At 38.2% G+C, this 106953-nt stretch overlaps 3 protein-coding genes and 1 pseudogene across 3 annotated transcripts in view; 1 reads left to right on the top strand and 3 right to left on the bottom strand.

The window, feature by feature from the left end:
• Positions 1 to 27362, top strand: part of LOC109109492 (protein jagged-1b-like) — a 45729-nt gene extending 18367 nt beyond the window's left edge. The window contains exons 3-14 of the mRNA XM_042775084.1: positions 14298 to 14355; positions 17967 to 18221; positions 18926 to 18986; positions 19126 to 19256; positions 21620 to 21739; positions 22254 to 22367; positions 23261 to 23383; positions 25200 to 25313; positions 25576 to 25622; positions 25737 to 25904; positions 26400 to 26550; positions 26661 to 27362. Coding sequence (XP_042631018.1) covers positions 14298 to 14355; positions 17967 to 18221; positions 18926 to 18986; positions 19126 to 19256; positions 21620 to 21739; positions 22254 to 22367; positions 23261 to 23383; positions 25200 to 25313; positions 25576 to 25622; positions 25737 to 25904; positions 26400 to 26550; positions 26661 to 27094 — 1776 coding nt within the window. The 3' untranslated portion in view covers positions 27095 to 27362. The remainder of the gene's footprint in view (positions 1 to 14297; positions 14356 to 17966; positions 18222 to 18925; positions 18987 to 19125; positions 19257 to 21619; positions 21740 to 22253; positions 22368 to 23260; positions 23384 to 25199; positions 25314 to 25575; positions 25623 to 25736; positions 25905 to 26399; positions 26551 to 26660) is intronic.
• Positions 27363 to 30075: 2713 nt separating this feature from the next.
• Positions 30076 to 45432, bottom strand: LOC109109491 (annotated as a pseudogene).
• A 9571-nt stretch (positions 45433 to 55003) lies between these two features.
• cfap45 (cilia and flagella associated protein 45) lies at positions 55004 to 78706 on the bottom strand. Its single transcript, XM_042775083.1, has 12 exons — positions 78482 to 78706; positions 78082 to 78201; positions 77859 to 77998; positions 76865 to 77009; positions 64195 to 64365; positions 63895 to 64073; positions 63682 to 63811; positions 63417 to 63563; positions 60359 to 60472; positions 59947 to 60140; positions 57036 to 57260; positions 55004 to 56351 (listed from the first exon to the last, which is right to left on the bottom strand). The coding sequence occupies exons 1-12, from the start codon at positions 78482 to 78484 to the stop codon at positions 56282 to 56284; spliced, it is 1638 nt and encodes a 545-aa protein (XP_042631017.1). The 5' UTR covers positions 78485 to 78706; the 3' UTR covers positions 55004 to 56281.
• Positions 78707 to 79727: 1021 nt separating this feature from the next.
• Positions 79728 to 99260, bottom strand: LOC109050429 (galaxin-like). Its single transcript, XM_042775081.1, has 6 exons — positions 99193 to 99260; positions 97975 to 98109; positions 97539 to 97718; positions 83695 to 83762; positions 82279 to 82732; positions 79728 to 82160 (listed from the first exon to the last, which is right to left on the bottom strand). Exons 3-6 carry the CDS (start codon positions 97714 to 97716, stop codon positions 81820 to 81822), a joined length of 1041 nt encoding a protein of 346 aa, XP_042631015.1. The 5' UTR covers positions 97717 to 97718; positions 97975 to 98109; positions 99193 to 99260; the 3' UTR covers positions 79728 to 81819.
• Between the last annotated feature and the right edge of the window lie 7693 nt (positions 99261 to 106953).

Genomic DNA, 106953 nt, shown 5'->3' with positions numbered 1-106953 from the left:
TTACGTATTGCTTGGTTGTTTTCATGTTCAATTGCAATTTGTGGGGTCATGGAATGACTAAAAACTGACGTACCATAATCTGGTGGATTGTTGCGTTGGTCGCCATCTGTCGGCATAATGTGACTTAGTCCCTTACGATTGACATCTCTATGATTATAAAACGTGTAATTTTGAATGCTCTTCATGGACAGCAACGCGTTGTATACACAAATATTTAGCTCTATGCACAGGACTTACAATTAATTCCAATAGAGTTTGGATTTTCAATCTACTAGAATGAAATATATCTAAAAAAAGTACTTACCAAAATCACATTTTGAATAATATATTTCAAATAAGCCGCAAAAATCTGACATATCTGTCCCTTAAATGTTTCTTTCTTATGCTCAAAACAGTCTATTTTCAGGATTGCAGTTGCAAGTTCAGTTCAAAGTGTGCATCTCAGGACACCCTAACTGTTTAAATTGGAAATTGTCCTTCTAATGGTAGATGCAGTGATGCGATGACTTAATTAGTTTTTTGAATATGTTGGTGAAAGCCTATGATGCCTTAAAATGGTGTCATCATAGTTGTTGTTCAAGTAGTGGTTTTGAGGAAAGCAACACATGCTAACCATGCTTTTTTTTATGTGAACATGCCAGACGGGTAATTTCCTGCAAAAGATAAAAGGGGACCCGCCCGCCTTGCCATGGGCCCTGTCAGGAAATGATGAGGAAGGCCTCTTGTTTTTTAGTGCTCAGAATCACATACCTTTGTCAAAACCAATTAACGGCCAAAAATAATTGACTTTGAGAGAGAGAGGGGAGGTTTGGGACAAAAAGGATGAGAGAAAGTGGAAGAGGGAGATTCAGGCTGCTTGTAATCATGTCTGGATTAAAGAAAAACAATGAGAGGAGAGAGAGAAATAGAAGGCCAATATGAGGGGCAGAAGGGAAGGGGTCAGGGCCTCGGTATAGACGCAGTCATGTGTTTTGAATTCTAATGTGTGTTTACAAGATTTTATAAACCTCTGTTCCTCTTCAATGTCTGGTTGAAAAAGTAAGTGGCAGGAGATTGACCAAAAAATGTAATGTGAGAAACTATAATGCTCAATATGGAGCTATAAGAACTGAAAAGTCCTGCCAGTTATTTGACAATGTTTGTTTACTCCAGAACATACAAGTATATTAAGTGGACTACCTTGACCTATTTTTAGTGTGAAATATGTTATTGAAATGTTATTTGGACAAGTGTTTGTTAAACTATTAAAGATAATAAGTTCAATTAATTGAATGAAATAAAATAAAAGCTGAAATAAAATAAAAATATAAATATTAAGATGAAAAACGTACATTTAAACAAAAAAAAATTAGCAAAAAAAAAGGCAATTAACCTGATTCAAAATAGTAATAAATACTTTAATAAATAATACTAAAATAACAAACTTTTGACAAACTTGTTTTGGAGATTTTGGTGTTTCGCCAATTATTATTATTTTTTTTTTTTTTTGTCTTTTTTTTTTTTTTTTTTTCTATTTTTTTTTTCTAAATTGTTTTTTTTTTTTTTTTTTTTTTTTTTTTTAATTTAACACCATGTTAATTAAGAGACCTTTAATTTGTACTTTTAATAAATAATTTTCGAGACTACAGTAATAGATAAGTGAACCAAATTAAAAATTACTTTGCTGGTTTAAAAAACGTAGCTTAAAATATTGATTTTGAATAGAAAAATGTTACATATGCTTCCTATGTATATTGTTGTGTAGTTTTTCTTTATTCTTTATTAAATTATTTTCTTTGTCTGTGCTGCCGTATGTGTATGAATATTCAAGTGAATGCATGTGGGCCGCACTGTGGCCAAATGCCAAACCGCCTAAAGGCTCCTCAGAAACCATAGATCCTTCTCAAAGAAAAAGACAAGAAGACAGAAAAAGTAGGATGAGGGGCAGTAGTGACTAGAGCACACAAACAACAGAGCGGACCCTTGTCTCTCTCTCTCTCTGAGGTCATTGGGGGTAAAGTACAGAGATAATTAATGTATCTGTTCCAATTTAGTCTCTTCCTCTTTGAAAACCCTCTATGGATCTGCTGATAACACCATAGGTGGATGCTACAGCTTCCATGGCAACACCTTTTCTCTGCAGGTGTGTGAGAGCGGGAGACGATTGGATAGGTGTAGTTATTATGGGGATGGGAAAATGTGTGTGTCTGTGTGTGAACATGCATAATTACTATATTGATGTTTTAAGAGACTGTTTTTCCTCATTGGTCGAAGTGTAGGCTGGATGTGAAGTGTAGGAAGTGTAGGATGTGATTTTGTTATAACAAGTTATGAATACAGTGTATAATGTTTAATATGATTTAATGTTTTTGAAACAAGTCTCTTTTGTTCTCCCAGGCTACATTTATTTGCTCAAAAAATAAAGTAAAAACAATAATATTGTAGAATCAATTTTAATTTTAAAATGTGGTTTTATTTCTGTGATTTTCAGTCTCACATGATCATTCAGAAATCATTCTATATGCTGATTTGGTGCTGAAGAAATATTTATAATAAATAATTATTATTGTTGAAATCCATTTTGGTGATTAATATTTTTGTGGAAATCATTTTTTTCTAGGATTCTTTAATGAATAGAATGTTCCAAAAAAAAAAAGTATTTCTTTGTGCACAAGTGTGCTTGTTCTGTCTTTCATTAAAAAATGCAACTTGGTTTGATTTTTATCTAACTCAATATTTGGGTGTCAAATAAGCCATATTGGTTTTAACATGCAGTTAATTGAGTTTATTTTAATTTCATTTTATTATGAATACTTTCTGTACAATGTTTGTACTATTTTGGTAATGTTTTATCCATTATTTGCTTTTAGAAGTTGCTCAAAAGAGATAACATTAATAAGCCATGGGTTAAATGGGTTATGCCAAAACAGCATGATAGTGAGTCAATGATAGAGAGAGACAGGGAGAGGGAAATTCCTCTCAGAGGGCTGGGAGTTCTTCCTGTTGGTATGAGCTCTGTTTGTACAGGCTGTCTCAGTCGGGATATCCTCTTGTACCCCCATGTGTGGAACACCATTTAAGTTTTGCAAATCATTAGTCCATTAGTAACTTTTTTTTTTTTCATTTTATAAACTTTTCAATGTACAGTTGGTCCTAGACACTGACCACATTGAAAAATCTGGTGATTAAAATTTTATTTAAACCTGTAAATTAAGTTTCATGACATAAATTGAATAAGAAATATTTAATATTCTTCACTACTTCTAGGTAACTAATCAAACAGGTACATTTTGACTTTTATCATGTGAACTGCTTTGTTCAGATATTAAAATCTTCTTCTCAAGATGCTCTTTGTATCATCTCAAATCAGGCTGGAGATCATGATCAGTTTATTCAGTCGAAAGCTGCTGTCATTAGAGTAAAATATACAAACCTAACACTAAGACATTCTTACACTGATATTCATTTTTCACTTCAACTATTATTTCAAACTGTTATGCTGATTTAAAATCAAATGAGAAAAATGCTAAACTGTATTATTCTGAATGTCAGCAAGACAGATGACGATGGAGCGTGAGAGAGTGTGTGTGAGTGTGCAAGGGCAATGAGTTTAAAGATGAATGCAAGTTGGTATATAGATGTTAATGGATGGATGGAGAGATATTTAGAGAGGAGAGAGAGGGTAAGTGAGTGAGTGAGAGAGAGAGAGAGAACATAGGGCTTTTTAACATAAGCCATCATCAGGGCTTAGATGGAAATACTGTTCTTGCTGTTGTAATAGAGTATAATAAGTAATAGTTAACCAAAATGTGCAGTGCACAACTGAAATGCATAATTCAGTCAGAACAGTTTTTCAAAATAGCTCAGAGTAGTTCTTTCAAACTGGCAGTGCGGCCAACTGATCTTATTCCTATCTACACAACCTTAATTATTTCCATCCCAAAATGGTCCAGCTCGATACTGCACTCAAGAATTTTCTTCAGCCGTCCTCCTCCCCAGCACCACCTGTCTAGAACTGCTACAGGGGTTCTCCCTACTTTACTTTGCAGCAGCAGAATGTATCCTAATCCCTGTAATTCTAAGCATGTTTCAGCAGTAATGTTCTGTCATGCCAGCAGCAGCATAGCAGATCTAATCCACGAAGATCAATCCTACCTACACTGTATTCTTATTATTAAAATGCTGTTAAATCTTTTTGGGGGGATCGTTATCATTAAACTTAATGCATTAAATACTATATCCCACAATGTAATGATTTTTGGGTGGATTGTTTTCTTTTTATTTAATTGATTTTAATTTATCATGGAATAATGTTTACTGCTTAATACTATATCCCACAATGTAATGATTACTTTTGTGAATGAATAGTATTATAGGTAATATGCAGTATTTACTGTGTAGTGTTCAGCAAGCTATTCTAAACACAACTGAAGCACTTTCTACTTTTTCCGGATGAAGTGGGGGAGAGAATGAAATTAAATTCATTTAGATATTTATAGCTCTTTAGGTCTAGAAGTGAGCAACCATACTGTAACATGATAAAAACCATTCAGAACACCTGAGCAACTGCATAGCATCCTGACTGCCTCCCAAAACACTTGAGCATCATGGGAGTCTGTAAAAAATTACAAACATCAAAAGTGACTTTTTGTTGTGTCATTCATTCTATATAGTTGCATTATGTGAAAAAGCATTTAAAGTTATGTTGTGTGTCAAAGATCATTCAGCTATTTCTCGGCTGATAATGCCTTGCATAACTTGCTAAAGAAATAGACACAGACTGCTTATGTCCAGAGACTGATCTCTACACAGTTCCAGACTAAAATAAGTCTTAATCCTTGTCTTAACCCCCCACAATTCACTGATTTTAATCTTGGCCGAACCTTTTTATTAAATGTTACTAAATGGATGATAGATTGCAGATGTGCTGCTGCTTTATGAATTCAGAGAACAGAGACTTGCTACATTGAGAAGGTCCAGCAAGTCCATGACGTCCCTTCATGAAGTGTTACTATTCTGAGGAGCCGGATGCAGAGAAATATAGTGCTTACTCATTATGAATTCAATGCAGTGCAGTTGTGGCTCTTTTTTCCTTAAGTGTGAATAGAGCTCTTTCAGTGCAAAGGCATCCAATTTTAGACCGTCAAACAGCTCTGTTGCTGAAGGCTTTTGGAAATAACAAACTCAACATCCTGTTTAGTAATGAAATCACAGCATATGTATATACTGATCATGTTTCCAGAAGAAGAGTTAGACTCTGCATATTAAGGCCTTGCTTAAAAGAATACTGTATTTATGTCTATCGATTGGCAGCTAGTTATTATCATAGACTGTGTGTGATTGTTCATAATGGTTTTTGATGCCTTTCAGTGAAACAATTTTCCTGTAGCTTAGAATTGATTTATTTATTTATTTTTTTGATTATTCAGATATTGTGTAGGAGATGGGTGGTACATAATTTTTTTATATTATAGGAGGAGAAATTGTTGGTGAAGTGAATTGTTTTATTTGGTGATCTGTTGTGAGAGGAGAAAAATACTGCTGCTATTGTTGTGAGTGCTAAAAACTGGAGAGTTTTGTCTCTGAGCCTTATCTTATCTCCTTGATGTTGTTTACTGCTGGACCTTCCGGCGTCTGTTTGTCTTTTCGTTAATTTGCTAGTTTATTTCATGTATTTTGGGTGTGTGTGATTAGGCATGATTGTGTGAGAAACAGGCACAGATGATAAACAGGATATGATGTATTTGTGTGTGTTTTGTAATGGGACAGTCTTGGTCTCGTTTCGATTGTTCCCACGGGTCTCAAGAACACTGCATGAGCACAAAGATATAATTATAGCTATCTGTCAAAGTTAAAGCCTTAAAGCTTAAAAATTTTAAGACACCATTATTGTATTAAACATGGCTTAACTCCTGACTGTATTTGATGTTGGCAATATTTTTTTGTATATATGAGCACACACTGTATATATTATATATTACCTCTAATCCTGCTAGAAAAAAAGTAAATATATTAATATGTATTCTATTTTGCTGAGAATATTTTTCTGAAAATAAAGTTTTTTAAGTACATAATTTTTTTATGTACCATGGTAGTAAAATGGCACTTTTATTTTATCTATATTTTAAACAGATTGTAAAAACATATCCTGTTAACTTAATACAAAGTAAATATTTTCCAATATTTTAATAATTTACTTTAGTATAATGGCAAATTAAAAATGATAATACGCACAAAATATTTGGTAACACTTTACAGTAATGTCCTATTATTGTTACTAATACATTTTACAGTACAATAACTGAGATTAATAAATGCTTTAGGCATATTTTTCACTAATGTAGTTAAATAATGTTAATAAATGTTAACCAATGGAACCAATAAAGAGTTAATATGTTTCTCACACAATATAAATAATTTAATACATGAAAATATAAAGGTTTTTTTTTTTAATTTAGTAGGTTTCTTAATTTTTTCTTTACAATGGGATCATCATATCTGGATGTCAAAAAGACGTCAAAAAGTTTGAAAACTCCTGGTATTAATATGCAATTAATACAGTCCATGTTAATAACAGTCCATTCTGCCCATTGACTCTACCAAAAAGTATCCATCATTTGCTCAAAAGAAATAACATTAAGTTCTTGTCAAAACACTTATGCCAGTTTTTAACGATTAGTGATTCATGACTCATTAATCACAACACGAAGACATAAAACTTACATCAGCTAGAACGGAAATGACAGTAGTTGTTGTGGAGCCAGAGGTGTGGTAGGGCAGGGGAACAGTGATTTAGCAGATTTCTGAACTTGACCTGTGACAAAAGATACTGGTACACCCTTCCTGCACGTGTGTGGTTCACTCATCTGTGTGTTTGTGTGTACGCCTGTATCTGACCTTGGCACTGCCACCGCCGCTGACTTACCCTGTGCTGATGCAGCCTGATAGAGAGAGAGAGAACAGAGGAACAGAGAAAGAAGAGACAAAGTCTGGGGACCGACCAGCGCTGATGTAATGAGTGTGTGTTAGTGTGGTTTTGTTTTAGAGAGCGTCACTTCCTATGCTCTCTGTTCTTTTGCCTCGTCTCTTCCACCAGGATGTCCCAGAGCCAAAACACAGACTGTGAGCTGAGAATATCAGTGGCTCCCTAAACCCACCCACACACACAACAGACAGCAGACATAACATACTGCTGTACAAACACACATGTACACACACAAACATGGTGGGCTAAGTAAATATATATTAAAGCCAAATTATATTTATCAACATCTTATTTTCCCATCAGGTGTGCAGTTATAAAGACCTTGAATTGTCCGAGGATGTTTTACTAAAAATGTATAATACAATTTGGCATGAGGGAAAATTGCCACAATGTTGGAGGGAGATTACAGTTCCTTTACGCAAGCATGAGGGAAAATTGCCACAATGTTGGATTATAGACCAGTTGAGTTGACATCCAATATCTATAAAATAATGGAAAAAGAAAAGTTTTTATATATAAAGTTGAAAATAAAAATATATTTATTGAAATACCAGAGTGGTTTTAGGAGTATGTTTGGGACACAAAATGATTTCTTCACTCTGCTGAGGAGGATGCATACAACATGATGTGGAGAGAAGGTCGGTTAATTCAATTCTGTAAGTTAGGTATAAAGGCCAAATGTATAGATGGATTAAGGATTTTTAGGAAAAGCAATAAAAGTAAGAATAGGGAACAGTTATTCAGGAAAGTTTGTGAATGGAACTTCAAGGCAGTAAGCCCTTTATCATTTTCCATAATAATAAATTATGTATTTGAGGGCTTGGAAAATGGGATGGGGGTATCGCTTTTTGCTGAGGATGGAGCGATCTGGCAAAGGGGAAAGAACATTGATTTTATTGTAAAGAAACTACAGGAGGCTGTTACAAATGTTGAAGAAAGGTCATGTAAATGGGGTTTTAAGTTCTCAGTTGACAAGACAAAGCCTTATGTTACTCAGTTAAATGCTACTGTGCCATTACCAGTATGTACCCAGTTATTTTAATAAAAGTAGATTCATATTTTAAACAGTCAGCATATTTCAATTTTACCCTATAAATATGAGGTTGCTACATTTTACAGATGTTACTGTTTTTGTTAATGAACAAAAAATGACATCTGCATCGTGCAATCAAAGTCAGGGAACACAAACCTCTTTCATGAAACAATAACACCCATTAAAACATGCAGAAACTAAGAAATTCATTTCTCTTAGATATTTCATTAAGGGAAAAGACTGAAAAATGATTTTACTTAAGTTTACTCATGCATGTTGTATTTTTATAAATATTTTGAATATTGTATTGAATATTGTATCATTTAAAACTACAGTTAACTGTATGGCTTCTGCAAATTTCACTTACGAGATGAAATCTGCCTTTAAACGGGAAAGAAATAAAGATTTGAAATGTATTGTGATAATAATCGATACTGACTTATTAGAAAAATTTATTGTGACGGGAAAGAAATAAAGTTTAGATTAGATTTTCAAAAAAAAAACAAAAAAAAAATAAATAAATAATGGTCCCCACAAGGTCAAAAGTTACTGCTATTATTATCCTTGTGGAGACATTTGGTGCACATAATGTAGGAAATACTAGGACAACACACATATAATAGGGCTGTCAAGTGACTACGATTTTAAATCTAATTACAATTATATGCAGATTAATTAATCAAATTAATCACAAATCAGTTTTGGCTGAGAAATTAACCCCAAAAGGATAATAATAAATGGTTCAATGATTCTTTCAAAATGAAACCAAAACCAGCAGTGACTGTAAGTCAGTGTTTAATGAGTCATTCGATCATTCATTCATTTAACTGATTTATTCAAACGGCTGATTCATTGAGATATGAAGCTAGTGACTTGCTTGCAAGTCTACAGATGGGACACTGAAGCATTTGCTCATGTATTAATTGTGTTTTGTGTGTTGCTGTGTATTGTGTGCTGTGGTACACACTGCTGTGTGTTGCTCAGAGATGCACAACAGTTCTGCTGTGGCTTTGTTTGTAACTATTTTCATTGTCGAAATTCAGCAAAAACAGATAATAGTTATCCTGCATTGTGACGTCGTTGCCCTGCATCACGTTCGTCACTAAGCAGCTGCATGTAACAAACAGTTCTAGGCCAGGTTGGGGTTTGTTAAAGTGGCCCTATTATGGATTTTTGAAAAGGACCTTTCATTCAATGTAACACAGCTCTAAGTGAATGAAAACATCCTGCAAAGTTTTAAATCTGAAAGTTCACCGTGTATAAAGTTATTGTCTCCCAAGAAAGAGTCGACTCTGAATCATTGAAACGAGTTGTTTTTAAAACGAATCCCAGGTCGTTTCATGTTGACGTCAACATGAAACATTAGCATATTGCCTGCCCACTTGTTGGTCTTTTCGCGTTGGTCTGAATGAAAATGCAAATTCATTTTTTGCCATTAGGTGTGGCTTTTGGAGTGGTAAAAATAGCAGTTTCCCCGGCAACAGCTGTACACAAAGCAGCACTGCGCTCACAAACGCTGCTTTATCAGGCATTACACGCAGGATGAAATGGAAATGAGACCAATCGAACCAATCACCGCAAATTAGCGTCATGCAAAGGAGGGGTTTGGAAAAAGGAATCTTTGAACGAATCGCTTTGGAGTCGTTGAGCAAGTAAGGTAAAAATAAAAACATATTATAAGACAATGAAAATGTTTTTTGACCTTGCATGCATGTCAACCTGTTGTTTGGGACTCCCAAAACCAAAATATGAACCTTCATTACCCATAATAGGGGCACTTTAAATGTGTTAATAATTTAAGCGCATTAAAAACATTTTTTGTTATGCTGAAAGTCTCTTCATATCCTGATAGCAATCACTAATTAATTGGTCTAAATGTATTTATAAGCATTTATATCATCTGTGGAAGGTGAAATGTTCGTCCAGTCATATAGCTCCTACCTGCCTGTCAATGTATGCATTTGCATACCTCCATGCAAACTGTTTGTGCAGAAATGATACATTATCAGCACGTTACATTATCCTGTTGCATACCAAGAAATAATGGAAGGCGTTATTATTGTAATATAACGAACTTTGTACAGTAATGTTTCTCACCGGTGAATGAGGCATGAGAAAACCTGACAGCTATGCATTCAACCCCCCATCAACGCCGTCTCTCATCGTGTTGCTGGTTAGCCTCTGGTCTGCCTATGGTGGTCATGTGTTTTGGAGGAGGCGTGGCTTTGGAGAGTGATTTGCAGAGAGGATGGGTTCTTATGCTTTCAAAGCTAGCTTGCTTTTGCTAACCTCTCTGAAATCGCCCTAACTTTGAGAGAGAGAGGGAGAGTTATGTTTTTGATAATGGAGATAGACAGTCTGGGCACAGTGTCTGTTTATGCTGGATTAGAGCTGGATATCCATCTAAGGCTTGTGTGTGTATGTGTGTGTGTGTGTGTGTGTGTGTGTGTGTGTGAAAGAGAGAGAGAGTGTCAAACACTGAGCTTGAGTGGTCTGGGTTATCTCATTGCAGGGGGCTGAGAGAGGGCTCCGGGGCCTGAGAGGGGACCACTGTAGGTGGACATTTTTGTTTGTGTGTCTGAGAAATTTGCCTTTGTTCTGGTTGTTTATTTAAGGGTGTGGGTGCTGTGAATGTTTCGAGCTTGCTAGGGCACTGAGTGCATGCTGTGTGTATGTGTGAATGTGTTAAGAGGAAAAAGAAAGGGTTTGTAGTCCTGGTTGTTATTTTTGAGAGTGCTGTTGTAGAGAACAATTGTGGAAAGCTATTATTCATTTGAGTGTGTGTGTGAGAGGGTGTCTTATGTGCTGTTACAGCACAAATCACTGGAATAATAAAGTACAAATGTGGTTTTATCTCAGTGCCGTCTTTGTCTCTGAAGGGGCCATTAAGGATGTGAAGCATGTTGTTTACATTGTGTAATGACTGTTAGCTTATTATATGAAACATTTATAAGATGCTTAGCATTAGCTTACACATACCTGTCATACTGCAGTATTATACTGATTTATACTTACTTAGTACTAGTTTGTTTCCTAACCAGGAAAAACATGAGATGTTTTAGCAACAATAATTCAGCATAATGTATATGATTAATAGCTGCACTAAGCAGCATTTTGGACCAATGAGATTTCACTGTGGGCAGAGCAGTAATACTGCATTGTATAGTATACACTGTATACTGCCTACTATTTTTTGAAGGTACTTTCAGTAGTTCTTTAGGTATTAGCATTGCTGTTGTGCTACAGTGCCACAATGGTGTTAGACACTGCACTGCCATATATTGATGTGAATCTGCATAATCGTCAATGAGTTTTATATAAATGACACTGATGCTAGTGAAAACAACGAGAGCACTGTACACAATAATTTATTCCCTTACCTGTCCAACAAAAAAGAAACAACATGGGAATGACTACTTGGGATTTTCTCATTCTTCAATATATTTCCACCTTGTTAATGTTAAATTTTCTTTCTTTTTTTGTCTTTGTCTGCCTTTCTGTCTTCTGTTTCTTTGGCTGTAAAGTACTAATTCTCCTTTTGTCTCTAATGGTAAAGCATGATAATAAGTGCGTTCCATTGTTCGCATCACTGAACAATGCTATGTTACAGAAGTGGCTACAGAAATGCATTAAACAGATAGGCCTAGTTCACCCAAAATTAATTTTTTTGTCATTATTTCCTCAACCTCAAGTTGTTCCATGTGTGTAACCATACAGTTGATGGTCCCCATTTACTTCAATTGTATTATTGATTTTATTTATTTATTTATTTTCTATAATATGGAAGTCAGTGGGGTCCATCAACTAGACATATTCTTTATGTTATTTTATGAAAAAAGCAACTCATACAGTTTTGGAACAACATGAAGGTGAGTAAATGATGACAGAATGTTAATTTTTGGGTGAACTATCCCATTAAGGAGGGTGGCCCACATCAAAATATCATCTGGGGATCATATGTTTTTTTGTTTATATATATATATATATAATATGAAAATACTGTAGCAGTGTATTCTGACTAAACTTTAGTAAACTAATCTAAGTTACATATTTATATTTTCATATGATAATATTTAAATATAGTGCTAGTCTAGCACCTGCCATTGAGATGAGTGGAAATGCTAATGGATTTGGGAATGCTAATTGTCGCAATCATGGCTAGTGACAAAAACTCACATTTACATGGTAGAGCTTTTATCGTTTGAGCTGTGCCAATTCAAGTCATTTTTTTTTAATGCACATGTGCTATTGAAACTCAAGCTAATTCTGAAGCTCAAGCACTGTTGTGTCTGTGTCCTTAAATGCAAGATGCTTTTCAGTCACATGAAGCTATTCTTCTTCATCTTCATCTTCATGTCCATTTCCCATTCAGTCATTCAATCACTGAGAATAATCATGTTCTCTCAACCCTTAGCAGCACTTTTATCAAGCTCATTCACTCCTACCAATCATTCTACCCCACTCATGTCTTCTCTTTCCATCCTTCACTCAGATCTAGCACTCCTCTCCGTTGGGGTGGCCACTTACGAGACAGGCGTGACCATACATCCATGCCGCCTTTTAGAGTTGCGTTACCCAGAATGCTGCAGCTGTGTCATTTGCATGGCAGGGTTTGGACCTCTCACTGGAGAATGAGAGTGTGGCTTTGAATTATTCATTTAGGTGACACAGAGAGGAAAAAGAAAATCGTCCTCCTCTCTTTTTTTTTTTCTTCCCAGTCTGTCTTTTTCTACTCGTTGATGCTCTCATGAATTTGTCAGCTCTCCCTTTAAATCCCATTGTGATGTTGTAGCCGCCAGTTCAATAGTGTTTGAAGTACTCTATTTGTTTAAGTACTAATGACTGTCAGTTGTCTGGGGTTGATTGGTACTGTATTTAGAGTCTGCAGACAGGCTTGGTCTCAGTGCTACTGCGAATCAGTGGTTACATTCTTCTGTTTTCTGGGTTTCAGTGCACCATCTGTTCCCCCACTGGACTTTAGAGATGTATCAGAGAAAAAGAGCTCAAACCATCCGGTAGCTAATTTCAGCATAAAGAGCACATGATGTACAATTTCACATCTGTACTTAAAGGGATACGCCACCCCAAAATGAAAATTTAAAAAATCGTCACAAAGATGCGCTGTTTTCTTTCAAATCAAAGCTAAATACATGTAGAAACAGTGCATCCTTGTGGCGTGGATGACACAGAAGAGCATACGCAGCATACGGTGATATGGAGAGACACAGAGGAGACAGTTGACAAAGGAATTATTGAAAAAAGTAATTATTTTTGTTTTCTTTGCTTACAAAAAGTATTCTTGTTGCTTCATAACGTTACGGTTGAATCACTGATGGCAGATGGACTATTCTGACGATGTCTTTATACTTTAAGTATAAGTTTTGTATACCTCTCTGAAACTTATAAGTATAACTCTTTTAATAAAATATTTTACTTGTTTACTCTTCAATTTTTTTGTTTATCCTGTTTTTGTTATTATAAAAATCTGTTGATGCTTCAGTTGATTTTTGTGATTTACTGATTAATTGAAGATTTATTAAATAATTATTAATGGATGAAGTTTTAATGAAAGATTTGTGGCGATGTTGGTTTTTTTCTGTGTTGGTTTTTTTAGTGATATGACTTTTCAGCTTTATGGAGTTCACTTTATGGTGATATTAATTTTTTATATTTTGCTATGGTTACTGGTAAGGGATACAGTGATATGACTTTTCAGCTTTATGGAGTTCACCATCTTGGATATTATTTTGATCACTTTAAGACTTAATGAAGTAAATGTGGTTGTCAATTCAAAAACATGACAGTGTGACTGTAACCTTATGGAGTACACCTTAAGTGGATATTTAAGTGGTAAGTGGCATTTTACCACTTAAGTGTACTTAAAGGCAGTTTTTGGAATTGACAACCACATTTACTTGGAAATATCGCATTCACACAGCAACTTAGACTATGTATTTTTATTTAATTTTTTTTATATTATATTTATTTATATTAATTTATATTGTGTGTTAGGTGGGGTCTTTTGGGCAACAACCCAGAGCATGCTAGCAATACACACAGTAGTATGCTAAAAACCAGTCAGATCACCTAGGACTGTGACGTCAACTTTTATATTGACAAGCACCATTCAAATGTCTGTTAAAAATATAAAGCAATTACAAACTGAGACTTTAATTTCTACTGCTTTTGTGTGGGATTTTGTAGTGTTTTCACTCAATAAACCCATCACAGTGTGTTGTGTACATGTGGCAATATAAAAAACACTTACATGCATTTCCTTGTTTATTTTCTTTTGTCCAGAAATCATTTTCTCTGGTGATCGAGGCTCTGGACCATGACAATGAAACATCAGAGGCAGGTATGATGATGATACTGTACGTGTATGTGTGTCTGTGACAAAAAAATAAATAAAAAAAATATCCATGGATCATATGTGTCCTCACAGAAATGATTTGTAGTAAAAGAATGAAAAGAAGGACATTGCCAACAACAGGCAGCCAATCCGTATTTACCCCTCACACTGTCTTCTGGGGATTTTCAAGAGTAATACACAGGGTCAGTCTCCATGACTCTTTCATTTCCTGTGTTGCTTTCTGATTGTTTCTCCTTATAATTGAAGAAAAGCTCTATGACTGAAAATATGTTGCTGGGTTTTGCACACACACAGTCAAACGCACTGATTATGTCCTCATGCACAGTAATGGTGGACTATTTAATGAATAAATTACACACATGTGCATGCTTCAGACAACACTGAGATACATTTTAATCACTTGGATATTTCCCCTTCATTTCCATAAATAACCAAACTTAATTTGTTTCACAAACATACAGACACATCTACTTCTCTCATCTCATTTTTCTCTGTTTCTTGCATTCTTATTCTCTTACATTGGAATTTTCTCTTCTTCCCATTTGTATCTCTGCTAGATCTATTTCTCTCTTCTCACTTAATCTCACAATCTCACTGCCCTCCAGCTCCTGTCATGTCTTTTCATTTACTTTATCCATCCCTTCTCTAGTTCACTGGATTTACAGCTTGTCTCTGGTGAGGTGAGGCTTAGGTGGGCTGATCCGGGAGTCAAATTGACGACAGTTTGGAACTGTAGAGCTGTTTTTTTTCCTGCCAGCTTTGGATTAGAATACAGCCATGTTTCCGAGTGCCATATAGCTTTAACAAGCTTTAAAGGGATTCTCCACCCCAAAATGAAAATTTTGTCATTAATCACTTGCCCCCATATCATTCCAAACCCGTAAAAGCCCAGTTCGTCTTCGGAACACAATTTAAGATATTTTGGATGAAAACTGGGAGGGCTGTGACTGTCCCATAGACTGCCAAGTAAATAACAGTGTCAAGGTCCATAAAAGGTATGAAAGACGTCGTCAGAATACTCCATCTGCCATCATCTCCTCTGTATCTCTCCGTATCACCATATGCTGTGTATGCTCTTCTGTGTCATCCGTGCCACAAGGTTGAGCTGTTTCTACATGTATTTAGCTATGATTTGAAATAAAACAGCGCATCCTTGTGGCGCGGATGATACAGAAGAGCATACGCAGCACACGGTGATATGGAGAGACACAGAGGAGACTGTTGACAAAGGAATTATTGAAAAAAGTCGTTATTTTTATTTTCTTCGCTTACAGAATTTTTTTATGTCACTTCATATAACCCAGATTGCACATCTGATGGCAGATGGAGTATTCTGACAACGACTTTCATACCTTTTATGGACCTTGACATTGTTATTTTACTCACAGGCCTCCCAGTTTTCATCCAAAATATCTTAAATTGTGTTCTAAAGACGAACGGAGCTTTTACAGGTTTGGAACGACATGGGGGTAAGTGATTAATGACAAAAAATGTCATTTTGGGGTGGAGTATCCCTTTAATAAAGTTTGTCCTGACCTATTATGACATTGAAAAAGACTTGAGAAGGAAAGAGAGAGAAAGGTTCAAGAACACAAGTATTGCTCAGTTTCACATTTATTTCATCGTTTACGAGGGGTCTTCTTTCCCGGGTGGTGCATCATTAAGAATTAAATGTAGAATGACTTTAAAATTCATTGGTTCTCTATGGCTGGTGTTTTAATGGCTGTATTAATGTTAATATGCACACATCCAAAAATACTGTTAAACAAGTGCAAGACCAAAAAAGGCACAAAAAAGCAAAATAATAAATAAATAAATCAAGTAACTTCATTAAACAAGTTACTGCATTAAATTGTAATGGAGCATATGTAGCCATGTGCCAGTGTTTTTTTCTTTTTCTTTGCTTTGGTTTGTTGTGGTAGTTGTTTTGACAGTATTAAACTTAGTTTAAATATGTTTGTTTAGTTAAGAAACAAATGTAAAAACTCAACTCAAAATTAACTATGTAATTATTTCTATTTTGGATACTTTTGACTGTTTAATGTTTTTGAATTGCAATTCAATTAATAGGAGCAATTAAATTCAAATTCACACTCATGAATTGGATGGGAGCTGATTTTTAATTCTGAACGTTGCTTAACCCTGGTTCTGTATGTATATACTGTATATACACAGAACCAGGGTTGAACGTTATGTATATATATATATATATATGTATATACTGTATATACACAGAACCAGGGTTAAGCAACGTTCAAAATATATATACAAAATATAACTCGATTTCTGTTTCCATCTCAGTGATCAATGATTTCGGGAATCGTTTGCAATGACTAAATACTTGGATAAAGGACCAAAGTGTACCAAAGACAGTCTCACCCTCTCTTATCACTGAACAACCCTCTAAATCCAAAATCACAGACTATTTAATTATCCAAAATCACAGAGAACTAGTGTTTAATTCCTCTCTCATGGATTTTGATAGTTATTATACATCCCCGAGTGATAGATCAGAATTATGTTCATGTAAATTCATGTGCCTTCAGTGATAAACTATGCTTAAGGTTTTCTGCATGAGTGCAGCTCTGCTGTAGTCATTTACATCTCTAATGGACTGAAGTAGAATGATGTTTAAATGGACCACAGCACTAATTACTGACTGTGCTTACACTGCAGTCCATTAACAGAAGAGTCCAGATCTGTGTGTATGAAACTGCCTAAAGGGACCAATAATTTTTGGGGTCACTGTATGCGGTTGATATGTTTATTTTTAATGTGTGTGTGGGGTTGCTAAGAGAACTTATCTGTGTTTGAACACCTTCCCTGTTTTAATTCCTTTGTTTTTAAGCCCAGATGACCTCATCTGTTAGGCAAGTTTTTCTCTTTTTAGAGTGCTTTGTGAGAGATTATGCACTATGTAACAGTATTTAAGATGAGGCAGGCTAACAGTCTCTCTGGTAAACGTCTTGTACATGAGGGACAAAAGGGACAGATGAACGAATCTAATGTCTCATAAAGCCTCAAATCACATGTCAAGCTCTATCAACAGCCTTTGTTGATTACGACAGAGAATACATTTGACTAATTAAAAAAAAAAAAAAAAAAAAAAAAAACATTTAATTGAAAAATTTTTGATCAAATAAATGCAGCCTCTGTGAGCATAAGAGAGAGAGAGAAAATGCTAAGAAAAAAAATTTATACATTTTGCAGACCCCAAACATTTGAATAGTAGTGTATAGTGTTTCATATTTAATATTACTTACTGTTTAATACTTAATATTACTATTTAAGATGTTGTGGTTTTATTTTTAAAATGCCTTTGTTCTTGTATGCGTAATGCTTGTCCACATGTACTTCTATTGTAAGTGAATTACTATAATAGCAGTTTTTGCTTGCTTTAAAAAAAAAAAGCAAGGGACTGTGAATTTGTGCTGTTAATTTAATAATAATATGTATTTAATGAATTTACATTTAAAGCTTAAAATGTACAATTCCTTTAAGATCCAGGCTTACTTTTGTTGTTGGCACATATCATCTGATAGCTTTTCAATGTGCTTTAGGGGGGAAAATGAGAAAGCTGTTTTTTATGTCCCTAGGTAGGGAGGAATTAATAGAGCGAGTGCTGCTGTCCTCCATGCTGAATCCAGGTGAGCAGTGGCAGTCCTTCCGCCATCATGGACGCACATTCACTCTGGAATACCGCCTGCGATTCCGCTGCAATACCAATTACTACGGCCCACACTGCAACAAATTCTGCCGAGCACGAGATGACTTTTTTGGCCATTTTGACTGTGATCCTTCCGGTATTAAAGTGTGTAAGGAGGGCTGGACTGGAGCAGAGTGTATACAAGGTGAGTGGCTCCAGCACATTGTCTTTACGTACTGTGGGCTTCAGGCTGTTCACACACAAACATAACAACTGATCATTGTTAAAGCTCCGCCCACCTTGGTTGCTCACTCAAACAAGCTTTACAGAATGTTGTTTGAAGTTTTGTGGTTTTCAGTAAAACAAGGTCATGAAGTGAAACGATCATGATATATTACAAATCTAGGTTAATTTCAAATGAATGCAAATTCAATTATACAAATATATTATTATATTATAGGTGTTCTAACATCTCGCAGTTTGCAAAGCAAAAACGTGTTCTGTGTGACTTATTCAGTCCTTAAATGTCTATTACACCACAGGATTATTTATTCACATGCTTTTCCAACATTCCATTGAGGCCAAATCTGTTCTCCAGCAGAGAATGACTTAAGGGAGAGAGAAATGTCTCCCCTGAGATGATCAAGGAAGCGAAGCTATTACCACTATATCCTAAGTCAAAACATTCAGTTAGCATTATATTAACAATAGTTAAGTAAGATGAGTTTCACATCATGCCCCTGTTGCATTTAGCAATGGATTATGTGTCCATTTGAAAGTTTTTTCTATTTCTCTAATTCAGTTACGAGTGTTACGGTAAATGATTCTCTGCACCTGAAAGATGTCTGTAGTGAATCATTTTGATCATCATATCACTAATCTGAGTCAACCGTCTGTGTGCATGCGTAGCGGTGTGTAAGCAGGGATGTCACATGGGCCACGGCTCCTGCAATCAGCCTGGAGAGTGCAAGTGAGTCTGTCCAGGTTTCAGAAATATCACACCCTCTCTGCAAGCTCCACCGAGCACTGATGCATGCCATATTCAGTACTTGCTTTTGTTTGTGTCTTTTTCTCACTTCCTGTCTGTTGTAACCGCTCCTTCTCTGTAGATGTCATTACGGCTGGAAGGGTGATCTGTGCGATGAGTGTGAGACGTTTCCTGGGTGTGATCACGGCACTTGCACTGAACCCTGGAAGTGTGTGTGTGACACAAATTGGGGCGGCCTGCTCTGTGATAAAGGTGAGATGACACCTGCAACACAAGGGAATGTGCTTACATGTGACACAGTGAGTCGCTTTTTAAGGAAAAAAAAGATGTGGATGACACTTAGTTGTCCTTAGCTGTAGCTGTAATATATGCGCATATTTAAAGACAGCACACAGAGGCAGATTTCTACACTTGTCTTGTCAGAAATAATTTACATATACAGTACACTACCTTTCAAAAGTTTTGGGTCCGTAAGATTGTTAATGTTTTTTGAAGAAATTTCTTATGCTCACCAAGGCTGCATTTATTTGATAAAAAAAGAAATATTGCAAAATATTATTACTATTCAAAAAATTTTTTTTTCTAGCTTAACCTATTTTAGAATGTAAATTATTACTGTGATGGCGAAATCTGAATTTTCAGCAGCCATTACTCCAATCCCTCAGATATCATTCTAATACTGATTCGCAAGAAACATTTCTTATTATGATCAGTGTTGAACACAGATGTGGCCAAAAAATGTGGAGTCATTTGATTTTTTGATTCCAAGACATGCTAACGGCTTACCGTATAGGCAACATTTGTGTAAATAGATCCCGATTAGCTGATATGGACCCACGCGTGGGGTTTCGTTAGGGCTTTGTAGAGGTGTAAGCCAATAGTCTTGGGTAAACAGAACGTGAGCCGTGAGGTGGAAGCTAAAACAGGCTCTTGCCATTCAGCGGTTATGTGAATGGCATTGTCACACCCTCACACACACACACACATATATATATACACACACACACACACACACACACACACACACACACACACACACACACACAAAGGACTAAACCTATGCAGACAGATAAATCGAGGTCTTAAAACTATATATACTAGCTGGATCTCAGTGGCTTCACATACACACACACACACACACACACACACACACACACACACACACACACACACACACACACACACACACACACACACACTCCCTCTAAACTCAGATCTCAGGAGCCAGTCTGCAGCCTGCATCATTTTCCATCATAGCGCTGGTTTTAATTTGTGTGTCTATTTGTATGTTGTGGTTATAATTCTTCCAGTTAAGCATGCTTGTGTGTTGTGGGTAAATCTTCAGGAAACAATCCATTTGAGTTTAACTCATCCCTTCAAGCATGACCTTGTAGGAATTCTTGGTCAGAGTTTGCATGATTTATGAAGTAAACTACATTTAAACAAAGTCTGAGACGTCAGACTCAATTTTTGTCTAGACCAAACTGGCATTTTGTGTAACCCCATGAGTCTGAGCTTGCAATTATTGTTTAGAAAATCATTTCCCTAAAAGCAACAGTTATTAGTGGTAAATGTACATTTTAGGGAGCTCTTATACACATATATTCACATATGGATGGAAAGAGGGGTGAGAGTGCAGGTCACATGTGTTCTTATTACAGATGATGGTATATTGTATTGCTATGGTATGGTATATTGTATTGTATTGTATTGTATACTGGAAGTGGTGGCATGTGGATCAGGTTTGGATCACGTCTGTTTTAACATAGCTATCAGTACTGTTTGAGTCGGTTTAAAATGTAATAATGATTTTTCTTTCAAATCATGTAATAATGATTTGTATGTGTTTGTATGAGTTTTTATATAATGTGTGTAGGAAAACAGTACTCTGAATCATGTGGCTTTAATTTGGCTTAAGTTTTTTTTTTTTTTTTGCTGCAAAGAAAAATTTTATGATGATAAATTTGCATTGTTTTTGTCCTTACCACAAGTTTTTTTTTTCTTAAGCCAACATGGATCAACATTCATAACCCAATGTATTACCATAATATGACATTTAATGAAACAGGATATTTAACAGGGGAAAAAAAAGTGTGAGAGGACTTGATTTTATCTATAAGGAATTGATTGGATCATGGAAAGTGGACGTTTGGTACTAAATTTTGCAGTCACCTCTACAAACCACTGTGTTGGCCCAACTGCTGAAGCACAATAATAAGTGTGCTGTATTGTCTAATTTTTGCTCTTTGCATCACGAAACAACACTACTAGGATAGCTACAGATGTGGCAGCCACTGAGCATGAGGATTCTCTCTGACATTTAGTGGAACATTGTCAGTTACATCAATTCAACATGCCCAAATACACTGAGGGGGGCAAACTACCCCATACATAAATTAAATCACTTTTTTATAGAAAACTACAGTGTTCAACTCCTGTGAGTGTAGGCCATTCAGATGACTCTTTACGTAAGCACAGTTTATTTCTTAATGCATTAAACTTTTTAAATTCACACCGAACTATTGAATGCACTCTTAATTAATTTTGATTTATTGTTGACATAAATTGTCAGAGTGTCCTAACTGCAAAAACATCTTTCTCTCTCTTGTATACAGATCTGAATTATTGTGGTAACCATCAGCCATGCAAAAATGCTGGTACTTGTACCAACACTGAACCCAATGAGTACCTGTGTGTGTGCAAGGAGGGTTTCCGTGGCCGCAATTGTGACATTGGTGAGATGACTCTATAAAACACAACCATAAAGTCTGTCAACCCCGACAACCTATTACATCCACACCTCAAAGATGTGCTGTGCGAGAATAAAATCTGCCAAATATTGTAGTCAAAGCTCACTCCTAGATGAAGCACTGCATGCTATCAGCTCTTATTTTTTACTTTGCCACACAGTATGAGTCTGACCAATTATCTCCTCTGTAATGATCATTTTAGTCTGTAACATTTCTGATGTACTGTAGCTCTGTGAGGTGTTAATAAGAGATAAATTTATAGCAAGACTGCTTTGGAGTTTAAAGCCTTAAACCAAGAATCATCGTAAGATGATAAATACAGATAACAACAGTTTAAATCCTCTTATGTTCTTGTCAAAGGTGAAATATAATTTCTGCTCCAAACAGAATAGAGCTGTACAGAAAGCACTTCTGACACAGGTGGTGATAGCACAGAATATAAAACACAGATGTGTTACAGATTATAAGTGTGTATCGCTTCCTCTCGTCCCCTTAACAGTGGAGCACGCCTGTCTGTCCTCTCCATGTGAGAATGGTGGAACGTGTGTTGAAGACCCAACAGGCTTCAGCTGTGTGTGCGCGCCGGGCTGGACGGGACCCTCCTGCACCTCTGGTAGTTAAACATATAAACGCACACATACCTGCACAGACTGCAATCAGCACCGATCAAAGAAAGCTGTTATTTCCTGTACTGCTGCAGCCAATTCTAGCCAGATCTACACCAAAATAATGCTCCTTAACTGGAGCACAAACAATCAGCAATCACACAAATGCACATCTAGGATGCACAGATGATAGATAGATAGATAGATAGATGTATAGATGGATAAACAGGCGGATAGATAGATAGATAGATAGATAGATAGATAGATAGATAGATAGATAGATAGATAGATAGATAGATAGATAGATAGATAGATAGATAGATAGATAGATAGATAGATAGATAGACAGACTAGATAGATAGATAGATAGATAGACAAGATAGATAAATAGATAGATAGATAGATAGATAGATAGATAGATAGATAGATAGATAGATGTTATAATATTCCATTCTATTGTGATGTTCATTTAATTATTATTATTGTTATTATATTATTATTTTTTATCTTTTTGTACATGTATACTAAGCTTTGGCAATATTGTATCATTTACAGTCATGCCAATAAAGCAATTTTGAATTGAATTGAATTGAATTGAATTGAATTGATAGACAGACAGACAGACAGACAGACAGACAGACAGACAGAGATAGAACTGAACTGAACTGAATTGAATTGATTTTTTTATTGAATTTAATTGACAGACAGACAGACAGACATAGACAGACAGACAGATAGACAGGAGGATGGGTAGATACAGTTGATGAATGGATATAGATAGAAAGGAGGATAGTAGATACAATAGATGGGCAGACAGATAGATGGATGGATGGACAGATGGGTAGATTTAAAGGCAGTGAAATCCCATGATGAGACAGAGAACATATTCTTTCATCTGCAGCGGTGTTGCGGTGTGACTCCAATCCCTGTGGGCGTGGGGCCACGTGTCGAGAGACGCAAGAGACGCCGCAAGGTTTCCAGTGTCTGTGTCCTCCGTCCTGGACTGGCAGAACCTGCCAGCTTGGTAAGTATTAAGAGCAACACTCTAGCTTCAACTGTCCTGAGCTGTTCATACATGTCCGCACATGTCTAACTTGGCCTTACGCTCGTACCCATCCACAGCCTCACCTGATGAAACCTGCCTCTACCTGCCTAAACTTGTCACAGTCTGTTTTTACCTGTCTGGAATGTGAACACCTGTTCTGTCATGTTTATGCTCGGGTTCCTCACCTCACTCTCAGGGTACATGGACTAGAAAGGCGCCAAGGAATTAAATCTAAGAAACCCTGTACAAATATTACAGAAACCATGAGACCACTACCATGTTTGCGATTTGAAACCACCAAATCATAACAATCATATCCAGAGATGGGAAACAGTTTTCTGGGGAAAATAAACACATCTTGTTTTTATAAACTCCATATCAGCAGAAGCCACATTGAACATATTCAGCAGCATCAGTGCTTCACTGACCATTATCCGTTAAACCACATAAGACAATTTCATGCTACAGTGTGCAGTGTATTTAATTGCTGAATGAAGAGGACCTGTGGTTGGATCCATCGCTGATTTTGTTGACTGCTGGGAGAGTCTCTCTCACACTCCATTGCCCCGAGGCCCAACTCAGCTGTGGCTCTCTAGAGTGTATCAGTCTCTCTGAACTGTTGACACTCTGGGAAATACAGTCATGTGTCACAGTGACACCTCAGAAAACAGCTGTTAGCGTCAGCACAAAGAGATCTGTCTTTGAGAGTGAGATGTGTGTTTTAACCGAGCCATACAGAGATTGCAACTGTGGGTAGAGGTAATATTTTCTGGAGTGTTTTATTAAGAACAATTCAAGTGAGAACCTAAGAGTCAGACTGTTACTAAAATATACAATCACACTCAAAAGCTTGGGGTCAGTTATATATATATATAATTTGTTTTCAACATCATGTAACAGAAGACTGCAATAATAACTGCAGAAAATTCAGCTTTGCCATCACATTAATAAATTACATTTTATTATATATATTAAAACAGAAGACAGTTATTTTAAAATGTAATAATATTTCAAAATATTACTATACAGCCTTGGTGAGCATAAGAGACTTCTTTTAAAACATTTAAAAATCTTAATGAACCCAAAGCTTTCAAAGGTAGTTGATATTATAAAACAAATCTTAGTCTAAAATTTTATTGGATGAGCCATGTTGATTGCTATGACTGCACATTAATAGAAATTTTTGTTAATTTGGCAAGCAAATGATTTTTGATTTTGTTATTTTAGCCATGTGTTTGGCTAATTAACTAATTAATTCATTTCTTGTGTTAATGAGTTATAATTATCATGTAATTATTTATTGAATTTCCCTTCACTTTGTACCAAACAGCATCCTTTAACCATGGTAACATCACTCTCAGGCTCCTATTATTTTTTCTTTTCAAAGACTATGTGAAACTTCATTATGTGCATACTTAATTCATTGAGTGGCATCTTTGTATCATTTTGGAAATAAAAATGGTTAGTTTGCACCCAATCTTAAATAAAATGTCTTAAATAACTATTGTCAGTCCAGAAAAAGATGCTAAAATTTGTGGTGGATATTACTTCCACTTCATTAGTTATACTGGAAATTGGAGGTCGAGTCGAGTGCATGGCAGTGTGGGATACACTACCCAGCTCATTATGTTCTGTTGTATACTGCACATTGTGGCAAATAAAAAAGGCCATCGGGGTACTAAATTTCATGAAATTTGCATACTATGCCAATTAAACTTATTATGTACTGCAGATATAGTAGTATGGTGGTGTGCTAAATATAGCCTTATTTCCTCACTTCTTTCCTCTTCCTTAGACACTAATGAATGTGAGACTGGCATGTGTGTCAATGCCCATTCCTGCCGTAATCTGATTGGAGGATATTTGTGTGACTGCCTTCCCGGTTGGTCGGGACCAAACTGTGACATCCGTGAGTATTAGATGTGGTTTTCACAGAACCAGCAAAAAATAAAAAAATGCACGATTTAGCTTTAAATCAAACATGACAGTTTCAGTGGTGGTGGGAAATCACTTTAGGATGAACTCATTGTGCGGTCTGCTCACACAGTCATTGCAGATTCATACTTTATTGATGAATGTAGTTAGCTTGTCTCTTTCTTCAGTGAAATTGTGGCTTTCTACTTGGCTGGCTATTGATTTTATTTATTTTTTAAATTTCATCTATTCAACAGGGAACAGTAGCTGCCAGGGCTTGTGTCTGAATGGAGGACACTGCAAGGTAAGATGCGATTCACCCTGATAAGCTTATACTTTGCACCTCAAGGATGAGAAGTCTCTTTGACAATTAAGTATTTCTCCTTCAGTACAGCTAACTTGCGTGTTCCACGTGCAGGACTCTCAGTGTGTGTGTTTGCCGGGGTTCTCTGGTAAACTGTGCCAGACAGCAGTAAACGCCTGTGACAGCAGCCCTTGTGTAAATGGAGGGCAGTGTGTGGAGCGTCAGGGTGGCAGAGGCATGTTCTGCAGCTGCCTGCTGGGATACACTGGCACCTACTGTGAGGTGAGAGATGGCTGCTTTTGCTTCACCAGCTCAGAACACTTAACGATCACATGAAGTTTGGTGAATTTCAGAATAAAATAGAATATGGAATTAGAATGCTTGATTTTAGCGCACATCCTCACATATATATTTTCAAACACTAGGCGTCATACACTTTGTGACTTTGAAAATGGTTTCAGAGAAAAACTAGGCATCATATGCTAAACTAGTGAGGATCATACAATTTCCAGACTTTCAAGTTGTTCTGAGCTCAACAAATCCATACAGAAACATGTGCCTTATTTCTAGGAGGTGTGAAAAAAAAAAAAAAAACTATTAAGTCATCTATAGCTACACCTAAAACTTGACCAATATTATTTTGCTGCCTTGCAAACACTAATATAGCATGGAAATGCAGCTCTAGTTTGTAAAGTTGTGACTTATGTATTGCTTCTGAATTTATCAGTATGAAGACTCGTGTCAGTAGTAAAATTAAATACAGGTCTTATACCTTAGGTGGAACTGGATCTCTGTAATCCCAACCCCTGCCCGAAGGGGGTGCCATGCCGAAGTACTGAAGGAGGCTACAAGTGCACCTGTCCTGAGGGTTACTTTGGAAACGAGTGCTTGAGCCTGAAGAATCCATGTCATGAACCCCATTGCCAAGGTTCGGAGCATAAATATTGAAACATGGTGGCACATAAAGAGGTGAATAAAACAGCTTTAGCATGTAAAATGGTGTTGGGATGATCTTTCTCTGCCTCTCTTTCAATCCAGGTGCAGTGTCAGACCCAGGTGGAGGTGGGTTCAGTATTTATATGGTGTTGGTGGGTGTATTTGCCCTGCTTGTGTCAGGCAGCTGCTCTGTGTGTGCACTACTGCTGTCCCGCCTGCACCGTCGTCACCGGACCAAAGCGCAACTACGTACTTCAGCGCCTGAGGACAACGCCATTAACAACCAGCGGCAGTTCTGCACTCTCATCCGTAACCTTGACCACAGCGTGGCCATGCTGCCTCCTGCCCAAACTGTGCCCACGTCAGTGCCCATGCCAGTGCTCTGCAGTGAAGAGATTGAACTTACACGTCCTCCCTCACCTGTGCCCTCTCCAGCTCTAAAACCAGCCCATGGGCCAAAGCTGGACATTTGCAACCGCGAACGGGAAAAACTAAACCGTTTCCACTATGCAGAGAACCAGGAACTGGAGGTGTGACCACTGGGAAGGATTCTGACTTCTTGGTTGAGAGGGTCTGTTGTGTTTGATGTATCTTAATCAACCTCTGCTGGTGAACCTTGACCTCTGAGCTTTGCGTTAGAGAGAGGGTTCAAACTTGGAAGGGAAATATTGGCACAGTCACAGGCTGAAGAAACTGTACGGACAGACAGGGTCCAAAATTTTAACACACTTGTCAATGGTGTCAAACTCAGAATATTTAACAGCCATAAATATTTCGAATCAGTCATGAAACTGTATTTATTTTAATAAATATAATTTATTCTAATAAAATTTCAATAAAAATTTATTATAAAAAAATTATATTTAAATGAAATAATATATTTTATATTAAAATTCTTTTTTTCATTCTCATAAATTCTAGATATATGGCATCACAAAATTCGAGTCGGGACTTATTTAGTCATGGATTTTATAAATTCTAGACGTAATGCAAAAATACAAAAATGTGAGTAATATTTGTATAAGTTGTTGTATAACATTATTTTGGTCATTTTCTTTATTTATAGATGAGTTACTTTATTGAGGTTTTGATTTTCGTTTGTTGTTCATTTTGGACCCTGTCTGATTTGTAAGGCAAGTGTTTTTAAGGCCAGCAATTCAACTTCTTTGAATCCTGGATATTTAAGTGTATTTTATCCTGTTTACACTTGTGCCCTACATATTTGTTTGATTGTAAGTGTGCGTGTGTTTATGAGTGTGTAAGTGTATATGTATGACTGTTTGTGGACAGTTTGCCATAAATTTCCACAAAGCCATGCACATTATAGCAACTCCGTGAATTTTTGATACTTCTGTAAAAACAGTGCATTTGTGTCAGAGACATTTGAAGGAATTATGGAGAAAGATAGCAGTTCCCGCCGTCTGAAAAAGTGCCAGGTGACATCCTTAAAATCTTGCTAATTATTGCCATGTCATGTTGGAGATGTACAAGATGTATGATTTTTATAATACTTGGATGTATATAGCGCCATTGTACATATTTTGTACATATACATTTTTGCCATTTTTGTATGCCAACTCATTGCAGAAATCGCCGTTTTAATTTCCTGTTTTCACTCAGATGGTATTTGCTGCAAGTTCGAATTGTAACTAAAGTGCTTTTATCAACCAAAGCATGTGTTTCTGTACGTGTATGTGCATTTGGTATTTCAGGGTGTGTTTGCTTATCTTGTTCTGTATTACTGACGCTTCCTTATTGTCTAATTGCCGTTTGGTAAGCTGTGTGAAGTCAATAAAAGGAAACTTGGATCACAGAGCATCCTACTCCTAACAGCAGATTACTGCATGTGTCATTTTGTTTGGATGGTTAAATTCAATAAACTGTTTACAGATTCATCACTCAAATGTGCTCCTTAAAAAGTTCTCATGGTGTGTTTTTCACGGGAGTGTAAAAAGTAGTGAGAAATTGTATTAAATGACAAATACTTTAGACATTTAGACTCAATTAAAAGTTTAAGTATCTAAGTCTTCCACTTTTAATTTTACGACCTACCTTTATATATCTAAATAAATAAATTTTCAGTATTTACACTAAAAAATTGAATTGCCTGTTTAAACACAAGAAAACAATCTTTTTATATCAAAGAAATGTTTGAAATCACAGAAAGATTTAAATCAGGATGACTTGTGTACTTTCTATTTTTAAGTCTACATAAAATTGGAACAGAGTAAAAAGTTTAGTTATATTCCCTTGCAAGTGTAAATGAGTACAAGAATTCTATTTAAACAGAACTCGACTATAGTTATACAATACTATCACTTATATACTTTAAACCACTGATTTCACGTTTCATTTTCATGTTCATCTATTTTTTTTATTATTATTGTACTTGATTTTATCACAAAATCAAGTTAACAGTAAAATGGTCTAGCACTTTGTGAAACAGTAAAAAAAAATAAAAATAAATCACAACTTGTGCATTTGTTTTTGTAAAAAATTTTCCAAAATAGTGCTTGACTAACCTCACCTGTCCGCATGTACTGACATGCATTATATTAGCATACAGGGAAAGTGAGTCAGAGGTCATCAGAGAGTGAGAGTGCCAGACTCGTGGGTATGACAAATGTGAACTTTAACCTCTTAAAGACAGGGAATGGGCGGATATAACTCTTGCTTTCCTGTTCCCACCCATCCGTGAGGAAATGTAGGAAAGTCCAGTCCTCTTAAAACACATAAGTACACTGAGAGTAATGAAGCTGGGACCCCCTCCCTCCACACCTGCTGTGCCTCAGGATACCCAGCCCTCCCCTCATTGACTGCATTGTACTCAAGACCAGCAGGTCAGCATCTCAATTAATCTTTTTCCTGTCTTAGCTGTCAATTGTCTTTAACAGGGTACGGTCAGAGTGACATGAGGTTTTCGGTTATAGGTGCCCTTAAAGAGACAACGATGTGGCAAACCACAGTGACAACAGCTTCATCTGAATGACAATAGTATCCAGGGTTTGAAATGAACAAAAGCAGGTGAAGAATCAACCATGTCTGGTAACACATATGAACACACTAGCCAGTTTTGTGAGTTATGATTCATAAATTATGTCTTTGAACCAGGAGCTATATCAACAAAACAAAGCACAAAGAGGGTCTACAACTTTAAAATGAAAAATTAAAAATAAGAAAATCAAATATTAAGAGTGACTAAAAATGTAGCATTCAAGGTTGTTAAAACAACATCAAGATGTGAAGCAACTGCCAAAAATGTACAACTGATGCATATATGCACATTAACTAAAAAAAACAAAAAGACATAACACACAAAATATGAACTCTTTGTGAAATGGATTTATAAGGCACATTTATCTTCCATTTAATAAGGATTTGGCGTGTCAGCCGTGCTGTAGTTACTGTCAGTGAGGTGTATGATGTGTTTTTCACAGCTCTTCAGTGACATTTAGTGGTTGTCTGAGGTATTTATAATACGTTTCCTTCTCATTCCCACAAGATAAAAGCACGTCTGTCAGGGTGTGAAACTTTAATGTTTAATATATTCTGAAATGTTACATTTACCACAGAATGACATTGCATTACAAATACCAACAGAGGTGTGATGTCGAAAGATGTCTTTATGAAATCTGTTATTCGCTCAAGGTACAAAGCCTTCTCATCACATACATGGAATGACCTACATAATGAAAGATGAAAGCCGTAAGGGCTTTGCTTATTGTATTCTGTAGCTTCTGAAGGAGACTTTGAGCTTTACAGGACTGGCAAAACAAGTTGAAATCTTAAACTATAACACTAAAAGCTTAAGGGCTGATTTAAACCATCATTTTATGTCTATGTTTTATCTGAAGTATTTCACAGTAAAGACTGTGAGCACACTTTGATAACACACATTAACAGTACAAAGAATAACAACCTGACCTGACAAGGATTCTGCTTTGTTATGTACAGTAAAAATAGTCTAAAAGCCATACTCCACACTGCGGCATGCAGGGATGCATCCAGTTTAAACAGGAAGATTTATTTCATATTGCAGATCTGAGTGCAACATAATGAATGATATGATTGGCTTAATTATAATGACAAAAAGCAGGCAAAAGCACACACATTGATCTCAACTAAGTGCTCGACTAAGAAACAAGTGGAACATTTTTTAAATGTAAAGTCGGCAAGACCAAAGCTCCAAAAGTATCAAAATTTTTTTTGTTTTTTAAAACTGTCCCATAGCGTATGTGACGTTTCGAGCACGCAGGCTCTTCGTCAGACAAATGAACAACACTGATGTACCAGTCTTTATAGGCCTACCTCCAGGTGATCAAAGGTCACATGACCGTACAACATTATCATGATAATAATACCAAAACAATGACATCTCAACCAAGGAGAAAAACAAAGGAAAAGATAATAAACAAGCAACAAAACAAACATATGAAGCTATGCAAAATACAAGAATACAATTTTCAATGTATTATTCAATAACATTAATTGATACCTGCCTACGTACTGTACATAAATTCAACTAATAACCACAAAACGTTTATTATATGTAAATAGATAGCCTGTGTTTAAAGAAATGGATGAATATCAAAGTCCTCATTTATTCCTCTAGGGGACAACGTGTCTAGTGTATAAATCCAAAAGGCCTCATGCTGTAAAAGCAGTTTGTTGATATCACCTCAATGCCTATGTACTGAAGAGTGCAGACTGAGTGTCTCGAATCTGCAAAGTGCTGTGCTACCGGACATTTTGGATCGCGATGTCTAATTGCAACTTTGATATTCATCCATTTCTTTAAATAAAAGATATGTATTTATATATAATAAACGTTTTGTGGTTATTAGTTGAATTTATGTACAGTACGTAGGCAGGTATCAATTAATGTTATTGAATAATACATTGAGAATTGTATTCTTGTATTTTGCATACCTTCATATGTTTTGTTTTGTTGCTTGTTTATTTTTATTTTTTAATCTTTTTATTAGTTTTTCTCCTTGGTTGTTTTGGTATTATTATCATGATAATACTGTACGGTCATGTGACATTTGATCACCTGGAGGTAGGCCTATAAAGATTGGTACATCAGTGTTGTTCATTTGCTTAATTATAATGACCCCATCTGGATATGAATCACTCTGAAACCTAACCTTAGTTTGAGCTCACTGTCAGACAAATGTGTTTGAATAAGCTCAAGTTTTGGAGAGAGAAGTTACATTAGTCTGCAGCGCTGCTGAGCTCAGAAGGTGAGACGAGATGTTCGGCTGCTGTGCTCGCACTGTAAAAGAAAAACAAAATATATTTATATCCCTGGTATCCCATGGTTACAACCTGCTTCAGCATTTAAACCTGGGGATTAAAATATTTTTGATTTAATGGCACTATTGGATGAACACATAATTGAGCTGGATAATGACACCGCTGTCTTGTGTAGAGCTGCTTATACCAGAACTGAATAGCTTGTTTTATAATTAATGACCTTTGCAACATTAATACTGTTATTTTTCGGTTTAAGCTTCGGTGAAGCTTCTTTGAAACAATCTGTATTGTATAAAGAACTATATAAATCAGTGTGACTTGAGAAACAGCAATAATATAATAATGCAGAACTCTTTTGTTGTGGTTTGTGGTAATTGTCTGACCTGTGCTGCTGTGTTCTGTTGTAAGGTTCTGACTGCTCAGGCTCTCCTCAGAGCTTTGCACTCGCTGAAAGGACTCAAAGTTCACAGATGCGTCATCTTCTGAAAGGCCATGTGCCACCTGTCCGTCACCAGGCCGACAAACCTCAAAACGCACCCACTGATAACTGAAGTAGAGAGGCAAAAAGATAATTAACATTTTGTGATTAATAAATTGTTATGATCTAAACAAAATAACAAAACCAAAGTAAATGGCAGCTGCCTCACTGCACCAAAGGTTGCGGGTTCAAGTCTCGGTTCCAGCAGGGATTGTAGGTGGGGGGAGTGAATGTCCAGCACTCTCTTCCACCCTCAATACCACGACTGAGGTGAGACCCTTGAGCAAGGCACCGAACCCTCAACTGCTCACTGGGCACCGCAACAAAAATGGCTTCCCCAGTGCCCACTGCTCCATGTGCGTGTTCACGGTGTGTGTGTGTGCAGTGCCCACTGCTCCATGTGCGTGTTCACGGTGTGTGTGTGTGTGCGCGCGCACTTGGATGGGTTAAATGCAGACATTTAAATGCATATATTTAAATGCATATCAATTTCTAATGGAAACTAGCCCAATAATGTTTTGTTCCACGAAAAAAATGCAGCTGTTGTCTGCTAAGTCCGCAAGATGTTGTATAAATATATATGTGTTGTGTGTGAGGTGTGTGTGTTTGGGATATATACTATTTTCACAAAAATGTAAATTTAAGTGGGAATAATCACAAAGAGTGCAATCAAACATTGCAATTAGGGACTTGCAAAAAATTAAATGCATATATTTAAATGCATTTATTTAATTATTGTGAAAAATTATATGTTGTTTGTTATGTCTTGATGAATTTGTGAGCATGAGGTGTGCTATTTGTGAGTTTTTGAATGGTTGTAGTGAGAAAACCCAAAAAAGTCTGCTCCAGTTGGGACAATGTTGGTCAAGGGTTTACCCCTAGAATAAGAAAAAATATGATCAGTTTGGGAACATATTCTGTGTAGTATAAATAGTGAAGTGGGAATAGGGTTAATCAAAAAACATTCCCAGGTAACATTCATCTGGACTGAAAAGAAGGGGTGGGGTTAACACAGGATAATTTGTCAACATTTTTTAAAATAAATATTTATTTATTGAAAAGTAATAAAAAAAATCTTAAAGACCCCAAACTTCTGAACATTAGTGTAAAACTAATATCTAAATATAATTTACTATACATACACACACTCAGACACACATATACATATATATAAAACTTCTGATATATATATATATATATAGAGATAGATATAGAGATATAGAGAGAGAGAGAGACAGAGAGCACGAGAGAGAGAGAGAGAGAGAGAGAGAGAGAGAGAGAGAGAGAGAGAGAGAGAGAGAGAGAGAGAGAGAGAATTACAATAATGAGGATTTGGGGGAAATGAAAACAAATTAGACATGATGAAAATATAGGAAATGTATACTGTGAATTTTTAAATGGGTGTGGGGGAAACAACAAACAGAAAGAAAATCCTAATGAGGTTTCTAGTGAAAAAAAATGCTTAACTTTCATGAAAATAACCACAGAGTGTCCTGAGTTAATCTAAAGGGCTTTACCTTCGGCCAGCAATGGCTTTGAGCAGGTTTGCGTGGCAGGTGAGGGCTGATGAGGCCACTATTGCGTTCTGTGGATCATCCTCTGGCGCAATCTCAAACTAAATATTACAAGAACAAAAAGATTTAGGTTTCGGTTTAGCTCATATAGTCAATTTCTGCTGTAAGGGTTTACAGGCAACTTCATAACCAGGGTTATTTCACCACTTTTACTGCCATAATTACAGAAGCATAATCACTGATGTTTTAAATGGAATATGGCATGTCAAACTGCAGGATGTGCCTACATCAGGTCAACTATCCATAAGAATACATATGCATAATTGTGCACCTGTGGTCCTTGACCACCATCTTTGATTTGGCAAGTGTAGAGACACTTCAGATCAGGGTTCTTCAGGCTGGCGAAAATCCTCGTGCTGCAGAACCCCACGGGATAGATAGCAGTTTCATCATGAAACAGAGCCCTGTCTGTGATGATCTACGATAAAAACATTTCAAATGACAAAACATTTCACTCTTAAAAACCTCTTATATATACATATTTACCAAAGACTGCTGCCTCACTGTGAAGAAAACAGCAGTTATGACCTTTACAATATCAGATTAGAGCTGGATGACTTTCTGACCTCCCCTAGGCTGTACACAGTGAGTCCACCAAGCACGATGGGAAAGACCGGCCTCCCGGAAGAATCCAGCGAGATGGGCTGCACGAGCTTGTGCAGTCCTCCATCCACAACCCTCCTTTTCTTACAAATCTTCTTCATGACTAAGAGTTGAGCAAATAAAGCTTAAGTAACACTAAGTAACTATTGAATCTGCAGTCTCAAAATACAGACACATATATTGAAGAAAGCACTCACGTTCTTCCCTGCTGTTCTCTCTTCCCCTCTCCTTTCTTTCTTTTTTGGGTTTCTTCAAAAGGCTGTCTTCAGATCCTGAGAGTCCAGTGGCCTGGCTGTGATTCCCTGGTAGAGCAGTGCCCCCTGCTGTGCTGGAGCTCAACGTGACAGGTGGGTGTGTGCTGCAGCTGGGAGTCGAGACAGACTCTCCTTCAGCCAGAGACTGATACTGCAACAAAGACTTCAGCAGGAATCTGGAGAAACAGGGTGAGAAAATAAGTGGCTAGTTATGCAACTACTGATTATTAGGATTGCTGATTATTTTTACATATTTGATCTGGTTGGCAAATCATACTAAAACAGTACCATTTAAGCCTTTTTTATTGTTATTATAAGTTATTATGGACCTTTAATCATTTAAGGCAATACAGGCTTTTTTGGTTTACACATACATACATATACACACACACACACACACACACATATATACAGACACACGCTGACACATACATACATACACACACACACACACAGACACACACACATATACACACATATATACACATATATATAGATATATATAGATATATATATATATTATATATATATATATATATACACATATATATACACACACACATATACATATATATACACACACATATACATATATACATACATATATACACACACATTACATATATATACACACCACACACATACTATATATATACTGTACACATACATATACACACATATATATATATACACAGATACATATATATATATACACACACACATATATATATATATATATATACACACATATATAACACACACACACATATATATATATATATATATATACATATATATATATATATATATATATATATATATATATATATATATATATATATATATATATACACAACCACACACACACATATATATATACACACATATATATATAATATATATATACATATATATATATATATATGTATGTACACACACACACACACTGTGGTTATCATTTTCAAAATAAGTCTCTTCTGCTCAACAAGGCTGCATTTATGTGACCAAAAGTACAGAAAATAACAGCAATGTTGTGAAATATTGTTACAATTTAAAATAACTGTTCTTTTTTTTATGCAATTAATTCCTGTGATACAATGCTAAATTTTCAGCACCCATTACTCAAGCCTTCAATGTCCAATGAAATCGTTCTAATATACTGATTTGGTGCTCAAGAAACATTTACTATTGCTATCCATGTTGGAAACAGTTGTACATAGTAATATTTTAGTGGGAACCGTGATACATTTTGTTTCTCAGGATATTTATTAGGAGAAAGTTGAAAACAACAGCATTTATTTTAAATAGAAATCTTCTGTAACATTATAAACATCTTCACTGTCATGTTTATTCACTTTAATGCATCCTCACAGAATAAAAGTATTAGTTTCTTTCAGGAAAAAAAAAAACAACTTTTGTAAAGTAAGCATGAAAGTATGAAGAGTTTGGAAAAAATATATATCAAATACAAAACTGGACTAAACAGCTCCTCTGATTTTCAGTACAGCATCTTCTTTTTAAAATAATAATTACAATTTTCATTTTCAATCAGGTATGTTTTGTAATAAAGATAACTGAGTGTGGATGTACCTCCTTTCTTCTTTTGCCCGGACAAACTTCTCTTCCAGGTGAGCAATCTCATCATATAATGCTGCATTTTCCTGTGATTCAAAGAGCACCTTTTCAAGGATGGTTACTATAATAATGTCTAAAGTAGGCTTAACTTTTACTTACAAATATCATGGCACGGGCAGCCTTGCGCAGACGCATGTACTTCAGCCGAAACTTCTCATTTTGGTTCTTGCGATTACCCTTCCTGACCTTAGGCCTGGACTCAGTGTGGCTTGTTGGGGAAGGCAGGGGTCCCAGGGACGAGCCGGAGCCTGAACTTGAGAAAGTCGACTGGGCAGAGAATGCCTGCAATGCATGCTGTCTCTCTTCATCAGTCTGCATATATGAGTTACAAATCATCAAAGAGTTTTACACACATAAATACAACAGAGCCTTTTTGTCAGATTTGAAAAAAAAAAAAAAAAAAAAAAAAAAACTGTTTATTACAGCTTCACACAGGTGTTAAATTAAATTAAACTGCTGGAATCTATCTCAAAGTGAAGCGTGTCTTTTGAGTATGATCTTCAAAGTAAGGCCATTATAAACTGACTTCATTGAGAGTATAAATATTTTTTTTTTTTTTTTGTGGTCCAATGTGTCAAAATCTAGTTGATCCAATTTTCATGAAAATAACTGTTTAACTGCCAAAACACACACTTCACCTTTGAAGTTAAAATAACATCAAACATAAATTGAGATGATCATGTTTGTGGTTGTTTGATGTGGACTCCAAACCACATATATAAAAAAGAAAATGATGATTGGACAGTTTTGTAAACAGTGCTTGATCGAAAACATATTTCTCTTCTGATTCAGACTTTTTCTCTTAACTTTTTCACAGCAACAATTTGAAGATAAAAATGTCTTAAATTTGTTTATTATATACACACCTTTCACTTTACTCGATGTTAATTGATGAAAAAAAAAAAAAAAAACAATAAATAAGATTAACAATAAAAGTAATTTTTTTTTGTCCTAATACAAAGTATTTCTAGACACTGACAGCTAACTGACATGTGCTTATCGACTTACCAACAGGGCAAAAACTCCATTTCTGCTTTCAATCCTCTTGAAGCGTCTGCTCCCTTTCTGTGTCTGTAACACACCGTAAAACTAAAGCAAATGCTGCATGCTACTTCTCATAGACTCTCTTAGCGACAGACTGCTCTGACTTCACCCTTTTATCCTATATTACTCATTCTAAAACTTTAATGAATGTAAATATGATAGACAAATACAAATGAAACCATGCACTAAATTAAACACATTGCTGGTACTGAATGGAAAGCATAAAGTAAATATGGTACATGGCTGACAGGTAACAGCATGATGGCCTCATAAATAAACCTGGGCCAGACTGCGAGTCTCACCTCTCGATACATGACTGCCTCAAGGCTTGACTTTGCACTGTGAAATAGTAAGAGAAACAGTGTTCATCTTTACATTTGTGCATGCCATTGTAAAAAAATAGGCTGAAGAAAATTTGAATAGTTTTAAAATAATTTCTTTACTTTGACTGCACCAGTCCGCGATCAATGATCCGTTGCTTGATCTCCTTGATGTGCATGGGCCGCCCAGCCTCTTCAAGAACAATCAAACGATCAGAAAAGTCAGTGACTTGATCACAAGAAATGTATTTGAAATAACAACAGCATGATTTAAGGGAGATGTTCACCTGAGCAGCATCGAGCCAAGTGAGATTCGGTTTATCTGCAACCTCATTAGGGGTTTCACTGAAAAAAATAAAATAAAAAAGAGCAGCAGTATATGACATACAATATTTAACATACATCCACCATAGTTTGAAATGTTGTGTTTATTGTAATGCAATAATGTAAGTTACCAGTGTAACTATTATTTATAGTATTTCTATAGTAATAAAATAATATTAATTAATACTAAATAAAACCAGTGAGATACATAGCACTTGTGAAAAACAAAGTGCACTTAATTGTTTTGTTTATAGTATTTCTATAGTAATAAAATGATATGTACTACTCATAAAACCAGTGAGATACATAGCACTTGTGAAAAACAAAGTGCACTTAATTGTATTGAATGTGTGAGAAAATAAAAGGCAATTTAAATGTAGTTAAATAACCTTTATTCCACCCTCTCATTGTGGTCAGGTGTCCTCTAGGTCAAACTTGTTTGTGCTATACTTAGTCCTATTCATGGAAGCCAAAGTTCTCTGGTTCACCCAAATTAAAACTGTCCAGTGGAAAGCACCTGAGACTCACAGCGTATCAACAATCAAAATACTGAACAGTCTATTGCTTATTTGCTATAGTCATACATCAAACTTTAAAAAACAATCCTGGATCATGTCAAATCATCAACAATAAAATGTTTATAGAATAAAATCTGAGTAATCCACATACAGAGAACGGAGAGCATATGCTATGTACAAACATCTGATAAACATCTTTCAGATGTCAGTTTTTCATACATTCTAAATCATAAACATCTTAAAGACATTTTCTAAACATCTTTATGACATCGTCCTATAGACGTATTGCAGATGACCAAACACTCGAAAAAAAGACATCTTGCAGATGTTTGTTTGTTTGTTTATTAAGTTTTTTACGCCATGTTAGCATCATGGCTATTTACATGGCAAAAAAGTTCAGTATCATCCATAAGATTTACATTATATAAAACATTTCAACTTAACATCCTCATTTGTAAGTCGCTTTGGATAAAAGCGTCTGCTAAATGACTAAATGTAAATGTAAATGTAAACATAAGATAGAAAATCTAAAATACATTTAGGTGGTACATTTTCAAATATTCCATGCAAGCATGTTTCTGAATAAAAGCGTTTTCTAGCAGCATCATAAAAATTACAGTTCAACAAAATATGCTTAATAGTCAAAGGAACTTTACATGAAAGACATAAAGGAGGAACTTCGCCTATTAATAAAAACCCATGGGTAAGTCTTGAATGCCCCAGTCTACACCTAGTAAAGACAACTTGATCATGTCTTGATTTAAAATTATAGAAGCTACTTCTTTTTATACTAGGGTTTATTTCATACAGCTTATTTTTTTTATTTCCATCCCATTCTTTCTGCCACTTATTAGTTATATATAACTTAATTACTGGTTTAAAATCAGAAGGTGGTATTTGACAGTCAGATATTTCCAGGTCAAGTGCATCCCTGGCAGCAGTGTCCGCTCTCTCATTTCCAGTAAGTCCAATGTGACTTGGAACCCAGCAAAAAATAATATTAAATTTATCTTTCTTTAAAAGATCGAATTTGGTTAAGATTTCAACAATTATGGGATGATCAGTTTTTAGAGATTCAAGTGCTTGAAGACATGATCTTGAGTCAGAGGCAATTAAAAAGTCCCGTTCTTGACCCTTCTCAATATTTTCTAGAACAAGAAGTACTGCTCGAGCCTCAGCTGTAAAGATAGAGCCTTGATCCGGAATTCGAATGCCATATTGTTGATCTCCTATCACTGCTGCTGCTGATACACTGTTATTGGTCTTTGATCCATCCGTGAATGCAGTTTTATGTAGTGGAAATGAAGACCTTAACTCTAAGAATTTCTGTTGGTATTCAGTTGGATGAGTTTCTGTCTTTTTGTGCTGATTCAGAGTCCAAAAAATGGTTGGCTTTTCCAGAGCCCAGGGAGGTGCAGGGCAATAATAGAGCCGTTTAATCCAAGTTGATATTTAAGTTCTCTAGATGTGGTTTAATCCATAAACCAAAAGGCCTAATATATTTCGGTCTAGCTTCATATAAGTAAAGCCATTCTGGTTGGAATACTGAAAGATAAGCTGGATTATTTCGATTTGCCTTGAGTTTGATCGCATATTGTAAGGACAGTTTCAGACGCCTGTTTTGGAGCGATGATTCTCCAGCTTCTATATAGAGGCTTTGTATGGGAGTAGTCCTGAAGGCTCCTAAGGCCAAACGTATTCCTTGATGATGTATTGTATCAAGTACTTTTGTATAAGATATCCTTGTCAGTCCATACACTATGCTTCCATAATCCAATCGAGATCTTATTAGAACTCTGTAGAGGCGTAAGAGCACATTGGAATCTGCACCCCATTTTGTTTTAGTTAATACTTTTAAAATATCCATAGTTTTGGAGCATTTTTTCCTTAAGGCTCTCATATGTGGAATAAAGTTGAGTTTATTATCAAACATCAAACCTAGAAATTTGAGTTCTTTAACAATCTTGATAGGTTCACCCTCCATATGTAGCTCTGGATCAAGATGTTGAGATCGGAGAAGACAAAAGTGCATGCACACAGTCTTTGTTCTAGAGAACTTAAATCTGTTTTTAATTGACCAGTCATTTATCTTGTTTATGCATAACTGTAGTTGCCGCTCAATTACGTTCATATTTTCTCCTCTGTAGCCTATACACAAGTCATCGACATACAAGCTACGAAAAATATGAGGTTCTATAACCTTGATTATACTGGTTGATTTTGACACTGAAAAGTGTAAACCGAAAAGAATGCTTCCTTGTGGAACACCTAATTCTTGTATATGTTCATGTGATAAAGTGGTTCCTATTTGAACACGAAAAATTCTATTAGAAAGGAAGTTTGAGATGAAAATAGGTAGGTTGCCTCTAAAACCGATTTCATGTAGATCTTTAAGAATACCATATTTCCAGGTGGTATCATAGGCCTTTTCTAAATCAAAGAATACAGCTACTGCATGTTCTTTTCTAATAAAACTGTCCCGAACAAATGATTCCAGTCTGATAAGATGGTCTAAAGTACTTTTTCCACGTCTAAAACAATACTGATAATCACTGATCTTGCGCCTTGACTCCAGTGTCCACACCAGACAGTCATTTACCATTCTTTCCATGGTTTTACAGACACAACTGGTCAGAGCTATTGGCCGATAATTATTTGGATCACAGTGGTCCTTGCCCGGTTTGGGAATGGGAATAACAATAGCTTCCTTCCAAGATGATGGTATGTCTCCTGTTCTCCATATGGTATTAAAAATTTCCAGAAGAATTAATAATACTGTATGAGGCAGATGCTTCAAAAACTCATAATGAATTTTGTCAGGTCCAACAGCAGTATTATGAGATCGTTTAAGAGCACTAGATAGCTCCTGTATAGTAAAGGGCTTATTATATGGTTCAGTGTTATTTGAATAAAAATTTATGGGTTTCTGCTCCTGCTGAGTACGTATTCTGTTAAATTCAGGTCGACAGTTTTCTAGTGAAGAGTTCTTTTCAAATGACATTGCTAGTACATTTGCTTTTTCATGGCTTGTGGTTAAAAGGGAGTCCTGATGTTTAATATGTCGTACTTGAGGACCTTCTCCTTTGTTTTTCATCTTTCGAATTAAATCCCAGATTTTTTTGGTAGGAGTATTAGTTGTCAAATTTGATACAAATCTTTTCCAGCTCTGTCTCTTTGTATCATTTAAAACTCTACGTGCTTGAGCTCGACATATTTTAAACTTGATTAAATTTTCATTTGTTGGATGATTGTTGAAGATCCTCTCTGCTTTTTTTTTCTGATCTTTAATAGCCTTTTTACAGTTGTCATCAAACCATGGATTAATCCTACAGCTTGGATTTGATGATGTCTTTGGTACAGTTTCATTTGCTATTTCCATAAGTATATCTGTAAAACTACTAATAGGATCTTGACATTCATGAAGTGTTGTATTAATTTTTTCAAAGCACTGGGTCTGAAAAAGGTACCAATTGGCTTTATCGAGTTTCCATCTAGGGTTTTTCTGTTGAAAGTCTGATCTTATGGGGGTAATGATGAGGGGGAAGTGATCACTTCCACATAAATCATCCTAATTTTTGCCACAAGAAATCAAGTAAAAGTTCAGGTACACATATTGTTATATCAGTTGCAGAATATGTTCCATGTCCCGGATGCAAATATGTATTTGAGCCATCATTAAGAAGACACAAATCCTTGTTATTAATAAAATCTTCAATTTTTTTCCCTTTTGCGTTGGTATATTTTCCACCCCATAGCGGGCTGTGACCATTAAGATCTCCCATAATTATGAAGGGAGTTGGTAGTTGGTCAGAAAGCTTATTTAAATCTTGAAGCGTCACTGGTACATCAGGAGGTATATAAATAGAACACAGAGTGATGGCCTTATGAAGGGTTAATCGTACTGCTACTGCTTGAAGGTTAGTGTCTATTGGGATTTGACTATGAATAATATCATGTCGAACTAATATAGTTTAGCCACCAGAAGGTCCATGTATGTTTGGACCATATGCATTAAAACTAACAAACTTTTTCAAAGACAAAGGACTGTCTGGTGACAAATGAGTTTCTTGGAGGCAAAAGGCAAAAGGGTTGAGAATCATAACTAGTCGTTGAAGTTCTGCAAAATTTGCCTTTGCTCCACGACAGTTCCACTGAATAATACTGGTATTAATTATGTTGGTAAAACCAGTACTTGGCCTTTACTCCTACTTTTAGGAGAGGAGCTCCGACTGCCGGAAATTGTGGGTTCCGCCATGTTTACATCCTTAAGGGAGTCAGCTTTCTGTAATCTATTCTCCTGGCTAAACTTTTGTTGTTGAGCTCTTGTGCTGTGCTGTGACTTCTTTCCTTTTGAGGTCACGGGAATCTCCACTATTACAATTTGATCCTGAATTGTTTCAGTTTGTGTTTGACTAGAAGTTTGGGTGCTTTGTGTTTTCTTTTTGATTGAAGATGAGGTTTTACTGATTAATTGTGGGTTTTTCTCTTGTTAACCAGGTCATATCAGTTTGGCACTCAGCCTCTTGCTTGGTTCGTTAAAACCACTGCAGCAAAGGATTTCTCAAACTGAAAAATAGGAAGCTTTTCAACCTCTTTCCGAGCATCTGCATAGTTCACTCTTTTAAGACATTTCACTTTTTGAATTTCTTTTTCTTTTTTCCGTGAGGGACAGATCTTTGATGATGATGGATGATCACCTGTGCAATTCCTGCATTTTGATAATTTTGAACAGTTTCCCTCATGTCTTTCTTCTCCACAGTTATGACAAATAGACTTGTTGTTATTGCAGCCAGCAGACACTATGACCAAATCTCTGACAGTTGAAGCATCTTAGAGGATTTGGGATAAAAATATCAATGGGGACTCTCAGATATCCTAAACGGATCCATTCTGGTGGTTGGGATTGGTTGAAAGTCCAAGATATATGTCCCAGTCTTTATTATTTGATCTCCTTTTCTGATTGAAATTCTCTTTACACTTGTAACACCTTCTTGTGTTAATTCTGTGGTTATTTCAGATTCATCCATATCCTGAAGTTCTCTTATTCTAATTATTCCTCTACTGCTGTTTGGATATGGATGGAAGGTGGCTTTTATTGGAACACCAGCCAGAGTATTTGCTCTCAACAAATTATCAGCATGGGCTTTTTTTGAGCATTCGACCAAAATCTGACCTGATCTCAACTTTTTTACATCCTTAACTGTTCCTGCAATTCCCGAGATTCCCTTTTGGATTGCAAATGGGGACAACTTTGTAAGTACTTTCTCCGTTGAAAGAGATTCTAAAAGGATAAACCTCTGCCAATGATCATTTTTTTTTATCAATTCACATCCAGTGCATCTTGCAGATGTAAATGCAGTCGTCAAATAGACGTCTCCGTGATGTACGTGTAGTATCAGGAATTTCAAATCAAAAGACTTACTTTATATGGATAGTTAAACCAAAAACGAAAATTCTGTCATCATTTACTCACCCTTACGTTGTTCCAAACCTTTATGAATTTCTTTCTTCTGCTCAACACAAAGAAGATATTTTGAAGAATGTGGGAAACCAAACTTTTTTTTGTTTCTGGCCCCCACTGACTTCCATAGTCAATAGTCACACCCACATTCTTCACAATATCTCCTTTTATGTTCATCAGAAGAAGGAAACTCATACAAGTTTGGAACAACTTGAGGGTAAGTACAGTATAATTAAAATAACATTTTATTTGTATTTATTTTATTTTAGACAAATGATCCATTTATGTAAATATTAAATAATCAGTTTAATATGCTTTTGTTGTGCTTTAAATAATCACACTTATTTTGACGTGTTGACTAAAGCACATGTAAAATGCTTGATTATAATTTTTCGATATTATATTTAATTGTACTAAATTCCAACTTCATTACAAATGTGTAAATACATATAAACACAGTTTATAGTCTTTGAAATCAATAGATTCAGTTTGCACATAATTATAGTCTTTCTGTTATAACTAACAAAATGTACATTATTTCTGTTATAAGTACTCATTTTAAAGATATGCTAAAAAGTAATTATGATGGCCAAAATGCTGTTTAGGTGGGCAGCTTAATGTTTTCTTTCTTTCTTTTGAAGCAGTCATAGTGAAACAGTCCTAAAATATAAAAAGTAAATATTGATGAACCATATTAATGCCACTCAAATGCAGTTTTATGGTGATATAATATAGTGAAAATGAATGATAATGTGTACGGTATTGACACTTATTGAGCCAACACTTACAAAAAATACCATAGACACACGACACGGTGGCACCACACGTATTTTTATGTCTGATTGCATAATTTCACCACGGTAACCGCAGTAATTTTTCATGGGACTTTTTTATGGGGAAAAAAAATTATATCATGGCAGCATGTCCTAAAACAGCAACAAGGCCCTTTTGGGGTATTTCTGTGCAGCAATATTAAACAGCTTTTCTGGCGTCTGTGCTAAAGTGAAGGGGATTTTTTCATAAATAACGCATTCATCCTCTGGCCAACAAACTCACGCGTCCAGACTCTCCGCGGCTCCTGTCAGGCTGCTCATGCTGTCCAGCGCTGGAAACAGAGAGTAACTGCCCTGCCCGTCTGCCTCCATCTCGGACTCAAAGTTCAGGGAATCCATCACTGTCCGATCAGTGTTTTAAAGCTTTGTCGGGGAAGTCCAGCCATGCAGAAAGTCGGGATATCGGGCGACCTGTGATCTCACACGATATTTTGTACCGCGTGTGTACTCGTACTGTGCAGAAAAGAAAAATGCACCTTCAATGCTAGCATCAATTTGCTGACATGTTATTTTAGCATATGTTTTCAGAGCTCATGGGAACCACTGATCGATTAATTGAATCGTTTAATGTTTCGGGGGACACATTTAAGGAGCACACATTTTCGGGAGCTTCAGCGCCATCTGTTGGATTACATATCCTGTCACTGAAATCAATCCCAGAGGTGAAAGTACTGACAAAATATCTACAGGTGCTGGTCATATAATTAGAATATCATCAAAAAGTTGATTTATTTCACTAATTCCATTCAAAAAGTGAAACTTGTATATAATATATTTATTCATTACGCACAGACTGATATATTTCAAATGATTATTTATTTTAATTTTGATGATTATAACTGACAACTAAGGAAAATCCCAAATTCAGTATCTCAGAAAATTAGAATATTGTGAATTGAAATATTGTTATTCCTTGTGTCAAGGCACTCTTGAACAACAGACAGCATCAGAAGTGTCTCACCTGGGCTAAAGACAAAAAGGACTGGACTGCTTCTGAGTGGTCCAAAGTTATGATCTCTGAAAGAAAGTAAATTTTGCATTTCCTTTGGAAAGGGTCCCAGAGTTGGAGGAAGAGAGGTTACAAGGTCGACTCTAACCATGATAGCCACAACCGCGGCCCAAGGAACATATATGTGATTGTGTATCAGTAGTAGGGAGTAGACCGCCCAATATATATGTTGTGTAATCAGTAGGGTTAGACCATGGGCCTTACGTAAGTTATCATATTGAACAGATGTGTGAATACTTGTGTAAGCTTGTAGTATGGGCATGTTTGGTATCTTGGGATATTATTTCATATCCTTCTTATGAGGTGGCGTGATGTTTTTCCAGTAACTTGTGAGCACATGATTGGTGAAGACCAGAGGCCTATGGGGGATACAGTTATCTTTAAAATATACTTTAGGGTATTAAATCATGTTGAGTGTGTGGGAGTAGTGGCAGCTGAAGTAATGGATTGGAAGGCGTGTAAATATCCTGTTTTTCAATGATTCTGGTTACGGATTCCCCCGAATGCCTTTGCTGTGTCGTCGGCTTTTTGGCAGCCTTGCTGGTAACATTCTGTGGTTTGAAGTTAGATTCAGTGATGATCTTACAAGACTTTTTCAGACATTGCAATAGGCATTGTCAATAGGCATTGGCCAGTATGAGATTTTGACGGTATGGTAACCTTAAGCAAAAATATTACGGTTTCACGGTATCACGGGATTGTGCATCATCAGCTCCGAAATGTGTTATTTTTAAAGTGACTTGGGTAAAAAAAAAATAATAATAATAATTTCCCGCTTGGACAATCTATTTGTGTTGGAGTCACGGCATACAGAATATTAGAAGACTGCGTATGTGGAGGGAAAAATCAACATAAACAGTGATGGGGAAAAAAATACTAAAAAATGACAAAAAACCAAACTGTTTTTCATGTCATTCACAGTTTCAATTATTTAATAATTGAATGAAAAAAAATTAAAGAACAAAATAAACAAAAAATAAAGAAAATAAAATAGTTTTTTTTTTGTGTGACATGTCCATATATACCACTGTGGTGATTTTTCATATGATGTTTACTGTATCTTCTTTTCATAATTGCATGCCAGAATCATGGGAGGAAATGCTAGCTTTTTCACTATACAGTCATATTTTCAAATTCATATAAAAAACAAATCAAACATGTTTTCTGCCAACTCATACAAGACCTCTTATTCCTACATATCCCCAGTACACTTGTTTGTGCCTTGTCCAATAATTTTCCACTGTACACTCTTTATAAGATGCATGCCACCAGCATGCAACAGCTATATTTTTCACTATTCACTCATAGCTGAAGTAATGGATTGGAAGGCGTGTAAATATCCTGTTTTTCAGCCTGCTGGTTACGGATGGAATGCTGCTGTGTCTTTTTGTTTTTTTGGTGAATGTTCTGATGTTGTTTTTAGTTGTTGGTTTTGATGTTTCTTTTTTTTGGCAGCCTGGTAAACATTCTGTGAAGTTATTCAGTGATGATCTTACAAGACTAAGTGAATACTTTTCATTCATTTCGTACAAGATTCTACATGGTACAATGCCAACATATTTGGTCTGTCTGGATCTGTTACAAATCGTTGGGATATGATTTCATTCCAGTTGTTAATGCGGTGGCGTCAAATGTTTCCAGTAACTTTTGAGCAAGATGATTGGTTTAAGACTCAGAGGCTATGTGGGGATACAGTTCTCTTAAAATATACTCAAATCATTTATTAAATCATGTTTTTTGTGTGTTTGTTTGGATTAATGAAGGTTTGAAGGCGTTGTAAATATCCTGTTTTTACTGCCTGGTGTACGGAGCGGAATTCTGCTGTGTCATTTTTCCACACAACATGAACATGGGGAAACTTTGAACAGTGATGAATACAAGATTTGACTAAACATTTATAGTCTGTGGCAAATTGGCAATATAAGATTTTGACGGCTATGTGTACAAATATTATCATGTGGCGCAGCAACATACAGAATATTAGCAAATGACTTATGTGGAGGAAATCAACATAAAGGATGGGGAAAAGGGTAAAAAAAATACTAAAAATGACAAAACAAACTGTTTGAATGTCATTATCACAGTTTCATATTTATAAGTGAATGAAAAAATAAAGAACAAATATAAACCAAAAATAAATAACGTAATAAGTTTTTTTTTTTGCTTGTACATGTCCATATATACCCACTGTGAGTGACTTTGCGATAATTATTGTACTGTATCATTCTTTAATAAAATTGCATGACATAATCATGGGAAATGACTAAGTTCCCTTGTTTTCACTATACAGTCATATTTGAAAATTCATATAAAAACAAAATCAACATGTTTTCTGCAAACTCCACCAGACTCTTATTCTACATATCCCCAAGTACCACTGTGGTCATTTTCATATAATTTTACTGTATCATTCTTTAATAATTGCGTGCCAAAATCATGCAACATGCTATATTTTTCACTATTCACTCATATTTGAAATTTATAAAAAATGAAAATCAAATTATTTTCTGCAATCTCCACCAGCCTCTTGTTCTACATGTCCCCCAAGTACAAGTGTTGTGATTTTCATATCATTTTACTCTATCATTCTTTAATAATTGCATGCCAAAATCATGGAAAATGCTACCTTTCTCACTATACATGCATATTTTAAAATTAATTAAGAATTAAAATCAAATTGTTTTCTGCAAACTCCACCAGACTCTTGTTCTACATGACACCAAGTACCACTGTGGTGATTTTCATATCATTTTACTATATCATTCTTTAATAATTGCATGCCAAAAACATGAAAAATGCTATCTTTTTCACTATACACTCAAATTTTGAAATTTCATAAAAAATCAAAATCAAATTATTTTCTGCAATCTCCACCAGTCTCTTGTTCTACATGTCCCCCAAGTACAAGTGTTGTGATTTTCATATCATTTTTACTCTATCATTCTTTAATAATTGCATGCCAAAATCATGGAAATGCTACCCTTGCTCACTATACATGCATTGTTCAAAAATTAATTAAGAATTAAAATCAAATTGTTTTTCTGCAAACTCCACCAGATCTTGTTTTTCTACATGACAAGGCTTCAGGACCACCTGTGGTGAGTTTAATCTCTTTTACTAATCATTAATAATTGCATGCCAAAACATGAACATGCTTCTTTTCACTCTCAAATTTTGCAATTTCTAAAAAAAACCAGAATCAAATTATTTTCTGCATCTCCTCCCTCTTGATTCTAAGCCTCTTGTTCTACATGTCCCCCAAGTACAAGTGTTGTGATTTTCATATCATTTTACTCTATCATTCTTTAATATATTGAATGATAGTTTTATTTTTTATGTTTTCTGATTTGAAAATTCATAAAAAATTAAAATCAAATTGTTTTCTGCAAACTCCACCAGATTTTTTCTACATCTCCCCAGGTACCAGTGTGGTGATTGTCATCTTACTTTACTGTATAATTTTTTAAATATTTTTTTTTTAATATTTAATATATATTTTTTGACATTATGTTTGGCTTAATGAAGGTTTTGGTAATTCTCATCCTGCCTTGTGTGTGCGGTTTTCTCTGTCTTGACCAACAACATGAACATATCATAACTTACAGGTGAATGTTTTAAAATTATTTATATGTTAATTTGAATAAACATTTATGTAGCCTATTCCAATTTAATATTCTTTAATCTGTTCTTCCTTGCATGTGCATCTCAACAGTCATGCCACGTTCAGTTCCAAGTTCATGTTTTAAAACTTAATTTGTACAATAAATTTTCATTACTTTTAAAAAATGTCACGATGGGTTAATATTCAATACATTTGCACTGAAAAATATAAAGAAAATCCTTCTGAAATGAGAATGATGCCATAGAACATTTTGGATGGCTTATATAATGAAGATATGTGCCACAATATACAAATTAGTACTACAACCACTATACTAACAGTAATACCTTTGTGACTGTGATGATCTTGCTGGATAGTGACAATAGCATAAGATTAGTGATAAGGGGAAAGTACAGTTATATGGACATTTTATAGTACATCGCAACACTGAAAGTTATATCTGGAAGACCAGATAAAATATTAAATTGGAATAGGCTACATAAATGTTTATTCAAATTAACATATAAATATTTGTAAACATTCACCTGTAAGTTATGGCATGTCCATGTTGTTGGTCAAGACAGAGAAAACCGCACAGACAAGGCAGGATGAGAATTACCAAAACCTTCATTAAGCCAAACATAGTGTCAAATACACAGTCAATATCCAAACCTCATGGTTATCCCAAAGCCAGCCAAAAGTAAATAAAAGTCTACAGGTTTGTTTGTATGTGGATATAGCGAGGTCAATAGCATAGCATCGGTCAGGACTTTGGTAGCAATTATTAAAAAATTATACATTAAAGTAAGATGACAATCACCACACTGGTACCTGGGGAGATGTAAAAAAAGAAACTGGTGGAGTTTGCAGAAAAGAATTTGATTTTACCTTTTTATGGATTTTTAAAATGTATTTACAGTTAGGAAGAGGATAGCATTGGTCATGATTTGGTAAGCAATTATTAAACAATTATACAGTAGTTTGCAGAAATAAATTTGATTTTAATTCTTAATTTTCAAATGTTACTAAAGAGTGAAAAATATAATTTTTTTTTCATGATTTTGTCGTGCAATTATTAAAGAATGATACAGTAAAATTATATGAAAATGACCACAGTGGTACGTGGGTACATGTAGAACAAGAGTCTGGTGGAGTTTGCAGAAAACAATTTGATTTAATTTTTTTTTTTTTTAATGAATTTTCCAATTTTGAGTGTATAGTGATAAAGATAGCATTTGTCATAATTTGGCATGCAATTATTAAAGAATGATACAGTAAAATGATGTGAAAATGACCACAGTGGTGCGTGGTGACATGTAGAACAAGGGTCTGTTGGAGATTGCATGCCATTTTTTTCATGATTTTGTCGTGCAATTATTAAAGAATGATACAGTAAAATAATATGAAAATCACCACAGTGGTATGTATGGACATGTACAACAAAAACAATTTATTTATTTATTTATTAATATTTTTTTTATTTTTTTTTATTTTGTTCTTTATTTTTTTTATGCAATTATTAAATAATGAAAACAGTTTGGTTTTGTCAGTTTTTTTTATTCCCCCCCCCCCCCCCCCTAATGAAAACAGTTTGGTTTTGTCAAGGATACACCATACAATAGCAGGTACAGATTGAATGATAACATGCACTTATAACACTTAAAACTTCAATGAATTCTGTCATTCTTAAGAAAAATTTAAATTAAAATTAAAAAAATCCATGGATCCAACTGATTTAGAATAATGTTAACTGTAAGTAGAAAGACAGTTGTACAAAACATAATCCAAATTATGCATTAATTTAACAGCATTCCACATAAAAAAGGAAAAATTATACAGCTTTGAACCCAAAAATACATAAATAAATAAATAAAAAAACATAATTATAGTAAAATAAATGGTGAAAACTTAAATAGAAGGCCGTGAATATGAATATGAATATGTGTAAACTCGGCCATCCTATACACATGTGACTGACCGCTCGCTCAACGCTCGCACCAACAGGAGGAGGAGGGGTCAGTGTTACTCTCTACACACTGCACTCAGCCTGAGGGATTCCTACTCTTTCAGTCTTTGAGGAGACATGGAAAACGGCGCATACCGCAGGAACGGTATAATGGAAAATATTAGTGGTTTTGAAACCATCAAATCGCGGTAACATTTCAAATCGCAATATGGGGGCCTGATTGTATTACCTTGAACTTGGTAATCAGGCCCACCGGTATACCTTGAAACTGGTAATCGGCCCATGCCTGATTGTCAATATTAAGTTAAGCTGTTGTTACAGCAACTTGGGGTTGCAGTTGTGATGCTTGTGAGTGTCACACACCTGGTACTTCCTAGGTTGATGTTGTAAGTGGTGTAACTATGTACTTACTCAGGGGGAGAGATTCCGAATCTAAAGAGGGGGAGAGACATGATGAGGGGGTTTTACCGATTTTTTTGGGTTACTAATGATGAGCAAATTTTACCACTGTCTAGAGCTTACTAGAGTAAAGAGAGAATGTTTTAGTTTTTTTAGATTTGGAGAGATTGATTTTGATTAACCAGTGTTTTATGTTTGAAAAATAACTTGTTATTGTCAAGTAAGTTTTGCAATTGCAACAGACTTTTACAAGAAAAAAACAATCTGCGTCTCAAATGATGCACTATAATTGCAACAGACTTCCTCAACCTGAATTATAGAGAGGTTATTTTGTCATTCATAATCAGATCTGTAGCCGCTCCACCCTGCGCTACTAATTAAAGCTTCGACCAGTTGAGTGCATGAAACTTTCATCTGTTCTTAAAGGCAGGGTAGGTAAAAATTTATAAAAACTTTCTTCCAAAGTTTTTCATATATATCAATGCATTAATTAAAATCAGTTCATAAAAATCGTGGTGAGTCTGATAGTTTTCCAGTTTTCGGGACCGCTCATGGCAACCACCATTTTGCCACCACATGACCTCGGTACGTTTGATTTGAGGAATTCAGGCACGGATCCTAGGAATCGACAGCAGAGAAACAGCAAGGAAATTCACAGTAACCGGCCTATGTTACTGAAGGCAAAAGGGGAAGACAGTAACAGTACAAGAAAAGGCAATGAAAAGTCTTTTGGATAAACATAAAACGGGAGTTATATCGGGCGTGGCTTTTCCAGCGATGGTGAGAATGAGGGAAACTCAAGGGGCTGAAACAGCTGACCCATGGCTTTCGTTCTGGGACAGGTAACTTTCTTTAGTATTTTGATCCTACATATTTTTTTGTTATTTTTTTTGTCATTTCTGCGTAATATAGCTAACATAAACTACAATTAAGAGATATAATTTGGGATGAAAGGGAGGGGGTGGGTGAATGGCTTGAGCTGTCTTTTAAACGTTACCGTGAGAGGTCTACAGACACACCATTTTTTATACTGCCAAGTACTTACATTTTAAACATGTATTGATATATACCTAAAGTTTCAAATTGGGAAAAAAAGTTTTTTATTACAATTTTTTACCTACCCTGCCTTTAAACGGGATACTCATCCCCAAAATGAAAATTTTTGTATTCACGTTCCATGTCGTTCCAAACCCGTCAAAAGCTTAGTTGTCTCGGACACAAATTTAAGATATTTTGCCATGAAAACCGGGAGGCTTGACTGTCAACTGCCAAATAATAACAGTGTCAGGTCCAGGAAGTATATGACGCATCATCAGAATAGTAAATAGTCCATCTGCCATCAGTGATTCAACCGTAATGTTATGAAGCGACGACATTACTTTTTGTACAAGAAGAAAACAATCCAATTTTTGTACTTGAGTGTTTTTAGTTTTTAAATGTTTATGTATGTTGTTGTCGTTCGTACTAATGTACTCCTAACATGTAATTAAACATGCATGGAAAGTGTGTTGGTGCAGAGCCACTCAACCCCTGAGCCTTATGGCATTTTTTCCGTTAAAAATGGTTAAAATTGTTATTTTTTCTGTTTTTTTTGAAAAGAGTGTTATGTTTTTGGGCTCCTAAAGCCATGATTCCCATCCACTTACATTATAAGACTGATAACGGTTTGAGTTCAAAATCTCTGTTTGTGTTCTACTGAAGAAACAAAATCACCTACATCTTGGGTGCCCTGGGGGTAAGCAGATAAACAGCAAATTTTATTTTTGGGGTAAACTATCCCTTTTAGCTCTCTTTACATTGTTAAACTGTATGCATGTATGTGTGTGTGTTAGAATAGTATAAGTGTTTAGTGTAGTTAATAAAGTCTTGTTTGTATCACACTCAAGTTGTATGTAGTTTTGTTCATAACTGGAGTCCCTAATCATGCAGATTTTGGCTACATGCTCTGAGTAGTATTGTACAATAAGGACAATATATTTCCCATAACCCGGGCAACAAATTTTTTTTAGAATTAATAAACAATTAACACCAGGTGTTTGCTGGGCGAACAGGTTTGTTGATTATAATATTAATTCCATTAGCTAATCCAAATATTTATAAATAATTATAAAAAGTTATGATTAATTATTAATATTTGCCTTTTGAGCTAATTTGCCACAAGTGCATCATCCAGGTATTTAAAGTGCACTTTTTCTTGTTGGAATTTCAGTGTGAATGCACTACTCGCACTATTTATACTAAAAAATGTCATTGATTAGTGCATACTGTAGGTAGGCAATTTGGGTGTTTTATCACTACGGTTGCAATTATTTAAATAGCAACACAACCTTCCTTAAATTCAACAAAGTCTTTTACAAGGGCGAAAAAAATGTTATATCGTTATTGCATAGTTCTATAAAAAAAAGTCACTCATAAAAAAAGTTTGAAAACCACTGGGCAAGGGTATCGTGACTGCACTGCACATTTTGCATGTCTCCATTTTAGGACACACCCCTGCTTCAGTGTACAGCCCCACTACTTTAGAGTAGCACTGTGGCAGTGGAAACATAGCTTGAATTTGCCCTCGAGTCTCAGGGTCTGGCACAGCATGGCCTAATGATAGCCCTGGCTCACATAGGCCTGACAGTAGAAAAGTGGTGTGTTCAATAACAACACAAAATCATGTATAATCATGTTATATATTTATAGATTATATTATAGATTATCATATTTGTGTACTGTTGTGACTACTTGTTGCAACCAGCTGCAGAGTGTCACTGTTTAACCAAGGGCAAATTCTAAATGGCATTTTTGCACCTTTGAAGGGCACTTTGGGAAGGGAACATCATCTGTAGGAGCATTACTAATGAAAGTGAACACCTGAATGTTTTCACGAAGGGCCCTTCCACAAGTCTGTTAGTGAAGGGAACATGCGATGGTCACTTCAAGGATGTAATTTTATAGTTTATGTAATATGACCCAGGGTGGCGAGTCTTTGCGATTTAATTTAAAGCTAGATATGGAGGGAGAGCTCAAGTTAACATAAAGAGAATCATTCAAATTTCGTTATAATTGATATATTATACACATTTTTGTCATGCATTTCATATGAAGTTTAAATAACTTGCATAGGTAAAAATGTTTAATAGTAGATGTGCTAGGTAGATATAGACTATCTGCAGAGTTTGAAGAAGAGACATCAAGTTTTATAAAGTTAAGAGCAAAAAGGTAACATACACATACACAACTGCAACATATGAACAACAATACTAAGATATTCCTGTTGTCGCTGATAATAAGGAAATTACATAGTCTTTTATTGCTCCCTTCTCCGTGAATTCCAGATGGCTTCATTATGACACGAGAGCCCTGCTCCCTCCAAAGTCCCCCTCACAATCATCACCATCACAGTCATCACAGAGAAGTTAATCCAATAATTTGCCTTTACTATTCATTGTCAAGTTCATTGTATCATGTTGCTCTATGATCCACAATATCCACTGTCATTTATTTAATTCCCTATGTATTATGGCATGCTATCTATACCCACATCATTTAAATCAAACAGTTTAATGTAAATTTAACTAAAGTCCCCATTAGAGGAAAGTACACTGAGAGGTGGTTACGTTTGTGAGCCGAGGCTTTCATAACCCTTGACTTTGGGAATGCAAATAGAAAGTACTTAGTACACTAGAAAAAAACTCTGAGAACTAATCTCCACTGTGAAAAAGAAGTGTGATTAATTGTATTAAATGTGCAGTGTACATTTGCAGTGTACTTGAAATCTTAAAAGTATGCTTTTAAAAAACTCTGTATGCATATCATATTTTAACAAAATGACAACTAAAGCATGTATTAATAAGAGTTTATATCTGTACTGTGTTTTCCAAAATTAAAGTTAACATATTTTAAATATACAAAATTGTAAATATTTAATATATAATGTATTATGGATCAATTTAAATTCATGTCATACAAGTTTAAAAAAAAAAAAGATATACAGTATGTTTTAATTTTTCCTAAATTCTTGTCAGAAGATTCAGCAGTGCACTTTAAACATTTCAAAAATAATAGAATTATGAAATTTACATAAAGATCTGTTCAAGTGTTTAAAAGAGCAATTTTCAGCTAATTGCATTTAATTAAAACACCAATTCTTTTTTCCCCAATTCGTTACAGTTAACATGCAATTAAGTTTCCAAAAATATTACAATCAGTTTGCACTTAGATATATTCTTGTAGAATATATTATTTCTGTAATACAGTAAGTACTTATATAAGGAGTTATATTGAGTCAGCCACAGATTCCTTGACATATTTTGTTTAACCTTTAATTTATTTTATTCTTTGCATAAGCGATGATGCAATCTTTTCCATAAAACCATCAGCCAAAAATGTTTGAACAGTTTTATATGTCAGGCCACATTTGTTTATTTATAGAATCTCTTCTATTTCTTCCTTTCATCAGTTTAAACAACTGGAAGGGCTCGAACCTTACGCTCCACTTCCTTGTAGTACTTGTCTGAGAGCCCAGCTGCCCTGCAGTCAAAAGTGGAAAAATGAAAGTGTTAATAATTATAAGACTGATGTTACTATTGCATGACCTTAACAAAATACCTCTGGGTACTAAGGATATGAGTCTACAGTGCATGAATGAATTATACATGAAACTTTTATGAGTCTGTTTCATTTCACATGACCTCTATCATAAATTCCTACAGTATGAATGTCAGTGCGATTAGATAAATAAACCTCAAATGGCAGAAATATAAACACACTTCTCTTCCTCTTTTTGTATAGTAAGCAGATTTGTCTCTGTTTTCCTCTCTGGACAGCATGTGGGGGACCACAGATACAATTATTAAAACTAAAAAATTATTATTTCACACAAAATCGTGTCTCGTGTCAAAATCGTTTCACACAGAGTCGTGATTAAAATATTATGACACATTTTGACGTTAAAAAATACATTTTAGGCATTAGAATTGTTCTCACTTGCAAGCCCATTACCAACAGCCCTGAATGCTACTTGGTGTGATATTTTCTAGCTAATGCAATGAAATTCATATATTTTTAAATATGTCGTTAAGTGTTTGAACACTTCTTAGGCCACTGTGTTTTCTGTCCTGTATGTAATCGATAATTCTTTCTTTCTTTAATTTTTTATAAGTGATGTAATTATCTGCATATTGTTTTTCTGTCTACTTTACTGTAAGGACATACTTGAGTTCCCTCAGCTTCTTTTCTTTAATCTCGTCCAATCGTGCTCTGCGATTGCGTGCCTCCTCTTCCAGCCGATCCCCCTCTCGGAACATCTCTCTGCGCTGAGTGATGGCCTGCATCTCTCTCTCCCGTACCTGCTGCCTCACAGCCTCAGCATGCCTTTGGATTTGCTGATGCCGTTGACCCTCTCTTTCTCGTTCTTTCTCAATGAGCTCCTGCTGTGCTCTGGAAAAGGGAGTATACAGCATGCAATCTTCCATGTTATCTTTGTCCATTCTCCCTTCTTCCAGTTAAGGCAAAATGTTCTGATTACAGAATTAATTGTTTAATTTTAAGGTTGACTCACTGGGTTTTGTAATACTTATACAGCACAATAATAATAATTTTACATAAAAAATAAAATAAATAAATAAATAAAATAAAAACACTGGGTCTCTTGCTAAGCATCTAGCCATAACATTCTAACACTGCATCATTTCACATTGTACAAGTTTGTTAAAAAGTGAGATGTATGCAAGTTAAACATTTATTGTTTACTGAAAGATCTAATGATGCAGACAAGACTTCAGAAATTAGACAATTTTCTTGAAAAAAAAAAGAAATAAAAAAATTTCTGACAGGATAAGGCATCTGGAGCTGGCGTGGAGGCATGATCTACCATTACATAATTACATTATACATTTAATATAATGTATAAAACAAATATTACAATAGAAATATTAAACAACCAACAGTAATATCTAGGGATACTCAACTGTTTTCAGCACACCATGCAAAAGATTGTGAATGATTGTGTACATATTGTGAAATTGTATGCTAACTTTATGCTAAAGCTTCCTTATAGCCTTTCAGTAATTTCACTCTTTATACTCAGACTTTCACTAAAACATGATAAAACGTGTAGCTTTGACAGTTGGGTTTATAGGTTGTGATTAATACAGTTACTGAGATTATTAAAACAAAAAAACAGATGGATCAAATGCATTATTTTACAATATAATGTATTTCTTTAACCCTTTTTCTTTATTAGGCTAATTCCTTATTGCTTTATTTTACTCTTTTTGTCAAGAAAGCCCCAAGTGCAAATTTTCTACATTTATATGCCAATGCTCGGTCTCTGCACAAAATTTGAAGGGATCACATAAAAATGAAAATGCTGTTTTCATTCTGTTATCATTTGCCTATTAATTTTTTTTCATTCCAAACCCAAATGCTATTTCATTAATTTTTTTATGACTATGTGTTTACTGTTTTTTTTTTTTAACTGACACAGACAAAATTTAAATGCATGTATGTAGATGAGGTGAATCAAAATTTCCATGCCCCTGTACCCACTAACTATCACAAATATGGACTGACTGTGTGTGTTTTCCCTCGTGTATGACATGTCCATATTTGGTTTTTCCGGTTCCTGTAACAAATGTGTGTTCATTATTTCTAGGTGTGTCTCATTATTAGTTCATCCTCCTCACCTGTCTGCCCCTCGTTATCTGTCCTATTTGTTCAATTCTCCTTTTCTGGTATTAAACGTCAACTCCGTGCTACATGTGTGTCTCCTGGCTACCCTGTGTGTTCCCCTTGTTGGAATATTAAAGACTGTTTTTGCTGTTAACTCCTCGTCTCCTAGCTCCAACTCAGTAGGCGATTGTGACAGAATACCAGACCTTTAAAACAGTTCATTTGCGTCTTCCCTTTCATTTGTTTTCCCTGTTTCTTACAGTGTTTGTTTTTTTGTTTTTCCCCGTGTTCCCCATGGATTGCCCCCTCACTGCCAAGTTCCTGAGTTTAGAGAAAGTTCAGAGAAAGTTCCTGTTCCCATGTCTAGCCAAGAGAAAGTTCCTGTTCCCATGTCTATCCCAGAGAAGGCTCCTATTCCCATGTCCAGCCCTGAGAGGGCTCTTGGTCCCAGGTTAAGCCCAGAGGGACTCCACTCCTCCGGCTGCACCTCGTACCTCCGTCCCTCCAGCTCTGTCTGGCTCCTCCTCAATCCTCTGTCGCTCTGGCTCCACCGCGGCCTTCCGGATCCCTGCCTCCGCCTCGGTCGCCGGCGCAATATGCTCCGCCAAGGCCTTCCTGATCCTCCTCGTCTCCCTGGCTCATCAGCTCTCTGTCTCCGCCTCGGGCCCCTCTGCCACCTGCTCCGCTGCAGTCGGTTGGCCCACTGGAGTATCAGCCCTTCCTACCTCCATGGCTCCTCCCTCCGTCAGCTCCACTGTGGGTCGTCATTATGGCTGTTGCCTGGGTCCCACATGGCGCTGCATGCTCCAAGTCCCTCCTGTCATCTCCCTGGCTCCTCCCTCCATCTGATCCACCCTCGCTCCTCCTGTTTCCTCCTTGGCTCCTCCCTCCGTCGTCACCTTACTGGACTCTGTCTGCCAACCCCCTCCCGGGTGTCCGTCCTCCTGGTGAGCCTTCTCCCAAGTTCCCACCCGTCCCTCCCCATGTTGTTCCTACGGCGCGAGGACGTGCCTTCCGGGAGGGGGGTGATATGGATCACGAATATGGATTGTTTGTGTGTGTTTTCCCTCGTGTATGACATGTCCATATTTGTTTTATCCGGTTCCTGTACCCATTGTGTGTTCATTGTTGTGTCTCATTATTAGTTCATCCTCCTCACCAGTCTGCCCCTCGTTATCTGCCCTATTTGAGTTCTAACCTGTTCCATTCACCCTTGTCTGTTATTAAACGTCAACTCCGTGCTACGTGTGTGTCTCCTGGCTACCCTGTGTGTTCCCCTTGTTGGAATATTAAAGACTGTTTTTTGGCGTTAACTCCTCATCTCCTCGCTCCAACACAGTAGACAATTGTGACACTAACCACCCTAGCAAGCCGAGTTTTTGGACCTCTCTGTTTCTAAAACCCTGTGTACAGCCATGCTTATAGTATGTGATACATGTGATGGTGTTTGTACCTCAGGACCCTCTCAAACTCTGCTCTCTCTCGTCCAGCTTCAATGGACAGCAAGTGCTCCTTATGAGTGACTTGCTCCAAACGAGCAGCCTTTAGCTTCTCTTCCACTTCCAGCTTTTTCAAAGTCTGCTCTTTCTCTTTTCTTCTCCATTCCCTTCCAGCCGCTTCTTGGTTCCTCCGTGCCCTGATCTCATCCTGTCAGTTCAGAGAAAAACTAATTTATTTGAATGCAGAAATTAATAAATGTCACTGCCTCCAACATGTTCAGCTGCCCATGTATCAATTGCCAAGTTGAAACAAATAAAATGCGTTATTAAATTGGTACTATAAATGTATTACGCCATCATGGGTATACAAGAGGATACATCTCATTATATGCATTAGTAAAGTTTTATGAGGACTTAAGATTTTACCTGCTCAGCTTTATGGTCTCTGTCCCTTTCTTGAAGAGCTCTCAGTCGCGCCACTTCCTTCTCTTTGTCTTTCTTTATACGAATCTGCTCAGCTTCATACTCTGCCTCTCGTTCCTAGAGTGCATCAAACACATCTGGGATTAAGGTGGCTTTAAACTTTGATGGGAAAAGTTTATGTTGTTTATGTTCATCTGCTTATGTTGTCAGGCCTTTGAAGCTTTTAAATTCATTTTGCTTGTCTCCAAATCTTCATCTGATTAATCCTCTTGTTCACAATTTGGGGAAGTCGTGGCCTAGTGGTTAGAGTGTTTGACTCCTAACCCTAAGGTTGTGGGTTCGAGTCTCAGGCTGGCAATACCACGACTGAGCATAAATGGCTGCTCTGTGTGTGTGTGTGTGTGTGTGTGTGTGTGTGTGTGTGTGTGTGTGTGTGTGTGTGTGTGTGTGTGTGTGTGTGTGTGTGTGTGTGTGTGTGTGTGTGTGTGTGTGTGTGTGTGTGTGTGTGTGTATGGTTTGGAAATTAAATGAAACAGCAAAATAACCATTCTGTCATATATATTTTAACAAATACATAAAAAATAATCATTTTATTGCACGCCTGTAATAGATCCACCATCATCTCTCAATCAGTCTCAATTATTCATCTGAATAAGGTTCAGAACACTTAAATATACTGCTATTATTCTTTAGCTTGGTTTAAAGGAATTATTTTTTGCTTGGTTGGAACAGCAGCTACACTAATTATGTCTCTATTTGTTTCTCTGTTTTTGCTACGGGTTACACACTTCAGTCTGGATCCAGAACACCTGCGAAAAGATGATGCCAACCCTGAAACAACATACAGAACTACCAAATTTTGCAGTAAGTTTGATTGCAACATATAATAATTGCTGTTAATAGTGTTTATCGTCTGTTTGATTACATCTTTAATTGATTTTTCCGTACATTTCTGCCATATGTACATTAACTGACATTCACCACTGATAAGCTACTACTAAATATTGTAGAACTTAAATTTCTGTGAAGTTGCTTTGCAATGATTTGTATCGTGAAAAGCGCTATACAAATAAACTTGAATTAAACTTGAACACAGTAACCATTACAGTATCTATCCTAGAATCTCCTTACGTCACTGTGGCTTTCTGGGCCTATTTGGTGGCTAAATACAGAATAGGCAGGTATAAATGTGTTAATATATTAAGCCATAAAACATCCTAAAGTCACAGATTTCAGAAACACGTTTCAATTTTCAATAATGTCTATTCTATTTTCAAAAGAGTTTTGACTTATTTAAGTCTACATAGGTTATAAATTATTTTCTTTTTCAAAAAAGATCAGGAAAAACTTATTTCAAATTTTATGACTGCTTTAATCATAGATATAGTGTACATTATTATACATGTATACATTACAATGTATACATAAGTATTATACATGTACATGTATATATTAAGAAATCAAGAACTGAAGAAAACAAAACAATGAAAGAAACACCCTTGTCTTACTGTACTGTACCTGTATATACAATCTTGGTCAAAATTATTGGCGCCCTTAAATATGAACAAAGAAGCCTGTGAAAAGAAATCTGTTTTGTTTATCCTTTTGTTCTTTTATTAAAAAAATAACGTTATGAATTAATTTGTTCTCAAATATATATGAGGAACACAAAGTCCAAATTCCCTTAATCATCCATCACAATGAGTAAAACCAAAGAATAATTCTGATGTGCAGCAAAAGGTTGTTGTGCTCTACAAAATAGAAAGTGGCTGTAAGTAAAGGAAAATTACTGAAATATTACAGAAAATCCCCATTTCCACCATCAAGGAAATAATTAAGAAATTCCAATCAACAGGAAATCTTATGAATCCAAGAATAACAGCTTTCTTGGGGTCAAATATATATATATATATATATATATATATATATATAGAACAGCAACTACAACACAAGCTGTTTGGGAGGATTTCAAGAAAAGAAAAAAAAATCATCTGCTGTCATCCAACAGTACTTGTACTTCAGAAAGGTTTTTTAAAAATAAAAGATCAAAAGAATTAACAATGCAGATTTATTTTCACGACTTCTTTGCTCTTATGTACAAAGGGTGCCATGATTATATCTGAAGTTGTCCAGGATACAGCAGTATATTTAAGTGTACACATGGGGTACTTTTTATCACTGTGCACCAAACCCATTTTGAGTGTTTGCTGACAAAAAGCTCATTTTTTAGTTTCAACTGACCATAGAACCTACTCCCGTTTTTAAGTTCCGTTTTAAGTATACTGAAGTTTGTTAGTGGATGAGAGCAGAGTATTTTATTTTTCTTGAAAAATAAAAAAACCTCCCAAACAACTTGTGGTGAAGTAGGTCTTTATGATCCCAAGACTCGCCGATTTCCTGCAATTCTCCACCTGTGATCCTTGGAGATTCTTTGACCCCTCAAACTATCCTCCTCACCTTGCATCGATACAATATAGACTTGTAGACCATTTCCATGCAGATTCATTACATTTTCTGTTAATTGGAACTATTTCATGATTTCCCTGATAATGGAAATGGGCATTTTCAGTGCTTTAGCTGTTTTCTTACAGCCACTTTGTGTTTTGTGAAGCTCAACAATCTTTTGTTGCACATCGTAACTATTTTCTTTGGTTTTACTCATTCCCTTCAAGAAAAAAACATGTGTTTCACATATTTCACATGTGATTTTAACATGTGATTGCACGTGAAGTTCATGTAGTTATTCTGTTAGGGTTGGGAATATGGTTTCATTTTTTTTTTCACACACACAACACAACATCATTCACACACTACACATAATCACATGCAAAACCCTTTTGTTTGTTTGTTATTTTTTTGTGTTCTGTTATTGTGTATGTTATTTTTATATTTTTTCATTTTATGTTGTGTGTTTTATAATGAGATGGATTTAATTGATTTAAATGAAAAATGCAAAAATTGCATAAAGAGTCTGCCTCTGATTTTAAAGGCCTAGTTTAAGATTACAGTGGTGGGTGACGAAAGACACAAAAGAGAGAAAGCCATTAACGACTTTTCTTACCAATTTCTTGCGTGTATACTCTACAGCTCGCAGATCTGCTAATCTCTCTTCTTCCTTTTTCTGCTCTTTAGCAAGCAAATTCTCTTCATTTATCTTCTGAATCTCTTGAAGTAAAATCCTCTGCTCCTCCTTCTTCCTTTCAATGGCCTGTGATAATATCACACAGAGATGAACTCATACATACTTATCTATGTGAGTTACTATTTCTAATTATTTTGTTAAACCATTCATATTTTTAAATGATCTACAGATTTATTGCATGTACCTTGAGCTCCTCCATCTGCATCCTCTCCATGTTTTCCAACAACTGCTGACCCTCCTGCTCCTTCAACTCATCCTGTAGCATTTTCTCCTCCAAACACATCTGGATCTGGTCCAGGATGCACAGCTTCCCACTTTAATAAAACCCACACATCAACCACAGGGAACAGTGCATTGTATTAAGAGTATATAGGATACAGAGCGTGAACATCCTTACTTAATCCTTTGTTGCTTTCGCAGCTGTTCAATTTGTTCCTGGGTTTCTAAGGCCCGGCGACGCTCCACCTCCATCATGGCATCCAGTCTCTTCTCTTCCTCTAACCATTCTGCACTGTTCAGTTTCTTCTCCTGAATCTGCACATCCCGGACGACATGGCACTGCACTTCCTGAATTAACTGCAGGCGATGAAGGCAAAGGTAACATTATGTATGTGGCCAACAAATGCGACCTCTGGAGGATGCAGCCTCCCAAATGAGTTGCAGCTATTGTTTGGCTTTTCACTGTGGTCTTATCTACCTCATTGAGCTTCTTGACTTCATCCTCTTGTTCCATTCTCAGGGTGTTGGCCCGTTCCAACAGGTACTGAGCCCGGTCCCTTGCCTCTGCCTCGAGCTCACTGAGGTTCTGGTTCTTCTGCCGAGACAGGTCTGCCTGACGCATCTGTGCTTTTCTCTGCTCTGCAGCATCCTGACACAATGACAACAACTAAATTTACATATCTTGAAGAAAATAGCAGTGCCTGGAAGACAGCCAAAGAACATTGTTGGGGCCATACACAGAGCACAATTTTGCGTTGAGGCAAGGATAAGGAAGGATAAAAAAATAAGAAAACCTTCTCGAGATGTGTTTTTTAAAAAGTACACTTTTTTTTCAACTTGAGCAGCACCATATGGAATATCTATACAAGTAATGTGGCAGATGCATCGCAAATGAAATGGTGCAAGAATTTTTTTTTTTTAAATCAATATTCGTAGTAGTCCAGGAATTCTATCTGGTACAGACATTAATACTCAGAAACAAGCAATATTAACTTCTCCTCCATTGTTTGTCAGTGTTGTACAAGCAGGATGTGAAAGGTAGTCGGTGTGGTATTTGCCCAAACCCAATGGCTGACTAAAAAGTGAAAATGATAAGCGCTGTGTTGAACATTCTTCGACAGTCAGCTCCGAGAAAAAATGCCCAAGCACTCAGTGTCTCGTCACGATTCTGTTTTCTATGAAAAACTTAGTGCCCTTATTGAAAACAATTGACAGAATACACTAGACTCTGGAAAAAATGTTTTGGTGGACACACTCCCTAAAAGTAGTTTTTATAATGGTTACTTTACTGAAATGAGACAACCTTGATGACGTACACGGCTGATGAATGTGACCTCTGTCCCACCTCCTTGATTTCCTTGGCCACGCCCCATTGTTTAGCCATTGTCTAGTACTCATTCTGTTAATGGTTCTCACCTGTTCCTCATATGTTCTCTTTCATTCAATTTTAGTTGGCTTGTTTTGTGCCACATGTGTTAAGTTTTCTTTCTTTCTTTTTAAACTCTAAAGGCCCTGACACACTAAGTCGCCAGCTGGCCATCGACCAATGTTGGGCCACTGTTGAAAACCACATTGTTTACACTAGTCGGAACCGCTGTACCACATCAGGGCTTTTTGGCCAGTTAAGCATATTGAATCAGTGTCCTTTGGTGCTGTCTATGAGAGTATTAGTCATTGTGCAAGAATAAAAAAGCAAGCAAAGAAGTCTAGACAGTACAGAAAAAAAGGCTGTTCTAATTTTTACATCATCTACCTGAGCATTACAATGCGTAAATATTTTCATGACGACATGAGCCATCTGGAATGAAGAACCTGATCAGCATAATTGATACTCAAATTGGCAAACAAGCATTTGCTTATGGTTTGTATGCAGTCCTAGTTTTGCTTTCCCTATTTGAACTGCTAATTGGCTGTAGTCTTTCTGGTGTGTTTAAGTGAAACTTTTTAGCCCAGACGCATGCCATATAATGTGATATCATTTCATGTTTTTCTTTTGATCAGTTTAGAATATCTACCACATTTACTACCTCATTAACACTGCTTGAATATTGTTAATACATAAAATATTTTAATACATATATGTATGTGAAGGTGCCACTGCTACGTCTGGTAAAATATTAATTCTAAAAAAAATAAAAATAAAAATAAACTGCAATTACTAATTACTATGTGTTGCAATTGTATCAATGTTTTAAAATCTAATTAACAATGCATTTATGAAACAGTAGCTATTACTACATAAATTTAAACACAATATAAACAGTGTTTCTTTGGAATGCATCATGCAATCTTTTTTAATAGGACTACAGATAACAGTTCTTTCAAACAAAACCTTTATGTTCCGTTTATGCTTAATAATGGGAACACTGAAACATCTCGGAGAGAGATGTTGATTTTCAGTCAACATAAATTTAAAAGCTTAATATGCTCTAACAAATCTGTTGAATGTCTTCAGAAGACCTAGAATACAGTGCAGGAAAATGTTCATGGTGCTTTTATAATAGTTTTTTTTTGTCCTTTTTAGAGTTTTACAGTAACAACCACAATGGACAATACTGGATTTGGATCACTCCCATGTCGTCTGGTTTTCAAACCTTAGTCAGGCTGTTGTTCCCACATGCTTCAAAGCTACCATCATCATTCCAGTACCAAAGAAGCCTTCTCCATCCTGCTTCAATGACTACCGTTCAGTTGCCTTTACCCCTATTCTCATGAAGTGCTTTGAACGGCTAGTCATGCACCACATCAAGTCTGCAGTCCCCCCCTCCCTGGACCCCTTCCAGTTTGCATATCAGTCCAACCACTCGACCGATGATGCCATCGCCAATACCCTCCACCCACACATCTAGAGGAAAAAGACTCATACATCAGAATGCTGTTCATAGACTTCAGTTCAGCATTCAACACAATCATCCCTCAACAGCTCTTTAACAAACTGGTCCAGCTGGGGCTCAACACTTCGCTGTGCACCTGGCTGTCAGACTTTCTGACTGGAAGACCTCAGGCAGTACGGGTCAGCAGCAACACATCCAGCACCATCACACTGAACACTGGGGCCCCTCAAGGATGTGTGCTGGGCCCCCTCCTCTTCACTCTGCTGACCCACGACTGCACACTGTCACACAACTCTAACCTCTTTATTAAGTTTGTGGATGACACGACTGTGGTGGGTCTCATTAGCAGCAGAGATGAGACAAACTACTGGAGCGAGGTGAGCCGTCTGGCCGGGTGGTGCAGTGACAACAGTCTCTCTCTGAACGTGGAGAAGACAAAGGAGATTGTTGTTGACTTCAGGAGAGTGCACACTCAGCATGCTTCTCTGACCATCAGTGGTGCGGCTGTGGAGAGGGTGAGCAGCACCAAAGTTCCTGGGTGTGCACATCACAGAGGACCTCTCCTGGACCGACAACACCGCAGCACTGGCCAAGAAATCACAGCAGTGTATCTACTTCCTCCACAAACTGAGAAGGGCCAGAGCCCCGCCCCCCATCATGTGCACCTTATACAGAGGCACCATCAAGAGCATCCTGACTAGCTGCATCACTGTGTGGTATGGCGCCTGCAACGCATCCTGCCGAAAGACCCTTCAGCGCATAGTGAGAGCAGATGAGAAGATCGTTGGTGTCTCCCTCCCCTCCCTCCAGGACATTTATGGAACCCGTCTCACCCGTAAAGCCCTCTGCATCACAGGTGATCCCACCCACCCATCATACAGCTTCCTCAGTCTGCTGCCATCAGGGAGGAGACTGCGGTGTCTCCAGGCCAGGACCAGCAGACTGAAGGACAGCTTCATTCATCAGGCTGTCAGGAAGCTGAACTCCCTCCCGACCTTGCCCCCCTCCCCTCTTTTTCCCCATGCACCACTGAACTCTGAACTTGATTTGATTGCAGCTATTGTGCATTTTTCTAATTCCCCCAGGTTCATCACTTATAATGCAGGAAATTCCTGCAAACATTTATTTACAAAAGCATGTACAGTAGGTCGAATGAGTGCAGTAATCCACACAAATTAAGCCTCTCATCAAAAAACCACAACTTGACCCCAAAGAACTAAATAATTATAGATGATCTCGAATCTCCCTTTTCTGTCCAAGATACCAGAAAAGGTAGTATCCTCACAATTATATTCCCTCTTAGAGAAAAAATGGTATCTGTGATGATTTCCAGTCAGGATTTAGACCGTATCATGATCGTGGTTGTATCTCTCTATTAGTGCTATTGGATCTTAGTGCTGCGTTCGACACTATTGACCACAACATTGTTTTGCATAGACTTGAACACTTTGTTGGCATTAATGGAAGTGCATTAGCATGGTTTAAATCGTACTTATATGACCGCCATCAATTCGTAGCAGTGAATGAAGTGCTATCGATCACAAGTGGAGTATGGAGTACCTCAAGGCTCAGTACTAGGGCCGTTACTCTTTACGCTTTACATGTTACCCTTGGGAGATATCATAAGGAAACACGGTGTTAGCTTTCACTGTTATGCTGATGATACTCAGCTCTATATTTCTTCACGGCCCGGCGAAACATACCAATTTGAACGGAATGCATAGTCAATAAAAAAGACTGGATGACGAGTAATTACTGCTAAATTCTGAAAAAACAGAGGTGTCAATTATAGGACCTAAAAAATCTGCATGTAATAACCTAGAACGCTGTCTAAGACTTGATGGCTGCTCTGTCAATTCTTCGTCATCAGTTAGGAACCTAGGTTTGCTATTTGATGGCAATCTTTCCTTAGAAAGCCACGTTTCTAGCATTTGTAAAACTGCATTTTTCCATCTCAAAAATATATATAAATTACAGCCTATGCTCTCAATGTCAAATGCAGAAATGTTAATCCATGCGTTTATGACCTCAATGTTAGATTATTGTAGTGCTTTATTGAATGGTTGTTCTGCACGCTTAATAAACAAACTCCAGTTAGTCCAAAATGCAGTAGCTAGGGTTCTTACTAGAACCAGGAACTATGACCATATTAGCCCGGTCCTGTCAACACTGCACTGGCTCCCTATTAAACATTGTATAGATTTTAAAATCGTGATTATTACTTATAAAGCCCTGAATGGTTTAGCACCTCAGTATTTGAACAAGCTCTTGTTACATTATAATCCTCCACGTCTGCTGCGTTCTCAAAACTCAGGCAATTTGATAATAGCTAGAATATCAAAATCAACTGCGGGGGGCAGATCCTTTTCCTATTTAGCGCCTAAACTCTGGAATAAACTACCTAACATTGTTTGGGAGGCAGAAACACTTTTGCAGTTTAAATCTAGATTAAAGACCCATCTCTTTAACCTGTCTTACACATAACACACTAATACGCTTCTAATATCCAAATCCATTAAAGGATTTTTAGGCTGCATTAATTAGGTAAACCGGAACCGGGGAAAACTTCCCATAACACTCGATGTACTTGCTACATCATTAGAAGAATGGCATCTACGCTAATATTAGTCTGTTTCTCTCTGATTCCGAGGTCACCGTAGCCACCAGATCCAGTCTGTATCCAGATCAGAGGGTCACTGCAGTCACCAGGATCCAGTACGTATCCAGCCCAAATGGTGGATCAGCACCTAGAAAGGACCTCTACAGCCCTGAAAGACAGCGGAGACCAGGACAACTAGAGCCCCAGATACAGATCCCCTGTAAAGACCTTGTCTCAGATGACCACTGGGACAAGACCACAGGAAGCAGGTGATTCTTCTGCACAATCTGACTTTGCTGCAGCCTGGAATTGAACTGCTGGTTTTGTGTGGAGAGAAGAGGAATGGGGTGATTATTGTGCATGGTTTGTCTTTGGGTTCCATTCTGAGTTTTGGTTCCTTGCCGCTGTTGCCTCTGGCTTGCTTAGTTGGGGACACTTCATTTACAGCGATATCATTGACTTGATTGCAAATGATTGCACAGATACTATTTAAACTGAACTGAGATGATGAAATCACTGAATTCTATAATAAACTGCCTTTAACTGTCATTTTGCATTACTGACACACTGTTTTCCTAATTAATGTTGTTCAGTTGCTTTGAGAAAATCTTTTTTGTTTAAAGCGCTATATAAATAAAGGTGACTTGACTTGACTTGACAAATTATCAGATGAAATTCGTATTTTGAAAATGTTCTGTGAGACTGTAATTTCACAAACGGTGCATTTTCAAGAGAACTCTAATCATGACTTCTGATGATTTCTGTGCGCTCACACCCAAAGTGTGCATACACAGAGTCACCTGTCTGACAAGGACCAAATTGGTTTATTGCACAGAAATGGTTAAAAACCATTCAATATTCAATTAAATAGTTCATTATGTCTTGACAGTAGTTGTAAACAATTATGTATAACAGTATACTGTCCATGTTAAAGGGGTCATATGATGCAATTTCAAGTTTTCCTTTCTCTTTGGAGTGTTATAAGCTCTTGGTGCATAAATAATATATGTAAAGTTGCAAAGACTAAAGTCTCAAACCCAAAGAGATGTTCTTTATAAAAGTTAAAACACATCCACGCCCTCCTAAAATGGCTCATTTAAACACGCCCCCACATGTCTACGTCACGATGTGGGAAGTTTTGCATAACACCACCCAAATTTTCACACAAAGTAAAAAGGCATAACTTTGATTCTCGCTGTTGCCGCAGGCGCCATGTCGTGGAGATGATGTTTCTTTGTGAAAGCGAAAATACTTTGCTGGGCCTTCTAAAAGAGGACACAACTAGAAATCAGTGGTTAAGTTGTATTTACAACACTGTTCCAGAACAGTTTAACCCAAATATTCAGATGTGTGCAGCACATTTTATGGAGGACTGTTTCCTGGGAGAGAAGACTACAGTGCCGGCTGTTCTGACTCATAGTCTGTAAGTACGTTTACATATGTAAAGGATTTGTCACTTATGCTTCATACGCAAGTTTTGGGCAGTGTAAAGCAGCGGTTCTCAATTCCAGTTCTTGCGCCCCCTGCTCTGCACATTTTGTATGTTTCAGACGTTTGTTCTATTCGAATGTGCACTGCGAAGTGGACATCGCAAGATATTCCGCCATGATTCCAGTTTGAAGTGAACGTATATGTTCCATTCAAAGTGCACTTAAGTGTGAGGGTCGTTTATTTTAATTGTATTTATTTACACAGGTATATGATGTCACACTTGTCAGTGTGTGAAGACATTGCGCAGTGCAAATCCGTGAATGAATGTTCCGAAGTGAGGTAAACTTCAACAGATTTCCCCTGCTCAGGGAGTAGCGAGCAATGAACACTGTGTAGGGACCATGTCAATGTCAATGAATGGTTCATGCATGGAGCTCACATCTAACGAGCTGATAATATGAATCAGTTGTGTTAACAAAGAGAGACATAGAAAATATGCAGAGCTGGGAGGGCACGAGGACTGGAATTGAGAACCCCTGGTGTAGAGTAGGCTTCTTGTTTGCCGTTTCTCCGATCAAAAATGCAGACAAGGTTTTATGTTTATGCGGCTTGATGCACTGCAACGCGTAAAAAGACAGTATAATTCATTATAATCCGTAATTATGTCCCCACTGGATGCAACTAATGCCTCGTTTGTAATGCGTTTTATTGTTATTGTCTTGTCACGCTGGTGTTCTGACCTTGACACGCATCACAGTATGACAAGGGGCGTAACATTTCCATCACACGCTTGAGGCATTTGGCCAGTCACAATGCACTGCATAGTTGGCCAATCAGAGCACACCTCGCTTTTCAGAACGATGAGCTTTGTAAAAAAAACAATGCGTTTCAGAAAGGCGGGGCATAGAGGAGAAAAATAATGTACAGTATGTGGAAAAGAATGTGTTTTTTAACTTTATCCACATAAACACATTTCATTACACTAAATACACAAAATATCCAAGATGGTGGCGCGTCCACACGCAGCGGCTTCTCTCTGTCCCGACAGAACGGTGTTTTCGTGTTTTTTGTCTTGTGAGTCGCAGTGTTTTTGTACGTCGTCATCGCGTCTATCTGTCCTTAAGCGCGCATACAGTCGTGAGTTTCTGCTGGATGTCAGCAGAGCCGCATTTTTAGAGTTAAACCCCGCGCACGCGGAACTGCTGCGAGATCTCGGACTTCTCCGGAGGCCTACATCATCACCGACCCCCACTACTGCATCTCGCCCACAGCGGAGGCGCCACAAGCGGCGTGAGAGGAAGCAGAAGAGGGGTAAGCGCGGAGGTATCCAAGCTAGGCTAACGGCTAACCCACACAAGCCATCTATCCCCACCATGGTACTGGCTAACGTACGCTCTTTGGACAATAAACTGGACTACATCCGATTACTACGTTCAACTCAGAGGACTGTAAGAGACTGTTTGTGTGTTTGTATTCACGGAAACATGGCTCAGCGACAGCGTTCCGGACTGCGCCATTCAGCTCGACCAGCTGACGTGCTATCGAGCAGACAGAGCTCGCGTCGCGGGAGGAAAAACCCGCGGCGGCGGGCTTTGTGTTTTACATCAATGACGCGTGGTGCCGCGATGCTGTTGTGATCTGCAAACACTGCTCACCCCTGGTGGAGTTTATGATTATTAAGTGCCGGCCGTTCTATCTGCCGAGGGAATATACTGCCATACTGCTCGTTTCGGTTTACATTCCCCCGAACAACAACATCAGCAACAGGAACGATGCACTAAATGAACTGCACCAGCACATCAGTGATCAGCAGACAGCACACCCCGATGCTTTTCTCATCATAGCTGGGGATTTCAACCATGCTGACTTAAAGAGTGTGTTTCCAAAAATACACCAACACATTAACTTTCCAACACGAGGTAATAACATTTTAGACTTTGTTTACACCACACAGAGAGGAGCTTACAAAGCCCTCCCCCTCCCCCACCTCGGTGCCTCAGACCACATCACTGTCATGCTAATGCCTGCATACAGACCGCTCGTTAAAGTCGCCAAACCAGTTCAGAAACAGATTCAAGTGTGGCCGGAAGGATCGTCAGAGGCTCTTCAGGACTGCTTTGATACAACTGACTGGAATATGTTTAAGCAGGCTGCCACTTATAATAACTCCACTGACCTCCAGGAGTACTCGGAGACTGTTACTGCCTACATCACCAAGTGTATTGAGGATGTAACAGTCACAAAAACCATAACTGTTCGGGCCAACCAGAAGCCGTGGATGACAGGGGAGGTCTACAGACTCCTGGAGACGCGGAACGCTGCCTTCAGAGCTGGAGATGAGGGGGACAGAACAGCCAGGGCCAACCTATCCCGCGGCATCAGAGAGGCTAAGAGACAGTACTCCAGGAGGATAGCCCATCAATTCAGTGACAGCAGAGACACTCGGAGCCTGTGGCAGGGGATACAGACCATTACGGACTACAAGCCCCCACAGCGAACCTGTGACAGCAACATCTCTCTGCTGAACGAGCTGAACACCTTCTTCGCTCGCTTTGAGGCACAAAACAGCTCCACTGCACAGAAGACTCCACCTCCTCCCAGTGACCAGGTGATGATGCTGACCCCGGACAGCGTGAGGAGATCCTTCAGCAGGATCAATGCACGCAAAGCTCCCGGTCCTGACAACATTCCTGGGCGTGTACTGAGAGGCTGTGCAGCAGAACTCACTGATGTCTTCACAGACATTTTCAACATCTCACTTAGTCAGGCTGTTGTTCCCACATGCTTCAAAGCTACCACCATCATTCCAGTCCCGAAGAAGCCATCTCCATCCTGCTTCAATGACTACCGTCCTGTTGCACTTACTCCCATCTTCATGAAGTGCTTCGAACGGCTAGTCATGCACCACATCAAGTCTGCCCTCCCCCCCTCCCTGGACCCATTCCAGTTTGCATATCGGTCCAACCGGTCGACCGATGATGCCATCTCAACTACCCTCCACTCAGCACTCACACATCTAGAGAAAAAAGACTCATACGTCAGAATGCTGTTCATAGACTTCAGTTCAGCATTCAACACAATCATCCCTCAACAGCTCATTCACAAACTGGTCGAGCTGGGGCTCAACACTTCGCTGTGCAACTGGCTGTTGGACTTTCTGACTGGAAGACCTCAGGCAGTACGTGTCGGCAGCAACACATCCAGCACCATCACACTGAACACTGGGGCCCCCCAAGGATGTGTGTTGAGCCCCCTCCTCTTCACTCTGCTGACGCACGACTGCACACCGTCACACAACTCCAACCTCTTCATTAAGTTTGCGGATGACACGACTGTGGTGGGTCTCATTAGCAACAGAGATGAGACAAACTACAGGAGCGAGGTGAGCCGCCTGGCCGGGTGGTGCAGTGACAACAATCTCTCTCTGAACGTGGTGAAGACGAAGGAGATTGTTGTTGACTTCAGGAGAGCGCACACTCAGCATGTTCCTCTGACCATCAACGGTGCGACTGTGGAGAGAGTGAGCAGCACCAAGTTCCTGGGTGTGCACATCACAGAAGACCTCTCCTGGACCGACAACACCGCAGCACTGGCCAAGAAATCACAGCAGCGTCTCTACTTCCTCCGCAAACTGAGGAGAGCCAGAGCCCCACCCCCCCATCATGTACACCTTCTACAGAGGCACCATCGAGAGCATTCTGACTAGCTGCATCACTGTGTGGTATGGCGCCTGCAACGTGTCCTGCCGGAAGACTCTGCAACGCATAGTGAGAGCAGCTGAGAAGATCATTGGTGTTCTCTCGCCCCTCCCTCCAGGACATTTATGGAACCCGTCTCACTCGCAAAGCCCTCTGCATTGCAGGTGATCCCACTCACCCGTCACACAGCTTTTTCAGTCTGCTGCCATCAGGGAGGAGACTGCGGAGTCTCCAGGCCAGGACCAGCAGACTGAAGGACAGCTTCATCCATCAGGCTGTCAGGAAGCTGAACTCGCTCCCGAACTTGCCCCCCCGTCCCCCTTCTGCCTCAGGCACCACTGAACTATGACCCCCCCCCCCCCCAGGTCCCACATCCCCAGGTCCTTCCACCCCTCCCCTCCCTCTAACATACGATGTCATGCACCAGTCACTTTGTGCAGCAGTGGTCTGCTCACTACCTCATTCACCATGGAACTGACGTCATTCTACCACCTCATCAGTCAGTTTTAATAAAATAACTGCTCTTGAGCCCTTTGTCACTTTGTCACTTTTAATCAGACTGAATAAGCTATTTTTTTATGCACTAAAAATCTTTTTATCTGCACTGTTTGTTCACTGGTTTGCACTCTATCTGCCACGTGCCTTGCGCTGCTTTTATTTAACCTTATTTTTATTTTATTTTTTTCTATTATGTCTTTTTTACATTTCTTTATTGTATAGTTTTATCTTATATTTTATATTTGATCTGTATTTTTAGGCTTTACTGTTAGTGTTATCTGTATGCACCGGGGGTCTGAGAGTAACGCAATTTCGATTCTCTGTATGTATGTACTGTACATGTGGAAGAATTGACAATAAAGCAGACTTGATAACTTGATAACTTGATAATGTTCTTTTTAGCAACATCATATGACCCCTTTGATCAAACAGCATAATACAAATCACTGCTTTTGACTGAGTAACATTTGTGACTTTAATTTTAAGGATTAATCTGTATTAGTTCATAGAATAAAAACTATCCAGTATTGTTTTACATTTGATTACATTATTCAGTTTCTGTTTCTGAATATTGTTAGAGCTACCTGAAAAGCATAATTTCACTTGTATCACATCTGTTGTATTTATCTGTGCTATTGTTTGTTATTTGTTTATTTGTTCTATTTAGTATCTAATTACTGAATGTTTACTTGTTACTGAATGATTACTTCAAAGTTTGAAATCAAGCTTTCTTGTGTTGTGTGTAAGCTATAAACAATGATTATGTGTAAAGAAATAATATATAATCAATGCATGAGATCAGATTTTTAAAGAATAACTAGCTGTTTTAAATGTGATCCATTTGGAGTTTTTTTGTTTGTTTGTTTGTTTTGTTTTTAAATGTACTACTTGTTGAAATACTTAAAAGGGATTAAAATAAACCGGAACTGCACACCTCAGGTCGAAATGATCTACAAGACCAGTCTGAACAAAGGACATTATGCAAGTTGACTGGCTACATATTACTGCTGAAACCTCAGTGTTCCGTGAGCTTCTGTTGTATTCTCCCATATAGCAAACTGTGGTAGTAGCAAACTCTGTCATTATTCTGTTCAACACAACTACTTGTATCATAATATCGCATATTATGAATACTGATTAGCCACAACATTAAAACCACCTGCCCAACATCGTGTCTCCCTCATGTTGCCAAAACAGCTCTGATGTGTCGAGGCATGGACTCCACAAAACCATCCAAATGTGTCCTGTGGTATCTAGTATAAAGACATTAGGAGCAGGTCCTTTAAATTCTGCAAATTAAGAGGTGTGGACACCATGGATTGGATTTGTTGGTCCAGTAAATCCCATCAAATTGAGATCTGGGGAATTTAGAGCCCAAAGGCAAGACCTTGATCTCTTTTATCATGTTCCTTTGGAGCTACGCAGCCCCATACACAGCAAACTGTAATGCACTGTGTCTTCTGTCATGGCATTAAGCTTTTCAGAAATTGGAGCTAGAGTAGTTGTTTGGTTTGATTGGTGCAGACATGCTAGTCTTCACTTCCCATATGCATCAATGTGCCTTGAGCATCTATGACCTTGATGGTTGTCCTTCCTTGCACAATTGTTGGTAGGTACCACTTCATACTTGCCACAAGACTTGCCGTTTTGTAGATGCTCTGACTCCGTCATCTAACCATCCTTATGTGGCCCTTGTCATAGTCACTCAGATCATTTTGCTTGCCCATTTTCCCTGTTCCTATTACATAAAATTCAAGAACTGACTGTTGATTGCTCAATATCTCACACCTTGACAGACTGCATTGTAACAATACAATATAATACATTTTATTCACTTCACCTGTCAGTGGTTTTAATGAGGTGGCTGATAAGTGTAAAAAAAACTCTAGTACACATAACATTGTAGTATATTACATAAAAAATAGCATTGTAGTAATGAGTTTAAGAAGTTTTAAATGTAACATTTAGTGTGAAGGTGGATCGTATCATTACTGCTTTGCAGTGCAGAAGTACTGCAGAAGTGATCATGCATTCATCTGGGGTTCAAACGTGTAATTAGAAAAAAAAAGAGATTTTTAGATGACTCACCATGGCTTCCTCGCGGGCTAGGCGTTGGGCCTCCAGCACAGCTGCCTTCTCCTCTAAACTGGGAAAATGAGATTCCATCATGATTCGCCTGAACTCAGCCGAGGACAGGATGACAGACTGCCCAGATGGGTCCTCATTTGGGATTCTGATTCAACAGAACAAGAGCAAAGGATAAGCTTAAAAATAGTGCACTTAAAAACACTGAAAACACAAAATATTTATTGCAAAAGTTATTGGTTTTGTTTATGTCAAATATATTATTTAATATGACTGAATCAGGATACACCAATGTAAATAATTTTGATTAGGGGTATTGGGGTCAGTTCTGATAACTCCCACCACTTTCGTGTCTTAGCACAAAAACTGCTTGGACAGGAGAGTTCAAGATACTAAAAATAATAACTAAATGTATACATGTAATCTGTTTTTTTCTTTTTTGGGTTTATATGTGTGTGTGTGTATATATATATATATATATATATATATATATATATATATATATATATATATATATATATATATATATATATATATATTCTTATTTCTTTTTTTTTTTTTTTACTATGACTTGTTTAATGATTTTGTGCTAATGTAACAATGATGAAACTACAAGAGGAGGTATGTAGCCTATAATTGCAATGTAATGTAAAGTTATGACAGTTTTTTTTCCTATGCTACAAGTAGGATAAAAGTCTGTGAGAAAGTCGTTTCTGTGCAAACTCTCTGATACCTGATGTAATAAGTCAGTGTCCTAATTGGCTTCATTTGGATCACTCTTCACTGATACAGTGTACTCAACTGAACGAGTAAGCAATTTCACCACAAGAACAGTCAATTCCTGGGCTAGAGTTGACACTACTACAGCTACTCTGCGTCGAGGAATCGACTCTTTTGGAGTCGACTCCCCATTACTAATTTTGATCAGGTAATGCAAATACCTTAATAAGGATAACTACGTGCAACCACAGAGCAAAATCCCTTTGCGTCTACTTGCCTGAGGTCCCTGATGAGGTCTTTAGTGATAATGCGCACTGTCTCTGACTTTGGCTCTTTGGGTGCAGGAGCAGAGCGTGACAGTGTCCTCGATCTCACGCTCCCGCATTCAGGATCGTCTTTCGCATCACCAGCAGAATGCTGAGACAAGTTAAGAGAAGACAGTTGAGTCTTGCTTTTATTTTCATTCAGTGTCTACGACTGTGCAGTAAGCTTATTTCTACCTGTTTTAGTGTCCCGAAGAGGGTCTCGTCCACATGAGAGGTGAGGGCTCGTGTGCGATAGCGGCGAGTGAACGCGCTGCTGCCCGACTGCTTTCCACAGGAGGACGTGGCGCTTTGAGGCTGAAAAGAATGAGGCATTTGAATCTTAATAAATTTAATGATTCCTTTATTATCTTTGAGAAACAAATGTCATGAACAACTAGTGAGTAACGTTAGCTGTATGATTTAAGTCTCACGAACCTTTAACAAACACACGACGTACGAAATTGCCACCTCATAAAATAGCCTAACGTTACATAAGATAGCTTTGCAAGGTTTCAGTAGGCCTTCTTCAAAAAATCTTTAGTTCATAGTTTATGATCATAATAACGTTAAGTGTTTCATTTTAAAAAGCACTTACCATTTCTTTTGAGCTTTAGTGATAAAAGCTGATAAGAAAGACGTTTTAACAGGGATACAAACAGTCACGACAAAGTGAAAACTTATTGCCACGCGCGTATTTCTGATTTAAAATGTCTTTAAAAACACATAAAAAGAAAAGGAGAGTAATATTGTTGACCACAGCTACTTGCAATAAACCCGACACACTACAGCGCGTTTGTTGTTAACGTTTCCATGGAGACGTGGTTACTGGGGTTACAGCCAATAAATAGTATTCAGATAGGCAGTGGTGGACAAGAACACAAATTCCATACCACACAAATATATTTCTTAAGGAAAAATAAAGCTGTCCAATAAAATACTACGTTTATGAACAAAGTATCTGGTTCTGAAAATACTTAAGTATTAAAAAGTAAAACCGCTAATTCTAATTATTTTATAAAACGTGACCCAACCATAGGTTACTGAAGCGAGCACACTACTAATAAGGCTACTGTAAAGCCAGATGTGAACAGCAGAGATGCTTTATAATTGCTTATACATTGTAATTATAGTTTATATGTTTATTACTGTAAAGCTGCTTTAAAGCAATCTGTATTTCATAAAGTAATATATAAACTTGACTTGACTATTTAAACCCCATTTAGTGTTCTATGAAAAACATGTTTTTCAGATCTGATAACAGCATTACAAATAACCACTTCCTGGTCAGAAATAGTCCTGCCTAGAAAATTGCCACCTCATAAAAAAACCCAGCCTATGTTTCTATCTTTGTTTTTAGATAAACATCAACAAACCATGCTCACAACTATTTATTTTGAAATAACTGGTTTGATGTACATTTACGCATGACAATATACCTGCTGCATATAGTTCCATGTCTAACTAGAACACACTTATAATGAAACAATCGATAAAACAAATATTAAAGCTGCATGATACATTTGTCTTTTGTAATTGTATGTTAGGCTACTTTTTAATTATGTAATTTGATGTAATTTTATATTAGATTTCACATACAGTTTGTGGTATTTGTTAGATTATGCCTCCATGAAATCTCAGCTCCAGCCCCAGACATCAGATTCTGTCAGAAAATATCTATTTTGTCTGCATGGTAACAGAACCTAGTCAGCAAAGTTGTCTAATACCCAAAACCTGTCAATGGAAAATTTTGTCTGGTACCTAAAATTCTATTAACAGTCTTCTATCAGACAAGAAGTTGACTGAGAAAAGCCAGTGAAGACCAGAAGCAGGACACAAAGTAATGATGATAAACAGGAGTAGAGTTTATTGAATATGCTCAGACTTCGTTTGACGAACACAAATCCAACAAGTCGTGTTATACCATTTGCTTCACAGCATGATCCCATAAACCGTGAGTTTCCATAAACATTTCCTCTCATCTCTTATTCGTGAAGACAAATAGCCCTTGAAATCACACATTATAAGACTAAACAACAATTGAAAAATAATATTAAAAAACTATTTATTATTAATGACTAATTAATTAATGAATCAGTGAAATTAGTACATAAATGGCAATAATAATTATTATAAATGATTACATGATTACATTTAATAATATAATGATTAAATGATAAATGATTTTAACTGAATGAATGAATGAAGAATAAATGAATATAAAAGGAAAAGAAACTGAAACACAAGACAAATGTATGGTTGCTCTCTTGAAGCAAAACATACACAGTTTGCATTTGAGGATCCTTTAGATCATTTAATATGCTGCACAATTAAAACAGATGAAGTGAATATAATGCATATTCTCATAAGATACATTATTGAGTATAATCGTTCAAGTAACAAATGTATTGCTACAACAAATGTATGGTTGCGCTAATATGCAAAATTTGTAATGTACTTGTATTTAAATTGATGAATTAGGACTGAAGAAATGTTTTGTAATGCTTTTAATAAACATCTCCTTCCTTTAAATGACACCAAAAAAGCATTTTTTCACTCGGATTGTATATCCTTGCCGCTAAAATAGAACAGACCTGAGGTTTATTGAAATATTGAAAGGAGAAAATCATGTGGTCGATTTTTTTTTTATATAATAGCTTAACATTTTTAAAGTTACCTGACTGATAAATAATAAACCAACAGATGTTTGGTTATTGATTAAAAACATTCTTATTGAAATCTTATTAAAATAAATGCACTATGTAAAATATTATGTGTATAAAAGGTAAAATGTCAATAAAAAAAGGATGCAATTGACCTATTGGTAAGCCCCTCCCATGCAGGGAGCCAATGGCAGTTGAGTATCAGTTGCACAGGGACCGGAACTCAGACATCTTTAGGTTTCAGCGCCATAGAGAGACATTGTAAGATCTGAAGCTCTCAGTGATTTAATGGTGTTAATGCTACAAAAATGGAAAAACTGTGTGCCTGGTGTACTTGAAACATTATTTCCAGTGTGACGAGTGGGGCGGGACTGAGAGCCGTGGGAACAGAGCGAGGCCTGGTCCTCTCTTGTCTTTAATTGTTGTCACTCCTCCTTTTATCCTTCTGGAGCTCCTCTGTGGGACTCAAGAACGGTGAGTGGTGCAGGTATCACTCTTTATCATTTACTCCACCGGCCTCGCTCCATTCCCACGGCTCTTGGCCCTGCCCCACTCATCACATACAGGTAGTCTGAGAGGATGGGAAATAGAATTTATTTTATTCCATTTCCTAAACAAACAAAACAGACCAAAATGTCCCTAAGCATTCAACCCCAATCCTAATGAAGACGAAAACATTCATTTTCACTGTTGTCATACTCTCATAAAGTTAGTATTTTCATCTGCTCAAGCAGAACGCTAATGTCATTTTGTGCTTTTCAGCAAGGTATCTCTGGCTAAAACTTGCTAACGTTAGTGATGCCATGCTAACGTACCACCCTAAATAGATAACTGTTCTCACATCTCGTACAGCGTAGGTCAAAAACACTTAAATGAAGATCTACATTTTAGTGCCTCTCCATATTAACTGGTCAAAGGTAAATTAATTTAATCTAATCCTGTGGTACATGAATCCTAGATGTTGTCATCAGCAATTGTGACGACCGTAACACGAGGCTTCTCTTGCTTGCATTGTGATCTGTAAAACCTTGCTTCCAAATTAATACCCACAATATTTATTTTAAAATATTTTTTATATCCCTCTATGACATATTTATGTCCCATGTGAATGCTGATCCTTCTGTGTACAAAATTTATCTAAAACATCTCGGGACAAGGTTTTGACATTGACACTGCATGTCATTGTAAGACAGTTAGCAACTCCATTTGTTTGTCCAAGTTCACAACAGTAAATAAGGGGGATGGGGCTTACCGATAGGTCAAATGATTCTCTTTAAAAGTGTACTTGCATTGAAAATACACCGTGAATATGGCGCATGTGTGAACATGTGTTGACACTCCGCTTTAAGGCCTGCATGAGATTTAGGTCACATGCTGTAAAGAACATGTGAATGTCAGAGGTTACATCAACAGGGATGGAGAGAGGCTTGTACTTCCTGTTGTTTTCCTCCCAAAGGTAAGTCATGCTGTTTTCTAGCGCAGGAGAACTGCAGTGATCCAGGGACACATGGAGTAAAGTCCCTTGTGATAACTCGCTGACCGCCACAATGACTCTCAACACAATGTCACGCCATTTTTGGCGAAGTACCACACTCTCCACTTTGCCAAAGAGCACTAGAATCAAACATATACATAGATAAGATAATTTATTTTGTTAGAATTTTTTTTTTTTTTAAGTATATTTGGTATTTCATGTTGTACAGCATCAAATCGTGAACTTTTAGTTTCAGACCTGTTTTATGGCATATGTCAGGGATCAGGTCCGTTAGTGGTTTAAGTCTGTATTCTGGTGGATAACTGTCTGTCTTTGGTGTTGGTTTGAGATGTTCAGCACAGCAGCTCCACAGGGACGTGTTGTAGTAGTAATGCCCACAGCACAAATGCTCTTGTTTGGTATCATAAATCATGGCATGGGTTGAAGAGGAACAGCAAATTTGATTGTTATTATATTTCAGCAAGAGGTTTCCACAGCATTCTGCTTTAATTTTGTTGTAGAGATGACCTGAGCAGCACAGCTGTTTTTTGTGGTCATAGACTTCCGAGCCACAAGTCAACATCTTAATCTGGTTTTGAGTATATATAACACCTCCGACACACTCTGACTGTTCAGGCACATTGCGATAAAGGATTCCATTACAGCACAGCACATTGTCATCTGTTAGACTGTAGACATCTTTACCACAGCACTGAAACACATACAGGTAAACATGGTACACATATATTAGCAAACTGTTTGAGTACAGTCTACATTTTTTGGTTAAAACACATTCCAAATAACAGCATTCTTGCTCTTATGATATCATTATTTAATTCTAAATCACAATAAGGTACTGTATTTGCCACAGGTGGACTATTATCAAATGGAATGTCAAAGACCCCATCTTGCTGGTATAGGCTATTTACACAATTGACTGAAAATTGAGAATGATACCCAAAAGTCAACAGGAATAGTGGCATGTTGAGTAAGGACAATTACCGCACCTTTTGACGTAACCCGAGTTTGAATCCACCTTTTTTCTGACCCCATTTTTCTCCCTTTTTGTCCATTGCATATCATCTTTCAGACACATTTATTCCAAATTAAAATGAAGAAAATATTCTAAAAATGGAAATAAAGTGACTAACAAGGCCTGCGATTGAAATTTTATGTGGTGTCTTCGTGGTGATTGGACAGGCTGGCACATCGACCATGAAATACATAATTTTTGACATGAATACTAGAGCATGAACATAAAGCCTTTCAAATGATACAATATATATAACGGTATATAACATATATAATTGTAGCTCCTTTTCCGGACCTTCAAGGACACCTTAAATGATTAGAAGTTTCAGTATGGTTAGGTTTATGCGTAGGTAGGGTTGGGATACCATTTAAGGGATAGTGACAAGTAGCAGTCATTTATGATTTAAAATAAATAACCATATACATTGAATATGTTGTTCCTGCATACTGTTTTACTATGAAGTACAATGCACTGAGGTGCAAATAGTATTTGCCACCAAATAGCCTAGCAAGTAACACTATTTACACTTGCAAAGAAAATAATGCTATTCTCACTTAGTATAAATAGAATCTATGGCCATTTGCACTAGGAGTAAATAGCCTCTGCCATGATCAAAAAAAGTTTATCAGAAGGATTCTGACCTGATTAAGACCTGATCCCCTCCTGTACAGTACACCTGAGCAGTTGACATACTCTGAGGGTCCAGCTTCTAGACAAGAAACATTAATGATAGAGTGAGACAAAGACATTAAAATAGGTGGGTATTGCCTTAATGCAGAGGTTCTCAATTCCAGTCCTCTCACCCCCCAGCTCTGCATATTTTGCACGTCTCTCTTTGTTAACACACCTAATTCAGATAATCAGCTCGTTAGAAGTGAGCTCCATGCATGAACTGTGTTCCCATTGACATGGTCCCTACAAAGTGTTCATTGCTCCCTACTCCCTGACAGTGGGGGCTTGTGGGTTTTAAAATAGAGGAGGCACACTAATTGTATTGGTCTGGGGATCCCTGCCGATTATTATTATTATTTGCTTAACCACTTTAAAATGACTTTTTGGTTGATTTTAGTCAGAAAACGTTAAGAAAACGACAGACATACAGCAAGATAATATGACAAATGGTCCTCACAAATGGTCCTTCGAGCCGGATTGAAGAGCTGTCATAAGAATGATGCATCAGAGTGATCCAGATCCTAGACCTGACCTTCCTGAGCCTGCAGTCAGACCCTGATGAGTGGTGTGGCTCCCTAGTTACCTGTCAGATTTCGAGCTCACTGATTATCAACAAAGGTTACAGTCAAGACAGAGAGTAGATACTTATTCTGAAATGAGTGATGATTCAGAATTGCAAGGAGCAACTGCACCCAAGCTCACCAACACCTCCACTGAGTATGGAACAGGTATGCAGCCATAGCAGCCACTGACAGAGTGGAGTCCCAGTAGAGAGTATGAACAACAGCGAGCACATACTTCACCCCTCCCTGAGCTGTCATCAGAAGTTCTAGCAGAGTTCCAGCAGTTGCAGAAAGAGACAGAGGAACTGCGACGGCTTGTAATTGGGGAATGAGGCCCTGGAAACTCAGTTGAGCCTACTTGCAGTGAGTGATCGGCCCAGTCATTATCCACAGAGTACATCTTCCCCTGTTCCTCATATTCCACCCTATCACTACAGATGCCAGGCCCATCCCTCTGCCTAGGTCCAAACTACCTCTGAGAACCAATTGAGAGTGCAGCAGAGTCACTCAGACAAGATCGCCTGCATGACTTAGAACAGAGGCTTTGGCAGCTGGAGATGATATCACCGCCAACTCATGCACGACCCTCACAGCACCAGTCCTTTCACCATAGATCTTATGGCAGAGCTAATGATCGTACAAGACCCAGTTACGTGTTCCTCCCAGTCAAGAGTGTACATATAGGGTACTTTGTGCAGCCAGATCCGAGAGAGTTCTCACGTCTGCGTATCGCTTTGGAGAACATTCTGTACCTTGCTCGATCTCTCAGCGTGGTTAGATTTTGAGCTGCAAGTTTAAGAAGACAGTACCAGGTTCTATCATTCAATGAGTAGGCCAATGTCCATACACAAGAGGGGACACCAGAGAGACACAAGACAGCCAATGAAGGCCATGAGTATCTTCCTTGGTACAGAGACAGACAGCAGTGACATGCCAGGTAAAGCTTCCGACCCTAAGCCCAGAGACAGGAAGATGTTCAGCCCATATTGTGATGCTCAAGACCACTACTTGCAGGGTGTGTCAGTTTCCAGAGACTTAACAGAGATCAGAAACAGTGTCACCGGCGTCCAGAATCAGAATCAGAATCAGAATGAGCTTTATTGCCAGGTATGTTCACACATACGAGGAATTTGTTTTCGTGACAGAACCTCCGCAGTGCAACAGAATGACATCAACAGAACAAAAAAATACATAAGGTATTAAAAATACAAAAAAATACAAAAAAATAAAAATACAAATAAGTAGGTAAGGAATGACAATATACAAATTGACAATTGTATGGCAGGTATATTACAATGAGCAGTTGTGTATGTACAGATTATGTGCAAAAAAATTTAAGGTACACTAAGTATGTGTTAGATAAATAAGTGTATGTGTATTTAAATATAAATAGTGTAGTGTGTTCCACAGTTATTATCAAGTGTTCATTAGATGGATTGCCTGAAGGAAGAAACTGTTCCTGTGTCTGGCCATTCTGGTGCTCAGTGCTCTGTAGCGTCGACCAGATGGCAACAGTTCAAAGAGGAAGTGTGCTGGATGTGAGGGGTCCAGAGTGATTTTGCCAGCCTTTTTGCTCACTCTGGTAAGTACAGTTCTTGAATAGAAGGGAGGGTTGTACCGATGATTCTCTCAGCAGTCCGGACTTCCCTCTGTAGTCTTCTGAGGTCAGATATAGAAGCTGAGCTGAACCAGACAGTTACTGAAGTGCAGAGGACGGATTCAATGAGTAGAACTGTTTCAGCAGCTCTTGTGGTAGGTTGAACTTCCTCAGCTGGCGAAGGAAGTACAAACTCTGCTGGGCCTTTTTCACAATGGAGTCAATGTGAATGTCCCACTTCAGGTCCTGAGAGATGGTGGTTCCCAGGAACCTGAATGACTCCACTGCAGTAACAGTGCTATTTATGATGGTGAGTGGGGGGAGAGCAGGGGGGTTTCTCCTGAAGTCCACGATCATCTCCACTGTTTTGAGCGTGTTAAGCTCCAGGTTGTTGTGACTGCACCAGACAGCCAGCTGCTCAGCCTCCTGTCTGTAAGCAGACTCGTCACTGTCCTGAATGAGGCCGATGAGTGTGGTGTCATCTGCAAACTTCAGGAGCTTAACAGAGGGGTCCTTAGATGTGCAATCGTTGGTGTACAGGGAGAAGAGCAGTGGGGAGAAAACACAGCCCTGGGGAGCTCCGGTGCTGATTGTACGGGTGCTGGAAGTGTATTTTCCCAGCCTCACTAGCTGCTGCCTGTCTGTCAGGAAGCTGTTCATCCACTGACAGACGGAGGTGGGCACGGAGAGCTGAGTTAGTTTGGGCATGAGGAGGTTTGGGATGATCGTGTTAAAGGCTGAGCTGGAGTCCACAAACAGGATCCTCACATAAGTCCCCAGTCTGTCTAGGTGTTGTAGAACATAATGCAGTCCAATGTTTACTGCATCGTCCACAGACCTGTTTGCTCTGTAGGCAAACTGAAGAGGATCCAGTAAGGGTCCAGTAATGTCCTTCAGGTGGGCCAGCACCAGTTTTTCAAATGACTTCATGACCACAGACTTTAGAGCCACAGGCCTGTAGTCATTTAGTCCTGTAATTTGGGATTTCTTTGGAATGGGGATGATGGTGGAGCGTTTGAAGGATGAGGTGAGTTATATTTCTGCGGGAGTGAGGTTGAAGATCTGTGTGAAGATGGGGTCCAGCTGGTCAGCACAGGATTTCAGACAAGCTGGTGTAACACAATCTTTTTTTGGGGGGTTGCAGGAGGTGTGAATGGTGTGAGCGGTTGTTTGGAGAGGTGTTTAGGGCGGGTTGCAGGAGTGGATGGTGTGAACGGTTGTTTGGAGAGGCGTTCAGGGCGGGTTGCAGGAAAAGGATGGTGTGAACGGTTGTTTGGAGAGGCGTTCAGGGCAGGTGATGGGTGTTCTTCTTTCAAACCTGCAGTAAAACTCTTTCAGATTGTCTGCCAGTCGTTGATTCTCCACAGTGCTGGGGGGTGGTGCCTTGTAATTGGTGATCTCCTTCAGACTTTTCCACACTGATGCAGAGTCGTTGGAAGTGAACTGAGTCCTTATTTTTTCAGAATAATTCCTCTTTGCCACTCTGATCTCCTTTTCCAGTGTGTATTTAGCCTGTTTATACAGGACGTTGTCCCCCTTCCTGTAAGCATCTTCTTTGGCCTGACGGAGCTGTCTGAGTTTTGCAGTGAGCCACAGTTTGTCACTGTTGTAATTTAGTTGAGTCCTGGTAGGAATACACATATCCTCACAGAAACTGATATAAGATGTTACAGTCTCTGTGAGTTCGTCCAGATCGGTGGCAGCAGCTTCAAAAACACTCCAATCAGTGAGGTCAAAGCAAGATTGTAAATCCTACTCTGCTTCATTAGTCCATCTTTTTACAGTCCTTAATACAGGTTTAGCTGATTTTAGTTTCTGCCTGTAGGTCGGTACAAGATGGACCAGACAGTGATCAGACAGTCCCAGAGCTGCTCGTGGAACAGAGCGATATGCATCCTTTGTTGTGGTGTAACAGTGATCCAATATATTACTGTCTCTGGTGGGACAAGTGATGTGTTGTCTGTATTTTGGCAGTTCACAGAGAGTTTGGCTTTATTAAAGTCCCCAAGAATGATTAAAATGGAGTCCGGGTGTTATTGTTCTGTCTCTGTGATCTGATCAGCGAGTTTCTGTAAAGCCAGGCTTACGTGCGCTTGTGGAGGAATGTAAACACCAGAATGAACGAGTGAAACTCCCGCGGCGAATAGAACGGCTTACAGTTAATGAAGAGTGTTTTGAGATCTGAGCAGCACATCTTATTTAACATGGTTACATCTGTACACCACCGTTCATTGATGTAGAAGCACGTACCGCCGTTGATTCTGTGTCGCGGTCCGCTCTAAACAGCTGAAAGCCCGGCAGATGGAGTGCGCTGTCCGGTATGGCGTCATTTAGCCAAAGTGCAAAAGCGGATTTAAATTCAACAGTTGATGACGTGACGCACTGAAAGTTCTAATGACACTGGTGTGATCGTATGCTCCAGGGACCAACCAAGACAGATCACACCGGTGTGATTGTACACGTTAAAGGGTTAAGAGTGAAATATATGCCTCTCCGGAGACAGAGATAGCTTTCTTGACTGCCCGTTCCAGAGTTTCTCCAAAGAAACAACAATCCATACCTCATCTTCAGTTGTGTGCCGCTATTACAGGAGCACAACTAGCCAAATAACTGAAGTCAGAGCTCAGTGTTCCCATATGTCAGTTCACACTGGAGTGGATTGTTTCGGCCCTTACCTCATCAAGATTGGGTGCAGACATGAGAAACGATGGGGTATCATATGTAAGTGTCTGACAACGAGAGCTGTATACCTGGACCTGCTCTATCAGATGGACACAGATTCATTCTTAATGGCCCTTCGAAGATTCATCTCCCGCAGAGGCAAGCCATTTGCGATTATCTCTGACCAAGGTACAAACTTCAAAGGTGGCGAGAGAGCATTACAAGAATATTTTGCTGTGCTCCATCCTTCCCTCCATGAGCAATAAGCCAGCCACCAGATTAGTTTTAAGTTCAACCCCCCCAGACGCTTCACACTTTGGAGGCTGTTTGGAAAGAGAAATAAGATCCCTGAAATCAGCTCTTTGTTCTACTATAGCAGGGCTCCAAACAAAAAAATCGAGTAAGGAGCCATTGGCTCCTATAAGAAAAAAACTTAGGAGCCAAATATTTTTTTTAGGTGCCACAGAATAAACGTGTTTTATTTATTTTACGATTATTATTATTTATTTATTTACATTTCAACATTTCAATCATACTGTCATGTGTTTATGTCTCATCTTTTCTTGACTTTATCAGCATTTTAATCCATCTTGTAGATGACCTGGGAACGTCTCGGTTACGTATGGTAACCCTCGTTCCCTGAGGGAGGGAACGGAGATGCCACGTCGGTGACCGACGAAAATGGGATATCGCTTCGATAGACCAATCTACTTCGAGTGTAAACTAAACGAGCCAATGCACATTGGCATGCAATTATTGCATCCAGCTGCCGCTGATCACAGCGTGAGTATAATAAGGCAGCAGGTGCAATGCATACCAGGTTTTCGCTGAGGAGCCGAGCCGGAGACCCGGCGGCTCAGCGGTGGTACAGCAACCATGGCGACGGGACGTGGCGTCTCCGTTCCCTCCTTCAGGGAACGAGGGTTACCATACGTAACCGAGACGTTTCCCTTTCAGTCGGTCACTCTCGACACCACGTCGGTGACCGACGAAAATGGGATCCCTACCAAAGCGCCATAGGGGTGCTGCCCCTTCCAGTGCCCTGTGCGAGCCGCCTGCGCCCCTATTAGGTGTAGGCCGGGGCTATGAACAAGTAATTCCACTCACCATTATCAAAGCACTACCTCACTGGGTGAGACTGGATAACACTGGGAAAACCATTCCACTTGGAACAGGGACGCTGCGGAGGCTCCATCCTTCTCGAAGGAGGTCTCGGGAGCAAATACACATATAGCATCCGTTTAGGTGTATATGGAAAAATTTGAGGTGATTCAAACCCTCCTGGAAAGGCAGAAGTCTGCCGGGGAAACACGGGCTCTAAGGCTATACCGTGGACTATACGCATACGAGTACCGCTTAGGTCTCAATATGGAACCCAGCCTTCCATGGTTCTCACGGATTCATCATGAAGGCCTGGCGCTGGACGTTCTGCCGCGTCCAGCTGCCTAGGGTGATGGAGGATCTCAACAGGGTCTACAGTACGGACACTCTAGAGCAGTTTTAGCAAGCCGACACTAACCGGGGCCTCTAGGTGCCACTACCCATTTGAGGTGAGAATACAGGAGGATAACGGCTCTACACGAAGGCTATAGAATCTAGCGAACGTGTTAGGGGTCGCCCAGCCCACAGCTCTACAAATATCTGTCAGCGAGGTGCCATGAGCCAGCGCCCCTGAAGGATGCAACACTTCTTGTTGAGTGAGCTCACAACCTGAACGGGCAGGGCACACCCTGTGCCTGATAAGCCAGGGCTATGGCATCCACAATCCAGCGGGCCATCCTCTGCTTAGAGACGGCATTCCCCTTCTGCCGGCCTCCGTAACAGACAAAGAGCTGGTCTGAGGTCCTGAAGCTTTGTGTCCGGTCTACGTAGCATCTCAATGCTCGGACGGGACAGAGCAAAGCTAGGGCTGGGTCTGCCTCCTCCAGGGGCAGCACTTGCAGGTCCACCACTTGGTCTTTGAAGGGTGTAGTGGGAACCTTGGGCACGTAGCCAGGATTACCTGGGAGTCAGCCGGCCCAAACTCTAGGCACGAATCGTCGACCGAAAATGCATGCAGGTCCCCTACCCTCTTGATAGAGGCCAGTGCAAGCAGGAGCAGAGTTTTCAATGAAAGAAACTTTGGCTCGACTGAATGCAAAGGCTCGAATGGGCCCTGCTGTAGTGATTTCAGTACCAGAGTCAGGTCCCAAGAGGGTACGGAGGGGGGCCGGGAAGGATTTAACCTCCCGGCCCTTCTAAGGAACCTGATGACGAGGTCATGCTTACCTAAAGACTTTCCATTCACGGGGTCATGGTACGCAGCAATAGCGGCAACCTGGACTTTGAGGGTGGAGGGAGACAGCCTTCGCTCCAGCCCTTGCTGCAGAAAGGAAAGCACAACCGCAATCGGGCATCTTCGGGGGTCTTCTCTGCGAGAAGAACACCACTCGACGAACACCACTCGACGAACAGGTTCCACTTCAAGGCGTAAGCGTGTCTCGTAGACGGTGCTCTTGCCGAAGTGATGGTGTTCGCTACCTCCTGGGGCAGGTCACCTAGAACCTCCGCGTCCCGTCCAGGGACCAGACATGGAGTTTCCAAAGGTCTGGACGTGGGTGCCAAATGGTGCCCCATCTCTAAGTCAGTAGATCCTTCCTCAGAGGAATCGGCCAAGGGGGGGCTGTCACGAGGAGCACTAGTTCGGGGAACCAGGTCTGAGTGGGCCAATATGGTGCCACTAGCAAGACTTGCTCCTTGTCCTCCCGGACTTTGCACAGTGTCTGTGCAAGAAGGCTCACTGGGGGAAACGCATACTTGCGTAGGCCCCGCGGCCATCTGTGTGCCAGTGCATCCCTGCCGAGAGTTCCCTCGGTCAGGGAGTAGAACAACTGGCAGTGAGCGGTCTCTGGAGAAGCAAACAGGTCTACCTGAGCGGCTCCGAACCGTCTCCAAATCAGCTGGACCATCAGGGGATGGAGTCGCCATTCTCCTGGGAGCATTGCTCGAGACAGCTCCTCGGCTGTACGGTTGAACAGGCCTGGAATGTGAATGGCACGAAGAGACCTCAGAACCTTCTGACTCCAAAGGAGGAGGTGGCGGGCGAGTTGTGACATGCGACGGGAGCGCAGACCACCTTGTCGGTTGATGTACGCAACGGTCGCTGTGTTGTCCGTTCGGACCAGCACATGCTTGCCTCGTAAGTGACCTTTGAGACGGTTCAAGGCAAGGTGCACTGCTAACAACTCTAGGCAACTAATGTGCCACTGCAGCTGCGGGCCCGTCCAAACCCCTGAGACTGCATGCCCGTTGTACGTGGCCCCCCAGCCGGTGGTGGAGGCATCCGTGTAAACCACAGCATGCCTGGAGATCTGCTCTAGGGGCACCCCTGCCCTGAGAAACGCAAGATCTGGCCACGGGGTGAGGGTTTGGCGACAGGCCGGTGTAACTTGGACCCGGTGAGTGCCGCGCTTCCACGCCCACCTCGGGACTCGGCCATAAAGCCAGTGCTGGAGCGGTCTCATATGTAACAGGCCGAGCGGTGTAAGTGCCGCTGCGGCCGCCATATGCCCCAGGAGGCTCTGAAAGAGTTTCAGTGGGACCGCTGTCCTGCTCTTGAATGTATTCAAGCAGGCTAGCACCGACCGCGCACGTTCCTCTATGAGGCGTGCTGTATGTTCGACCGAATCCAACTCCATACCGAGAAAAGAGATCCTCTGCGTTGGCAAGAGTTTGCTCTTTTCCCAGTTGACCCGAAGGCCCAACAGGCTGAGGTGCCGGAGCACCAGGTCCCTGTGTTCGCACAACTGATCCCGAGATTGTGCTAGTATCAGCCAATCGTCTAGATAGTTGAGAATACGAACACCCTGCTCTCTGAGGGGAACAAGAGCCGCCTCCGTGACTTTCGTGAAGACACGGGGAGACAGGGACAGCCTGAAGGGCAGGACCTTGTACTGATATGCCTGTCCTTCAGACACAAACCGCAGAAAAGGTCTGTGGCGCGGAAGGATCGACACATGAAAGTACGCGTCCTTCGGGTCGATCGTTGCAAACCAATCTCGGGGACGGACGCACCCGAAGATGCGTTTCTGCGTCAACATCTTGAACGGTAGCCGATGAAGGGCCCGGTTCAAAACTCGCAGATCCAAGATCGGTCTTAACCCCACCGCCTTTCTTGGGTACAATGAAGTAGGGGCTGTAAAACCCCGTCCTCATATCGGCTGAACAGGGGCATCGGACGCTTTCACTGTAGTGAAGCGGATACCGCTGAACTTGGGGGGACGCCGGGCGAACTGAATCGCATAGCCGAGGCTGATGATCCGCAGGAGCCAGCGAGACGGGCTGGGTAGCGCTGACCAGGTGCTTAGAAACCGTACAAGCGGGACCAGCGGAACCACAGCCGTACCCGCAGTGGGGCAGCGAGGTGGAACACAGGGACCCATCTCGGGCGGCTTGTGAGCAGGCCTGAGTGTGGTGTGAGTGTGGGGTGCAGGGCTCACCTGGTTCCACGGGTTGGCAGAGGGTGCGTGAGTAGGGCCTTTGTTGACGCTCTCGAACCGCCCGCTGCTGCCATCTGGCGAAGGAGGAGGATGAGTGAGGTCCGGTGTTTGGCCGTCCGCAACTCTCCGTGCCCTCCTGGGACCCAGAGACAGAGAAAACCGCTCTCTAGTCGAGATTTCCAGATTCTCCCCTGGCCCTCCTCCAGGGGAGGGAGAGGTGCGTTCACCATCCCCCAGAAAGTGGCTACCTCTCTCTGGGCCACCCGTCCTGGGGCCTCTTGCTCTTCTGCTCACCGCCAGGTTTGACGGGGGCCAGGACGGGTGGGGCGGCCTGCCTATGCCCAGCTCTACGGCGCCACTTGCTGGAGGCTGCTGCGGATGCGGCGGCGGGAGCGGGTGGACGCAGGGGGCCGCCCTCGGTGACGAGCAGGCTGGGGCGTTGCAACCGGCGGATGGGTGGAGGCAGCAGCTGCCCGCCGGGCAGAAGGTTGGTCCGCCTCAGTCTGCTCCCGTGCAGCCAAGAACTGCTGGGCCAGGTTCTCGACCACGTCACCGAAGAGGCCGGTCTGGGACACAGGCATTAAGGAACTGATCTTTGTCGGCGTCCCTCATTTCAACCAGACTCAGCCAGAGATGGCGCTCCTGGACCACAAGCGTGGACATCGCACGACCCAGAGAATGCACGGTGACCGTCGTCGCTCGGAGCGCGAGGCCAGTGGCGGTTCTGAGTTTTCAGAACTTCTGGATCGTAACCACCCTCGTGCAGGTCCTTCAGTGCCTTGGCCTGGTGCACCTGCAGTAACGCCACAGCGTGTAAGGCAGAAGCAGCTTCCCCGCAAGCCATATAGGCACCGCCGGTTAGACCAGACGAATGCCCATAGGCCCGGGAAAGAAGCACCGGGTCTCCCCGCCAGCAGGAGGCAGACTTAGGACACACTTGCATCGCTACCGCCCGCTCCACTGGGGGAATCATCGAATACCCCTTCGCTGCACTGCCATCGAGGGTGGTGAGGGAGGAGGAGCCCACCAGCCAGTTTCTGGCAGTAAAAGGTGCCATCCAAGACCTGGTGAGCTCGTCATGCACTTCCGGGAAGAAAGGCACCAGGGTGGGGCGCTGAAAACCAACGCGCGCCACCTTGAGAAACCAATCATCCTGCCTTGAGGGCTCGGGACGCGGTGGAGATTTTCACTCGAGCCCTACCCTCTCGGCGGCCCGGGAAAGCATAGCTGTCATCTCCGGATCCAATTCATGCTCCGCCACCGTCCCAGAGGGCAGCAGCACAGTTGAATCTTCATCTGACAGCTCTCCCTCCGATGCTGAGATCGACATCTGGTCAGGGGGAGGCCCACTGGATACCACTGGTACGCTCTTTGAAGAGGGCCCAGCGCGTTCCGTGGGTTACTCCTCTGGATCGGAGATGCAAGAGGAGTGATGGTCCCCAGAGGGTTGGTTCCCTGCGGGGTTTGCCACCACTATAATCCTCAAACCGCCCGTGCTACTGCTGGAAATGGTTTTCGTCTGTCGGCCGCCAGAACGAGCCCCAAATCGCGGCAGCGGCAACGGGACTCCGCCCCCTTTTTTGAGGGAAGCAGAGCCTGGTTCGCAGCTCCGAGACGGTCATCTTCCCGCAGAGAGAAGATGACTCATCCACGAAAGCTACCTCAGCGTGTTTGCCCAGAGACGTGAGGCAGCAATCGTGACCATCGCCCGTTGCCAGGTAACGACCGCACCCAGAAACGCACGGGTGATACGGCATCCTTATAAGGACGAACCGTCGTCTTTACAAAGACGCACCCATGAAGCTCTTTTAGAGAAATTTGCTCTTTAGGAAATGCTCTTTTAGTGCTGAGGCGCACAGGGGAATTGGCCGCTTGCAACACGACAGGGGGTAGTGCAGCCTGAAGTGTGCAATCCACTCGACGCTGGAACGACCACCGCTGAAGCGCCGTCTCGCCAACACACGAAGCTTCCGAGAGCGTGCTGAACTCGTAGTTCACAGCAGACACAGTTGAGCAGAACGATACTAACGCTCGGCTCCGAAGCGAAAAGCTGGTATGCATTGCACCTGCTGCCTTATTATACTCACGCTGTGATCAGCGGCAGCTGGATGCAATAATTGCATGCCAATGTGCATTGGCTCGTTTAGTTTACACTCGAAGTAGATTGGTCTATCGAAGCGATATCCCATTTTCGTCGGTCACCGACGTGGCGTCGAGAGTGACCGACTGAAAGGGAACTAAGGTTCACTTAAAGTGGGAGCTAAATGTCTTTTCCAACTTGAAATCTACAGTCACAAAGAATTGTTCATTACACAGAATCTGTACAGTATCATGGAGCATAAGCATCACTTGGCCACTGAGTGTAGCTTGGGCTCCTCCTTCATGAGACATTTCAGTAAGTTGTACTGTAGGATCTCTTATAAAATAGCCTACCTTTTGATGTTAATTCATGTTCATTATGTACTATATTAGTAAAGAGAAAGATTAAATGGGTTCAGTTACCCTTGAACTGAGGCGCTAAAGCGACCGCACCTGCCCCATTAAGGAGCGCCAAAACGGTATTGTTTGAATTTCGTTATGAATTCGGAATAATTTTAAAGCTGGTACTTTTTATTAAAAAGTTACAAAGCACAGAGCTTTTTGCGATTACTGGACGGCAGTTGCACTTCAAATAATGAAGTTCACACATTAAAAGAACACAGATTCAAGATCTTGTTTAGAAGAAGCCATATTAGTAATTATTATTAAACGAGAATTGTTAACGATATTGCCAATATCCACACAGCTGACAGCTTTACCTGTTCTAGTTTGTTCAAGTTGTGCACGAAATAGACGCTGTATTTTCTGCACTTTCCCTTCTTCCGTCTCCGTCATTTCTCTCTCGCTGCACAGTGGAGCTGCGTTTATCGGACTGTGTGCGTCAGCTCTGATGTGCGGCAGAGATGAGGACTGTTTGAAACTCTCTTTTTCCACTAAAACTTTAATGCGCATCGTCTCAGTTTAATATGTGAACATAACAAAAGATTTGATTGCAAAACAATTAGGAAAAAAGGCATTACATTCAAATTTTTAAGTTATAACATGTAAATATATACCCAGATAGCAATAACACTCGGGCTGATTCCGGCTGAAATGCGTCTCTGTCGGTTCAGTCTCGGCATCGGTGAGAAGATAATGGACCAGAGCCGCGCCGACTCTACAAAACACTTCTGGCTGACAGACGGCTTTTTCCCTATGGGCCGATCTCGGCTGAAAGCTGTTGTACATGCGGCAGGTCCACACTCGGTGTAGTTGTGTGTATTAACCTTCGGCACGAGTTCGTTTTATCACAGACGGGGCGCTGCTAGAATGAAGCAAATCATCTGCCTGAGAAAACTTTTTTAGCGGTTAAATCCTGAGGAGCTTTCGGCGGGTAGTCGCCAGTTGCGACCTCAGCAAAAACGTCACTCACAAATTAATATTTATGGTCGCAAATGCGACTGTTTTAGTCGCAGTTTGGAGCCCTGTATAGGGGATCAAATTGTGACCGAAGAAGTACTGCGTACTGTGCTTGTTGAGATTGAAGGCATTCTCAATTCGAAGCCACTCAGATATATGTCCTCAGACATAGTGGACCCTGACCCAGTCACTCTCAACATGCTGCTCATGGGGCGGCCTGACTCATCCTTGCCGCAAGTAGTATACTCCGAATCAGATTTGCGGAGCAAACGGAGATGGAAACACAGTCAGCTTCTGGCAGACCAATTCTGGAGACGTTTCCTCCATAACTATCTCCCAGACCTGCATGTCCGACAGAAGTGGCACAGAGAGGCAGAGAATCTACGGCCAGGCACAATTGTCATGATTGTTGATCATCAGTTACCCCAAGCTCTATGGCCAGTTGGACAAGTAACAAAAGTGTTTTCTGGAGAAGATGGGCGAGCTTGGACTGCAGAAGTGGAAGTCAAGAATAAGACCTATCTTCGTCCCATCACCCGGCTCATCAGCCTCCCAGCTTTACCAGATTGAGTACCCTTTAGTACTACCCCTAAACTTACTTGATCCCTTACCTTAGTGCCTAAATTACACATTTACACATTTTCACAAGTGCTAATCTAGTCTGTACATGTCTGAATCAATCGTTATATCCATAATTTGCTACTATGCTATATTGCTATTATGTTTAAGTATAAATATTATGCATAAGTAACAGAGTGAGTTCATATTTCATTTCTAATTGGTTATTATTATTTCTGTTTGTTTAGATCCACTCTTACTATCTACATTCCAAACTATTTATGTCTGCTCAATTTCACCAGCACCCACAGTAGTCTACCTCACATTGACCTTTAAGTATTTTCCCATGTTTTCCAGGATGCGTGGGAGTTGAATTGTACAGATGCCTGAATGGAAATTCTGTTCTCCTTTCAAGAAAGAGATTTATTAAGTTTTACATTTGGTGCAGATGTGTGAATTATACCAATACAGATACAAGAAAGAGGCAAAAAATCCATGTAAGAGTTGTAAAGACAAACCTGTTGGAGGTGGTGAATGGCAAGGTTGATTTTTGAGCCTCACTTCAACATTGTTGTTTGTTAAACAGCAATACTGGAACGTCTTGTTAAATGAATTACCGCCACAACAAGAAAGATTTTTCTTCAGTTCAAGCATTTTGTTGCCACCACAACAAATATGAGTTGTCGTTAGGTACATGACTGTAAATAAATGCGAGAGAGAGAACAAAGCCATTATAGAAAATTCTTGATCTAGAGATATGATGAAACAGTCTCACCCAAATTTCTTTACCATTTCAAAATGTTTTTTTTTCAATTAATTAATTAATTAATTAATTAGCATTTAATTTAATTTGATAATCAAAACTATAAACACCACTCACAACAAGCAACATGAAAAGATGAAAAGAGTGCAAACGCTGACTAATTTTTAAACCGCATCAAATGGATTGTATACCTTGGCCACAGCATTTTGTGTGAGCACTGCTTCGATCATGAATGCTTCCATTACAGCAAATCTGATTTACAGGATTGTAGGCTGTAGAATTACAGTAGTCAGTCTCAAGTTGGCTCAACCCTGTAGTTACATCACCTAGATATGAAAACAAATAAAAAAAGGGGAACAACAAAGTCTAAACAGAAAAAAAGACAAAACTGACCCTTGTGAAAAAGAAGCACTTTTAAATATTGACTTATGTCATTGAGTATGTATTATATATATATATATATATATATATATATATATAATATATATATATATATATATATATATATATATATATATATATATATAGGATATACTTAAGTGCTAATTGAATATAATGTTTTCATACACTTAAACATTATTTTCAATTAAATGAGAATATTATAGTTTAAATTTATATTAAATGCAATTAGTTTTAACTTTTTAGAGTGCCATTTTTGACCCACATAAGTAGGATTTAGGTATACATTTATATGAAATTTCACAATTACTTCTTTCGTCTTTGCAAAAAGTGTCCTGCAGGATGTACTGACAAGCATTTATGGCAAACTAAATTATACTATGATATGCATTTGAAACTTGTATGTTATGTATTTAGATTTGTAATTTGTTATGAAGTTGTAGTTTTAAATATATATTTTCTTATATTAATGTAATCAAATAACACACTACAGTTAATCATAACCACCTACTTTATATGTGGTTTAGTATTTTAGTCAGCACATCTAAATAAGTGTACTTCTGTAAAGCACATCAAAAGATTTAAAACGATTTAATATGTAAAATTTTCATTTGACATTATTACAAAGTGCACTTTTAAGAAACATAGTCATTAAAGTTACAGTAAGTACAGTAAGGGGCCTTTTATTAAATTAAAATTTTTTCTGGTATAGGTTTGAAAAAGTACACTACACTTTTTCACAGGGGCAATGTTTGTGTATGTTCAGTTCACACAATTTCCTAGAAAATCCAAACATACAATTTAGATCTCAACCCCTCAATGTTAAATTTAGAGACAACTCTAAAGTAAACAACTACAAATAATCAAAATAAATCACAGCGATAGACTTCCACCAAAACTTATTCATTCAGTCATTTATTTTACTGTATTTGTTACAATAAAACCTGTAATAGATGCCTCTAAAACATGCCTCAATATCTAAAGTATAATCACAGTGTTTCTGTACTTACCTTGTCCCGAGAGTGCAGCAAACACACACAAGATTGACACTAAAACTGCAAATTAAGCAGAAAAGTCATCAAATTAATTTTTTAGAAATTAAAAAAAAAAATACATAAACAGACAAACAAATAACACAGATTCCACTGACAACCAACTTAAAAGGTGGACTGCCATACAGTACATGTATTTGATGTGTAGATTTCCATTGTGCATCTCTGTTCAATGAAGAAACAGTCATTCAGATGCAAAGCAATGAATATTTAGTACAAAACCCCGCCTCCCCAGTGAAACAGGAAAGTGTGTTTTTTATTTGGTAACTGGTTCCCGAAAATGCATCAGAGAGACAAGTCTGGGAAAATGCAGAAAAAAAAAAAAAAAAAAAAAAAAAAAACAACATCAAAGCCTCCCTAAAGGTTCCTATCAATGATGTATGTCATTATAACTTTGTTAATAACCTTCAGTTCCATGTCACCACTGTTTACTTCAGCAAGGCAGAAAAGGCAGACTCAGGCAGAAAAGTTTTGCTTTTGTACATGCAGTAAGCATGTTATCACTGGTCATTGTTTCATCAAATGTAACTATACAGTGCAAGATCATGAAATTACTGTATGTAACCAGCAGTACTATAACCAATACTGTATTCATTTTAAAAACCAGGAGATATAGGTGAAATTAAAATTTAATTTGATTTGTTTTCAATTGCTTTACCTGATCTGATAAACAGCCTTGTGGCTTCACACATCTCAGATATTTGACTTTAACCAAAACTCAACTCTCTTGTTAACCCAGTGGTCCCAGGAATGTTTTTTTTACAACTTCCCAAAGTAAATGGTGAACACATACACTGTAAAAAAAATCCTAATTTTACAGTAAATAAATTTTTTTGAGTATTTTTCTGTTCTGTATTTTTCTGTTAAATTATATTCAAAACTCTGTAAAATGACAAACAATATCTGTAAATTAATTAATTGACTGTTAATTTACGGATTATATCATTAATGATAAATTACAGTAATGCTCATTTTTTTTACAGGACAATTACTCTATTATTTATACAGTATTTTTTCTGTTTTCTTAAATTACATACAAAGTTGTGTAAAATTACAATAAAAATGTGTAATTAAATGTGTAGCTCATTATATTAAATGTTTATATCCATACTAACAATCTAACATATTTTCTTGTCATTTTTAAGTAAATATTATTAGTTTTACATTTAATTGTATTTTTACGTATAAACTCTGTAATTGTTGATATATAATTTTAGCAAACTTTTATCACTGCATTAAATAATTCGTAGTCTCTTGCATCTTTGCTCTCCAGATTGAAACTTTCATTCATGTTGTGCCTCTGGCCACACACACAATCAGTGATGTCACAGAAAGTAAAAGCACTTACATTCCAAGAAAGCTGACTAAAGTGACATTTAAAAGCCAGAAAACCTTTGCAATAGTCCAGACATGATTTAGTCATCAAGAATGAAAAGAGCAGCAACATGCTTGAAAGTTTTAACCTTGCAGCAGAAACTTTTTGCCAAAGTGGTTTAGTGTGGACTTAAGTGTTCACAATAATGAGGCAATGCATCAGAAAAGAGATTAACACAAATGAATGTGAAGTAATAATTTATTGTTAAACATTTTTGTCAAAGCCTTGACAGCAAAGGCATATTAGCAAATAAAGCCTTTTATATTAATTTTCTCCTCTCATTTCTTCTGGATATAATTGCTTAGTTCAGCCAAAAAAATTAATGCTGTCATCATTTACTCACCCTCAAGATTTTCCACAAACCGTAAAAGTTTCTTTCTTCTGCTGAACACAATAGATGATTTTATGAATAAAAGAAAGAAACTCATATGGTTTTGGAACAACTTGAGGGTGATATTTTTTTTTTTTTTTTTTTTTACATTTTTCGGTGAAAAAACAGGAAAGATCATATGAACATGTACAAAATTAAATGTAATTTAATTTCAGGTAAAACAGCTCAAACATGCATTTTAGTCTGAGACTACAGGCTTAAGCCTTGCCTGTGAAACCTGGAAAGGTATAGGAAAGGTCAAGAATTTGTTAAAGTGCAAGAGGGTCATATGGGTCACATGAATGTAACTCAAATGTCACCATAATACCAATCCACTAGATTTTCATATAGCCTAGGTCTACATACATATTTTTTTATGAATACATATGCAGTGTTTTTCTCTAACTGATATATACTATAATCTGTTTGCTCTGTTAAATTGCTGTTTAGCAAAGCAGTGGTAATTATATTTTGTTATATAGCCTATGGTATATAAGTTACCATAATTTAAATTTTTAATCATGCACTTCAATTAAAACACAATTTAACCAATTGATTAAATATAACAGCCAGCCTATAAATACAACTAGATAAATAGCACATGTATATTTTTTCTATTCTTTCTTTTAAAACATGTAATCTTTTCCTGTAATTGCAATGTTACCACACTATTGGCTGTCTCTCCAAGTGTTTTGAGCATGATTGGTTATTCTGAGTGTCATCCAGGAATCTGGCCAATGACAATTATGCGCGCCTTTACAGTTCAAGTTTGAATATACGTCAGTTGGAGTGAGTGGGTGTGTGTGCTGCTGGCTGCTTGCGATCTCCAGTACTACTTCGGTTCTGTGGCTTTTTACATTGTTTAAACATGGATTGTTTTACATCGGACTGCTACATTTTTATTTTTTATTTATATAACTTTTTATTTAGGTGTGGAGTAAAAGCCTGAAATGTTTTCCTTAAAAAACTTCATTTAATTTCCACTGAAGAAAGAAAGACATGGATATCTTGGATGACACTGGGGTGAGTAAATTATCAGGAAATTTTCATTTTGAGGTGAACTAATTTAAATTTAAATTTTAAATTTTTAGACTAATCCTTTAAGGAACACATTAAAAATGGTTCTATGTCACCCAGATCAATAGTCTGTTAACACACATTAACACTTTTTATTTTATTTTTTTAGATCAAGCATTGGAACAATGTTTATGGAGCAGAACAGGCACCAACAGTGAAGTCCATCACTGCAGTATCCACTGCAGTATATAAAACCATAGTCAATTTTAAAGGCACAATGCACTCCAAAATAAAAATATTTTTTTTTTTTTTTTTTTTTTCTCATGCCATCCCAGATGTATATCTGACATTCTTTCCACAGAGATTTTATGAAAAATTATCCATTATTGTAAGCCAATATAATGCAAGTGCATGCTTCAGAAACTACAAACATTTTTTTTTGTTTTATGCAATTTTTATGACGTTTTGTTTTTTTGGATTATTGTTAAGATTTTTTTTTGGTGTTTTTCGAAATTCATGAGTTTTGGTTTCTATTCGATTGTATTATTCGACACAAGAATACAAGAGATGGATAATTTTTCTAAAAGTCTAGTTTATTTTTTTCTAAAATTTGTGTTCATCGGAAGAAAGGAAATCATAGAAAATCAACTAGATATGATGGAAGAGTTCAATAAATAATTTGAGTTGTTTGTTTGGGTTTGCTATATTACGCACATTTTCATCATACATATAAGGTTTAAATAAGTGCCAAAAGTAAAAAATGTATTATTGATTGGAATTTGCCCACTGTCATGCAGATTTGAGCTCAAACTCTAATTAAACTCACCTGAACTAGCTAATCAAGATCCTCAGGATTACCAGAAACATCCAGGCAGGTGTTTGGAGCTACACTCTGCAGGACACTGGCCCTCCAGGAGTTTGGCACACATGAATTGAAGGGATAGTTCACAGTCAGGCAAACATGAACAATCTCCCAAATAATTTACTCACCCTCATGTTGTTCCAAACATTTTTGCATTTTGGTTGCCAACATTCCTCAAAAATATCTACTTTTAATGCTTGACAAAAGAGAAATTTCAGGTTTGAAAAGATATGATGATGACAGAATATAAATTTTTGGAATATAAATTAAATCTCCAGTACTTTAATAATCGCACACAAGGAGAATAGACCTTCTTTTTTTAACACATATCATCATCAATCCTTTATTTAATTCCCTGGAGAATATTGAGAGAAAGAACCTCATTACCCATATCATAGCAGTCTGAAAACACCTCCAGTTAATACAAATATTGTTTGTTTATTTTACAATACAAATTGGCATTTTTAGGCGTTTAACTTGCAATGATACCCCTGGAAAAGAATGTCCATTGTTGGGAATCTACATGTTCCTTCTTTTGGTGATGCACATTTTTTGTCACATCAGACAAAAGTTTTAGATACAAGACAAACAGACAATTTAAATACAATTTATTAAGCTTGTTTAAAGGAAACACAATGAATTTAAATCATCCTTTTTGAGAGAATCATAGTGTGTCCTTTTTTTCTTCCCAGATGCACCAAGGATCCAGCTGATTACTGGCCGTTTGAAGGATTGCTTTTTATTTGCTGTATCTGTCACATCTGGTCTTTATTTGCTATATCTTTATTTTGTTGTATGTTTTGATTTAACATATTAATACACTTGTATAGTTAGGATTCTGAACTAAAAGACAGTATAATATTTATTATCAGAACTATGCGGGGTCCCTAGGGGTCAGGAGAATATTGTGAAAACAATATATAAAACCGATGTGAAATCATGACCACATCATGATAGTAACCCTAACTGACATGACACTTAGAAAAATCATATTTTTAGTTTTTCAGTTCCTCCTGGGGGCTCTGAAGAGCTGTTTGAGAAGAATCGGTTTATAATGTTAATTTACATGTGAATACTAAAAATATAAAGGAACACTCCACTTTTATTGGAAATAGGCAAATTTTACAACTTCCCCAGAGTTAAACAGTTTTACTGTTTTTGAATCAATTCAGCCGACCTCCGGGTCTGGCGGTACCACTTTTAGCATAGCTTAGCATAGATCATTGAATCTGATTAGAATGTTAGCATCTCTCAAAAAAATTACCAAAGAGTTTCTATATTTTTTATTTTAGGATCATATATATTTCTATACTTTTCCTATAAAGTGGTACCGCCAGACTCAGAGATTGGCTGAATGGATTCGAAAACGGTAAAATTCAACTGGTCAACTCTGGGGGAGTTGTAAAATGAGCCTATTTCCAAAAAAGTGGAGTGTTCCTTTAAATTTAAATTGTTTAATGTTTAGAATCAATAGTGGTGTGAAATCTTGTAAATGTATAAGTTTTGTGTTCAGTATGTTTAGAAAATTTCACTTTAATCCTAAAGTTTGAGAATTTGACAACTGTTCTACTGATAACTATTAGTAGTCAAATGTTGTATTTAATTTAAGATATATACTGTAATTTATCAACTGAATCATTCCATTTTATTTAGATTACATGTTTACGGAGATGATTGTAATCAGTTTAATACAGTATTTTTACAGACTTATTTTGTCTTCCAAAATAAAACTGTTAATTTACAATCTTGAGCACGTCTTGACAATTTATTGAATGTGTTTGATCGTTATAATTTAGCAAAGGTCTGTTAAATAACAGTGTTTGTCATTAGAACCTTTAGTGCCGTCACTTTATTGAAGGTGTTTGATTGTAATAATTTAGGAAATACCTGTAAAATAACAGCATTTCTCCATAAAACTATAAGTGCCATTGCTATTGAAGGTGTTTGGTCATTATAATATAGGAAATACCTGTAAAATAACAGCATTTCTCCATAAAACTATAAGTGCCATTGCTATTGAAGGTGTTTGACTGTAATAATTTAGGAAATACCTGTAAAATAACAGTGTTTCTCCATAAAACTATTAGTGCCATTACTTTATTGAAGGTGTTTGGTCATTATAATCTAGGAAAAATCATAAAATAACTAATATAAAAATGGTCAAATGACTGGCAGCTAGGGGTGCCAAACAAAAACAGTAAAATTAAAGTAAAATATCTTAATTCAAACAAGAAAAAACCTGTTAAATATTTTTTTTTTTGAATTTTTAATGAAATATTCCGTAAAATTATAGTTTTTGCACTTTATTGGATTTAAGATATTTTACTTTAATTTTATGCCATTTGACAATTTTTTTTTTTTTTTTTTTCAATTTTTTTTTTTTTTTTTTTACACAATATTGCTCATCAGACTAGGCAACCTTCCACTGGTCTGAGGTCTTTCCAATGATCATGTTGTAGCATCTGCTTAGGATCATGTACAATCGTTTGGGCTTTATATCTTAGAAATTCCTTTTAGCCTTTTGACATTTGCATATAAATCGTAGACCTGGCCTCACATCCTACATTTATAGGTGCTAAATTGCCAAGAGTTTCCCCCCCACTATCAAGATGATGTTAAACACATTTCAAAGATATGTTAATGACCCTCAGGACCAGACACCACGGCCTAGCTGACCAGTGGACCACCTCCACGCTTACAAATACACTTTATTCCTCAAACCATGATGTACTCTGTGGTCGTGAAATGCATCTGTTACCAGTCAGTCTAAACAAAATGGGTGCTACAGGGAAACCAGATAAAACTGCTCCCACACCCAAAAAGTTGGCTTCTCTTCACTTGCGGCTCCCTGGAGACACCCATCCCCTTCCAGGGGGAGTCCGATCTTCTGGCAGTTTTCAGCAACTTTGTTGATTCACTTGGGAGCTTTCACTCCTAAAATAATTTCAACAGGAATCTACGCATTATACATGCACCAGGACACTTTACTCAGCACCTACAGAACCAATGCAAGTAACCGCTTGTTAACTATCTAGTTGTGCTTCTACTAGTTAACAATGCATTACTTGCATTCTAGGCTTTGACCCGATGTAATTAAGGTGATGTGATTCTTTGATGGTTCTTAACAGGTTGTGATTAGTTGATGAGTAAATACTTCTATTACTCTTTTGCGCTCTCTCTCACTCTCTCTCCCTCTCTACCATGCCTTCCTTGCATTGGCATCTAGGTTTAATGTGTGTATGTTTGTGTCTAGTCAGATGTTGCATGTTCCCCTGTAGTGTAGGTTAATAAACATCCATATGTATTCACACTTGGTTGTCTGCGTTTGCTGCTCACGGAAAAGGTCACTTTTGATGACGTGTAAACGGCCAACATTTTCCGCGCTCATGATCAAGGCCAGATGACGAGACGAGACGAGTGGGCTGAAACTCGTTGAAGCATGTGGTGAATGGTAAGTCATTTTATTTTGCTGATTAGGATTCGCTCAAGATTCAGTTGGTGATAGCCTACTGTAAACGAATACCGAAATCTGCAAGTCCTGACTCTGAAATTTGAGCAGTGTTGATAGTAACGTTATAGTCTGTGTGCCGAGGTAAAGTTAGCTATAGCTGTAGCCTGTCACTAGGTGCATTTGCAAGGACACTTTTTGCTTCCATCGGAATGAATTCATTCTGATTGATGAATCCGAACGTAGTGTTTACATGAACACTAAATAAAGTGATCGGGTTGATGTGCACGTTTATATGTCACAAGCTTCTGATCGGATTTACTCTTTTGACGTGCACACTGCATGAATATACAGTTTCCAGCTGCTGTAGCATACTGTTTTAAAAAGCACAAATGATATTTATCTACTTCGGGTCCTAATTAGACGACAACCAGCACATGAACTGTTGTGCTGCTTAATGTTACTTTAAAATAAATAAATAAATAAATAAAACTTGTAAAAGTGCCCCTTTCCGCACCCAAAAATAATCGTCTGTTGATGAGAGTCTTAAACAAGGACTGGTGGGACGTGTTCCTGTTCCACTTCACATACGCTGAGTGAAAGAGGAGTTTTATAATGACAGGACACTTATTTATGACACTTTATTC

Source organism: Cyprinus carpio, chromosome A18, assembly GCF_018340385.1.
Source record: "Cyprinus carpio isolate SPL01 chromosome A18, ASM1834038v1, whole genome shotgun sequence".
Classification (NCBI taxonomy): domain Eukaryota; kingdom Metazoa; phylum Chordata; class Actinopteri; order Cypriniformes; family Cyprinidae; genus Cyprinus; species Cyprinus carpio.
The sequence above is the reverse complement of the archived record's forward strand: the minus strand, read 5'-3'. Positions and strand labels throughout refer to the sequence as shown.

Coding starts and splice junctions, on each gene's coding strand:
- LOC109050429 (XM_042775081.1), bottom strand. CDS start 97,716: ATGTACCTAACGACAACTCATATTTGTTGTGGTGGCAACAAAATGCTT. Junction 83,763..97,538: donor CCATTCACCACCTCCAACAG/GTTTGTCTTTAC, acceptor TTTCTTGTCTAG/AAGCTGGACCCTCAGAGTAT. Junction 82,161..82,278: donor TGACATATGCCATAAAACAG/GTCTGAAACTAA, acceptor GTTTGATTCTAG/TGCTCTTTGGCAAAGTGGAG.
- cfap45 (XM_042775083.1), bottom strand. Junction 63,812..63,894: donor CGAAAGCAACAAAGGATTAA/GTAAGGATGTTC, acceptor GTTTTATTAAAG/TGGGAAGCTGTGCATCCTGG. Junction 57,261..59,946: donor GAGTTTGAGAGGGTCCTGAG/GTACAAACACCA, acceptor TCCCTTTTCCAG/AGCACAGCAGGAGCTCATTG.